Here is a 144179-nt window from a genome sequence, read left to right as displayed (position 1 = left end):
TGAATGGCTTTCACGGGGAGGTAAAAAGATTGTTATAGGTGTATTGTGTACAAGGAAAAAACTCCGTCATCCCTCCCCCTGTAATAAATACTCTGTTAATGGCCGGTTACATGTGGGCGGAGACCCGAACTGTCCAATCAGTGGCTTCCAACGGGGTTCAGGTCAAGTCCGGTTTCCGAACTAAACTTTATTTAAAGTCCGACTGAAAAAGCCGAACCCGAACTTCAACGGGTCCGCTCATCTCTATTTGTGGGTAGCCCCACAAAAATAACAATCCCTTTGGATATTAGACATATACAATCCTTCCATTGTTTTTTTTATTACAACAATTATCTTTTGCAAAAGGGATTGTTTTTATAACATAAAGAGCCCAGTTTATGCGGGGACCACTCTTGATGGATGAAGTGCCTCTTCATGAATCTGGAGCGTTTGACGAGTGGCATGTGCCTTCTTGTGCTATGCTAGAAATATTACTCCCATCAGACACTGGAGTGCGATTTCTGGCATAGGGAACACCACAGCTCATCATGAATTTAAGGAGCTGTGGTGTCACGCCCCCGTCCCACCCAAACTCTGCCAATTTTGGAGTGAAATGGCAAAATCTGCCAAAATTTGAGAACTATGAATTGATCCAAATTTTTGGGACTTTTCACAGTTTCTGTAACTTTTTTTTGGCATACAAGCTTTGATAAACTGGGACCAGAGTGTCTTAACAACTTTCACATATCTAGGATGCATAGTGCGATTCACTTCTGCGCTGTCACGGCTGGGGACAGAAGCTATACCAGCTGTATATTACAATACAAAGGGAAGGGGAAAATAATGCCCTATCACTAGGGAAAGAGTGAAGTGGTGACCCCTGACAATACAGCTCACCCTCACTACCCTCACCAACCCTATACAGGTTCTGCACCTATCGCCGAGCAGGAATACCTCACCCTAGGCAAACCCTGATCTGGGCCTAAGTAAGAATGGCAGGTATGAGCTCTTCATCAAACTGACGCTAAGGGAGACAAAAGGAAACAATACAGGGGAGACACAAATGCTACCACCTGAGCCCAGGTACATAGCAAAATTCAAACACTTATCTTAGGAGTAGTTACCACAGACGTCTGTAGAACAAAAAGAGGAGACAACTGCTGCAAATTACAGACAGGATCAACTATAAACCTCACCCAAAGCACCCAAGGGTGAGGTTTATAAAGGAAGTCAGAGGCTCACAACTGAGAGAGAAAAAAACTGACAGTTTTCCAGAGTCATAGAGTCCGCTGCTGCAGAAACAGAGAACTGTCAGTTAACAACACGTTCTGCAAATTTTTGGGATTTTCCAACACTTCTGCCATTGGATTCTCTGCCGGCCGTGACAACTCTGTGACATCCCCTCACTATTTTTGTGCTAAATGCCTACAGCTCTGACTCAACTCCAGAGGTTCACAGGCAAAATCATCACATCTAAACAATAGAGAAAGACAGGCATGAAGAATATACATTTACAAGCATTTATTAACAAAGTCAAGTTTTGAAATGCAATTAGATACAATATGATATACTTCAGAGTTCCTATCTCCAATCTGGGGCTGCACTTTTTAGTAAATAAATCAGTGGGCAACCTGAGATTAGTGAATTATCTAAATATAATCCAGTATCAAAACCTTTCACAAATGTTCATAAAGGCTCTCAAAATACCCAACTTACTTGCAAAGTGGAGCTCGAATTTCCACTTTGTGGGATCTTAGTATGTAGAGCGGGATCCCACAAATCTCTGCGGCTGCTCTAAGCACAAGAAGTAGCTCTGTCAACTAATCCAGGGCTGTCACAAACTTTTTTTTAAGGTTTTACTGAAGTACTTAAGAAGGATGCCGCAGAGCTGGGGTCGTAGAGCTCACTCTTCCACTGTGAGGGTGATCACTGAGGGTTGTGGGATCTCACAACCTAGAAGTTCCTTTTGGGGGACATTAGGGACACTTCAAAAAGTTTTGGTACAGGATTATATTTAAAAAATTCACTAATCTGCGACTTTTCACTGTTTTAGTAAATAATAAAGGCAGCCACAGATTTATTATAAGCACTATTTAGAGGGAAAGTCATCTAACACATTGCACTAGAAACTGGGGGATATTAGCCTTGTAACAGTGTCAGCAGCAGATCCCCCCATAAGGCTGGAATCACACTTATGTGTGTAAAATCGGTCCGAGTCTCATGCTAGAAAGTAGCATGAGCTCTGTTCACATTATGATCAGTGTGCAATGCAACTGCAATGCGATTCTGTGATTTTTCATTTGATTGTAGTCCGTGTGCAATCCGTGTTTGATGCGTATGTGTTCCTTTTTGTATTCTCAGCAGCTATGTCATCTGCCATTCAGCTCTGCTACATGGCCACTGACAGCAGACACAGACAGAGCCATGTAGCAGAGCTGAATGGCCGCTGACAGCAGACACAGACAGAGCCGCGCAATCAGAATGAAGTCGGATGAACTTCACCCGACTTCACTGTCATCCCGCGGCTCTGTCTGTGTCTCATGGCCAGATTTTCGGTCACCGGTGAGTGGCTGGAGTGATCTCCGCTATCAGCGGTGCCATCACTGAGGTTACCCGCGGCCACAGCAGAAGTCCTCCCGCTGAGATCTGTGGCCGCGGGTAACCTGAGTGACGTCATCGCTGATAGCGCGACTCACTTCAGTCGCTGCGGGGAGCTCACAGAGAGCGGTCGTGGTCTGTGACCGCTGTCAGCTTCCGATGTAGCAGGACTGAAAGCGTCGTGGGACTTCTGTGGATTACGTTGGACATGGAGGGTTATTTGGGGACTTTAATAAAATGGTGAAAGAGGTTGTTGTTTTTTGTCATTTATTACAAATAAAGGATTTTTGGATGTGTGTGTTTATTTTCTTTAACTAACAGGTTAATCATGGAAGTTATCTTGGGGAGACATCTGCCATGATTAACCTAGGACTTAGGCAGGCTTTGCAGCCTGGAGCTGTGGAGCTGTCTTCCGCCCTCTGATCCCTGTGACCCGTGCGCGCCGCTCACTGGCCTCGCCCGCCCCCTGGCCGTCCTTCTGATGGGTGGGGATGGCCTGGCGTCCAGATCATTCTGGGCTCCGGGCTTCCCTTCTCATAGGGCGGCCGGGGGGCGTGTGATGCTTATCGTGCGGTGCGCATGCGTCCGAGCAGGGATCCGATTGGCTGGAACGCATTTCCTAGGTCCTTGCAGGTCCAATGGGGTCATGTGACTCCCTATTTAAGGTCCTTGAACGGCATTATTCCACACCTTCCCTGATGAAGCTATAAACAACCTGTGTTGCGAAACGCGCGTAGGAGGGCGTTTTTTACTGGTGTGGGACGCTCTGGTGACCACCTTCATTATTATGTGTAAGTTCTGGGACTTGTATTTACTCTGTATCATGTGACTAGCGGTTTTTAGTGCCTCTGCCCTGTTCTGATTGTGGGATGCTGATTTGGCTTGTACGTTTTTCTATATACCACGCCAGGATAGAGGCGCCTCACCTGCTAGCCACTTATGATTATTCCTTCATTTTACTTGGTCCCCGTCCAGATTATTTCTCTCTATGGTGGTTTTTACCTCTGCTCCCCATCATTATGTGGTCTTTCACCTTTTCGTCTTATTAGCACCATTATATATTTGCAATAATTTGAAACCTATTTTTAATATTTATATTCAATAAAGAATCTGATGTTTTATAATCAGCCCTTTGAATGCTCCAGTTTCTGTTTTTCTTTGTGCTTTATGGAGTGGCGTAGATTTTGATGCGAGATGTGCCCTTGTTCAATAATTTTGTGTCTTAGGCTTTGCACGTTGCGACTTCGCAAGCCGATGCTGCGATGTCGCACGCGATAGTCCCCGCCCCCATCGCAGGTACGATATCGTGTGATAGCTGGCGTAGCGAAAATTATCGCTACGCCAGCTTCACATGCACTCACCTGCCCTGCGACCGTCGCTCTGACCGGCGACCCGCCTCCTTCCTAAGGGGGCGGGTCGTGTGGCGTCATAGCGACGTCACACGGCAGGCGGCCAATAGGTGCGGAGGGGCGGAGATGAGCGGGATGTAAACATCCTGCCCACCTCCTTCCTTCCGCATATCCTACGGAAGCCGCGGTGACGCCGGTAGGAGATGTTCCTCGCTCCTGCGGCTTCACACACAGCGATGTGTGCTGCCGCAGGAGCGAGGAACAACATCGGACCGTCGCGTCAGCGTAATTATGGATTATGCAGACGCTGCACCGATGATACGATTACGACGATTTTGCGCTCGTTAATCGTATCATCTAGGCTTTACACACTACGATGTCGCATGCGATGCCAGATGTGCGTCACTTTCAATTTGACCCCACCGACATCGCACCTGCGATGTCGTAGTGTGCAAAGCCCGCCTAAGTGGCAGCTATGGGCTGCTGCCATTAACTCCTTATTACCTCGATTGCCACCGCACCAGGGCAATTCGGGATGAGCCGGGTACAGTCCCGGGACTGTCGCATCTAATGGATGCGGCAATTCTGGGTGGCTGCAGGCTGATATTTTTAGGGTGCTGGGCTCCCCATAACGTGGAGCTCCCCATCCTGAGAATACCAGCCTTCAGCCGTGTGGCTTTACCCTGGCTGGTATCAAAATTGGGGGGACCGCACGCCGTTTTTTTTAATTATTTATTTATTTTACTTCATGATATAGACCCACCCACTGGCAGCTGTGATTGGTTGCAGTGAGACAGCTGTCACTCATCGTGGGGGCGTGTCTGACTGCAACCAATCATAGGCGCAGGTGGGCAGGGAAAGCAGGGAATACAAGATTGAATAATGAGCGGCCGGCTTTTTCAAAAGAGAAGCCGCCAGTGTGAACGCCGTGCAGCGCCACGCTGGTGATCGTGGATCGGTGAGTATGAGAGAGGGGGTGGGAGGGAGAGACCGACATGGACAGAGAGAATAGAGACCGAGAGGGAGACACCGACTGAGATAGATTGACCGACATTGTCAGACCTCACTCATTTACCAGTGTTTTCTGAAACATGCGATAAATGTACCGTATATGCCGGCGTATAAGACGACTGGGCGTATAAGACGACCCCCAACTTCTGCCCTAAAAATATAGAATTTGGGATATACTCACTGTATAAGACTACCCCGCTCCCAAATGAAAAAAAGTCTGCTTTGATTGCAACATGTTAATTTTAATTCCGCGAGAGCCGTACAATATGTTTTTAAAGGGCCATTGACAGATCAATCGCTCCAATGTTCACTTAGTACAGCAAGGAATGCTCCTCCCTGCTGTATAAAGCCACAACTGGACTGAAACAATGGTACTACACTCTGCTACAAACAGACACACACAACTCTGCTACAAACAGACAAACACACACAACTCTGCTACATACAGACAAACACACACAACTCTGCTACATACAGACAAACACATACAACTCTGCTACATACAGACAAACACATACAACTCTGCTACATACAGACAAACACATACAACTCTGCTACATACAGACAAACACATACAACTCTGCTACATACAGACAAACACATACAACTCTGCTACATACAGACAAACACATACAACTCTGCTACATACAGACAAACACATACAACTCTGCTACATACAGACAAACACATACAACTCTGCTACATACAGACAAACACATACAACTCTGCTACATACAGACAAACACATACAACTCTGCTACATACAGACAAACACATACAACTCTGCTACATACAGACAAATACACACAACTCTGCTGCTCTGTGGGGCCTGCACCCGCGGCTCGGCGGGTACAGCACCCGCGGCATCGGCGGGGGGGGGATTGGCAGGGCATACATCTGGGGGGTTAGAAGCAGCTCACCGGGGCCCATAATGGGCACAAGTCCCCCTGTGTTAGATATCTCCCCCATAGTGCTGCCCATGGCCCCTATAGATCGCACAAGTCCCCCTGTGTTAGATATCGCCCCCATAGTGCTGCCCATGGGCCCCTATAGATCGCACAAGTCCCCCTGTGTTAGATATCGCCCCCATAGTGCTGCCCATGGCCCCTATAGATCGCACAAGTCCCCCTGTGTCAGATATGGCCCCTAGGCTGCTGCCCAAAGTAAAATAAAACCCTCTTTATTTTAGAATGAGCAGCAGCCTGGGGGACAAATCTAACACAGGGGGGTGCATGTGCGATCACACTGGGACGCAGGCTCATATAATATGCACCGCTCACCAGCCCCTCACTGCGTGCGATTTCAGCACCATTGGAGATGGACAGCGGCTGTGCATATTATATGAGCGGGTGCAGGAGATCAAAGGCAGCAGCCCGCAGCGTTCCACTGTGCTCCAGAGCTGCTGCCCCCACCTCCCCTGGACGCTGCAGTGTACATACACACCCCCCCCGTATATCCGGCGTATAAGACGACCCCCCACTGTAGCCATTATTTTAAGGGGGTAAAAAGTCATCTTATACGCCAGTATATACGGTATTTAGAAAAACGGATGTCACTAGGATGGTGTGTGTGCCGTCCCTATGACATCCGCTTATTTACCCGCTCCCATAGAGTTGCATTGGAGAGACTCGCGCGAGAAACTCACCAAAACGCAGCATGCTGCGATTTCTTTCTCAGTCCAATTTGGACTGAGAAAAAAATAGCAGATGGGAGCTGCCTCATTGATTAACATGGGTCCGAGTGCAGTGTGAGAATTTCTCGCATTGCACTCATGCGAGTTAATTGCAAGTGTGAAGCCGGCCTAACATTGCGTCATGACCACATTCTTATGGTTTGAAAAATACGATAAGTTTAAAAAGAGAGAAAATAGTTCTCTCTCTCACCAATTCTTACTTGAGCAATTGTAGCCAATTTTTTTTTTTTTTTTTTTATAACTGAATGTTTTATTGAGTTTTTAGAACAGATACAGAAAAAGTACATGGATGCATAGGTATGTCTCACAAGCTTGTTAGCAATAACTGTAAACCAGAAATCAGTATACACATTATCCACTAATACACTGAAAACAGGGAATATGACAAGACGAACAATACAATACTAGACAGGGAAACATAAGGGAGGGGGGGATGGATTGGGGAGGGTGAGCATATCAGGCTTCCATCAAGGCCGTACTTCACTGTTATTCTTTGTTGGCCCAATAAGTGTCCCAAAGTGACCAAACACTCTTAAAAAGATCTACTGTGTTATTTGACAGGGCAGATAAATACTCCATCCTTCTCACATCTTGGATCCGAGATTGGAGATCTGTAAGTGAGGGTGGATGGGCCAACCTCCAGTTACGGGCAATCAGACATCTAGCTGCTGTGGTCATGTGTAATAGTAACCGCTTCACTCTTTTCCCCAGCTGAGCAAGTGGTATATTTAATAAATAGAATTTAGGATCCAGGGGAACCCGAAGGTTAGTTACTTTATAAATAAGAGATTGCACCAACCTCCAGAAACACTGGATATTGGGGCATACCCAGAATATGTGCGGTATGTCTCCTCCTGTGGCTCCACACCTCCAACAATTGTCAGGTATAGCTGGGTTTAGTTTATGTAGTAGTGATGGGGTGTGATACCAATACATAAGTAATTTATACTGATTTTCCTTATAGACATAGCATGAAGATGTCTTAGAGGCCGCATCCCAGATCCGCTTCCACATACACAAGGGAATGAACTCACCAAGGAAATCTTCCCATTTCCTCATATATGTATGATTTGCTCTGCTCTGTGCCAATCATTGCACTGGCTGCCCATATATCACAGGATCCAATTCAAACTGCTTGTTCTCACCCACAAAGCTCTCCACAGTGCAGCACCCCCCTACATCTCCAACCTCCTCTCTGTCTATCAGTCCACCCGATCTCTACGCTCTGCAAGCGACTTTCGACTAACATCCACACTAATTCGAACCTCCCACTCCCGGATCCAAGACTTCTTCCGAGCTGCACCAACCCTCTGGAACGCTCTACCCCCAGAAGTTAGGACAAATCACAACTTACTCAGCTTCAGACGCACCCTAAAGACGCATCTTTTTAGGGCGGCCTATCACACTCCCTAATCAGATTCGATTCACATAGTCCCTCTACAACCTCTCACAACATAGCTCCACATCAAACTCCATGGCACCCAAAGGCATCTCAAGGCTCGGGCCCACTGGTCCAGGAAACCATTATCCAGCCCCATTTCCGTGAGATGGTTGGATTGTCATTGTAAATAAGCACCTGAACCTTGCCTGTCCCCCCATCTCATTGTAGATTGTAAGCTCTCACGAGCAGGGTTGTATTTTTTTTTTCCCTCTAAATATTGTATTTCTATAACTGTTACTTGTTTGTATATGATCCTCCTGAATTGTAAAGCGCTACGGAATATGTTGGCGCTATAGAAATAAAGATTATTATTATTATTATTATTAGATGTATACTGGCCCAGATCCATGGAATTCCCAGTAGTTTAGGTCAATGTATTGTTCCTCATCTCATTTTATATTTTACATAGTAAGATTCTATAACTGTTACTTGTTTGTATATGATCCTCCTGAATTGTAAAGCGCTGCGGAATATGTTGGCGCTATAGAAATAAAGATTATTATTATTATTATTATTGTCTTCTGGGCATGGGGCCATTAAAATACGATATATATCGGAGATGAGGCCTTTAGTAGAGACCCCAGCTCTGCACAATCTCTCAAAAAGTGTAGGGACAGAGACCTCTAAGGAAGTAAAAAGGGAGTGCATCAGGTGTCTAACTTGTAAATACCGATATTGGGAATAGCCTGGGAGATTAAATTTATCAGCTATGGTGGCGTAGGGGAGAAGGACTCTGGAGTGTGCGTCTACTATGTCAGCAAAGCAAAAGAGCTTCCTGTCAAACCACGTTTTAGTCGCTGTACCCTGTATACTGTCTGGCATTCTGGGATTAAAAAGAAAAGAAGTCAAGGGAGAGTGTTCAGATTTAAGTGGAAACTTTTTGGCACAACAGTCCCATATCCTCTTCGTGAAGGCTATAGGGCCCAGGGTATGTGGGTCAGGCTTATTGGATGAGGTGCCCCAAAGGTAGGAGTTAGGGTGTATTGGGGCCAGCCATAACTTCTCTATTTCCATCCATCTAGAGAAGGCACTGCGATTAGACCATGCAGGGATGTGACGTAAGTGTGCTGCCCAATAGTACTTAGTAATATCAGGGACCCCCAGGCCTCCTCTCAGTTTACTGTCAAATAATGTTGTTTTCTTGATTCTATGTCTCTTATGGGCCCAAACAAATTGAAGTATACTAGACTGAATGTTGCGCAATTCTTTGTATGGTACACACACCGGAAGGGTCTCAAACAGGTAAAGGAGCTTTGGCAGAACAGACATTTTGACTGCAGAGATTCTTCCAAACAGAGACAATGGGAGCTTGTTCCAATTGAGCAGGAGCCTTTTTATCTCAGTAAATAAACTAGGATAGTTCTGCTGGTACAAGAGCCTATACTTAGATGTTAATTGTATCCCAAGGTATGTCAAGGATATGTTTTTCCATTTATAATTGTAGTTTCCCTGTAAGGAGGAGACCCGCACCTGTGGAATATTAAGAGGCAGAGCTTCCGTTTTGTTCTGATTGACCTTATACCCTGACAACCTTCCAAATTGTAGTAACAAGGAATGCAAATTCGGGAGGGTGATATGTGGTTGGGACAAGATCAATAGGACATCATCCGCATATAGAGATAGCTTAAACTCCTTATCTCGTACCATTACTCCACTTATATTGGGGTCATTGCGAATAGCAGCAGCCAATGGTTCAATACACATGACAAAGAGAAGGGGGGACAAAGGGCATCCCTGACGAGTGCCATTGTGTATTTGAAAGGGTTGAGATGTGGCATAAGGAAGCTTGACCGAAGCTGAGGGGCATGAATATAGACTTTTCAGGGCAGTAATAAATGCACCCGAAATTCCAAAATGATGCAATGTTTCGAACATGAATGGCCACCCCAGGCGGTCAAACGCCTTCTCCGCATCCAAACTAAGAAGGAGTGCTTCACTCTCTGTCTTATTAACAACCTCTACTAAGTCAATGATCTTCCTAGTATTGTCCCCTCCCTGTCTACATGGGACAAAACCCACCTGGTCTTTGTGTATTAGGTGAGGAAGTAGAACTGAAAGGCGTAGAGCTAATAGTTTAGTAAAGATTTTCAAATCAGCATTAAGGAGTGCTATGGGCCTATAATTGGCACATTCCATAGCATCCTTCCCAGGTTTGGGTATAAGCGTAATATATGAATGTAACATACTTGTGGGTATAGGGGAGCCCGTGAGGAAGCTATTAAATAATTTAACTAAATAGGGGGTAAGTCGATCCGCAAACGCCTTGAAGTAGAAGTATGTCAGACCGTCTGGACCCGGTGATTTTCCATTAGGAAGTAATTTAAGCACCTCTCCTACCTCTTCACACGTGATTTCTTTATTCAGTGTGTTTACAGCATTCTTAGTAAGGGTAGACAGCTTACACTGCTCAAGAAAGGAGTGGATTAGCTCCCTCTGTTTTCCTGGGTCTGTAGGAAGAGTGCTGGGCGAAGAATACAATCTTGACAAATAATCCTGAAAAATCTTTGCAACTTTAGTGGGGTCATAGAACGTATTCCCTCCCGAATCTCTCAAGGCATAAACGGATGAGTTCCCCCTATCCTCCCTAAGTTGGCGGGCTAAAAGGGAGTGAGATTTATTTCCTTTGTCATAGTATTTATGCTTTCTATAAAGTAGCAATTTTTCTGTTATATTGACTGCTAAGTCTTTCAGTTGGGCACGAGTCTTTACTATAGCTCTAAGGGTACGTATTGATGGGTTAAGGGTCATCCTATTTTCTAAGTCTCTGAGACTTTTAAGGAGCTGGTCTCTCTGATATAGTCTATCTTTTTTGATGCGGGAGCTTAATACTATGCATTGCCCTCTAAAGACGGCCTTATGGGCTTCCCAAACAGTAGAAAAATTGGGCACTGACCCCTCATTGTTCTCAAAGTATTCCATCAATCCTGCTTCCAGTTTGTCTCTGTAGGAAGTTCTCTTGAGGAGGGACTCATTGAGCCTCCAGTGGCAGACTCTTGTACGTTGGGTTGTCTGATCTAGGGTGAGAGTCATTGGCGCGTGGTCTTACCACGTTATTGCACCAATATCCACTCTGCCCGTCAATCTAAGGGCCTGAATGTTGCCAAAGAAGAAATCGATCCTGGTGTGTGTACCATGAGGGGGAGAGTAGAAGGTAAAGGTTTTTTCTGAGGGATGTTTAACTCGCCACAAATCAAATAAGGCAAACCTGCGGATCAGTCTTCGAAAGGCAGCTGTCAATTTATGTTGAGATGGGCTCGACAATTGATTGTTAATGGTCAACCTGTCTAAAGAGTCGGAGAAAATAGTGTTAAAATCTCCACCCACAATCCACACTGAGGGGGGAAGGCGTGTTAATTTGAGGAATACCCGGTTCAAAAAGAGGATCTGGGAGGTGTTAGGGGCATAAATGTTACACAAAAGGATTGGAACTTCCTTACATGTCCCTTGTAGGATAAGGTACCTACCCTGTGGGTCTGCCAGGGAGGTAGTAACTTGAATGGGACAGGTCCTTGATATCAAAATTGCCACACCGGCTTTTTTCCTTTCCTGGGAGGCTAAAAAAATCGTAGGGTAAAGGTGTTTAGCGAAATTGCAGTTCCCGTTGAGATTCAAGTGCGTTTCCTGCAAGAAAACCACATCAGCTCGCTGGGTCCGCATCTCACCTAGTGCCATTCGCCTTTTAATGTTTGAGTTTAAACCCTTAAAATTTAGTGTTAAAATTTTAAACCATATTTTAAATTATAGTAGTATAAAGCAAAATTAGCATTACATACAAAGGCTAACCGGGTATTGCCCATCTCAAACTTGCCTGACGGCCCATGATGCATGGCTCTCAATGGGGTACAGAAGATTCCCTCACCACAATCAGGGTAAACACATAAGGAATGGTATAAGACAATGACAAAACACATAACATATAGAGCATAACATTTACATGTCACAAATGTTACCAGAGAGGAGTGAAGCCACAGGCGAAAGCCTTCACCTCCGCTTCCGTCCTCCCCGGTCAGGGTCAAAGAAGAAAAACTTGGCATAACTTAAAACTTTACCAATATCTAAACCCTAACCTCCTATACCAACTCTTCCGTAGGAGGAACCAGGGTAACTCTAACCCTTAAACGGGGTTTGTAGCTATGGACACACTGCTATCACAGTCAGTGTCTAAAGCTAGATTCTAAACATCTAAGAGAGGGGAGTATTCAGTTCTCACCGCCCTAGTAGCAAACCAATGCAAATGGTATGAGGAATCTTAACCAGATATATCAATATCAAAAAAGAAAAAGAAGAAAGTGAACAGCTACTTATGAAAGAAAGGACCAACCAAAGTCCTTATAATAAATCGGGGAGGGCATGAAACCACCCCCCAAGGGGGGGACTGCAGCCTGAAACCAGACTCAAACTCAAGTTCCTAGAAGAAAGAAAAAATAAAATTGTCATCTCAGGTCGGAGCAGGTCGTGCCTTAGGCCGTGATGAGGGAGATCCCCCCTTAGAGTCCACTTGTTGCCAGACTGGACGGGGTGGATTGGATGGCATCTCTAATTTCCAGTCTACCAGGGAGGGTGAAGGGATTCCCAGGTCAGTGCAGAAGGCTGGGAGGTCCTGAGTAGAGCGTAGCACAGCCGTACGACCATCTTTTGAGGCTATGAGGGCAAACGGGAACCCCCAGCGGTATCGGATGCCCTTATCTTTTAAGGATGCAAGTAGTGGCTGCAGATGTCTCCTTTTCTGTAAGGTGATCCAAGATAGATCAGGGAATAATTGGATCCGAGTCCCTTTATATTCAATTCCCTCCGAAGTACAGGCTTTGGCCATGATAGACTCTTTTAGTTGGAAGTCATGGACACAGCAAATAATGTCACGAGATTGATTTTGAGGCTGTTACGAACCGGCGCCGCCATAGCCGCAAGCAGCCTGCTGCGGTTCCTGTTGCGCCCAGGCGCCGGCTGCCGTTCTTGGCCGTGCCTCGGGTCGTCCAGTTGGCTGTTCCTTCCACCACGTCTAAGTGTGGAGAGGCGGCTAGTGCGCATGCGTGCGCTGATTTACCCCAGCCAGAGTTTAAGCACGGTGTTTTGCCTAGTGAGCATGCTCAGCCTGATTGTGTTATGTCTGAGACGAAGTCCTCAGTACAGGCTACTGAGCATGCTCCCACAATTAACCCTAACAGCCTCTTTGCACAGGTACTTGGACTTCGTGCTGTGTCTAAGTTCTGGGATGTGCCTACTGAGCATGCTCAAACTGATAGTCTGCTTTCTAAGCCTGTGGCTCAGGCTACTGAGCATGCTCTGGCACTTAATGCATCAGAGGCTAGGTCCGGTAAGGACCTCACTGAGCATATCCGTGAGGTGGCAGGCCCTGATAGGGCAGAGGGTGTCAGGTGTCCTGATGACGTGGCAACTCCGGACTGGCTCGCAGAGGCCCGCACCTATGATCTGGCACCTCAGTATTGGTCGTCAGACGATGACTGGTGAAGTGTTTGGGGCGTGGCTGCCATGAGGTCATCAATGACGTGGCGGTTCCGGATAGGTTGCATGTGACGTCACTGATGACATGGCACTCTGCTATTGGACCTTGGTGGTTCCACCCTGGGTTTGAGGCGGACCCAGGTTATAAAAGGGGCTGGAGACAACATGGAGGGGCGCAGTCTTCACTTTTGCTCAGTCAGAGCACACCTCCATGTTAGAGCCTCATTGCGGCATAAGCCTATATTGGGAAGCGGTAGGTAGGGTTAGGCGAACGGTGCCTGTCACGCCAAGATTCGTGGCTCGGCACATCAGGGTCAGGCGCCGTGCTTCCCTCCTGCCGTTCCAGTCTTGCTATAGCAGCCCAGTGGCGTTAACTGGGCTGCGGCTGCTGTGCTTCCTGTCCGATTGTGCCCCCTACGCACACGGACAACGCACTTGCTGCGCCACCTGTCTGATTGTGCCCCCTACGCACACGGACAACGCACCTGCTGCGCCACCTGTCCGATTGTGTCCCCTACGCACACGGACAACGCACCTGCTGCGCCACCTGTCCGGTTGTGCCCCCTACGCGCACGGACAGCGTACTCTAGGACCCCTGTGGAGTTAACAGGGTGTTCCTTATTTTCCTCGGCTTCCCGGTCAACGCTACTGGTGTACCCATCTGGCCTGACGTGTCCTACACACACGTGGCCAGTCGAGAGGTGGCCAGAAACGCTAATCGGAGGACCGCTCGGCCTGACGTGTCCTACACACGTGGCCGACAGGGCGCTTTCGTGGCGGTCTTCCGGTCAACGCTACCTGGTTACCACCCGGCCTGACGTGTTTCCTGCACACGTGGTTGGTGTAGCGCTAGGTGCACCAAAACGCTAATCGGGTTGTCGTCCGGTCTGACGTGTCCCAACACACGAGACTGGTTCCCAGAGTTCCTGGGTTATCTCAGAGCCATCCAGCTCTATAGTCTCCGCCTAACCCTCAGGTGCCAGCAGCTCCATTGTCATCTGGAGCACGGTGGGCCCCGACTGACTATTAGGATATATACCCCCTGGTCCTAATCTGCCGGTTCCCCCGTAACAGAGGCCCCCTGGGGCGTAATGCTCTATGTGCTCTGTCCAATTTTATCCTTTGAGTTGTAGGGCGCTCCAGTACAGTGTTGAATATGGTTTCAAGTATGGCATGAACGTCTTCATTACCTGTAGCCTCAGGGACGCCTCTCACTCGGATATTATTACGGCACCCTCTGTTGTCTAGGTCCTCCAGATGTTTGTTAGTTTCACTCAGAGCCCGAGCATAAGAAGTCACGTTCTTTTGTAATTTGATGATGTACTGTCTAGTGGTATCATGATCTCTTTCCACCGAGTCCACTCTATCTGCTAGTAGCCCAACATCTTGGCGGATTGAGTTAATCTCTGACTTACAGGTTTCTTTTACTTCCGAAATCAGGGATTTGAAGTCTTCCTTGGTAGGAAGGAGATCCAGATACTTTTTTAATTTTCTGTGATCAAAATGGTGTTCCATATCTCCCGGCTCAGATTCTGATGGGGAGTCGCGTGACCCTCCTCCGTCTTCCTGTTGAGACACCAAAGCAGACAGTGAAGGCGTAGAGTCTAGGTCCATATCCACGGAACCCGACCGCGTAGTTTTATTTTTCGTTTGATTGCTTTTATGGGTTGATTGTCGTTGTGACTTTGGTGGCATGGGGTCACTCACAGCACAGTCTCTCTTAGTAAGAAACTTGTCTAGAGGGGTCACAAAGGACTGCCCCCCTTTCAATCTGTATGACCAGCTTGGACCTCTTCTCCTCCTCACCCCAGCCAGATCGTCACCTGGTCTGTACAGTGTATTGTCGCCTTTCAATATTGTTTATTGATGTAAGACCGTTAAAATTATAGTTGTTCACTTATGTCCTCTATCTGGGCGGTAAGACAAGCCCCCCTCTACTCAGACATTATACAGGGGTGTACATCTCTTTCATGGCTCCGTCCCGTGGAAATCTCTTTGCAGCAAGCTATTATTCCAATGTCCACAAGATGGCAGCAGAGTACAATGCAGAAAGTGAGGGATTTTTCTATATAGAGAAAAGGCGGGCTCTGAAAAGACAATTCTGCAGCACTGCCCCGAATTTTCTTCCTTCTCCCTTCTTTACTTATATCATGGAAGAGGGAACCAAAGCACCCCTCTCCCTGTACTGCCACAGGATCAGACTTAAGCCCCCAGGTCAGGACGTCAGATAGCTGCACCGCAGCTCTTCTCCACTCCACTCAGGGCCCCAGACTGCCGCCCCTCACCGCTGCCTTCAGAGCACCTGCTCGTTTCCCTCCTCCAGACCACTGCACCAGCTGCCTCAATAGCTCCACTCACCGCACCCCCGCTCCAGGACTCCCCCTCCGCTGTGTACGTTCACCAGGAGACCAAGTCTACTCAGGGTGAGTGGTGTCAGTGTTCCCGTGCTCTGGGGGTCTCAAGCTGCTGCTCCTCGCTGCTGCTCCCAGGGCATCTGTTCGCTCTCCTCCTCCAGAGCACTGCCCGATGTTTGTAAAGGCACCGCTCCGGGACTTCCCCTTCGCCGCGTGTGCTCACCAGAGATGCAGGCCTTCTCAGGGTGAGCGGTGTCGGCGTTCTTCCTCCTTCTCCCGGTCCGTTAGCGCTCCCAGTTAGAGTCTCACGTCGGCAGGGATCCCCCAAGTGTCACTGGGTACTAAGTGCAGGTCCGGGAGGGTCACAGGAAACCTTAAACTGGATATCTCCACCGGAGCCGAGCCACCATGCGACTTTCCCGCTCTGCGTCCAGGCCACGCCTCAATTGTAGCCAATTTTTAAATAAAACCCTTTGAATCATCTGACAACAGAACCTGATTAATGATAAAAAAAAATTTGCCAAATTCTGAAAACAAGAATGGCTGCTCCGCTCTGTTGGTTTTCTGATGGTCGTCAAGACTTGATTTACCAGTTAAAGATTTCAATTATTCACAGCATGAAAAAGGTTCCTTCCCTGTGCGGCTTCTTCACATGTTTAACAAGATCTGATTTCTAAGAAATACATTTTCCACATTCAGAACATAAAAATGGTTTATTTTGTGTGATGTTTTTGATGGTAAACAAGACCTGATTTCCTAGTAAAACATTTACCACATTCTGGGCATGAAAATGGCTTCTCCCTTGTGTGAGATCTTTGATGAACAACAAGGTGTGATTTCTGAATAAAACATTTCTCACATTCTGAACATGAATACGGCTTCTCCCCTGTGTGATTTTTCTGATGTCTAACAAGGTCTGATTTCTGAATAAAACATTTCTGACATTCTGAACATGAAAATGGCTTCTCCCCTGTGTGATTTTTCTGATGTTTAACAAGGTTTATTTTCTGAATAAAACATTTCCCACACTCTGAACATGAAAATGGCTTCTCCCCTGTGTGAATTTTCTGATGTTTAACAAGGTTTATTTTCTGAATAAAACATTTCCCACACTCTGAACATGAAAATGGCTTCTCCCCTGTGTGAGATCTATGATGCCAAACAAGATCTGATTTCCGAATAAAACATTTCCCACACTCTGAACATGAAAATGGCTTCTCCCCCGTGTGATTTTTCTGATGTCTAACAAGGTCTGATTTCTGAATAAAACATTTCCCACACTCTGAACATGAAAATGGCTTCTCCCCTGTGTGAATTCTTTGATGGATATTAAGATGTGATTTCCTGGTAAAACATTTCCCACATTTTGAACACGAAAATAGTTTCTCCCTTGTAGGAGCCGTTTCATGTTCCACATCCTTTCTGTAACTTTTATTTTGCTCACAATTCTGTGATAAATCAGAATTTTGGACTTGTTTGAAAAGATCAGATGATAGATCTTTCCGAGGAAGGACTGGAGGTATATCTGGGACAACAGCATGCTCTTCATATGTATCATGTGTGATACTTTCATCATCTGTTACAAATTCTGAACATATTTTATTTCCATCTGAACTCCCGATACAGTCATCTGCTAAAAATAAACAGCATGTTATTATTTTTTAATGATATCATGAAAGTTCATTTATTTTTTAAATCATAACATCAGAAATTAAATCAGGAAAAAATGTATTCTGAATCTATTTTCCAATTTTGACATCTAAAGGCCCCGTTACACGCAATGACATATCTAACGATATGTTGTCGGGGTCACGGAATTCGTGATGCACATCCGGCGTCGTTAGTGACGTCGTTGCGTGTAACAGCTCCGAGCGAGTGTTAACGATCAAAAATACTCACCTTATCGTTGATCGTTGACATGTCGTTAATTTTCAAAATCTCGTTGGTCGTTGTGGACGTAGATTGTTTGTCGTTCCTGAGGCAGCACACATCGCTCCGTTTGACACCCCAGGAACGACGAACAACAGCTTACCTGCGTCCTCCGGCAACGAGGTGGGCGTCACTTTCCTGCGGCTAGTCTCTGCCCCTCCGCTTCAATTGGACGGCTGCCGTGTGACGTCGCTGTGACACCGCACGAACCGCCCCCTTAGAAAAGAGGCAGTTCGCCGGCCACAGCGACGTCGTTAGGCAGGTAAGTCCGTGTGATGTGGCCTAGTGATATTGAGCGCCACGACCAGCGATTTGCCCGTGATGCACAAACGACGGGGGCGGGTGCTTTCACGAGCAACATAGCTAGTGATGTCGCTGCATTTAAAGCCCCCTTTAGAGTTACATCTTCATTAATTCGGATCTCCCATTACTAGCAACAGTTCTCTGGAATGTGCTATTACAAATAATCTGATAGATTTTCACAATGTGACTTCAGGATAATGAGGGACAGGGGCTCCTATACTGTCCCTCACGCTAGGGGACCCTAAGCTATTCCTAACCTCTGGATTGCCCCTGAAGGTGGGGATGCCAGAGTCCTGTACCTTACTATTCTCCTTACCAGATTTAATCTCTTATCCATCCACCCCCCTGGGAAAGGAAGGGGCAGGAGTATGATTGATGGAAACACAGATTAAGACAAATGGGACACATTGCAAACTCACAGAAATAAACAGTGAGAGACTAAGGAGAAAAGCAAGAGCAGAAATGCAGCAACAAAAAGACAACAAGGGTTAGCACCACAACAGCTCACAGTAATAATGCACAACAACCACCGTTAAGTCTGGATTACAACACCTCACCAGACCTGTATAGGTAAACTATAGCTGGCATTAATGAAATAGTCCAGCCAGCATATGCAGAAGGGGAGCGAACGATACTTTCTCCTCTACAGCATGTGATCAAAGACATTAACAAGCAGCCCAGCAGAGAATAACTCTTGTCAGCCTGCCCAAGCCTCTGGTTCGATGCCTGCATCTTCCTGCACTGCTCACAGACATCAGAGAAGTTAACATGCAGAGTACCATAATCTATAATTTCCACAGATCCTGACGCCGCCATGACAGTTGGCAAAACCTGCAAAAATCTCCTTGTAACATTGATGCACAACATAGACCTTTAAAAAGAGATTTTCGTTCGAAGACGAACATAAAATAGTTACAGACAGATGCCGGATATTTAATGGGGCTGTAACATTGATGGCCCATCCTAAAGGCCGCTTTACATGCTGCAACATTGCTATCCGATGCTAGCGATGTTGAGCGTGATAGCACCCGCCCCCATCGTACGGTCGATATGTGGTGATTGCTGCTGTAGCGAACATTATCGCTACGGCAGCATCACACGCACATACCTGCTCTGCGACGTCGCTGTGACCGGTGAACTGCCTCCTTTCCAAGGGGGCGGTTCGTTCAGCGTCACAGCGACGTCACTAAGCGGCCGCCCAATGAAAGCAGAGGGGCGGAGATGAGTGGGACGAACATCCCGCCCACCTCCTTCCTTCCTCATTGCTGGCAGGATTCAGGTAAGGAGAGGTTCCTCGTTCCTGCGGTGTCACACGTAGCAATGTGTGCTGCCGCAGAAACGAGGAACAACATCGTTACTGCAGCAGCAACGATAATTAGGAAGAGGGGGGCATGTCACCGATAAGGGATTTTGAACGTTTTTGCAACGATTCAAAATTGCTAATAGGTGTCATACGCAACGACATCGCTAAAGCGGCCGGATGTGCGTCACAAATATTGTGACCCAAACGAGATCGCTTTAGCTTTAGCGATCTCGTAGCGTGTAAAGTCACCTTAAGGCTTTGTAAACAAAGCAGGTAGCAGGGTCTTGCAGTCTGTGCAGAAAAACATTAGGGCTCCAATTCATCAAGACCGACGATGTACACTGAAAAATGACGTCAGGGACTGGAGTGAGATTTCTGGCATAGGGAACGCCGCAGTTTGTTATGAATCGAGAAGCTGTGGCATCAGACCCTTCTTCTGGCCAAGCTCTGCCCATTATGGCAAATCTGGTTAAAATTGGCGTGAAACCTCCAAAAGTCGCACAATTTTTTTCACAACTCTGTTTTGCACAAACATTTTTGAGAACTTTTGAAGTGATTTATGCTAGAATTCTGCCATAATTGCTTTGATGAATCAGGGTCTGGGTGTCAACTCTCCTTCTGTAGGGGTCTCCATTCCTTCCAGGGTAGTTTGCCAGAAGTTCACATTCTCTACAGCAATAATTTTATTACATCTTCTTTAGTAGTTGAAAACGTTTGCATTTCAGTGTTCGGCTGTAACTCTGCCCATTTTGGCAAAGCTGGTTAAAATTGGCATGAACACACACACACACACACACACACACACACACACACACACACACCGGCCTGTCTCCTCTTCAGCTTTAGACTTTATTAATTAAGACACCTTTGCTTACATGACGTGATGTCAAAGAGGTCCTTAAGCAGTCCTATAATCGATATATAAACACTGGGGCTGCAAAGAGAATGGGGGCCCCGTGAAATTGCCCAGTTTGCTCTCCATTTCCCCTAATGCCAGTCCTGCATGCCAGCCTGTGTTCTATTCAATTAATTTAGACTCCTGCAATTAAGAGACCTTTGGTTACCTCATGTCACATGACTCTGAAGTCATCAAAGGTCCTTAAACAATCAACTTCAGAATACAACTGATGGGGACCCTAAGAGAGTGAGGTTCCTGAGAAATTGCGCAGTTTGACTCTTCCCAACCTTGGCCCTGACAGTAACTATTTTTGGACTAGGGCTTATATTTCAAGCATTCGCCAAAAATCCCATAAAATCATGCTAGATCTTATTTTTGGTGTAGGTTGTCTTTTTGAGGACACAGGGTATTCATGAACCCTCTGCAGGTCTTTGAGTTGCCTTCATAATGACATAGAGAAGGCACTAGAAACAAACAGCAAAAGAAGCAGAAGCAAAGAAAATACAGCTGAAAAAAAACAGAGCAGAAAGTCTAAAAATGTAAACACAAAATTAGTGCAGAAAGTACATGAGTAGATCTCTTACTGGATAGAGCTGGAGGGAACACATCCTGAGGAACATCGGGATCTTCTTGTTTACAGTCCTGTGGCAGAAGAGGACGGGGACATCTCTCTGGTGTTGTCCTCTTACTGGATAGACCTGGAGGAGACACATACAGGGACTGAATTCATTCCTTACATACAGATAATTATAGGCCGTGCGTATTTAGTCCTGTCTATTACCTGGTGATGTGAGGGGCTGGGGATCCTCCATCATGACGTCCTTGTACAGATCTTTGTGTCCTTCTAAATACTCCCACTCCTCCATGGAGAAATAGACGGTGACGTCCTGACACCTTATAGGGACCTGACACATACAATGATACCGTCATCCCCGATCCCTTCATAGCGTTACTGTATAATGTCCCAGCATTCCCAGCAGTGTCACCTCTCCAGTTAGCAGCTCAATCATCTTGTAGGCGAGTTCTAGGATCTTCTGGTCATTGATGTCCTCATGTATCGGGGGGTGAGGTGGAGGCCCCGTGGTTGGGCTCAGGGGTCTTCCCCATTCCTCAGACACAGGGGCCTGACAGCGCTCACTAGAGGTCTTCTTCACTACTGTGTAATCCTGGTTATGGAGAGACACAGTAATAAATCTCACGCCAGACATTTCCAGAGTCCTCTCCTCTCCAGTTCTGTCCATCTGTTATTCCCATAGATAAGAATGATGTAATGTGACGTCATCAGAATCTCTCACCTCTCCAGTAAGCCGGAAGAGGATCTCTAGGGTGAGGTGTAATAGCCTCTCTGCCATCTTGTCCCTGTCCATATCCATCCTTCACGGGGCAATCAGGAGAATTCTCTTCTATAGAAGATCTCCACTGAGAGGATCCGATATTGTAGGGACCTGAGATAATAAGGGGAAACATAGAATGAGAACATTTTGGGGGAACATAATACTGTGTGGGGAGAAAAGGGCCGAGGACCAAGGGCAGTAAGGGGCCGAGGACTGAGGGCAGAAAGGGACCGAGGACCGAGGTCAGAAAGGGGCCAAGGACTGAAAGCAGAAAGGGGCCAAGGACTGAGGGCAGAAAGGGGCTGAGGACTGAGGGCAGAAAGGGGCCGAGGACTGAGGGCAGAAAGGGGCCAAGGACTGAGGGCAGAAAGGGGCCAAGGACTGAGGGCAATAAGGGGCCGAGGACCGAGGGCAGAAAGGGGCCGAGGACTGAGGGTAGAAAGGGGATGAGGACTGAGGGCAGAAAGGGGCCAAGGACTGAGGGCAGAAAGGGGCCTAGGACCGAGGGCAGAAAGGGGCGAGGACTGAGGGCAGAAAGGGGCTGAGGACTGAGGGCAGAAAGGGGCTGGGGACTGAGGGCAGAAAGGGGCCGAGGACTGAGAGCAGAAAGGGGCTGAGGACTGAGGGCAGAAAGGGGCGAGGACTGAGGGCAGAAAGGGGCTGAGGACTGAGGGCAGAAAGGGGCTGGGGACTGAGGGCAGAAAGGAGCCGAGGACTGAGGGCAGACGGGTTTCCTCACTTCCGGCCTCTCATAGTTGGGGCGTTTGTATCTATCAGAGGAAAAGGAACAAAAACCTCCCGATTCATAGAAATCAGCGAGAGAAAAACTCCAAGAAAGTCTCAGAGCTGAAGGGGTTAATGCCACCTGCCCCAGTAATGGGGAATCTCCACACACCTCCACCTGCAGAGCCGCACACTAGATATATGGCTGCTCTGTGCTTACAGGACCTGTGATGATGTCACATGGAGGGGAGGAGTCAGGGGTCACATGATCAGCTACTCAGTGTAGTCCTATATTGGCGTGTACACACTGGATGAGGCGCGGTGTCAGTGGACGGTTATTGTAAACTATTGTTTTGTATGTATGTGACCCCTGTTGCGTATGTATGTGACCCCTGTTGCGTATGTATGTGACCCCTTCACACTCTTATTTCGATCTTTGCTTTATTGAATTCTTTATTGATAAGTTCAGGTGAGGAGAAGATTTGTTGTACGACTTTAAAATAAAGACGTTTGGACCTGATCGGTCTTGATCACAAGTCGCTGAAAATGTGTGTACGACGTATATGGAGCAGAGCTGTGCATGTAACAGAGTGTCACGCTCCCGGTGTCCCAGCAGCGCTCCTTACCTACTGAGCCGGTTTCACCATCCAGGCACCGCTCCGTACCCACTGATCCGGTCGCACCTGCATTGCACCGCTCCGTGCTCACTGATCCATTCTCACCATCGCACCACCGCTCCTTGCTCACTAGTCCAGTCCATGCGCCCACCGGTCACGCCTGCCGCTCCCGCTCTTGATCCCCTGAGTCCTGTTCCGGGTCTCAGGAGTCTGACTCTGACTGATGCCTCTGTATAGGACCGGGCCGCGCCCACTCACCTGGTCTTATAGGCCCAGCACTGCTGCAACAGGAGACCTGAGGCTGTGCTGAGTATATAGGACTGGCCTTTCCATGTGGGCGGGGCCTGATCATCGCATGTGTTTCTATGCCTTGTCTTGTGAGCTAGGTGCTCAGGTCCTCTTGTTTCTGTTTCCTGTATTACTGCCTTAAAGTACTCTGTGACCCTAGTGACCTGGACCTGTCTTTGCTACCTGGTACCTGTACCTGTTCCTGTACTGTCCTATGGGACTCCATGACCCTGGTGACCTGGTTCTTCCCGTTCCTGCCACGCTAGTGCTCCAGCTACCGTGTACCCTGCCCTCCAGGTGGGGTGCTCAGTCCAGTGGATCCACCTTCTGGGCCTACCAGTCCTCCCCGGCCCTCACAGTATGATCAGGCCATGGATTCCGCTGAAGCACAGAAATCAGAGCTTACTGAGCTGCGCCAGGAGCTGGCGCAACAGCGCGAAACCCTGAACCGGATGCTGAAGTTCATGACGTCCGTGGACCACCGGTTATATGCACTGCAGACCGCCTCCTCATCTCAGTACACACAGCAACCAGTCTCCAGGTCTGAACCAGTTGTCTCCACGGCCTCGCAACTTCGCCTTGCTGCTCCACCTCGCTACGCAGGGGATCCCAAGTCCTGCCGAGGCTTCCTGAACCAGTGCTCCTTGCACTTTCAGTTGCTCCCGCACTTGTTCGCCTCAGACCAGGCCAAGGTGGCATTCCTGATGTCACACCTGGAAGGTGAAGCCCTGGCCTGGATTAACCCTCTGTGGGAAAACGAGGACCCGATGACCACCGATATCCAGGAGTTCCTACGAGCCTTCCGGGGCACCTTCGACGAACCCGGACGGACTACTGCAGTGACCTCTACACTCCTCCGGCTACGCCAAGGGACCCAAACAGTCGGCCAGTGTGCCATACAGTTCCGCACGCTCGCTTAGGAGCTGGGCTGGAACAATGAGGCCTTAACGGCGGCCTTTTGGGAGGGTCTCTCTGGTCGTATTAAAGACGAACTCACCGGCCGTGACGTTCCACGCACCTTGGACGCTTTGATTTCCCTGGCCACCCGGATTGACCTCCGTTTTCTGGAGCGTGCCCAGGAGGTAGTCCAGGAGAAGCGACCACCTCGCCATGTCTTTCCCCCGCAGAAACCTACCGCACCCTCGTCCCTGCCTTTCCGCGAATCGTCACCAGAACCCATGCAAGTGGACCGTCTGACCCAAGCCAAGCAACGCCGTGCAGAACGGGTCGCCCGGGGCCTGTGGTTCTATTGTGGTGACGGGTCACATACAGTTAGGTCCAGAAATATTTGGACAGTGACACAATTTTCGCGAGTTGGGCTCTGCATGCCACCACATTGGATTTGAAATGAAATCTCTACAACAGAATTCAAGTGCAGATTGTAACGTTTAATTTGAAGGTTTGAACAAAAATATCTGATAGAAATTGTAGGAATTGTACACATTTCTTTACAAACACTCCACAATTTAGGAGGTCAAAACTAATTGGACAAATAAACCAAACCCAAACAAAATATTTTTATTTTCAATATTTTGTTGCGAATCCTTTGGAGGCAATCACTGCCTTAAGTCTGGAACCCATGGAAATCACCAAACGCTGGGTTTTCTCCTTCTTAATGCTTTGCCAGGCCTTTACAGCCGCAGCCTTCAGGTCTTGCTTGTTTGTGGGTCTTTCCGTCTTAAGTCTGGATTTGAGCAAGTGAAATGGATGCTCAATTGGGTTAAGATCAGGTGATTGACTTGGCCATTGCAGAATGTTCCACTTTTTTGCACTCATGAACTCCTGGGTAGCTTTGGCTGTATGCTTGGGGTCATTGTCCATCTGTACTATGAAGCGCCGTCCGATCAACTTTGCGGCATTTGGCTGAATCTGGGCTGAAAGTATATCCCGGTACACTTCAGAATTCATCCGGCTACTCTTGTCTGCTGTTATGTCATCAATAAACACAAGTGACCCAGTGCCATTGAAAGCCATGCATGCCCATGCCATCACGTTGCCTCCACCATGTTTTACAGAGGATGTGGTGTGCCTTGGATCATGTGCCGTTCCCTTTCTTCTCCAAACTTTTTTCTTCCCATCATTCTGGTACAGGTTGATCTTTGTCTCATCTGTCCATAGAATACTTTTCCAGAACTGAGCTGGCTTCATGAGGTGTTTTTCAGCAAATTTAACTCTGGCCTGTCTATTTTTGGAATTGATGAATGGTTTGCATCTAGATGTGAACCCTTTGTATTTACTTTCATGGAGTCTTCTCTTTACTGTTGACTTAGAGACAGATACACCTACTTCACTGAGAGTGTTCTGGACTTCAGTTGATGTTGTGAACGGGTTCTTCTTCACCAAAGAAAGTATGCAGCGATCATCCACCACTGTTGTCATCCGTGGACGCCCAGGCCTTTTTGAGTTCCCAAGCTCACCAGTCAATTCCTTTTTTCTCAGAATGTACCCGACTGTTGATTTTGCTACTCCAAGCATGTCTGCTATCTCTCTGATGGATTTTTTCTTTTTTTTCAGCCTCAGGATGTTCTGCTTCACCTCAATTGATAGTTCCTTAGACCGCATGTTGTCTGGTCACAGCAACAGCTTCCAAATGCAAAACCACACACCTGTAATCAACCCCAGACCTTTTAACTACTTTATTGATTACAGGTTAACGAGGGAGATGCCTTTAGAGTTAATTGCAGCCCTTAGAGTCCCTTGTCCAATTACTTTTGGTCCCTTGAAAAAGAGGAGGCTATGCATTACAGAACTATGATTCCTAAACCCTTTCTCCGATTTGGATGTGAAAACTCTCATATTGCAGCTGGGAGTGTGCACTTTCAGCCCATATTATATATATAATTGTATTTCTGAACATGTTTTTGTAAACAGCTAAAATAACAAAACTTGTGTCACCGTCCAAATATTTCTGGACCTAACTGTATGTTTCGAACATGCCCTGAGAAACCTGGTAGACCCCAGGTCCAAGGGATGGTGGGAACCGCCACCCTTGCCACCGGAATCCCTTCAGTCCGAGTTAAACAGATGGTTCAGGTGACGACAGAGGGGACCCGGTTTTCGGCAGAGGCCCACATCGATTCCGGGGCAGCAGGCAACTTTATCCACCAGGCCATGGTAGACAAATACCAGGTCCCTGTCACTCCACTGAAGAAACCCGTCTGGTTCGCCTCCGTAGACGGCAAACCGCTCTACGAGCCTGTCCGGTATACCACCGAGCCCGTGAACCTCCAGGTTTTGCACTTCGCATACAGAGACCATCGCCTTCTATGTGATCCACAAAACCTGCTTGCAGCCTGTTCCTCAGCCCCTAGCACTTGACTCAGTCAAGCTGCAGGATCCTGAAGAAGAGATGACGCTATCCAGTGATGTTCCACTGCCCCAGGCATCTGAGACATTGATTCCACCGCTTTCTGGAGTTGAGACTTTGAGTCCACCGGCTACTGAGGATGAGACACTGTCCTGTACCCGGTCCGAGACGCTCGACCCGGTCGTCCAAGATTCCAGTCATGCTTCTGACTGTCCTTCCATTTCCGTTGCCTCCCTTGCCGCTGACATGGCTTCAAAGTTCCCCGATACGGGACATAGTGGCCATGAAAACGGTCCGGTGTAAGCAGTCCTTCCTGGTCGATTGGGTGGATTGCGGTCCTGAGGCCCGGTCCTGGTTGTCCCGGAAGTACGTTGCTGCCTCTCTTCGGCGCGTCTTCATGTCCGCGGAGAGGGGGGCTTCAAGGGGGGGGTACTGTCACGCTCCCGGTGTCCCAGCAGCGCTCCTTACCTACTGAGCCGGTTTCACCATCCAGGCACCGCTCCGTACCCACTGATCCGGTCGCACCTGCATTGCACCGCTCCATGCTCACTGATCCAGTCTCGCCATCGCACCACCGCTCCTTGCTCACTGGTCCAGTCCATACGTCCACCGGTCACGCCTCCCGCTCCCCTGAGTCCTGTTCCAGGTCTCAGGAGTCTGACTCTGACTGATGCCTCTGTATAGGACCGGGCCGCGCCCACTCACCTGGTCTTATAGGCCCAGCACTGCTGCAACAGGAAATGACCTGAAGCTGTGCTGGCTATATAGGACTGGCCTTTCCATGTGGGCGGGGCCTGATCATCGCATGTGTTTCTATGCCTTGTCTTGTGAGCTAGGTGCTCAGGTCCTCTTGTTCCTGTTTCCTGTATTACTGCCTTAAAGTACCCTGTGACCCTAGTGACCTGGTCCTGTCTTTGCTACCTGGTACCTGTACCTGTTCCTGTACTGTCCTACAGGACTCCGTGACTCTGGTGACCTGGTTCTCCTCGTTCCTGCCACGTTAGTGCTCCAGCTACCGTGTACCCTGCCCTCCAGGTGGGGTGCTCGGTCCAGTGGATCCACCTCCTGGGCCTACCAGTCCTCCCCGGCCCTCACACGGAGCCGTGTGTGCATGATGTGTATGTAACGGAGCTATGTGTGCACAAAGTGTATGTAGTGGATACCCTCTTTTACCACTTTATTAATCCCCAAAACACCCGTGCAGGTCCAGCAAAATCCACACGAGGTCCCACGACGATTCAAGCTCTGCTACTTGTAAAGTCATAACGCACAATCATGGCACATGACTATCCGCTATGAGGTTCAGGCAGAGACTGAGCCGCGATCAGTGGTGTCGTCACTTAGGTTAGCCGCGGCCACAGCTGCAGGTTCCCACGGTGCACCACTTGTGACCGCAGGTAACTTGACCTCAGGTGACTTCAGTGACCTCACCTGAGTTCATTCACCGCTCATCACGCGACTCATTCAGTCTGTGCCTGACCATCACAGTGTACGTAGGAAATACTGTGGATAGAAGAGCAGAATAGGGTCTTACCAGGTAACAGATAAACCAAGGTAATTTAAACCCAGAGCGGCTGCTTTTGAATCCAGTAATTTGCATGATTTTACAACAAATTTCATTTCCACATACAGTAATGACAGTGTTTTTATTAGAAAACATTTGGAAAAACATTGGAACATGTTATTAAATTATCCTATTTTAAAGGAAGTTATGCCTACTCATCCGGATATCACTTTTAGAAGGGCCCCTACCCTGAGAAATATTCAAAGAAAGGAGGAGAGTGATTTAATTGTGCAGAATATTTTATTTTCAAAAGAGGGGGAACAAAGGGGGTTAAGGTGAGAATATGTCGCGGTCAGAGGAGGGGACGCTGCGCTCTCCCACTGCTCGGGTCCGGCTGCTGCGGCTGCTGCTCGGTGGTGGCTCGAGCGGTGGGCCGGATCCCGGGGACTCAAGCGGCGTTCCTCGCCCGTGAGTGAAAAGGGGGATTTGATTGTGGGGATTTGATATTGTCCGTGACCACACCCACGGTTGTGGTGAGATTGGTGACACCACCGCTGCTCTGGACGGGGATCCCGGGAGCGATGACAGGGAGCAGCTTTAATGTTGGTTCTCCCCTCCTTGGGTAGGGGGGTTGGTTGTCCCGGGGCCCGGTGAAGGGGTAGGGATGGATTGCAGGTGGGCTACGGGGCCTCGTGAGGTGCAGGGTCGCGGGGGCAGCGCTGTGCCGCACGGCATGGTGGTACTCACTCAGCCAATGATGAACACAGAGTCTCCGGTAAAACAAACTGCTGGATGGACGGGTCCCACAGACGGCTGCGGTGTTTCTCCTCCCGGCAGGTTGATGGTGACTGCCTTTCCCTGCACCTGTGTCGTGTGTACGGTTCCACTGGGCTCCCACCGGTGACTCGCTCCCCAGCTTGGATATGTGCTGAAGGAGCCCCTTTTGCCCGCAGGCTCTGGCCCTGGGAACTTTAGCCTTGGCGGTGACTGTGTTTCCCTCGCTAACGGATTTGACAAATTGCACGGCGACTCCTAGCCTTGTCGGGGTCCGTAAGCCCCTGCCGGATGGTGCTGGCTTCTCTTTGCGTACCGGTCTGGTACCGCCGGGCCACCGCCTGTCCACGATCCTTACGGCTAGCTCCAATAGGCCACTCCTGCAGACGGTCACCACCGTCTGCCAACCTTGCTGATCCGTCCGGGCCACACACACGGACCAACTTCAGGCTCCTCAACTGCCACTTCACTCCTCTCCCTTTCACTTCCAAACTCTATCTGCCTGCTTTTCCCGCCTCCAGGACTGTGAACTCCTCGGTGGGCGGGACCAACCGCCTGGCCCACCCCCTGGTGTGGACATCAGCCCCTGGAGGAAGGCAACAAGGGTTTTTGTCTGACTTTGGTGTGCCTGACCAGGAGTGTGGGGTGTGTTGGTGTAGTGCTTGTGACGTCCTGGCTTGCCCAGGGCGCCACATTCCCCCTTAGTAAAAATGCAGACCATCCGCGGGCTGCCCGTCCATCACCGGTTTTATTTTCACAACTGAAAAAGATAAACGGTAAAACATATAAAAACATTTTTCAATCTTCCCACATAGGGAGGCACATACTTAAACGTTGCTAACGGTAACGGCTTCCGCTCTCTCCCACCCAAGCAACCTGGCCCTGATGCTGCCCCTAAGCAAATGGGCAGCACCCCTTGACCCCAGTCCAGCACAAGTTACCCGAGCGGGTTCTGTCCTTCTCAGGGGACCCACGTCCATGGGGAACCCCTGAAACCCCCGGAGGATCGCCACCGGTTGCGATAGTGAAGGGCCTGGGCCATCACTTCCCTCCAGGCCCATCCTCCAAATCAGCCTTTCCGGAGGTGGTTACGGTTTAGCCATAAAAACATTTTTATTTACAGACCACAAGTTCATGGTTGCCCTGCCAGTTCTCGGGCTTGTCCGTAGTAGTTCCTACGCATAACTTGCACACAGTCCCCACGGGGACAACAGTTGCCGGCAACGACCGGTGCTAATCAGGGTTTAAATCAGGTAACATCTCGGTAATCATTCACTTATCATTTTCAAAACTTTTAAACGGTACTTTGGTGGTCCCAACGGGGACAACTTTTAGGCGGAGGACCGCCGACTTCACTGCTCGCTTTCATCATCCTCAGCCGGCCCCGGGTGGAGGAACACGGGAATGAGTCCCTCCAGCGCATAGCAGGCGCGACGGGGAAGGGCCGCACGGTACCCATTATTTCCGCTCCGGGGGATGTAAGTGGCCTCCATGTCACACAGGGCAACGACCCCTTCGTCTTCCTCGGAAACAGGCTCTGTGTCCGGTCCGGAGTCACTATCATCCGTTCTTGTGACAGGCGGGTCGCCGCCAGCTGCCGCAGCCTCCGGGCTCGCCACTCTCTCAGCCACTGCCACGAAGGGGTGCACGCCAGACGGACCAGGCGCAGCACAGTGCACGGGCAAGGAAGACGAAGGCGGCATGGGGGCCAGGGGTAGACCGGGTCCCTCAGCCGCAACGGCCGGTCCCTCGGGGACACAGTGGCATGGGTCACTCACCAGCTCCTCCATCATTGCTTCGATTCCATACACCCGGGCGACTGCACCCTTCCACCTCCGCGGTCCACTGTTCCATCAGTATGCATATCTGACTTCGGTAGTGTCGGCAGATCCCTGCCGTTCGGGCCCTCAGCCATGCCGCTGTTCCAGGCACTGGCTCGGTAGCCTCCGCATAGCTAGGTGGGGCAGACATCCTTTGCAGGGCTCAGCAGATCGCGGGGTCCCGGCGTCCCTGCTCGTATAGCCGCGAGCTACATGCGGCCAGACGCCCTCAGTCCCCCTTAGTCTTTTTCCGGCTCCTCCTCTACAGGGGTGGGGTTTCGGTTTTTGCGCCTCCACTGCTAGAGATGGCAGAGCCAAGATGGCTTCTCAAATTTTTCGGCCGGACACCTCCAGCGGTCACAAGGCGCACCTCTACCAGATGGCATAGCGGTAAGATCCTGTTCGTGACGCCAAGTTGTCGCGGGCGGAGGAGGGGACGCTGCGCTCTCCCACTGCTCGGGTCCGGCTACTGCTGTGGCTGCTGCTCGGTGGTGGTTCGAGCGGTGGGCCGGATCCCGGGGACTCAAGCGGCGTTCCTCGCCCGTGAGTGAAAAGGGGGATTTGATTGTGGGGATTTGATATTGTCCGTGACGCCACCCACGGTTGTGGTGCGATTGGTGACACCACCGCTGCTCTGGACGGGGATCCTGGGAGCGATGACAGGGAGCAGCTTTAATGTTGGTTCTCCCCTCCGTGGGTAGAGAGGTTGGTTGTCCCGGGGCCCGGTGAGGGGGTAGGGATGGATTGCAGGCGTGCTACAGGGCCTGGTGAGGTGCAGGGTCGCGGGGGCAGCGCTGTGCCGCACGGCACGGTGATACTCACTCAGCCAATGATGAACATAGAGTCTCCGGTAAAACAAACGGCTGGATGGACGGGTCCCACAGACGGCTGCGTGTTTCTCCTCCCGGCAGGTTGATGGTGACTGCCTTTCCCTGCACCTGTGTCGTGTGTACGGTTCCAATGGGTTCCCACTGGTAACCCGCTCCCCAGCTTAGATATGTGCTGAAGGAGCCCCTTTTGCCCGCAGGCTCTGGCCCTGGGAACTTTAGCCTTGGCGGTGACTGTGTTTCCCTCTCTCGGTTGGACTGTTGCCTTCTGTCGGGACTTGGTTGCTGGAAAACCCAGGAGGTTCCTTTCGCTAACGGATTTGACAAATTGCACGGCGACTCCTAGCCTTGTCGGGGTCCGTAAGCCCCTGCCGGATGGTGCTGGCTTCTCTTTGTGTACCGGTCCGGTACCGCCGGGCCACCGCCCGTCCACGGTCCTTACGGCTAGGTCCAATAGGCCACTCCTGCAGACGGTCACCACCGTCTGCCAACCTTGCTGATCCGTCCGGGCCACACACCCGGACCAACTTCAGGCTCCTCAACTGCCACTTCACTCCTCTCCCTTTCACTTCCAAACTCTATCTGCCTTTGTAGATGTCAGTGATGAGCGCTCAAACAGCCAGGTCCCAGAAGGAAGGTTCCCCCCAACCCACCAACACGTGTTTCGCTGTCAGGGCGCAAGTGCACCCCGTTAGCTTCATCAGGGAGGGAGAATCGCGATCACTGACATCTACAAAAACTGCACTTTATTGGTGGGTATTCATATTTGAATGGTGGCTATTATGCCCTGTATCTTAGGCTACTTATGCATTTAACACTTTAGAGATCATTGTCTTACATGCAGGTATTTTACTGCCTATTTCCTAATTGAAATACTTTGGATGTGATCTGTCACTTTAATTAGTATCTTGCCTGCAGTTTTCATAGTACTTTTTTGATATTTACCCATCCTTTATCAGTATAGCCTTGCGAATCATGCATTTTATATGCCCACACCCAGCTCCCATTTTTGTATGTTTTTAATCACTTAATGTTTTATATATTCTCACCTGAACCCCCTTTGTTCCCCCTCTTTTGAAAATAAAATATTCTGCACAATTAATTCCCTCTCCTCCTTTTTTTGTATGTTTATATGGAATTTGTGCTTGCGGCGTGTGACCCAATGGTGGCACTCTGACCGCAGTTATGACTATAAAGGTATTATGGAGCTTTGTTAATTTAATCCTGAGAAATATTGTAGCGCCTGGCAGGTTGAGAAGTTCCACGGGTATGACATGCCCACGGGTTCTTGGGGATTACTCGTCACTGGGCCGGTGTCGGTTTGGGTTGTCACAGCGGCCGGGCCCCGTTCCGTGACCCCGGCGGTGTCAATAATAGTGGGGATGGTGTGTGGAGTTTGTATTCGTGACGCCACCTGTGGTATACGGCCAAGTATTAGCCGCCGCTGCAGGAGGTCTTCTTTGGGGCGGATGATCATGTAGCTCGGATGGTACAGCTCTCCACAGACAGAGCTCAGGCCCCAGGGAGGATGTTGGGAGTAGTAGTCACCTAATAATAATAATAATAATAAGAATAATAATTAATAATAATATTTATTCATTTATATAGCGCTATTAAATCCACAGCGCTTTACATACATTGGAAACACTGTCCCCATTGGGGCTCACAATCTATATTCCCTATCTGTATGTTTTTGGAGTGTGGGAGGAAACTGGAGAACCCGGAGAAAACCCACGCAAACACGGGGAGAACATACAAACTCCTTGCAGATGTTGTCCTTAGTGGGACTAGAACCCAGGACCCCAATGCTGCAAGGCTGCAGCCTATGGCGCAGGGGCGCGATGATGGGAGTGCCGGCAGTGATGGAACAACACAGAGGTGTAAGTCAAAGTTCTTTACTCACTGAGATTGCACCGCCTTTGGAGCGCCGTGCTGTGCTGGTATGAGCTCCAGCCGATCCAGGATAGTTCGGAGGTCAAGGCTGGTGTTTCCTTCTGTGTGTCCTTTTTAGTGGTCTTCCCTCCACCCCAGCTTCTGGGCCATGGAACGGATCACAGGTGGTTCCTGCACTCCTGGCGAACCCTGGGATTCCCCTTCTTCCTAAGAACCTGGGTTGTGCCTCCCGCTCCGGACCATGGGCCCCTTTCTATTGTCATTTTTTCCTGACGTCTCTACCTGATGCCTTCTCGACCCCCTTACTGGGTGCCGACCTGCAGCTAAGGCTGCTTTCACACATCCGGCTGTAGCAGTGCGGCACAATCCGGCGCTCTGCTGAAAAAAACGAAACCGTTTTTTTTTTTTGCCGCCGGTTTCGTTTTTTTCCAGCATTGACTTGCATTGGCACCACATTGTGCTGCATGGGCTTGCGTTCCATCCGGTTTTTGCCGCATGCGGTAGATTTAGCGATGCGGCAGCCGGATGGAACGTTCCCTGGCACGTTTTTTGCTCCGGCAAAAAAAAAACGCATTGCTCTGCATCCGGCCGATGCGGCGCTTTTCCCAATGCATCCCTATGGATGCCGGATGCAGCGCGATGCGGCAAAAACCACATCCGGCCGCCGCATGCGGTTTTTGCCACTGCGCATGCTCAGTAGCATGCCGCAAGTGGCAAAAACCGGACGGGCCGCATGTAAAAAACTTATGCAAAGGATGCATCCGTTGCATAGGTTTCACAGCCAGATTGAGCCGCACGGCTCAAACCGAATGTGTGACAGCAGCCTAACTGAATTCTGTGTGAGATAGCTCATAACGTCCCCTAAAGGTGCCCCGCCTCCTGGGTTGCTGAACTAGTGGGCAGGAGGTCCCATACCTCATGATGGCCACCCCCGGCACCTACCCTTGCCCAGTGCCAGTGAAAGATCTCCCGTGTTATGTGTTGGATGTGTTATGGTGGTTTACCGGTGATGACCTCCTCTGTATCCAAGATGAATACTGCACCCTAGATGAGGTGCAGTACCCTGTGGTGCCTGAAGCTGCAGGGGCGCCACAGGTACAGTGAACTCTGTGTTGCAAGCAGGCTGATATTGATGCTTTGCAAAAAACTGTTTATTCTGTAAGTCAATCCAACATAAGAGGAAATCCTTTTGCTCTTCCTCTGGTTCGGAAGATTTTCTGATAAAGGGCCGTCTCAGATGCCAGTCTTATTTTATTGTATACCTGATAGAATGCGAGTGTAATTACAGTATGTGGGCAGGACCTCTCAAAGACTCCATGCGAGTGTAATAAACAGTATGTAGGCAGGAACTCTCAGACACTCTGCAACAGACTTCATTCCCACAGGCAGAATATTAAAACTGTTTTTTACTACACAGATTCTCTAGGCATTGTACAGTAGTGCATAATAAAAAATATGGCTTTAAGGGTGACCCCAGCAAACAGATCCCTCCTAATACCCCTAATAGATTGGAGGTATTAAATAAAAAAGAAACATTCTGGATATACAAATTAAAAACTTTGAAGCCTATAGGTTTAAATGAGGTGACAGATCTGTTTTATAAATATCATTTCATCAATATATTTTTATTCAATTTAATAGATCTCTTGGTTTTATATTATTTATTTATATTATATTAATTTTATATTATTTTAATTCAGATCTCGACTTTTAAATACCGTATGATTCATTTTAATAATGTTTATATTTATACATTTATATAACTATAAATTGTATATGAGTGATGTTAATGATTCATGTTTCTAATTGAGGGAAGGGGTGCATGATTATGGGGTCCTGTGTGTGGTTATTCCGGCACTGTCCTTCGCACTAGTCATGCAGGAGGGCTTCTCGTTTGAAGCTTGGGAACTTTCCGTAATCTGCGCAGACGCTGTGAGGTAATTCCCACGGTCTGAAGTCTTTTAACCCCCACGCATGCGCAGTGTGGCTCCCACGGACCTGAATTCCTGTTACCCCTATTACCCCTGATTATACCATCTTTAGGGTTGATTTTTTCAAAGCTATTAGGAAAATTCACCTTTATAAGCATTTTAAATTTCAATCCTCAGTCACCGATCTCGTCCCGGAGGTTCTTCTACCCGCGGGGCTTGACCGGCCGACTTTTGATTGTACTGAGGCTTTTGGAGCTGACATGATCAATGACGCCAGGGTCCTTTTAAGTTTGACAGAACAAGATTCCGACCAAATGGGCGATGTCCATCCTACTCCCTCTCTTCCCTTTTCTAAAGGGATTAGGTCTAATTTTTGTCCTCCGTCCTCACAGGGCAATTTGGTCGATCTCTTTCAGGACGCAGTGCGTTAATTCACCTAGAACTGGCACATAACCTGAGCCGAGCTGAATGGAAAGCCGTCCAGATTATGCAGGGATGGGAGGACACCGTCTTTCGTGAGGCCGATAAGGGGGGCAATGTTGTTCTCCTTACTCGGTTTTACTACATAGAAGAGGCACGTCGACAACTATCGGACACCTCCAGATATACCCCTCTTTTGTTTGATCCCACCACAGGTTACAAAAAGCAGTTGCAGCAGTTATTGGAAAAATACTTATGCCTGCTTTACACCAGACGATCTATCGTGCGATAGATCGTCGGGGTCACGGTTTTTGTGACGCACATCCGGCATCGCTTGTGACATTGGCCTGTGTGACACCTCCTAGCGAGGCAGTATCGCTCACAAATCGTGAGTCCTGTACTGGTTGCTAGGTTTCATAAAATCGTTTATGTTACTTTGCTCTGGTTGTTCATCGTTCCCGTGGCAGCACACGTCTCTCCGTGTGACACCACGGGAACGATGAACAGCATCTTACCTGCGTCCCGCGGCTCCCGCCGGTTATGTGGAAGCAAGGAGGTGGGCGGGATGTTTACATCACGCTCATCTCCGCCCCTCCGCATCTATTGGCCAGCGGCTGTGTGACGTCGCTGTGACGCCAAACGTTCCTCCCACTCCAGGAAGTGGATGTTTGCCGCCCTCAGAGACGTCACACGGGAGGTAAGTACGTGTGACGGGGGGTTAACGACTTTGAGCGCCACGGGCAATCAATTGCCCATGACGCACAAAACGACGGGGGTGGGTACGATCGATCGTGAAATTGCACGATCGGTCGTCCCGTGTAAAGCAGGCATTACACTTGGGCTTTTTGACTCCTAGATTGGCGGAAAGGCTGCTTCCCACATTCCCTACCAAACCCCATTGGTACTTCATTCCCAAGGTACATAAAAACAAGAAAAAACATCCTGGCCATGTGGCGCCCCTGACCTGGTCAGGCACCACTGAGTACTGCACCCATGCTGGGGACAGTACAAAACAGGTAATCCGGAAGGCTGACCGAGGTGTGACTACACAGGCGCATAGTGATCAGGTCTCACACATGTACCTTTGGGAGGACCCCTGGGGATCCCAGGAGGGGGCGGAGCCTCCATCTCCACTCAAGGGGTGTGGTAGAGAGCCTGGTTGCTAGGTGACGTAGGCTAGAACAGGAGAGGAGAGAGAGCAGTAAGCCGAGGAAGTTGAGTGGTGAAGTTCAGGGAGAGCAGAAGCAGACCCTGCAGCTCTACACAATTCTGACAACGTACGCGCAGTGACTACCGACGGGGGAGATCGGTCACCTGGTAGTGCTGCCCGAAATCCACCCACGGCTAAGGAGAGAGCAACGGAGTGGAAAGTAAGGAGACTGTCAGGGAGATACCAGGCCCAAACGGGTAACAGGTCCCAGTGCCACCTGTCCTTTGCCAAACCTGCATGAGGGGGCACTTTACACCCCCAAGACAACACTACAGAGTCCGCAGCCACGTAGCAAAGTGAGGGCCCATAGCTCACAGGAGGCAAGCAGCCGGAGTGACCTGGTCCAGGCTACAAGCAAACGGGCCAAAAAGAAGGGGAGAGAGGCATCAGCAACTTCCCTGGGCGACCCCAGCAGGGCTTCAAGCAGGGGTTACCCCAAAACACAAAGGGCTAAGGAGGGCGAGTTGGTAGTCACCACCACAAGTCGGCCTGAAGGACACCTGGTTCCAGCCTGGTTCATCTCAGCTACGCCCGGGTTACTCACCCTGCCACCATCAGTGAGTAAAACCCCTAAAAGACATTCTGCTTGTGCGTGTGAGTCATTCTGCGACTTGTGGTTCCACACACTTACACAGGGCCCTGGGGCTTGCCTCACTCTCGGGAGGCCACTACATCTAACTGCACCCATCATCGGCCCCAGGCACCCTTTAATCTGCAGTGGCGGTCCCCACTGACCGCAATTCCGAGAGTGGCGTCACGACAATTCCAAAAAGAAGGTTCCCTTCCTGTGACCAGACAGATCCAGCCACCTGAAGGTAATGCACCAGCACTGCTACACCGTACCTCTGGGGCTGCACAGTCATCCCATAGTGGAAGGCATAGGCTCCTTAACGGAGCCTTTGTCGCACTCTGTGGACTGGCTTATACATCCAGGATTGGTTAATATACCATCTTATGTTAAGGATACTGGGGATTTTATTTCTATGTTAAAAGGATTTACGTGGCAGGAGGGTTTTTCACTTGCTTCCATCGATGTGGAGAGTTTGTACACTCGCATCCCACAGACCTTGGCAGTGGAGGCCGTGGTTAAAGTTCTAAAAAAATGTGGAAAAAGCATAACATTCTGCAAATTTGTGGAGGAAGCTTTGGGCTTTATACTCAGCAAAAACGCCTTTACTTTCTTGGATAAATGGTTTTTGCAATGCGGGGGCACTGCGATGGGTACGCCCGTCGCATGTGCCCTCGCCAACCCATTTTTGGGAGTATTTTGAAAGCCAATATGTTTTTGCCGTTTCCAGTCCCTTTCTCTGCCATATTAAATATTACCTGCGTTACGTGGACGGCATATTCATTGTGTGGGATGGTTCATCCACACAATTTGCTGATTTTGTAGCTCAATTAAATGGGACCAACGCAATGAATATGTCGTTCACGTATGATTTGGGTGATCAGTCCCTGAATTTTTTGGATGTAACAGTTTCTATTGTAGAGGGGGTAATTCAAACCAAGGTGTTCCGAAAACCTACAGCTTCAAATACTCTCTTCCATTTCGACAGTGCCCATCCCAACCATACTAAAAACGCATTGCCGTACAGCCAGTTTCTTCGGTTGTGGCTTATTAAATGATGCGGGTTTTTTTGCAGCAATCGGCTGACCTAAAGTTGAGGTTAAAAAAGAGAGGATATCCGGATAGGATAGTAGAGACCGCCTTTGATAAGTGTGTTGTGAATTATGCTCATGAAAGGGACCGTGGCTACATTGACCGTTCAGACAGGAAAACACAACCCCGTAGGTTTATTTTTAATTTTAAGTTTGGCCCCCTAGATTCAGTAATAAAAACTGCCCTGTATAAGAATTGGCACATATTAGAACAGGACTGTGATCTAAGAGAAATGACTGCCGCAAAACCTCTGGTTACCTACCGCAGGTGCAATAATCCTAAAGATATTCTGGTTAAAAACAGGATAACCCAGCCTGCCACATGGCTGGAATAAAGCACTCCAGTCGGTAACTGTAAGTGCGGCCAGTGTAGGTTCTGTCACTTACATTATACGGGCAATCCGATAAAAATCGGTTCTAAGTAGTTGCGGTCATTTCTACATCGGTAAAACTATCAGACCAATGTATGTAAGGTTCAAGGAACATTTTAACTCTGTAACATCCGGAAAGGGTTCCACTCGGCTTATTGAGCATGTCTGTAGTGTACATAACAGTGACCCCAATAGTCTGAGATTTGCAGGGATGGAGAGGGTATTCCTCCCCCCTCAAGGGGGTGATTTACACAGGCTCTTACTATAGACTGATGCTAGGCTCATTATAAAGTATGAATCCCAGGGGAGCCTTGGTCTGAATGACAGGAATCACCTCTCAGTTTTTCTATGAAAGTATATTGTACATCTCTAGATGTCCTTATGTATTGTTTGTATTTGTGCATTGATTGTAATTGTAACATATTGTATTTTATTGCTTGATATAATATGTATGTATGTCAATTTTTTGCACTATTTGTTCACTGCACTCCTCACCTGTTTTTAATGGCAGTGACATAGACCTGATACAGCCCTCTCATAAGGCGCCGGTCTATGCCTGTACACATGGACCTGAGGAAGCGTATTCATTTGCGAAACGGCCATCGTCCGTGAGGGGGCTCGATTTCTGCTCTACTCCTGCCTTTTTATGCACCGTACTAAATAAATGTTCTAGCTGGATTCCGGTGAGTGCCGTCTGTTTATTTCTCTGGACTTCTTCGTTGAGCACATACTTGCTGCGGACAGGCACCGTGGTACCAGCCACGTGGAGATCCCTGTCCAGATCCTGGATTTGTCCTAACATATGTGTACGGGGGGTGGTGCGGCAAATAACTCTCTTTTGGATTTACCTGTTACCCCTCACGCATGCGCACTCATGCTTTGCTCTGGCACTCGCTTTCTGAACCTTCACAGCTAGAATCACTATACTAAAGGGGGCTTGACACGCAGCGACATCGCTAGCGATGTCGCTCGTGAAAGCACCCACCTCCGTCGTTTGTGCGTCACGGGCAAATCGCTGCCCATGGAGCACAATATCGCTAACAACAGTCACACGTACTTACCATCCTAGCGATGTCGCTGTGGGCGGCAAACAACCTCATTGTTAAGGGGGAGGTTCGTGCGCCGTCACACAGCAGCCGACCAATAGAAGTGGAGGGGCGGAGAACAGCCGCATTAACGACATGCTCACCTCATTGCCGGAGGACGCAGGTAAGCTGTTGTTCGTCGTTCCCGGTGTGTCACACGGAGCGATGTGTGCTGCCTCAGGAATGACGAACAACCTACGTCCACAACCACCAACGAGATTTTGAAAATGAACGACATGTCAACGATCAACGATAAGGTGAGTATTTTTGATCGTTGACACTCGCTCGGAGCTGTTACACGCAACGACGTCGCTAACGACGCCGGATGTGCGTCACGAATTCCGTGACCCCGACGACATATCGTTAGATATGATGTTGCGTATAACGGGGTCTTTAGGAATATAAATATATGGTAATAATCAACACTCCCCACCAATAACTAATATTCTTTAATGCTATTAAAATTAATTATTTTAACATTGCTTTTTGTTTTTAAAACTGAAGAAATGTTCATTAATTACCGTATTTTACGCTTTATAAGACGCACTTCTGTTCCCCCAAATTTTGGGGGAAAGTAGGGGGTGCGTCTTATAAGCCGAATATACGGGGATACGGGGGGTGTGTGTATATATATATATATATATATATATATATATATATATATATATATATATATATATAAAAAAAACCTGAGCTGAAACAATGTTCAGTAAACATGCAACATTAAGCATGTGAATTGCAGCCTTAAGACTAGAAAAAAACAAAGAGAAAATTGCATGAAAAATACCCTGACTATAAATAAATAATTATTATCTTGCTTTTTTGCAAGTTGGGGGTGCAGCCCTCCTAATACTGAGACTGAACAACTAATTGCGTCTCACTTCACTGTGTATTTAATCTGGGACACAGCTGACCACTTGCCACCATTCATATTGGAGTTTGACATGACACAAGTCAGGTATTGATAATGTTTTTAACTTCAGTAGGTTAGGGACTGTCTCAGATGGGTACACCTTGACGAGGTGAGACAGCTTTTTACCTTTTTGCAAAAATGTATACACTAAGTACCCTGTTATTAAGCACTTGCAATTTATTTATTTATAGTCAGGGTATTTTTCATGCAATTTTCTTTTTGTTTTTTTTCTATATATATATATATATATGTACACTGCAGGGTCCAGGGGAGGTGGGGGCAGCTCTGGAGCGCAGGTGAACGCTGCGGCGGCAGGGTTTGATCTCCTGCTCCCGCTCATATAATATGCACAGCCGCTGTCCATCTCCGGTGGTGCTGAAATCGCACAGCAGTGATGGGCTGGGGAGCGGTGCATATTATATGTCTCTGCGTCCCCCTGTGATGGCACATGCGCCCCCCTGTGTTAGATTTGGCCCCCAGGCTGCTGCTCATTCTAAAATAAAAAAGCTTTACTTACCTACTGCAGCGTTTCTCACCGGTCTCCTGCTTCCACTGTGATCAGGCACGCAGAGATCTCAGGCTGCTGTGCCGATCACATGACCGCACTGAGAACCAGGAAGTAAGGAAGAGAAGCACGGAGGGAGGCAGGAGGGAGATCAGCGCTGGAGGAGGTAAGGAAAGTGTTTTATTTTACTATGGGCAACAGCCTGGGGGCGATATCTAACACAGGGGGACTTGTGCGATCTATAGGGGCCATGGGCAGCACTATGGGGGTGATATCTAACACAGGGGGACTTGTGCGATCTATAGGGGCCATGGGCAGCACTATGGGGGTGATATCTAACACAGGGGGACTTGTGCGATCTATAGGGGCCATGGGCAGCACTATGGGGGTGATATCTAACACAGGGGGACTTGTGCGATCTATAGGGGCCATGGGCAGCACTATGGGGGCGATATCTAACACAGGGGGACTTGTGCGATCTATAGGGGCCATGGGCAGCATGGGGGCGCTATCTAACACAGGGGAACGTGTGCAATTCATAGGGGACCATAGGCAGCACAGGGGAACGTGTGCCATCACAAGGGGGCTATAGTCAATATAAGGGGGCCATATCCAGATTAAGGGGGCTAATTTTAGGATGGGGGGCTATGACGGACATATACACTATATGATTTGTTAGAGGGACACTGGCATTATAAGATGGACCCCATTTAACATTAAAAAAAAAATAATTCTCTTTTCCTTCACCAAATTTGGGGGTGCGTCTTATAATCAGGTGCGTCTTTTAAAGCGAAAAATACGGTACATTCCTCCATGGATTTTCCTTCATTGGTTCCTGAGCGGCTTCATCTGTATTTGCACATTAAAACCCGCAGGCAGACCGCCACCTCCGTGGCTTCTAACTGGGTCTGTTTAGGGTCCTTATACAAGAAAATGTTTAATTTTCACACATATTGCTTTATTTGCTTATATGTGCTCCTTCTAGTACGTTACCCTCATATGTACGATTGCCGCACGCGGTCTCTGCACACACACTGTATATTATGTCTGCACTACTATATGAAACCTCCCAACACTTCTTACCCATAAGGACTTTCCTGCTCGTGGTCTCTGAACATTCGCACTGCATATCAATTTTTGCACAACCCGTCACTATACACATGCAAATTTTTATTTTTCTTCAGTGTTCTCCTTTTTCATTTTAATAAATAATACACGATTGTGAGATTCCACTTTTAAATTATTTTTATATATTTTTTTCTATTTCTGTAATATCATCATCAATTTAGTTTTTCAACACAACCTCTCCCATTTTTTAACTCAATAAATACCATAACCTTTCTTCTCTTCCCATTGATTATCATGATCCCCTATATAGGGCTGTGGATAGAGCCTCCAGCCAGTGCATTACTACGATCCCCAGTAAATCCCACAGTTCTAGACTCTCAGCATTCTGTTATATTTCCAAGAAATATTTTTGCATTGTTCTTTTTCTCTTTTTCCTTTATAATTTCTATATTGTTGCAATATTTGTTACACTTCCAGAACTTTTAAAGTCGTCTTATAATACATTATGCTTTAAATCTTGTTGCCATTATTTGATAACAAGTCGATTGTCCCGCCAGTAATTGAAATACAGCAGGCGGTCCTCTGACGTATCTGTATGTATATATATAGGTTCTTTCCTCTTTAGTAGACTGTTGATCTTTCCTTGATGTCCTGATGAAGGAGACAGAGTTCTCTGAAATGCGTCGACCTGAATAAAGCATAAAGAGATGAAATAATCAACATCTGATTTTCTGGTGATAGTGCGGCATACACAAGATATCTCCCCCAATATGTCTGAATTTGCTTTCCAGGGCTGCGGCTGCCGCCATCTTTTATGTGCGTTTAGGAGCTGTGACTGGCACAACCCTAATAGGGGAATGAAATTACCTTGGCTTATAACTTACTTTACCTGGTAAGAGGCTGTCCTGCGCTTCTATCCACAGTATTTCCTATGTACACTGTGATGGTCAGGCAGAGACTGAGTGAGTCGCGTGATGAGCTGTGAATGAACTCCGGTGAGGTCACTGAAGTCACCTGAGGTCAAGTTGCCTGCGGTCACAGGTGGAGGATCGTGGGAACCGCCAGCTGTGGCCGCAGCTAACCTGAGTGACGTCACCACTGATCGCTGCTCAGTTTCTGCCTGAACCTCACAGCGGGTGGTTATGTGCCATGATCGCGCGCTGTGACTATATGTAGCAGAGCTTGAATCGTCGTGGGACCTCGTGTGGATTATGTTGAACCTGCACGGGTGTTTTTGGGGATTAATAAAGTGGTAAAAGAGGGTATCCGCTACATACACGTTGTGCACACACGGCTCTGTTACATACACAGCTCCGGTACGTAGACATAGTACACACATAGCACTGTCCCATACACATCGTACACATGCGGCTCTGCTCCATATACGTCATACACATATTTTCAGCAACTTGTGTTCAAGACCGATCAGGTCCAAATGTCTTAATTTTAAAGTCGCTCAATAAATCTTCTCCTCATCTGAACTTATCAATAAAGAATTCAATAAAGCAAAGATTGAAATAAGAGTGTGCAGGGGTCACATACATACGCAACAGTGGTCACATACATACGCAACAGTGGTCACATACATACGCAACAATAGTTTACTATAACCGTCCACTGACACCGCGCCTCATCCTATCCAGGACTACACTGAGGAGCTGATCATGTGACCCCTGACTCCTCCCCTCCATGTGACATCATCACAGGTCCTGTAAGCACAGAGCAGCCATATATCTAGTGTGCGGCTCTGCAGGTGGAGGTGTGTGGAGATTCCCCATTACTGGGGCAGGCGGCATTAACCCCTTCAGCGCTGAGACTTTATTGGTGTTTTTCTCTCGCTGATTTCTATGAATCGTGAGGTTTTTGTTCCTTTTCCTCTGATAGATACAAACGCCCCAACTATGAGAGGCCGGAAGTGAGGAAACCCGTCTGCCCTCAGTCCCCGGCCCCTTTCTGCCCTCAGTCCTCAGCCCCTTTCTGCCCTCAGTCCCCGGCCCCTTTCTGCCCTCAGTCCTCGGCCCCTTTCTGCCCTCAGTCCTCAGCCCCTTTCTGCCCTCAGTCCTCGGCCCCTTTCTACCCTCAGTCCTCGGCCCCTTTCTGCCCTCGGTCCTCGGCCCCTTTCTGCCCTCAGTCCTCGGCCCCTGTCTGCCCTCAGTCCTCAGCCCCTTTCTGCCCTCAGTCCCCGGCCCCTTTCTGCCCTCAGTCCTCGGCCCCTTTCTGCCCTCAGTCCTCAGCCCCTTTCTGCCCTCAGTCCTCGGCCCCTTTCTACCCTCAGTCCTCGGCCCCTTTCTGCCCTCGGTCCTCGGCCCCTTTCTGCCCTCGGTCCTCAGCCCCTTTCTGCCCTCAGTCCCCGGCCCCTTTCTGCCCTCGGTCCTCGGCCCCTTTCTGCCCTCGGTCCTCGGCCCCTTTCTGCCCTCGGTCCTCGGCCCCTTTCTGCCCTCGGTCTCTTTCTGCCCTCGGTCCTCGGCCCCTTTCTGCCCTCGGTCTCTTTCTGCCCTCGGTCCTCGGCCCCTTTCTGCCCTCAGTCTTTGGCCCCTTTCTGCCCTCAGTCTTCTCTTCAGCCCTTTCTGCCCTCAGTCTTCGGCCCCTTTCTGTACTCAGTCCTCGGCCCCTTTCTGTCCTCAGTCCTCGGCCCCTTTCTGCCCTCGGTCCTCTGCTCTTTCTGCCCTCAATCTTCGGCCCCTTTTTGTGCCCCTACACAGTATAATGTTCCCCCAGAATGTTCTCATGATATGCTTACCATTATTCTCTCCAGTAATTGTATTATTACAGCAGATTCTTTATGATGTTACATCGTCATCTTCTCCCCATTCAGGTCCCTACAATATTGCATCCTCTCAGTGGAGATTTTCTATAGAAGAGAATTCTCCTGATTGCCCCGTGAAGCATGGATATGGACAGGGACAAGATGGCGGAGAGGATATTCCACCTCACCCTAGAGATCCTCTTCCGGCTTACTGGAGAGGTGAGAGATTCTGATGACGTCACATTACATCATTCTTATCTATGGGAATAACAGATGGACAGAACTGGAGAGGTGAGGACTCTGGAAATGTCTGGAGTGAGATTTATTACTGTGTCTCTCCATAACCAGGATTACACAGTAGTGAAGAAGACATCTAGTGAGCGCTGTCAGGCCCCTGTGTCTGAGGGATGGGGAAGACCCCTGAGCCCAATCACGGGGCCTCCACCTCACCCCCCGATACATGAGGACATCAATGACCAGAAGATCCTAGAACTCACCTACAAGATGATTGAGCTGCTGACTGGAGAGGTGACACTGCTGGGAATGCTGGGACATTATACAGTAACGCTATGAAGAGATCGGGGGTGACGGTATCATTGTATGTGTCAGGTTCCTATAAGGTGTCAGGACGTCACCGTCTATTTCTCCATGGAGGAGTGGGAGTATTTAGAAGGACACAAAGATCTGTACAAGGACGTCATGATGGAGGTTCCCCAGCCCCTCACATCACCAGGTAATAGACAGGACTAAATACACACGGCCTATAATTATCTGTATGTAAGGAATGAATTCAGTCCCTGTATGTGTCTCCTCCAGTTCTATCCAGTAAGAGGACAACACCAGAGAGATGTCCCCGTCCTCTTCTCCCACAGGACTGTAAACAAGAAGCTCCCAATGTTCCTCAGGATCATCAGGTAGATGGAGAGAAGGAGTCATGAAATCCCCCTATGATGTGTAGACGGCTGTGAAGGTCTTGTGCTCAGTCTTGTTTTATCCTCCAGTATTATATGTGTTATACTTGTGTATTGAGAGCGGTGGAGATGGCAGGATTAGGAGAGATAAGAGCTTTGGTTCCTTTTAGTTCTCGTTCACACTACTGTATTTTCAGTGCTGTCCATAAAATAACACAACGTCTCGCCCTCAGACCATTGTTATTGGATGTAGCGGTGCAGATGGGGATTTTCTTTCTCACTGACAGAATCTGCGTGTGAGAATAATCCCAGCATCCTCTAGTGCCTTCTGTAAATCGGAGGAGACTTGTCCATTCAGGTCTGTGTCTGCACAAACCATCAGATTCCCACCAGCTCCACCATACAGCAGACATTGTGTTACGGGTACATTGCAGTTCTGTAATGGAGGAAGCTGTAAATGGTCTTGTAAATTATTAATAGCGGCTGTAAATACCGGATTGTATATGGATGACAAATAAGAAAAGCCTTGTCCTAGTTTTCTGGATGAAGCTGTGATGATTCTTTATCTGGCCGTGTGATCCCGGCATTAGAGGCCGTTACATCCCGGGAAGAGAGGATTTATCTAGAAAGTGTAAAATCTTTCCTTTCCCTGAATATTTCTGCCGCCGGTCATATCCCGTCTGCCGGTATAACGGGCTCCGCACCACAAAACTTACATCCAACTCATCAATTGTAATAGTTTTTTCTAAGTCACTTTTTTTTGTCTTCTCATACTAATTAAAGGAGTTGTCCGACATTAGCTTACCAAAATATTTTGAGTTTATCTGTGCTGTATTGTCATATAAAACACCCCTACATTGTTATTTTTTGTTTACTAACTTTTGTTCCTCTTGAATTCACCCGTTATTCTCTGCAGCTCTTTGTTTACATTCAGCTCAAGCAAACTGACCACTACCTGTGCTGAACCTCCCAGTCACAGCTGCACCGCCCACCTCAGTGTCCAGCCCCGCCCCCTGCCCGGCCTCAGTGTCCAGCCCCGCCCCCTGCCCGGCCATAGATGAATAGATAGATAATAGATGAGAAAGACCTATATAATGTCCTACCCCTCTGCATATTCTAAGCTGCCACCCTTTAGTGACTTTCATGTGGCACTAAAGGGTGCACTGCTTAGTCTTGTATTTTTTTTTTTTTTTTAAACTCGTTTTATTGAAGGTTAAGTATGGCATTACATCAAAGATCAAATCAACAGTTTGTACAGTCAGGATATGGGAAATATTGATTAATATCTAGAGTGATAAAACATCCATAATCAAATCCACTTTCTGTTCTTTTAGGTTGGCATTGAAATAATAAATACTTCAGATGTGTCTATTCACAAGTTATATCTAACATGAGGTAAATAACTCATATTGACAAGGAGTATGTAAACTATGTGTCGGGGACCACGTCATACTGCAGATACATAGCTTTATAATCCATAGAATTCACCTTCCATAACACCAATATGATAACAAAACAAAAAATTACACAGCGACAGCAGTGTTTGTAGATTATTAGCCAGGGAACCAGGTGAGCCCCCAGTCAAAGGCGAACCCAACCATCTGCCCCAGATTTTGTCAAATTTATTTAAGGAACCTCTCGACTTGAATACAAATTGTTCTAGCGGTATTATAGCATTTACCAGTTCAATCCAAGAAGCCCTGGATGAGGGATGTATACTCATCCAATTTAGTATAATACCCTTCCGGGCCAAAAACAGGACCTTTTTTAATAATAGGTTCTCATCTTGGGACCAAGAGTGTACATCTACCACACCAAATAAGCACAAAATCGGGCTCATAGGAACCGGCTTTTCAAGTATGGAGCAAAGAGCCGCTATAACCTCACCCCAGAAAGAGTGAATGATCCGGCATTCCCATATCATGTGCCAGAAATCTGCACCGTCTCTCCCACACCTCGGACAACCCTCCCCCGCCGAGTTGTTCATCTTTTTCAGTCTCTGGGGGGTGATATAACTCTGGTGTATTATGTATAATTGGATCAGTCTGTTATTAATTGTAGGAGAGACCAAAGTGTGGGATTCGATGATGTTGTCCCAAACTACATCATCTATTTCAGGAATCCTGGCTCTCCACTTATCCCGGACAGCAAGAGGGTTATTCATGGCTTTGGCCCGAATGAGAGAAGAGTATAGTTTGGAGATAAGACCACCAGGGCCTTGTGATCTAATAATTCCGATGATTGGGAAGGAAGAGAATCTAACCCCACGACCAGAGAACTGAGCCCGAAAGGCGTGCCTGATCTGGAGGTACTGAAACCCATGGGATTCCGGCAATTCGAATTCCGCTCGCAGTTGCGCAAAAGGGCGGAGTTCACCATCACGGACAATTGAGCTTAGGGAAACTATCCCGCGATTCCTCCATTCACCAAAGCCCGGCAGCCCACAAAAATACGGGAGGTCCAGGTTACCCCATAAGGGGGTCTCAATTGGTACATCATGGAATTCAAATATGGCTTTAGCCTCCTTCCAGACCCTGGCCCCCAGTTTGTGTATCGGGAGTATACGACCCTCACGGGCTTGAAAGAAAAAGTTCTCGTAGACCTCGAAGCTAAGAAGACGTTGTAGACAATCCGTTCCAAGCAAAGACTGAAGTTTATTCCGAGATAGCAACAGAGCAGATAAGACAGGTTAGTGGCAGGATGACACACGCAGGTGTCTTGCAGAACAGCAGAATTAGCAACAGATGAAGAAGAAGTGTTCCCAATGGGCGTGTGGGGGCTTTTATACATGTTAGACAAAGGAAAGCTCATACTGCAGAGAAAGGCGTACACATTAGAAAACCAAGAATATAATGATACATCATGACATTATTTACGAGCATTGCAGTAAAAACATATCAGATCCCTATGGGCCTCCATGATACTTTTAATTAATTCAGTAATGTTGTCATGGCTAACATCTCTGATCCCTGAAGGCGCCTCTACTTCACATAACTCTTCAAACACTGACAACTCTATTGACAACTTTGTTTCTTTATCAATTCAATACACCTGCTATTCGTGACTACACATCACCATCTATCAACTGACGCAATTGTATTCTTCTATACAAATTAACCTTTTTGAACTTCTTCTTATACTTCCTAATTACACTGATGTCATCTCTATCTCCTCTCTGAGGGGAGAACTCTAGCCAGTGCATCTCATTAGCTGCAAAGTTGGTTTGCTCAAGTCTGCCTAAGATGCCTGTTAGGTACAACATGGCTGCTCAGCATATTTTGGCTGACTATTCTCTAACAGGGCTCTCTTGTAATCAGTCAATAAGGGCCATAGGAGATCCACACCCGTAAACTCTGCCAAAAATCCCTCCGGAAAGCCCATCACTCTAGGTAGCGTCCATTGACCCAGATATTTCAGTTGTCCAGCCAGGTAGCATAAATAAAGATCTGGAAGGGCCATACCCCCCAGGTCTTTGGGCCTCTGTAATTTGGCCAGTTGGACTTTTGATCTAGAGGCGCCCCAGACAAAGGTAATCATTAAGGAGTCCAGGGACCGAAAGAAGGAGCGGGGGATCTGCACAAACACATGCTGGGTAATGTAGAGGCACTTTGGTTGTACTATCATTTTTAGAAGGTTAATCCTTCCCGCCACTGAAAGCGGGAGCTGGCTCCACCTATTAAATTTCTCCCCGAGATGTGATAAAACAAGGGCGATATTTCTTGCTATCATCTCCGAAGGGCATTTTGTCAGTATAATCCCCAGGTATTTAAAGTGATCAACCACTGGAATCCTGCATATGTGGGTGTTCGCCATTTCCTCTCTGTCCCGGGACAAAAAGAGGAGGTATGACTTTGACCAATTTATTGCCAGGCCCGAGAACTCCCCGAATCGGTCAATAAGCTCCACAGCCCTAGGAATGGAGGAATCCGGACTAGATGCGAACAATAACAAGTCGTCCGCATACAAAGACAAGCGTTCATCTCCCTTTTGGTGCTTCACTCCTTGGTAGATTGGGTCCGCCCGGATGCGCACCGCCAGCGGCTCCATGGCCAGGGCAAACAGGAGAGGGGATAGGGGGCATACCTGTCTGGTTACCCTCCCCAGGGAGAAAGTTTCCGACACCCCGCCACCCACCTGGATGTTAGCAGATGGTGCTTTATATATAATCTCAATCCATCTGATGAAATTGTTGCTGAAACCAAATGCCCGCAGCACCTCCAGCAGGTATGGCCATTCTATAGAGTCAAAGGCCTTGGCCGCATCCAATGAGACCAGAGCCCAATCCTCCTCTAACTTGGTGCCCATCTGTAAGATCACCTGCGCCCTCCTCAGATTATCCGAGGTACTCCTACCCGGAATGAATCCCGACTGGTCTTCGTGTATTATGGAGGAGATCACCTTGTTAAGTCTAGTTGCTAATATTTTGGTAAGTATTTTATAGTCAGAGTTCAGCAAAGAGATCGGCCTGTACGAGCCACAATCCAATGGATCCTTGTCGGGTTTCAGTAGCAGAACGATGGTTGCCTCATAGAAAGAGTCGGGCAACCGTCCCTTACGGAACGAGGCCTCAACCGTTTCCAGGAGGGCTGGAGCCAGCCCCCCCCCCTGATATTTGCTAAATACTTCAACCGGGAGTCCGTCAGGACCAGACGCCCTACCTTTATTAAGTGCCCCCATCGCTTCCACCATCTTCTCCATAGTAATGGGCCCATCCAGGGCCGATCTCTGAGCCGAAGTCAATCTGGGAAATTCCTGACCTCGCAGGTAATCAGCAATTTCCTCCCCCGACACGGTCAGTCTAGACTCATATAGGTTCCTATAAAATTCCAAGAACACTTCCAGAATGTCATTGACGGAAGTGACTAGTTCGCCACTAGGGGCTCTATTCTTAAGGACCGCAGGTGAGCTATTGGACTGGTGTACCAAAAACGCTAGTAGGCTACTAGATTTGTTCCCTTGCTCGAAATACCTCTGGTTCGTGAAGAAGACATGCCTCTTGGCCTTGTCCTATAAATATAAGAGATATTTCCTCCCAGCTTGTAACCATTGGGCTCTGTTTTCCTCAGATGGGTCAGAAGTAAATCTATGTTCTAGTGTTCTTTTTGAGTGGCCAGTTCCTCTTCCTCTCTGGCCGCCTGTTTCTTAATATATGAGATGGAGGATTGACAGCATCCCCTCAAATATGCTTTAAGTGCTTCCCAATAGGCCGAGTGATTTTCCTCTATGGAGTTCATCTCTGTATATACCATAATTTGGTTAGGGATCCTATCGTTAGTTCCGAAATGTGAAAGCCACCAAGGGTTGATTTTCCGTGACACTCTGTGATTTACATCCCTCCCATTTCATGCAGACAAATACCGGGGAGTGGTCTGTTACTGATCTGGGCAAGTGGCATACCATTTGTATATGAGCACAGACTCTCTCATTCCCACAGATGTAGTCAATCCTGGATAAGGAGTTTTTCCCGGGAGTATAAGGCTATGTGCGCACTTACCGGATTTTGCCGCGGATTTTCCGCGGATTTGCTGCATGTTTCGCTGCAGAAAATGTTCATAACATCTCTGCAGTGAATCACCAGCAAATCCTATGGAGAAAAAAAATCCTGTGCGCACTGGGCGGAATTTGACAGCTGCATGTTTTGCTGCGGGAATCCCGCAGCAAAAACAAGTGCATGTCAATTCTTTTCCGCACGTCGCTGCGGGATTTCACTCCATTGACTCCAATGTTAATCATGAAATCCCGCAGGGAATAACGCAGGCAGCAAATTCTGTGCGGTTCACTGCGTTTTGCTGCGTTATTCCCTGCGGTATTTCGCGGTTTACCTCCGGTAATGTACATCGCTTGTCTGCGGTTTGCAGGGAAGTGATGTCATTACAGGAAGAGGAAGCCGTGCAGAGAGTAAACACAAACACAGATCACACACAGACATCACAGACACATAGAACACACATAGAAAGAAAACGGAAATATAGAAAACAAAGAACGTGGGCTCCGCTGCATATTTACCTTCCAGCCGAGGTAAGCACACAGCGGCGGCCCGGTATTCTCAGGCTGGGGAGGGAGAGGGGCAGGGGTAATGTCCCCCGCCTCACTCCACCTCCCGCAGCCGAGAATATCAGCCGCAGCTGCCCCGGCACTGTCGCATCCATTATGCGGCAGCACCGGCGTGTCCTCGGCTCTTCTTGCCGCCGTGTAGCAGTGGCAGCAAGGTAATACAAGGGGTTAATGATGGTGGGGGACCACCGCCATTAACTCCAGGCTTGATCATGGCAGTGTCTATGTGACAGCTGACATGATCAACCCATAAGTAAAGTGAATAAAACACAGACACCGAAAAATCCTTTATTTTAAATAAAACAAACAAGCCTCGTTCACCATTTTATTAACCCCTCCCGCACCAAAGCTCCGGCGTAATCCACCGCTCCGGCGTAATCCACAGGTCCTGCGCTGCTTCCATCCAGCCGCGACTGTCACAGACACAGCGCTGAATGAAAGCAGCAGACAGCAGAGGTAATTACCGGTCATTTCCCACGGCCGGTAATGTGAACTCACTGCCGACCGTGGGAAATGCAGCGATCTGTCCTCTATCTATCCCTCTATCTGTCTGTCTATCCCTCTGTCTGTTTATCTATCTATCCCTCTATCTATTCTTCTGTCTATCTACTATCTCAGAATTAAATGACTTTTTTTTTTTCTTTTTTTCTTCAATGTGCTTTATTGCATTGAATGCAATAAAGCACATCCCAACCCGCATGCGGCAAAACCGCGGCAATACCGCGAACAATACCGCGGTAAAACCGCGGCAAACCACATGCGGTTTTCGGGTGCGGTTTCCCGCGGTTTTTTACTGCAGGTGCGGTAATCTTTGAGAGCATGCGGAATTTTCTCAAGAAAATTCCATTTCCCAGTGCGCACATAGCCTAACATGTGTATTCTCTCAATGCTGGATTATAGAACCGCCACATGTCATGCCATCCCACCTCCTGTAGGAATGCGCTCAGTCTGGTTTGTATCGTATGAGAGATCGAAATCTGTCGGGCGCTGAATCTATCCAGTTCTGGATTATTAATCAGGTTAAAGTCCCCCATGCAGAGCACCAGAGCTTGTGGAAATTGCGAGGCAAACTTAGCCGCCTCATACAGAATCGAAATTCCCATCGCAGGTCGGATGTATATGGCTAGAATCACTATCATTACCCCATCAATGTGAGCTTGTATAAAGACAGATCTCCCATCATTATCCTTTATAAGCCTACCCGGGTCCCAGCGCAATGTTTTGTGAATTAGAACTGATACTCCCCTAGAATATGAGGAATGAACAGAATGGGCTGACCATTGGACCCAAGGCTTATGAAGCACTTTAGTGGTCTCTGACAATAAGTGGGTCTCTTGTAAACATACGATCTAAGCTTTGGATCTTTTGATATGTGCAAATACTGCCGCCCTTTTCCTGGCTGTACCCAGTCCCCTAACATTCCATGTCATTAAATTTAAGGCCATTGAAAGATATCACCTGCTAGACTAAATGAAGTATGTCAAGAACTTAACCTGCAGTAGAACTTGGGTGAATGTGACGCCCTGGCACAGCCAGGTTGTCACAGAAAGAGTTAATCCTCCTTGGTAATCTGATCTCACACGGTGCAGCATGACAAAGCACAGCCCCCAGTGTAAGGAAAAAGCAGAGGAGAGGGGAGGGGCTGGAGCAGACAGTGTGTGGAGAGGAGACAGGAGAGAGGTCTGGAGTCTAGCTCCCAGGTGGGGAGTGAAGCATCTCCAAAAGGGCCGGGGCAGGCCGTAGTGAGGAAGGGGCCAGAACAGGTAGCCGGAGCAGGGCGGTGGCCCCTCGGTACCTGGGTACCCGGATCGCTACAGGGGAGAGGATTCCCCGTTCCCGGCTGAGGAGAAAGAGGAAGAGAGAGGAGAAAAAGGCACTTTGCTGCAGGGAAGGAAACAACAAGGGCTGCTGCACCGTGTGTGGGACACTAACACCCCCGTACCGAAGGCTGCGGACACCGGCAATTCTTAGTTCACCAGTGACTCCGTGTGACTTTCTTGTGAGTACGCCCGTGCCCTCGGGCACCGCACTGCAGCACTGCGCCCTGCTCCCTGCTTACCCCATCACCGGGCCCCGGGATCACCAACCCCTACCCACGGAGGGGCAACACAACACCTAGCTGCTCCGCTTCACCATCCCCGGGATCCCCGTATTGAGCAGCGGTGGTGCTACACATCACCACAACCGTGGGTGGCGTCACGGACAATATCCCAACACCCAAATACCCCCTTTTACTGTGGAGCCTGGGATCACAGACCGGGTCACGCCATCGTGATACCCGCAGAAGTGACTCTGTGGCCCGGATCTGAGTACCCCTGGTCCCCGGGCGAAACATTTGGCGTCACGAACAGGATCGAGCCCATCCAGTCACCTGGAGGAAGTGCGCCTTGCCCCGTCCGTCAGCGGCGTCCCACTGAGGAAAAATCCAGAAGTCCGCCATTTTAGCCGCCATTTTAGGCGCCAAAAACAACAGCTTGGCGCCTTCTTCTCCGAGCGGCGGGCGCGAAAAAGAGGCTCCGCCCCCTGAGAACGCGGGCGGAAGTGAAGCTCCGGAGGACCGGAAGCGAAAGAGAAACTTTAAAGTTGCTGGAAGGACTGCTCCCGAGTACCAAGGGGGAGCAGTAGGAAGGAACCGCAGCTTATGTGACAAGGACTATAAAGGCAGGGGCGCCAGGACTCTGCCAACGTTTGGTTCCTGGAGAGGCCGCCGCAGCGATGCACCGACCCGTTACCCCTGTTACCGGTAGCGGAGCCCGCAGCGCCTGTTGGGGAGGACCCAGACCTGGGGTCCCCAGGCCTCACCTTTGTCACCACCCTGCCACTGGCCCCGGCAGTCCGCCCGGCCGCGACGGAGATGACGACGGCTCCGGCAGTCCGCCCGGCCGCAACGGCAGCAAAGTACCGGTCCCGTTGACCAATCTGGAACCGTTTCTGGACTGGGGTCAAGGGGTGCTGCCTGGGCTTTAGGGGCAGCACCAAGGCTAGGTTGTTTGGGTGGGTGACTAAAGGACCCGTCACGTTGACATTATTAAAAGTGTTATTTGTTGTTGCAACGTTGAAGCAATGTGCATCCCGCTGTGGGAAGATTGAAAATGTTTAAAATGTTTATTCTTTTCCAGTTTTAATAAATGTCGGTGCCTAGACGGCCCGAGGACGGGCCGTGTTTTACCAAGGGGGTGTGTGACGCCCTGGCACAGCCAGGTTGTCACAGAAAGAGTTAATCCTCCTTGGTAATCTGATCTCACACGGTGCAGCATGACAAAGCACAGCCCCCAGTGTAAGGAAAAAGCAGAGGAGAGGGGAGGGGCTGGAGCAGACAGTGTGTGGAGAGGAGACAGGAGAGAGGTCTGGAGTCTAGCTCCCAGGTGGGGAGTGAAGCATCTCCAAAAGGGCCGGGGCAGGCCGTAGTGAGGAAGGGGCCAGAACAGGTAGCCGGAGCAGGGCGGTGGCCCCTCGGTACCTGGGTACCCGGATCGCTACAGGGGAGAGGATTCCCCGTTCCCGGCTGAGGAGAAAGAGGAAGAGAGAGGAGAAAAAGGCACTTTGCTGCAGGGAAGGAAACAACAAGGGCTGCTGCACCGTGTGTGGGACACTAACACCCCCGTACCGAAGGCTGCGGACACCGGCAATTCTTAGTTCACCAGTGACTCCGTGTGACTTTCTTGTGAGTACGCCCGTGCCCTCGGGCACCGCACTGCAGCACTGCGCCCTGCTCCCTGCTTACCCCATCACCGGGCCCCGGGATCACCAACCCCTACCCACGGAGGGGCAACACAACACCTAGCTGCTCCGCTTCACCATCCCCGGGATCCCCGTATTGAGCAGCGGTGGTGCTACACATCACCACAACCGTGGGTGGCGTCACGGACAATATCCCAACACCCAAATACCCCCTTTTACTGTGGAGCCTGGGATCACAGACCGGGTCACGCCATCGTGATACCCGCAGAAGTGACTCTGTGGCCCGGATCTGAGTACCCCTGGTCCCCGGGCGAAACATGAACATACCCTTGAATGCAAAACTGGCTGCACTTACGCTGCTGACAAGAACTGGTCCAATAGTGCGACCAGGAGAGATTTTCCCTAGCAACGACTAGGGTGAACCAACGTGGCTAGATAATATATTTGGTACGGGGGTGTTCTCAAACAAGGACTTGAGCGGCTCCTGCAGTCCAACAGCTTAAATTTGTCAATTACCTTGCTATACAACCTATAACATGCGTAAATAAGAGAAGGAAAAGCGGGGTATGAAGATAGGGGGAAGAGGGGAGAGCGAGAGAGAGAGAGAGAGAAGGGAAGAGAGGAAGAAAGAAGAAGAGAAAAAAAAAAAAAGGGGGGGAGGGAAAGTAAAGGGAGGGCAGGAATTAGGGGGTTGAGCAGGGGAGGGGGGGGGGGGGAAGAGTGGTAACATGGAGGAAACCAGAGAAATAGTTGCAAGTAGCCTTAGGTTATGAGATACTATAATGCATGGTAGCCTAAAAAGCTTTCATAAAACTCTACAATAGCAATCAACATCATAAGCTTAGCTGTGTCACAAAATAATGCGATCCCAAATGGAGATCCATACCGGACCGAGAAATACAGGATAACATGGGTCCGCTTGAAGGTGCTTTTGGTGATGCAGCAGCGGTCCCGTCGGACCTCACCTCAGTCCAGGCCCCACAAGCGACGCAACTGCGACCGAAGTGGCGGTAATCCGGGACTCAGGGACATAAACTGAACTCAGCAATGATCGCAGGCCATGTCATATTCGAGAACGCAGCCCCGGCCCGCCTCCAGTTATCCAGACGCGGGGTGGAGGTTAGACAACTGGCTCAATGGAGGACCCATATTGATCGCATCTGGGGGCCCACAAGCGTCCGGAGGGTCGCAATCGCAACAGCGCATCTTCACATAATCACCAGCTTATCAGCGATCTGGAACCAGGAGATCGGGGAGCGGGCACAACAGCGATGCCGAACCCCTCTCCACTTACAAAACAGAAGAACAGAAGGGAAAATTATTTCTCGCCTTAAATAACGAGGGACGCAGGATTCCAACAGTGGATGATCAAAATCGATCGCAACAGCGATTTAAAACACAACGCCCCAGAAACTGGAATCGCATTTCCGTCCTCGCTCCGGAAGAGAAAAGGGGAGGTGGGTCAAAACCGCGATGCAGACACAACAACGATCACCAGGGTGTCTCCCGAATCAGCAGCGCATCAGCGTTTCCTCTTCAGCGAGTTGATCCAGTCATCTGCTTCCGCAGGAGAGGTGAAGAACAGGGAACGCTCTTGATGAACCACTCTAAGACGAACTGGGAAGATCATGGAGTAGGCAATCTGGTGTTCTCTAAGGCGTCTTTTCACTTGGATGAAGGATGCCCTTGTTTTCTGGAGAGACGCAAAGAAGTCAGGGAAGATCGATATGGAAGCGTTATTATGTGAGATCGGGCCCTTGCGTCTCGCCGCACTTAGAATCGCATCTCTATCCCTGCTGTTCAATAGTCGGGCCAAGAGGGGTCTGGGCTGCGCTCCCGGAGGAGGAGGTCTGGCCGGCACCCGATGGGCTCTTTTTATGGCGAAGGCCGCAGACAACGTCGCATCAGGGAAAGTTTCGGAGAGCCATGTTTCCATAAACTTACATGGGTCGCTCCCTTCTGTTCTCTCCGGCATCCCTAGGATTCTTAAATTGTTGCAGACGATTTTCTAGGTCATCAGCTCTCTGTGCCCAGTTGTTTGCTGCACTCTCTAAGGAGGATAGTCTGCCCGGCGTCGCTCTTGCATCGTCCTCTAGCGTGGAGATCCGCTGCTCCGTCTCCTTTACCCGCTCTCTTAGGTTTTGCAAATCCAGCCTGAGGAGACCCACATCGATCTTAACCTCCTCGATTTTACCAGTCAGCGCCACTTTCGAATCCTGGATCGCTGCAAGTAATTGCGTGGTGACTTGTTGTAAGGTCATCTCCTGCGATCCCTTAGTACCAGCCTCCATGTCCTCCTCCTCCTCCGCTTCGCTGGCTTGCCGCTCTGCCTGTTTGCCGGCGCCATCTTGCTGGGGGTCCCTGGCAAATTTCTTTAGCTTCTCGGCCGCCGCAGCGCTGCGACCTCTGCTCATATTACCGGTCAGGATGATCTCCATACCACAGGTAATCCGGAGTTGTATTTAGGCACCAATTTCGGCAGGATTAATGTAATAAATCAGCGTTGGAAAGCGGAGCTGCTCTCAAGTGCGACCACTCATGCTGCCTGCTGGCCACGCCCCCCCTATGTGTCCGCTTAGTCTTGTATTTAGCCAAAAAATAAATAAATAATTAAAAAAACAAAACAAAACACGTGAGGTCCCCCCTATCTTTTGTAGCCAGCTAGGGTACAGCAGACGTCTGCAGCCTTCAGACCACAGCTGGCAGCTTCACCTTGGCTGGTAATCCAAAACAGAGGGCACCACACGCTGTTATTTTAAATTAAATAAATAATTTAAAACAAAAAATGTGGGGTCACCCCCCCAAATTGGATCACCAGCCAAGGTAAAGCGGACAGCTGTGGTCTGGTATTCTCAGACTAGGGAGGTCCACTTTTATTGGACACTCCCCAGCCTAAAAATAGCAGGCCGCAGCCGCCCCAGAAGTGGCGCATCCATTAGATGTGCCAATCCTGGTGCTTTTCCCCAGCTCATCCCGTGCCCTGGTGCTGTGGCAAACGGGGTAATATATGGGGTTGATACCAGATGTGTAATGTCACCTGGCATCAAGCCCTGGGGTTAGTGATGTCACGCGTCTATCAGATACCCGACATCACCAACCCAGTCAGTAATAAAAAAAAAAAAGACAACAAAAAAAGTTTTATTTGAAAAAACACTCCCCAAAACATTCCCTCTTTCATCAATTTATTGAAAAGTAAAACAAATCCGGGTCCTGCGTAATCCAATAAGGGGGTCCCAAAACAATTCATACCATAGTCAATGTCCCAGTCAATGAACAACAGAATGTTCCCCATTGGCTGAGAGAGTAATGCAGTGACCTGAGCTAACATCAATAGGACAGCCCAGGTCACTGCAGGGGATGACAAGTGCTGCCATCAGGTTAGATGAGATCATTACCTGCGGTGACGATCTCCTGCACTCCTGACGTCAGCGCTGTCACTGCCTTCTATGCCTGCCGTGTACTCAGTGAAGAATCGCGGGAGCGTGTGACGTCACCGCTAGTGACAGTCTCGGGCATCGCGAGACGTGACGTGAGAACACAGCGGCCATAGAAGTCAGTGACAGCGCTGAGGCAGGAGATCGTCACCGCAGGTAATGATTTCATCTAACCTCCTGACAGCAGCGATCGTCATCCCCGCGTCTGCCTGCTCTGCAGGGTGAGAAACTGCTGAACCTGCAGTGCGAGCAGCCGCGGGGCTGGAGCGGGACACAGACTGCACGGGCACTCCTGCTATCCTGAGCAGGAGGCCCGGTGCTGGCGGTGACACCATGGGTGGGGAGAGTACGGGGTGCAGGGGAATGTGTGGGAGGGTGCAGGGAAGGGGGGCGGGGACTCATGCACTGTACCCGCCCAGCAGGGCAGCAACATGGTGTTCCCAGATTTGCATGTCAACATGGTCCTGTCCAAGTTGACATGAAATGACTGAAAGCAGCAAAATCGCGGCAGGAGCGGTTACATGATCGCTCTGAGTCGGGGGAGAGGGAATGACAGCAGGGCAGGTAAGTGCTCACTATCTACTTACCTTCCCCAATGTAGCCCAATAGGGTAATAATAAAAAAAAGTCAAAATAAGCCGGATAACCCCTTTAATGTTTGTTGTTCCAAATTCTTCATATTGGTCCAAGTGGATCATGAATTTTGCACACAATAGAAATGCTTTGTATTTTTCCCTTTGACCTGTGTTTGTGATTTTTTAGTGCAAAAAGCCTCATGTTTTCCTAAATGGCGGCAAGTTTGCACCAAAGTGTTTGGTCTACATAAAATATCTCGGGTGTGGACTGGAGAATATTCGTGACAAAATTTCCTAGTTTATAGGTTGAAGGTAGACATACCGTTCCTTGAAAAACTATTCACACTCGGTGAACTTTTCCACATTTTTCCACATAACAGCCACAAACAAATGGATTTTATTGGGGTTTTATGTGATAACAACACAAAGTAGTAAGTAAGTTTATTCTTGTAAAGTATAAAGGAAATTATGCACGGATTTCTAAACATTTTAAGAAATATAACTCTGAAAATTGTGATGTGCATTAGTATTCAGCCCCCTGAGTGAATACTTTGCAGGACATGCTTTCACTGCAGTTGCTGCTGCCAGTCTCTTGGGGATATGTCTACCAGCTTTGCACATCTAGAGGTGACATTTTTGCCCTTTCTACTCTATAAAACAGCTGTATCTCAGGTAAATTGGATGACGGCGTCTGTGAAGCAATTTTCAATTCTTATGTTTTGCTTTTAAAAATATCCATTATTCCATAAAGGCCAAATTTGTAGAGTTTATGACTTAAAGTTGTCCTGTGGACAGATTTTCCCCCTGAGCTCTGGATCGCTCCTGCTTTTCCACTGACCATAGGCCTCTTGGCTGCTTCTCTATAATTAGTGCTCTCCTTGCTTGGGCTGTTTTTTAGGTGGACGGCCATGTCTTTGCTATTTTGCAGTTGTGCTATTTGTGACAACTCAGCATCTGGAGATTTGTGTGAGGGGTGAACTGTTTTTAATTAGGCCAAACATATTGTGCCTTTGATTGCCAAATCAAGAGAAGTTAGCCATTGTTTCATATCAGACTGACTGGAGCCCTATTGTCTGTTAAATGTTGATTGCCTCAGCCTTTTTGACTATGTCAATTAGAGGAATATTATGCAGTCAAATTTAATTGAACCAATGAGAGAACAGCCATCTCCCACCAATCCTGTAAGATACAATACTCTGAAATGAGAACTTAGGGGTATAAAAAGGACTTTGCTCCTCTTTCCACATTCATTTTGCAGGACTTTAGCCTAAAATCCACATTTTTAACTGGAAGATCACAGATCTGCTTCACTGCTCAATGCTGAGTCCACAATTGTGCCTGGAGAACCCAGGTGAGGACAATTCAGTTGCCTGGCTACATATCTTGCTGTGCTCAGTCATCTTTCTAACCTTGCCGCTATCTCCTCTCAGTGGGTGCTCATCAAAAGCGGGGTGCTGCTGACTGGGATAGTTAGCCCAGGAAGCCCCGAAGTCGCAAAGATTCTAATCTCTCGCGAGCCAATGGATGGGTGAGACTCTGTCGCTTGTACCATCTTGTGATCTTTCTGGAAATGTACAATATGATTTTTCCTGTTGGTGAACCAGTAACATCTTACCAAGGTGTGGTTCCCTCACCCTGTGTTGTCTGAGTAGTGTTCTGCCCACAAGGAAGGAGTGCGGGCGTTCAGTGGGATGAGCCCTGGTCAGATTGGTCTTTCTGAAGACAGCCAGGCCAGCGGACGACTCTACCCACTGATCCTCGTGTCTCCACACTATACTCCTGCCATTTTTGGATGATGGATTGAAAAGTGCTTAGTGAGATGTTCAGAGCTTTGGCAATTTTTTTTATAACTGAGCCTTGCTTTACTTATCTCCACAACTTTATCCCTGACCTGTCTGGTGGGTTTCTTGGTTTTCAGATGCTTTTTGATCCCTAATGTTCTGAAACAAAACTTGTGAAACCTTCACAAAACAGCTGTAGTTATACTGAGAATAAATGATACAGGTGACTCAATTTACTAATTATGTGACTTCTGGAGGCAATTGGTCACTCAGGGGCATCATACTACAAGGGGCTTAATACAAATTCACATCACAATATTAAGATTTATATTTTTAAATATTTAGAAACACATCTGTCATTTCCTTTATACTTCACAAATACTTGTTACTTAATGCTGGTATACTGTATCACATAAAATCACAATAAAATACATTTACATTTGTGGGTATGACGCTAAAATAAGTGGAAACGTTCCGGGGGTGTGAATACCTTTACAAGGGGCATAATTCCTTCATGACACTAAAAATATTAGACTAGTTCCCTGGATCAATGTCCCATCACAAAATCTAGTACTGATAATCTGCCATAATATACTTTTTATGGAAGGCATCCAAACCCGCCTTGAATTTTTGTAGTCTATCAACATTTATCACATCATGTGTCAGAGAGTTCCATATTCTCACTGCTCTTACAGTAGAGAATCCCCATCTGTGAATATGACTGAACGTCCTTGTCATCATTGCAGGCCTCAGTTATAAAAAGCTCATTAGAAATATCTCAGTAATGCCCGATATACTTGTACATTGTAATAAAATCGCCCCGTAGCCTTTGTGTTTCCAGAATGAATAACCTCAAGCTTGCTAACCTGTCCTCCTATTGCAGTCCTTCCATTCCTTTAAGGACATGTGCGCACGTTGTGTAAATAGATGCTTTTACGCTGTGTTCTGCACCGCAGCGTAAAAGCATGCGTCCTGCACAATCTATGTAGATTGTGCAAATTCCATCCGCACATTGCTTTTTAGAACAGAGTGATTTGCATGCTGTCAAAACGCTGCGTTCTAAAAAGTAACATGTCAATTGTTTTGTGCGTTCTGGATGCTTTCTCCACTCTGTCTATGGGAGAGGCAGCATCCAGAACACACAAATTCTGCAGACACCAAACTTTCAGAACGCAGCTTTTCAGCTGCGTTCTGAATCGCACAAGCAGTGACTTTACGCTGCGGTACAGAACGCACTTACGTGCGCACATGGCCTAATGGTCACTCTTCTCTGCACCCGCTCTAATTCAGTTATGTCCTCCTCATTCACTGGAGCCTGAAATTGTGCAGAATATTGTAAGTGTGGCCGAACTATTGACTTGTATAGAGGCAAAACTGTTCTTGTCTGGAGCATCTGTGCCTCGTTCACTGCATCCTATTATGTTATCTGCCTTGGCAGCAACTTCCTGGCACTGGTTGGTTTTCCCGTCCACCCACACACCCACGTCTTTTTCAGTGTCATTATTATGCAGCAATTTTGGAAATATTTAAAAAAAAATTGCAGTTTAAAAATCAGACAAAAAAATCTGGAAAGATTAAAAACCTGCAAACATACAAAAAAAAAACCAAAACAAGCAAACAGATGAATATTATAAAAGTGTCACGAGCCATACATGTCAAGTAAAAGCCGCTTCTTAATATTATTGGATCAAGAATCTTCATTTCGGTTTCTGCAGCCCAAAACCATGAACTGTCTTTGTAACGCCCTGGACTATTCGGGTCGTCACAGGGTACTGCACAAACTGCCCTCCCGTGCAGTATTTAACCCCCATGGTTCTGGGAACCTAACCTGCAGTACTGCCTCCACCAGCATTCACAAATCCTACATACATCTTGCACCACACCTGTCAGGCACACCAGTGAACTGCTTAAGAAGGAATAGGGCCGCCCACCTAGGGGTCAAGCAGGGAGGGGGGAGGTGTCAGTTCAGTCGAGTAGTAACCCTCGAGCTGTGAGGAGCTCTGAGGAAGCTGGGTGTTGGAGCTCCCAGGGAAGAAGCAGACTGGGTCGCAGACGGTGGTCTGGACCTAGAGGAGTAGGACCCCCAGTCGCAGGGGATTAAGGCTAGGTGCCTAGAACCCGTCGAGGAGGACGGCCAGCAGCCTGGTCTTATCACCGGTCTGGGACCGAAGGCACGGCGAGGTACATGGAACCTAGGTCGAGGAGAAGCATCAGGCAACCCGGTAATTAACCTGAGGAGAACGGGGCCTTTATGGACTGTTCCCACCCAGCTCAGAGATCGGGGTCACTAGCGCAACGAGGGACATAGGGCTTTCCTAGTAAGCGGCCCACTGAAATCCAAAGCGTGAGCCCCTGAGAGCAGGCTCCCTCATTAAGCCACAGTGGGGAGTGGGGCCCGGCAAGCGCCAAGCTACCGGGCCACAACGGACACTCTAAATTTGTGCCAGGAGCCAGGTCACGGACCACCAGGCAGTGCTGCAGGGGACGGGACCCGGACGAGCTCCCCTCGAGAGGCAACGGCAGTCAGAGACTTGGTTTACCCTGTTGTCAGCATCAGCTTCATTGCTGAATGAGTACCCGACTGACCCCCGCACTGCACCCCCATAACCACTATCCAGAGTCCCGGGGCCTACCCCCCTACCTGTGGAGGGCAACGTCACCTTGCTGCCCCATTCCATCACCCGGGTACTCCCAACGACAGCGGCGGTACTCCCAATTACCGTACACCATGGGTGGCATCATAAACTATACCAATGCCTTGTAAATATCCCCCTTTCACATTTGAGTGTGGCCCGGCCCCCGTGTCAGGAAACCCGCGAGCCACGAGAAATCACCAACCCCTAGATCCGAGCAGTTCGATCCGCTGCAGGGGCGGCACACCTCCTTCATGCCATATATGTTAGCGTTATTTCTGCGGCTAGTGATCGGATATAAAGTCTCATGTAATTATAATACTGTACAGGATTCTTTATGATGTCACATCAGGGACGGATTATAGGCGGAGCTCCAGCCCTGGGGCCCCCACCACAAGAGTTTCTGAGTGGGCCGCCACCACTATCAGTGTGGCCGCCATTTTATTAACGCCGTAGTGTTGAGGACCGCACTGTACCTTTAAAGATTTTCAATCCCAGCCGTCACTGTGCTGCAGACACGCCCACTGCACGCTGTGTGGGCTGCGTCTGCAAGGATGACGTCACCGCGCGCCTGCTGCTGCTTCTTCGTGCCGTAGAGGAGCTTGTTGGAGGACCGGAGCAGAGGACTCAGTGAATGACGGGGTGAGTGTGACGTCATCCATCATGGTGCCGGGCAGGAGGTTGCAGTGAGGAGGGAGCAGGATGGGATTCTATAGTGTCAGCAACAGCTCTGCCCGGGATCAGTGTGAGTTATTGCAGGAGTGTGAACTGCTGCAGATCAGGTCGGGCTGTCAGTGCCGGGTCATCAGCCTCATCCCTCCCCTGCAATAACTCACACTAAGCTCCAGCACAAACATCACTAGACAGATCCTGCACTGATCACATCTGATCCTGCAGCACACATTACACTATATGGCCCATATTACATATATGATATGTTAGGTGCTGTAGGCCCAGGTGTGATCAGTGCAGGACATTGTATATCTGTGTACATGGTATACCACATCCAGTGTACAGAGCAGTGTGATATACTGTGTACATCGTATACCACATCCAGTGTACAGAGCAGTGTGATATACTGTGTACATGGTATACCACATCCAGTGTATAGAGCAGTGTGATATACTGTGTACATGGTATACCACATCCAGTGTACAGAGCAGTGTGATGTACTGTGTACTTGGTATACCACATACAGTGTACAGAGCAGTGTGATATACTGTGTACATGGTATACCACATCCAGTGTACAGAGCAGTGTGATATACTGTATACATGGTATACCACATCCAGTGTACAGAGCAGTGTGATGTACTGTGTACTTGGTATACCACATACAGTGTACAGAGCAGTGTGATATACTGTGTACACACATCAGATGGTGCATAATAATGTGTATATTGTATAACATCTGGTGTCTGTATCACAGTAAACCCGGTACTATGTGAGGATGCCTAACACTATCTGGGTCTGTACTGTGCTATATACTGGCTGTATACTACATGAGGATGCCTAATACTATCTGGCTCTGCACTGTGCTCTATAGGGGCTATGTACTACGTGAGGATGCCTAACACTATCTGGGTCTGCACTGTGCTATATACTGGCTGTATACTATATGAGGGTGACTAATGCTATCTAGCTCTGCACTGTGCTATATAGGGGCTGTATACTACATGAGGATGCCTAATACTATCTGTCTCTGCACTGTGCTATATAGGGGCTGTGTGCTACGTGAAGGTGCTTAATATTATCTGGTCTGCTCTGTGCTGTAAAGGGGCTGTGTACTATGTGAGGATGCCTAATGCTATCTGGCTCTGCACTCTGCTATATAGGGGCTGTGTACTACGTGAGGATGCCTAATGCTATCTGGGTCTGCACTGTGCTATATAGGGGCTGTGTACTACATGAGGGTGCCTAATGCTATATGGGTCTGCATTGTGCTATATGGGGGCTGTATACGACATGAAGGTTCCTACTGCTATATAGGTCTGCACTGTACTATATGGGGACTGCTTAATGCAATATGGGGGCTGCATAGTGCCATATGGGGGCTGCATAGTGCCATATGGGGGCTGCATAGTGCCATATGGGGGCTGCATAGTGCCATATGGGGGCTGCATAGTGCCATATGGGGGATGCATAGTGCTACATGGGGGCTGCATAATACTATATGGAGGACTATGGGAGCTTCATAACACTATATGGAGGAATATGGGGGCTGCATACTACTATTCCCCCAGAGTTGTATGTCCCCTTCACCCCAGAGCTGTATACCCCCAGAGCTGCATGTCACCCCCCCACCTCAGAGCTGTTTGCCCCCCTCTAGAGCTGTATGCCCCCCATTGATATATACCCCTTTCCTCAGTAATATGTATGCCCCCCAGTAATGTGTATGTCCCCAGCCCCTCTTGTAATGTATATACAGTGTTAGTGTGCTCTATGTGCGGCCATGTCTGTTAGTGACTGCCACCAATCAGCGTGGCACAGACACATGCCCAGGAGGAGCTGGATGGAGACAAGCGGGGAGGTGAATGAGGCTGTTGCCGGCATCCCAATATTAAATATAAAAAAATATAAAAATGTGTCTGTGTGTGCATGTATGATGTGTATCTATGTATGTCAGTGTATATGACTGTGTCTAGATTTATGTCTATTTATATGTGTTTTTGTGAATTATTCTTTAAATATATTTGTGTACGTATGCCTGTATGTGTATGTATCTGTGCATGTCTATGTGTGGATGGGGCCCACTGAGACTCTTTCACCCAGGACCTACAAAAACCTGGAGCCGGCCCTGCATGTACCAGTCATGTATTCTCCTGTACACTGTACAGGGGCGTACCTTTGGGGGGCATGCGGCATATTTGCCCCTGCACAGCAATCAGGGGGGCACCATTGGAAAGTGTGAGGCAGCAGTATGGTGAAAGAAAATTATAAGTGGACAGTATTGGGAAAGAAAAGTGTGAGGGGCATAGTATAGAGACTGGGTAGTGGGGGGGAATAAGCAGTAAAGAGAAGGGGCAGCATGGTGGCCAGTGTGAGGTCACAGTATGGAGGGCACAGTATGCTGAGGAGGGGGAATGTGAGATGGAGGTACCATGTAGTGACTGTATAGTGAAGGAGGTAGGCAGTATAGAGTAGGGGCAGCATGGTGGCCAGTGTGAGGGTACAGTATGCTGAGGAGGGGGAATGTGAGATGGAGGTACAGTACAGTGACTGGATAGTGAAGGATATAGGCAGTATAGAGAAGGGACAGCATGGTGGCCAGTGTGAGAGCACAGTATGTAGGGCACAGTATGCTGAAGAGGGGGAATGAGAGACCGAGGTGCAGTGTACAGAAGGGGCAGTATGGTGGCCAGTGTGAGGGTACAGTATGCTGAGGAGTGGGAATGTGTCAGGGCCAGGCGGTCGGGCAGACCCAGGAGGTGGATCCACTGGGCCGAACTCTAAGATGGTGGTAAGGAGTCCGGTAGCTGAAGCACTATGGGCAGCAGAACAGTCCGTGCAAGTGAGTGTAATGGAGAAGTCCCTGGGACCACGGAGTCACAGATGGTAGTCCGGGTGACGTAGCTCTGGTTCGGAAGCCGAGATGATGTCAGGCGGGGTCCGGAACCTTTGGAGCGAGATGACGGGTCACCGCAGGGATCCGAGATGGTACGGACTGTCAGATGGCAGACGGACAGCGTGCGTGGTTCGGGATTCAGCAGGACCGGATGGCGAGGCAGGATCAGCTCTAGAAGAGAGATACGTGAGTATGGCAAGAAGACACAAGGAGACCTGACTCCTAGCTTGGAAAACACGAAGATCAGGCCCCGCCCCCTTGGACAATAAACCCTTATATACCCTGTACCTGTTTAGCCTCATTTCCTGTTAATGGACGCTGGCCCTTTAAGAAAGGGTCAGTGACCGCGCGCGCGCCCTAATGCGCATGCGCGCAGCCCGGGTGCCAGAAGCCAGGGAAGGAAGCTGAGAGGAGGACGCAGGGGAGCCGGCCAGGGCCTGGGAAGCCGTCGGGCGCCGGGATCGGAGGCCAGGGAACCTGGGAAGGACGGGCACCGGAGGCTGGAGAGCGGGGAGCGTGGCAGGTGAGCCGGGGAGCGGGGCTGAGGACCCGGGGAGCGGAGCAGAGGACCCGGGGAGGGGAGCCGAGGACCCGGGGAGCGTGACAGTACCCCCCCCCACGCCCCCCACCCCGCAACCGGGACATGAAGGCTCGGATCAGAGGAGTGCCCACGTTCTCCCTGGGCTCCCAGGACCTATCCTCAGGACCATACCCCTCCCAGTCCACCAGGAAGAACTGTCGGCCTCGAACAGTCTTCATGGCCACGATATCCCTTACCGCATAGATGTCGTCCTCAGCAATAGGAGGAGGAGCCGGACTGGCAGCAGCGGAGAAGGGACCAAGGAAAACCGGCTTGAGCAGAGAGACGTGGAAGGAGTTGGGTATCCTCATCGTGGCCGGAAGCCTCAGCTTGTAGGAGACCTCATTGATCTTGCTGAGGACCTTAAACGGTCCGATGTAGCGAGGACCCAGCTTGTAGGAAGGTATCTTCAATCGGATGTACTGGGAAGCAAGCCAGACCAGGTCACCAGGAGAGAAACACGGAGGGTCCAGACGCCTCTTGTCAGCGTGTTTCTTCATCCGCTGGGAAGCGCGCCCAAGGGACGCCTTGACAGAGTCCCAAATGGTAGCGAAGTCACGGGCTACAGTATCAGCAGCAGGGACATCCGAAGAAGGGGATATAGGCAACGGGACGGAGGGCTGAAGTCCGTAAACGACATGGAAGGGAGATTTGGAGGACGACTCACTGATGTGGTGGTTATGGGAGAATTCAGCCCAAGGCAGAAGCGTGGACCAGTCGTCGTGATGGGCGTTGACATAGTGACGTAAGAAGGAGGTCAAGATTTGATTGACCCTCTCCACTTGGCCATTAGACTGAGGATGGTAAGCAGAAGAAAAGTCCAGAGTCACTCCCAGATGTTTGCAGAGCGCCCTCCAGAAGCGGGAGGTGAACTGAGTTCCCCTGTCGGACACGATGTGGGATGGAAAGCCATGCAAGCGGAAGATGTGATGTATATAGGCTTCCGCGAGTTCCTGAGCAGAGGGTAGTCCAGCCATAGGGACGAAGTGAGCCATTTTGGAGAACCGATCCACCACGACCCATATGACTGTGTGCCCGGAGGATAATGGCAAGTCCGTAATAAAGTCCATCGCTATGTGTTGCCATGGAACTGAGGGTATAGGCAGAGGCAGAAGACGGCCATATGGCAGGTGCTTGGGCGTCTTGTTCCTGGCACAAGAGGAGCAGGCAGAGACAAAAGCAGCGACGTCCGTGCGAAGGGATGGCCACCAGTAATGGCGTACAATCGCACCCCATGTTCTCTTCTGACCTGCATGACCGGCTGTTTTTGAGGCATGACCCCAGTGTAAGACTTTTTGCCTGTCGGTCTCAGAGACATAGGTCTTCCCGGGCGGTATCTGGGCCAGGGTGACAGGAGCCACCGGAATAATCTTGCTAGGAGAGATGATAGGTTGGGTACTCTCTTCCTCCTGCTCCATTGGCATGAGAGACCTAGACAGGGCATCAGCGCGTACATTCTTGTCCGCGGGTCGGAAATGGAGCTGGAAATCAAACCTGGCAAAGAATAAGGACCACCTGGCTTGCCGTGGGTTCAGTCGCTGAGCGGACCGAAGGTATTCCAGGTTCTTGTGGTCCGTGTAGATAATCACGGGGCACACTGCTCCTTCCAGGAGGTAGCGCCACTCCTCCAGAGCCAGTTTGACCGCCAATAGTTCTCGGTCACCGATGGTGTAATTACGTTCAGGCGCTGAGAAGCTCTTGGAGAAGAAACCGCAAGTCACCATCTTCCCGGAGGAGGACTTCTGCATGAGCACTGCTCCGGCTCCTGAGGAGGAGGCATCCACCTCCAAGGTGAACTGGCGGTTTAACTCCGGTCGGTGGAGTACAGGAGAGGAGGCAAATGCTCGCTTCAGAGAGCAAAACGCGGCGTCGGCCGCAGGTGACCAGTCCTTTGGATTCGCCTCCTTTTTGGTCAAAGCGGAGAGAGGAGCAGTCAGGGCAGAGAAGTGAGGGATAAACTGGCGGTAGTAGTTGGCGAATCCCAGGAACCGTTGGATTGCCTTCAGTCCAGAAGGGGGAGGCCAGTTGAGAATGGAGGAAACTTTCTTTGGATCCATCTGCAGCCCTGTACCCGAGATGATGTATCCCAGGAAAGGGAGAGAAGACTGCTCAAAGACACACTTCTCATATTTGGCGTAGAGACGATTCTCTCTCAGTCTTTGTAGAACCAGCTGTACGTTCTCTCTGTGGGTCTGGAGGTCCGGAGAGAAGACAAGGATGTCATCCAGATAAACTACTACACAGATGTAGAGGAGGTCCCGGAAAATGTCGTTCACCAATTCTTGGAATACGGCAGGAGCGTTACACAGACCGAAGGGCATCACGCAGTATTCATAGTGCCCATCGCGAGTATTAAACGCGGTCTTCCATTCGTCCCCAGAGCGGATACGAACTAGGTTGTAGGCACCCTGAAGATCCAGTTTGGTGAACACACGGGCTCCTCTGAGCCGGTCGAACAATTCGGGGATGAGCGGCAGGGGGTACTTGTTTTTTATGGTGATCTGATTCAAACCCCGGTAGTCAATGCATGGGCGTAGGTCACCCTCTTTCTTCTTAACGAAGAAGAAGCCTGCTCCCGCAGGAGAGGAGGATCTCCGGATGAATCCCCTTGCCAGGCTTTCTGTGATGTAGGTAGACATGGCCCTGGTTTCGGCTGGAGACAACGGATATATCCGTCCTCGAGGTGGTGTTGTTCCTGGGAGCAGGTCGATGGCGCAATCGTAGGGACGGTGTGGCGGAAGTACCTCAGACTCCTTCTTGTCAAAAACGTCTGCGAAGGACCAATAGGCCGAGGGCAGTTCCGGTAGGTTCTCTGGAACCGGAGGTCGTCGGATGGGTTGTATGGACTTCAGACACTTCTCATGACAGGCAGAGCCCCATCGGGTGATTTCGCCAGTACCCCAGCTGACTGATGGTTCGTGTGTCCGCAACCAGGGAAGGCCCAGCAGGATTTGATGGGACATGTGTGGAAGGACGTAGAGAGCGATGTTCTCGGTGTGCAGGGCACCGATACGCAGTTCGACCGGCCTGGTGACCCAGGAGATGGTATCAGCGAGGGGTCTCCCATCCACAGAGGCAATCACTAGGGGCTTATCGAGTAGAGTAACAGGCAGCTGGTACTTGTCCACCGTGGCCTGCTGGATGAAATTGCCTGCTGCTCCAGAGTCGAGGTATGCCTCAGCCGTGAAGCGCGTCTCTCCCGCTGACACTTGCACGGTCCACATAACCGGGTCTGAGAGAGTCCCAGCACCTAGGGTGGCCTCTCCTACCAACCCTAGGCTTTGGAGTTTCCCGGCCTTTCCGGACAGGAGCGTAGGAGGTGTGTGCCCTCTCCGCAGTAAAAGCAGAGACCCTTGGCGAGCCGCTCTGCTCGACGTTGTTCAGACTGACGCACTCGGTCAATCTGCATGGGCTCGTGGACGGGAATCCCAGCTGTTGATGACTGAGGTACGGAGGGCTTCTGTGGAGGAGAGGAATGCCGTACCGGACGTCTCTCACGAGATAGCTCTTTGGAGCGCTCCTGAAAACGAATGTCCACTCGAGTTGCTAGGGCAATCAGGGCATCTAGGGTGGAGGGCACGTCACGACCCGCCAACTCATCTTTGATGCGACTCGATAGTCCTTCCCAGAAGGCGGCTGTTAGGGCCTCATTATTCCACCCGAGTTCTGAAGCCAAAGTGCGGAAACGGATGGCGTATTGGCCCACCGTCAGTGTTCCTTGACGTAAGCGGAGAAGGGATGAAGCAGACGCAGAGGCGCGTCCCGGCTCGTCAAAGGTGCTGCGAAAGGCCTGCAGGAACTCTTGAAGATCCTTGGTCATAGGGTCCTCCTTCTCCCACAAGGGGTTCATCCACGCCAGTGCCTCGCCCTCTAGGTGAGACATGATGAAGGCGACCTTGGCTTGGTCGGAGGCAAACAAATGTGGCAGCTGCGTGAAATGAAGGGAACATTGGTTTATGAAGCCCCTGCAGGTCTTGGGATCTCCGGCATAACGAGGTGGTGAAGCCAAACGGAGTCGGGGAGCATCCGAAGAGGCTGCCACGGGTGCGGGAGCCGTGGATTGACTAGTGGAGGCCCGGAATGTTGAAGGCGTAACTGCCGCTTGTAACGTGTACAGGCGGGTGTCCACGGAAGTCATAAAGTTCAGCATGCGGGTCTGGACTTCACGCTGGCGTTGGAGTTCCTCTTGCAAGGCCGCTAGTGCTGCAGCGGGATCCATGGCCTGATCTTACTGTCAGGGCCAGGCGGTCGGGCAGACCCAGGAGGTGGATCCACTGGGCCGAACTCTAAGATGGTGGTAAGGAGTCCGGTAGCTGAAGCACTATGGGCAGCAGAACAGTCCGTGCAAGTGAGTGTAATGGAGAAGTCCCTGGGACCACGGAGTCACAGATGGTAGTCCGGGTGACGTAGCTCTGGTTCGGAAGCCGAGATGATGTCAGGCGGGGTCCGGAACCTTTGGAGCGAGATGACGGGTCACCGCAGGGATCCGAGATGGTACGGACTGTCAGATGGCAGACGGACAGCGTGCGGGGTTCGGGATTCAGCAGGACCGGATGGCGAGGCAGGATCAGCTCTAGAAGAGAGATACGTGAGTATGGCAAGAAGACACAAGGAGACCTGACTCCTAGCTTGGAAAACACGAAGATCAGGCCCCGCCCCCTTGGACAATAAACCCTTATATACCCTGTACCTGTTTAGCCTCATTTCCTGTTAATGGACGCTGGCCCTTTAAGAAAGGGTCAGTGACCGCGCGCGCGCCCTAATGCGCATGCGCGCAGCCCGGGTGCCAGAAGCCAGGGAAGGAAGCTGAGAGGAGGACGCAGGGGAGCCGGCCAGGGCCTGGGAAGCCGTCGGGCGCCGGGATCGGAGGCCAGGGAACCTGGGAAGGACGGGCACCGGAGGCTGGAGAGCGGGGTGCGTGGCAGGTGAGCCGGGGAGCGGGGCTGAGGACCCGGGGAGCGGAGCAGAGGACCCGGGGAGGGGAGCCGAGGACCCGGGGAGCGTGACAGAATGTGAGACGGAGGTACAGTATAGTGACTGGATAGTGAAGGAGGTAGGCAGTATAGAGAAGGAGCAATATGGTGGCCAGTGTGAGGGCACAGTATGGAGGACACAGTATGCTGAGAAGGGGGAAAGTGAGACGGAGGTACAGTATAGTGACTGGATAATGAAGCAGGTAGTCAGTATAGAGAAGGGGCAGCATAGTGGCCAGTGTGAGGACACAGTATGCTGAGGAGGGGGAATGTGAGACTGAGGTGCAGTGTAGAGAAGGGGCAGTATGGTGGCCAGTGTGAGGCCACAGTATGGAGGACACAGTATGCTGAGGAGGGGAATGCAAAACTGAGGTGCAGTATAGTGACTGGATCGTGAAGGAGACAGGCAGTATAGAGAAGGGGCAGCGTGGTGGCTAGTGTGAGGGCACAGTATGCTGAGGAGTGGGAATGTGAGACAGAGGTATAGTATAGTGACTATATAGTGAAGGAGGTAGGCAGTATAGAGAAGGGGCAGCATGGTGGCCAGTGTGAGGGCACAGTATGCCGAACTGGGGGAATGTGAGACGGAGGTGCTGTATTTATATCTTAATGCTACAGTTCGTGCTCTACTGTTATGGCTAAAAATGTTAACATTATTGGGCCCCCACCAAACTTTCTGCCCAGGGGCCCCCACCAACCTTAATCTGGCTCTGTGTCACATCATCATCTTCTCCCCATTTAGTTCCCTACAATATCGGATCCTCTCAGTGGAGATCTTCTATATAAGAGAATTCTCCTAATTGACCCATCAAGGATGGATGTGGACAGGGACAAGATGGCGCAGAGGATATTACACCTCACCCTAGAGATCCTCTTCCGGCTTACTGGAGAGGTGAGAGATTCTGATGACGTCACATTACATCATTCTTATCTATGGGAATAACAGATGGACAGAACTGGAGAGGTGAGGCCTCTGGAAATGTCTGGAGTGAGATTTCTTACTGTGTCTCTCCATAACCAGGATTACACAGTAGTGAAGAAGACCTCTAGTGAGCACTGTCAGGCCCCTGTGTCTGAGGGATGGGGAAGACCCCTGAGCTCAATCACGGGGCCTCCACCTCACCCCCTGATACATGAGGACATCAATGACGAGAAGATCCTAGAACTCACCTACAAGATGATTGAGCTGCTGACTGGAGAGGTGACACTGCTGGGAATGCTGGGACATTATACAGTAACGCTATGAAGGGATCGGGGGTGACGGTATCATTGTATGTGTCAGGTTCCTATAAGGTGTCAGGACGTCACCGTCTATTTCTCCATGGAGGAGTGGGAGTATTTAGAAGGACACAAAGATCTGTACAAGGACGTCATGATGGAGGTTCCCCAGCCCCTCACATCACCAGGTAATAGACAGAACTAAATACACATGGCCTATAATTATCTGTATGTAAGGAATGAATTCAGTCCCTGTATGTGTCTCCTCCAGTTCTATCCAGTAAGAGGACAACACCAGAGAGATGTCCCCGTCCTCTTCTCCCACAGGACTGTAAACAAGAAGCTCCCGATATTCCTCAGGATGTGTTTCCTCCAGATCTATCCAGTAAGAGATATCTACTTATGTACTCTCTGCACTAATTTTGTGTTTACATTTTTAGACTTTCTGCTGTTTTGTTTTTTTTTTCAGCTGTATTTTCTTTGCTTCTGCTTCTTCTGCTGTTTGTTTCTAGTCCCTTCTCTATGTTGTTATGAAGGCAACTCAAAGACCTGCAGAGGGTTCATGAACACCCGGTTTCCCTAAAAATAAGCCCTAGTTATAGTCAGGGCCAGCGTTGGGAGGAGTCAAACTGTGCAATTTCTCAGGAACCCCAGATTCTTAGGGTCCCCATCAGTTGTATTCTAAGGTTGATTGTTTAAGGACCTTTTATGAAGTCATGTGACATGATGTAAGCAAAGGTCTTTTAATTCTAGGCGTCTAGAACTGACCAGGACACAGGCTGGCATGCAGGACTGGTATTAGGGGAAAGGGTTGAGTAAACTGGGCAATTACACAGGGCCCTCATTCTCCTAACGGCTGCAGTGTTTATATGCCAATTATAGGACTGCTTAAGAACCTTTTTGACATCACGTCATGTGACCAAAGGTCTCTTAATTGCAGGAGTCTAAAGCTGAAGAGGAGACAGGCTGGTGTGTGTGTGTGTGTGTGTGTGTGTGTGTATATGTAGATAGCTGAATAATAGAAAAAAAGGGTTACAGCCGCACACTTAAATACCAAATTTTTAAACTACCAAAAAATATCTAATAAAATTATTGCTTTAGAGAATGTGAACTACTGGCAAACTACCCTGGAAGGAATGGAGACACCTACAGAAGGAGATTTGACACATAAGACCTTGATTCTTCAAAGCAATTATGCCAGAATTCTGACAGAAATCACTTTTCAATCAATTTTTTATGCAACACAGAGTTGTGAAAAAAGATTGTGCAACTAAATCATCACAGTGCACTGTGGTGACATCACTCGCATGTCCTTCAGCTCCCAGCAGTACAAGCAGACATGGCCTCCTCTTACTGGTAATTCATAGCAAAATGTATGGCCTCCGGCGGCACTGCGAACAAGCTGACTATCAAGCACGTGACTGTGATCGGAGGAGGCCTGATGGGTGCCGGGATAGTGCAAGTAGCTGCAGAAAACAGACACACTGTTGTTTTTGTGGACCAGAATGATGACATCTTGAAAAAGTTTGCCAAAAGTATTGAAGACAGCTTGAAAATGGTCACTAAGAAGATGTTTGCGGACAAGCCTGAGGCTGATTCACAATTCATCAGCAAAACCCTCTGATATTTCAGCACAAGCACAGACCCAGCAGCTGTGGTGCACAGCAATGATCTGGTGGTGGAAGTCATAATAGAAAACATGGAAGTGAAAAATGCACTAATGAAGATGTAGTGAGGCGCCAGGGGCGCCTCCGGCCTTGTAGTCGTGGCCTTTGTTGATTCAAGGCTCACCCCTGGCTCCATCACTACTTCAAGGTCGGGAGCTGACTTGGTGGGGCAGAGTGTGGTGGTGTCGTCGTTGGTAGTGGTACAAACAGTCTTCAGGCAAGATGTGATGCAAACAAAAGACATATTTATTGACACACGTAGACTCAGAAAAACACTTCCTGGGCTGGGGGACAACCTGCCCTAACGAACCCTCACGTGGGGCTGTGCCCTGATTACTCCGCTTCACCGGGCTCCCACTGGCGGTTACACACACACCGGACCCACACCGGTTGCTTCACTCTCCGAGGTTCCGTACACTCCCGTTCTCTCCGGCGTCCCCTCCTGATTCAGCCCCCACACTCTGCCCCTTGATCTTCACCCTCTCACGTCCCGGATCCAACAACCTCTCTCTCACACAATATAATTAAAACATTTTTATTAACAATAACTCCGGTTGACTAACTTTCTTTGTAGGGGGGTATGCTCACCCACTACACACCTCCCCTCTTAAAACCCGGCAAGGCTCCATTCTAAAATTACAACTTTTAAAACTATATAAAACATGTGCAATCAACTGCGAACCTGTCCCGCGCCCGGAGGCTTAGCAGCGCTCCCGGTCTTTGGTGTGCCCAGAGGCTTAGCAGCGCTCCCAGTCTTTGGTGTGCCCGGAGGCTGAACAGCGCTCCCGGTCTTTGGTGGTCAGCGCAGGAACACAGAAACTTCTTCCTCAATAACGCGGAGGAGCCCCTGGCTCAGTCCAGCAAGCAGGCTCTCTCCGGAATCAACAACTGGAACGTAAAGCTTTCTCCGGTTCAAACACGCCGGCATCAAACAAAACAGGCCCGTCACCTCCCGGTCTAGATGCCTATTCCGGGTGGTAGGCCCGTTGCCACTCGGCCCTCTGCGCTTGGATATATTCCAACAGGGACTGCCCGGGTAATCGGCGCAGCCGCCGGAAAGGCTCATGACGGGTGAGCTGCTCCGCCGCTTCGGCCTCCGGCTTGAACTCCTCAGTCTCTGATGGAGGTGAGGGGGTCGCTGCACGGGACGGAGGCGGGCTACCCATAACGATCATCGGATGGGTCGTAATGTTCTGGTTAATTGCCAGCACCGGCGAGGTTCCCTTCTCCGGGTCGGTACTTGGCACGGGCATGACTGCCGGAGCTACAGCTACGGTATGTCGGGGTCGGGAGGCTCCAGCCAGCACCGGTCTTCGTTGTACTTGTCACCGGGCCTGGTGCTCTTCCCACTCTACCTCCTGTTGCCATTGGGCAGCCTCCTGTTCAGTGGGCGTACGATGCACCCCCACCGCAAACAAGCCCCGGCAGCCCACTTCTCTCAGGAATCGGACCTTTTCCCCTGGGTACAGGGTATGCAGCCGCTGGGGAAAGCCCTCTGTATCGAGGTGGACGCGATTATAAAAATAATCGTCGCCGGTCTCTCCATCCCGGATAAAGCCATATCCTTCCCTCTGGTTGAATTTGACGACTACCCCAGTGGTATACTGGTGTTCAAATTCTTCGCCATGAGGACCCGCCATGATCTCCCGAGCGACGGTTTCAGCAAGCAGCCGCTCTTGCACTGGGTCCGGCTCAGGTGACGGGGCTCTTCGGGTCGGTAGGGGAGACGGCAGCACCGGATCCCAATAGAAACCCCAGTCGTCTCGCTCCAGTTTCTGGGCGTATATCTCCGCCGGAATCCGAGTTTGACCAGGCGTTTCAGGCTCCACCGCGGCTGGCGAGGGTCTCTCTGGGCAGGGATATGGGGCTCCCAGCATCCGGCTCCCTGACGGTATTTGGGCGGCGTAGGTCGCCCGGACCTCTGGTGGTCGCACCGGTCTCCGCGTCCCACGTCGTGAGCCAGGTCACCCTTGTGGCTCGTCCCGGTCCTCCGGGTACGGCCGGCAAGTAGGCGGGGAATCCCTCCGCGGACACCAACTGCTTCTGGCGGTTCTCGTCCAGGTTCTCCATTTTTCCGGCAGCACAAGTCTTCAGTAAGTGCGTCAGGGTCAGTGGCGAGACTAGAGGAAGTGGAGGCGGGCTCACTTTTCCCGCTCTTGAAGATGCTCCACCCTTGGTCTCACACCACAAATCAACCCCTCCGCAGCGGCACTTCTTTCTTCTCACAACACCGCCCACTGTACATGTCTTTGTTCGTGCCCTGGGACCGGCACCTCCCCTCTTTGGGCGGAGTACTCCGAACTTCTTTTTCGGCACCGGCCAGCCCCAGGCTCTTCTTGTGGCGCCACTTTTTCGCGCGCTTTCTGTTTCTTCACAGACGACGGCCACCTTGCCGCCATCTTGTGCCCGGTCCAACGCTGCAGGCACTGTTTCTTCTTCCCACCATGGGACTGGAAATCTTCTCTCATAGTCCGGATCCTGTGCCCTAGGCACCACTTGGTCTCCGGCTTCTTGGGTCCCTGGCAGGGAATTCGCATCCTGCCGACTACGCCACATGTAGTGAGGCGCCAGGGGCGCCTCCGGCCTTGTAGTCGTGGCCTTTGTTGATTCAAGGCTCACCCCTGGCTCCATCACTACTTCAAGGTCGGGAGCTGACTTGGTGGGGCAGAGTGTGGTGGTGTCGTCGTTGGTAGTGGTACAAACAGTCTTCAGGCAAGATGTGATGCAAACAAAAGACATATTTATTGACACACGTAGACTCAATCCGGCTGTTGCAGAAAAACACTTCCTGGGCTGGGGGACAACCTGCCCTAACGAACCCTCACGTGGGGCTGTGCCCTGATTACTCCGCTTCACCGGGCTCCCACTGGCGGTTACACACACACCGGACCCACACCGGTTGCTTCACTCTCCGAGGTTCCGTACACTCCCGTTCTCTCCGGCGTCCCCTCCTGATTCAGCCCCCACACTCTGCCCCTTGATCTTCACCCTCTCACGTCCCGGATCCAACAACCTCTCTCTCACACAATATAATTAAAACATTTTTATTAACAATAACTCCGGTTGACTAACTTTCTTTGTAGGGGGGTATGCTCACCCACTACAAAGACACTGGACAAATTTGCACCAGAACACACCATATTTGCCAGCAACACTTCCTCATAGCTGACATAGCCAACTCCACAACTAGGCAGGATCAGTTCGGAGGGCTGCATTTCTTTAATCCAGTACCAATGATGAAGCTGGTGGAGGTCATTAAGACACCAATGACTGGGGGCGGAGCCTGGACCAGGATGTGAGCGCACGCGAGGAGACACTCTCCCGCTGACTCACCGTGACACCGCCGGAACCACCGCATGGCCAACGGATATAGTGGCACCGGAGGACAGGGGAAGGACCCGACTCCCAGCAGGAGAAGTTCCAGCTCCTGAATCGGCGAGATGACCAAGCGGCGGCAGAAGGAAGCGGGAGCCGGGAAAGTGCCTGGCTCACAAGATGGTGCCGAGGTCAGAGAGGAGACGGAGAAGGCAAACGTAGCCTGCCAGCGCCGCATGGAAGCGGCTGCAAAGCTGGCACAGTATGCAAGGCAATCGGAGGAACCTCTGGGGGAGCCTGGTAAGATGGTGGAAGAAAACGGGGAGAAGGAAGACCCGGAGGAGACTGAAGGAGCAAGGGGAGAATCAGGGGAAGATAAACAGGATGAGGATTCAGGAGAGCAGCAGGCAGCAGATGAAATACAGAAGAACCCCACTATTAAGGATGTATTTTAGGTGGTCACCTTCTGCAAACAGGCCCTCACAACTTTAACCCAGCAGGTGCTGGGAATAAAGGGAGATATAGCTACTCTCAAAAAGGATCAGAAGAAAGCTGATATGAGAACCAGTGCTGTGGAAGAAAGAGTGGGGACAGCTGAGGATCACATAGTTGCACTACAAAAAGCAGAGAAAAAATTCCAGCAGCAGATATCTGAGATGGCCACAAAAACAGACGACTTGGAGAACCGTTCCAAGAGGAACAATATAAGACTGGTGGGCATCCCAGAAAGAGCTGGGGGAAGAAATCCTACTGACTTCATAGAAACGTGACTTAAAGAGAAGATTGGCGCTGATATTCTGACTAAGCTATACGCTATTGAAAGGGCATACAGGTTCCAATGCAACCGCAGCCACCTGGCAAGGAACCTCGTATGATGCTGGGGAAGCTTCTTAACTACAGAGACCGGGATATTATTCTGCGCAAGACACGGGATATGGAGACCCTGACAATAGATGGACACCCAGTAGCTATATACCCTGACTACTCTATACCGAATCAAAGAATGCAATTCCCAAGGGTAAAGAGACGACTCCGAGAGCTGGAGGTTAAATACTCCATGATTTTCCCAGCAAAACTCCGAGTAGTAGCACTGGAGAAGGTTCACTTTTTTCTTGATCCGGAAGAAGTCATGAAGTGGATAGACATCAATGCAAGGAAGCCCGCAAGCAACAGGAGAAGGATAGAAGCTGGCTATGAGCGATATTGCAATCTCGTGATTTTCCTGGGATTCAAGACTGGTTATTCATAAGCAATTGCATACACTAGAAGAGGAGGAAACTTCATAGGCCCATCTTTGTTGCAGAAACAGTACCCCCTTTTTTTCTTTTTTTTTTTTCTACCAGGTTATCATTGTTGATCTCCTGCTCCTGTTCCTGAGTGTTAGATGGGACAGCGGAATTCACTAACAATAAGCTGGACAATGACAGGAGGTCGATAGTTTTCAAATTTTCAGGTTAACTGTTTACATTATATGAAATTTGCAAATGAAAACGAATATGGTTAAGGCGGGAGGTGAGTTAGGGGGTTCTGCTCACTAGGATGAGACAGGTTTGGTACGGGAGAAAAAGAGGAGAGAGGTTGACCGGTTTAGGACAGATAGACCTCATTCCCCATAAGGGAGTTAAAGATGTAAATCGGAGGTGGAGGAGTTTAGTTGGGGCGGTTCTAAGGGGAGAGCTAGGGAAGGGCTAGGGAAGGGGAAGACTCAGCGTACAGGGGGACAGGATGCCTGTACAAAGATAACCTGTGATATTCAATATGGGAGAGGAGATTAAAGTATTATGTTGGAATGTAAGGGGACTGTCAGATAGAGGTAGAAGAGATGCAATGATAAAATATATGCTAGACCAGAGACCATCAGTAATGTGTTTATTGGAGATGCATTTGACAAGTGAAACGACGAATGTACTGAACAAACGATGGGTGCAAAAGGCATATCATTCTACTTTCTCTACCTATGCTAGCGTGGTCTCTATGTTGGTTCATAGATCCGCCCAATATGAAGAAGTGGAGACATGGATAGACACAGAGGGACAATATGTAATGGTGATCTGTAAGTTGTATGGACAATCACTATGCATTACTGCTATATATGTTCCGCTGCCTTACACTAGTGCCAAACTTAGAGAGGTGAGAGAGCGCTCGGCTAAATGGGGGAATTTGCCATTCTTGTTGGTCGGTGACTTTAATAATGTCATAGATGCATATTGGGACAGAAGCAAAAAATCATGGGAGACGCGAAGTGATGGAGCGACAGCGTTTGGTACCTTTATCCAATAAGTGGGGTTGGTAGACGTTTGGAGGATAAGAAATTTGGGGGTGACCTGTTTTTCCTGTCACTCCGCGACCCTTGGTACGCTTTCACGTAAAGATCTGGCCTTGGGAAATGATCTGATGGATTCTGGGATTGCGCATGTTGAATATTTGACTAGAGTAATATCGGATCATAGTCCAATTCTGGTATCTATTAAAAAATGAGGAGTGGGCGAGAGGCTAACAAGAGAATGGAAGTTACACCCGGTTTGGTTAAATAGTATTGACATGGACGGTATATCTAGTGAGATGCTGGAATATTTTACCCTTAAGGCTATGTGCGCACTGGGAAATGGAATTTTCTTGTGAAAATTCCGCATGCTTTCAAAGATTACCGCACCCGCGGTAAAAAAACGCGGGAAACCGCACCCGAAAACCGCATGCGGTTTGCCGCGGTTTGCTGCGGTTTTACCGCGGTATTGCCGCGGTTTTGCCGCGTGCGGGTTGGGATATGCTTTATTGCATTCAATGCAATAAAGCACATTAAAAAAAAAAAAAAGTCATTTAATTCTGAGATAGTAGATAGACAGAAGAATAGATAGAGGGATAGATAGATAGACAGACAGATAGAGGGATAGATAGATAGAGGACAGATCGCTGCATTTCCCACGGTCGGCAGTGAGTTCACATTACCGGCCGTGGGAAATGACCGGTAATTACCTCTGCTGTCTGCTGCTTTCATTCAGCGCTGTGTGTTAGTCGCGGCTGGATGGAAGCAGCGCAGGACGTCGGACCTGTGGATTACGCCGGAGCTTTGGTGCGGGAGGGGTTAATAAAATGGTGAACGAGGCTTGTTTGTTTTATTTAAAATAAAGGATTTTTCGGTGTCTGTGTTTTTTTCACTTTACTTACGGGTTGATCATGTCAGCTGTCACATAGACGCTGCCATGATCAAGCCTGGAGTTAATGGCGGTGGTCCCCCACCATCATTAACCCCTTGTATTACCTTGCCACCACTGCTACACGGTGTCAAGAAGAGCCGAGGACACTCCGGTAGTGCCGCATAATGCATGCGACAGTGCCGGGGCAGCAGCGGCTGATATTCTCGGCTGCCGGAGGGGGAGTGAGGCGGGGGACATTATCCCTGCCCCTCTCCCTCCCCAGCCTGAGAATACCGGCCGCAGCTGTGTGCTTACCTCGGCTGGAAGGTGAATATGCAGCGGAGCCCACTTTCTTTTTTTTCTATATTTCCGTTTTCTTTCTATGTGTGTTCTATGTGTCTGTGTCTGTGTGTTCTATGTCTGTGATGTCTATCTGTGTCTGTGATGTGTGTGTGTTTACTCTCTGCACGGCTTCCTCTTCCTGTAATGACATCACTTCCCTGCAAAACCGCAGACAAGCGATGCACATTACCGGAGGTAAACCGCGAAATACCGCAGGGAATAACGCAGGAAAACGCAGTGAACCGCACAGAATTTGCTGCATGCGTTATTCCCTGCGGGATTTCATGATTAACATTGAGTCAATGAAGTGAAATCCCGCAGCGATGTGCGGAAAAGAAGTGACATGCACTTGTTTTTGCTGTGGGATTCCCGCAGCAAAACATGCAGCTGTCAAATTCCGCCTAGTGCGCACAGGATTTTTTTTCTCCATAGGATTTGCTGGTGATTCACTGCAGAGATGTTATGAACATTTTCTGCAGCGAAACATGCAGCAAATCCGCGGAAAATCCGCGGCAAAATCCGGTAAGTGCGCATATAGCCTAAGGCCATGTCACACACACAGATAAATCTGTGGTTGCAGTGAAATTGTGGACAATCAGTGCCAGGTTTGTGGCTGTGTACAAATGGAACAATATGTCCATGATTTCACTGTAACCACAGATCTGCCAAAGGTTTATCTGTGTGTGTGTGACAGGGCCTTAAATAGAGGTAGTGCGGATCCTTTGGTAGTTTGGGACGCCATGAAGGCATACCTTAGAGGCCTTTTATTTAGAGACATTTGCCGGTGTAAGTCTTGTAGTAGACAAGGGGAAATTGATTGCTTAGAGGCTTTGAAGGGAGCAGAAGCAGAGATGGTAGCACAGCCCACACCAGAGTATAGGAAAAAGCTAAAAGCAGCTCAAGAAGAAGTTAATAAAGTGCTATTGAAGAAAGCAGCAGGAAACAGGCTTTTCAGAGAGAACTTCTATGTGGCGGGAGAAAAGGTGGGACACCTGTTGTCGGTGGTGACGGCAGCCCAGAGAAAACCATCCTTTGTACACTGTATTCGCTCCACAGTGGGAGATTTGGTCATGGAGGGGAAAGATATTCTGGACACGTTTGCAGCCTTTTATGAGGAATTGTACTCCACTAGAGGGGAGTCGAGACAGCAGGACCTAGAGATTTTCTTAGATACAATGACATTACCCAAAATAGCAGAGACAGAGAGACACAGTCTGGAGGCCCCTATTACACTTGAGGAGATGGAGAGAGCTTTGCATGGCATGGCAAATGAAAAAGCCCCAGGGGTGGATGGATTGCCGGTGGAGGTGTACAAGTCTCTGGAAGAAATACTCTTACCCAATTTGTTGAATGTCTTGGAGGAGGCAAGAGAGCGGGGGACACTGCCATCGTCTATGAGGGAGGCGATAATAACAGTAATACTTAAAGAGGATAAGGATCCAAAACTCCCCGAGTCATACCGGCCCATTTCACTGTTAACGACTGATGTTAAAATTTTGGCCAAAGTACTCTCTAATCAATTAACAGAAGTGATATCTGCTCGAATTCACCCAGATGAGTCGGGTTTCATGCCTAGTAGATCTACGGTGAAAAATATACGAAGATTATACCTTAACATGCAGCTACCGGTGGACAATCCGGGACAGAGGGTGATAGCTTCGTTAGATGCCCATAAGGCATTTGACAGTGTGGAATGGGGGTATCTATGGGAAGTGCTAAGACATATGGAATTTGGCCTAACTTTACATCTTGGATACAGCTGTTATATGCTAGACCAGTGGCTAAAGTGAGAATTAATGGAATGTTGTCACACACAGTGGACTTACAAAGGGGTACTCGTCAGGGTTGCCCGCTCTCGGCTCTCCTTTTTGCTCTAGCGGGGGAACCACTGGCGGCTGCTATACGGCAGAACAGAGACATAAAGGGATTTGTATATGGCCCTCTAGAAGAAAAGATAGCCCTCTATGCAGACAACATTCTGTTATTATTGGGAGACCCAGGGGAATCATTGAGCCATGCCATGCAGGTGATCGAACGGTTCGGAAGGATCTTTGGACTGACTATAAATTGGACCAAATCAAACCTTTTCCAGGTGGACGCGGGAATAGACTGGTCGACCTAGGGTGATGAGGTTAACAGATTGCGGGTTGTGGACCAGTTTAGATATCTGGGCATACAGGTATCCTTACCAATTGGGAATTACATCACTATTAATCTAGTCCCTTTGCTGAACCAACTGCGTAGTAAGATAACTGCTTGGAATAAGCTTTATTTATCAGTAATAAATTCTAGACCAGAGACATTAGAAGCTGTTTACACAAATACAAGATGAATTTGGGATATCTCCATCCGGGTGTTACCACTATAAACGAATAGCACATGCAGTAGCGGCTCAGAGGGTTAAACAATCATTGCTGGTTCAGGCAGACCTAGTATTGAAATATGTGTGTAGTAGTGTGCCCACAAGAGGAATCATATCAACTATATATAGGGATCTATTGCATTCATATTTGCCTAACCACCCAGTAAGAACTAGAACTAAATGGGAGGCAGAGATAGACGGGATCACTGATGAGGTGTGGGAAAGTGTCCTGGAGTACATACCGAAATTATCAATGAGTGAACCAGCAAGATTGTCCCATCTGTATGTGGTGAATAGGGCGTATAGATCCCCCCCTAATTATGTGTAGAATGGGACTGAGGAGTAACTCTGACTGCCCTAGATGCAATGGAGACGATGCCGGCATCTTCCATATGATGTGGACGTGACCCAGGTTGACGTCTTTCTGGATAACTGTTCTTAACAAAATAGAAGGCGCTTATAGATGCAAACTTCCCACACAACCTTTGGTATGTCTCCTAGGTTATGTGGAGGAAATCAGAGTAGACAACATTTTTAAAATAGTGATAGCCAGATTGCTGTATGCGGCCAGGAAAGTAATTGCCAAACATTGGATGCAGGGGGACCCACCGACTAGAGGGGAATTTATCGCATATCTTAATCATATTGCTCGAATGGAGAGAAGTATATATGGGAAAAGGAAACAACTTGCACTTTTTGATAGACTGTGGAATCCGTGGTTGCAGTATGGATAAATATTAGGGCTGGGTGATGTTGGTCTCGGAGCAGGGATACCTGGTTCTACACATTCCAATATATATCACTGAAAGGCACAAATGTGATATCTTTTATATAGATGTGGGTAATATGTACGCTGAGGGGGGAGGGGTTGTTGAGGATAGAAAGTTTGTAGTTATGTTTATTATTGCTGAAAATTTGACATTGGCTTTGTATATTTAATGAAAAATAAAAAATATTTGATTAAAGACAACAATGACTAGCCAAACAACTTCTGACTCTCTCATAGACTTCAGTAAAGCACTGGGAAAGACGCCTGTGTCATGTAAACACAACCCAGGCTTCATTGTTAACCGTCTTCCGGTACCATACCTAATGGAATTTGTGCATCTTCATGAAAGAGGTCATGCATTTAAGGAAGACATGGATTTTGCAATGAAATTGGGAGCTCGTTACCCAATGGGTCCTTTTGAGCTTTTGGATTATGTTGGTCTTGATAATAGTAAATACATAAATACATCATTGATGGTTGGTACCAGATGGAACCAGAAAACTCCTTTTTTGCCTCCAGTGAATTGCTCAATAAGCTTGGAAAGAAGACCGGAGAAGGATTTTATAAGGACAGATGGTTGGCCTGGCTGCACTGCAGAGTTATATTGTTATAGTCTCATGTTTTCTTTGATTACGATGACCGTTGTTGGTTTTACATTGCACGGTTTTCTCAGCACTGATTAACACTCTAGTGCCTTACAGTCATGATTCTCTATTTCATCAACATCCTTTTGTACCGCTGATTCCAAACATTGATATGTCATAGCCATTCTACAGTCAATAATAAATGAATGTACAAAAAATAAATTGTGCAACTTTTGGAGGTTTCACACCAATTTTAACCAGCTTTGCCAAATTGGACAGAGCTTGGCCAGAAGGGTGTGATGTCACCGCTTCTCTAATTCATAACAAACTGCAGCGTTCCCTATGCCAGAAATCTTACGCCAGTCCCTGACATCAATTTTCATTGTACATCGCCGGTCTTGATGAATGGGAGACCTAATGTTTACCTGCACAGACAGCAAAACCCTGCTACCTGCTTTGGTTACAAAGCCTAAGGATAGGCCATCGATGTTACACTCCCGGACAAACCCATTAAATATTTGGCATCTGTCTTCTTCGAAAAAAACCCTTTTTGAAATTGTCTATGTTGGGAATCAATGTCACAACAAGATGGTTGCAAGCATCGCCAACTGTCATGGCGGTATCAGGATCTGTGGAAATTACAGATTCTGGCACTCTGCTAACTTCTCTGATGTCTGTGAGCAATGCAGTGAGACGCAGCTGTTGAACCACATACTTAGTAAAACTAGCAAGAGTTATTCTTTGCTGGGCTCCTTGTTAATGTCTTTGATCACATGCTGTAGGGGAGCCAGTATTTTTCGCTCCCCTTCTGTATATGCTGGCTGGACTATTCCATTAACGCCAGCTATAGTTTACCTATACACGTGTAGGGAGGTGTTGTGATACAAACTAGTGGTTGTTGTGCATTATTGCTGTGAGCAGTTGTGGTGTTAACCCTTGTTATTTCTGCCTTCCTGCTCTTGCTTTTCTCCTTAGTCTCTCACTGTTTATTTCTGTGAGTTTGCGGTGTGTCTGAAATTTGGTTTTACCGTCTGTCTTAGTTACATAGTTACATAGTTACTAAGGTTGAAAAAAGACCTAGGTCCATCTAGTTCAACCTTCTTAATTTGCATTTCCATCCAACTCCTACCCCTTCCTTCCACGTTCAGGGGTAATCCAGAGGTTAGGGATAGCTAAGGTCTCCTAGCATGAGGGAAAGAATAGGAGCCCCCTGTCCCTCATTATCTCATTATCCTACAGTCACATTGCAACAATCAATCAGATTATTTACTGTAGCACATTCCAGAGAACGAAGATGTAACTCTTAGATCTTGAAATTGGAAAACAAATTCAGAATATTTTTTTTCCTAATTTAATTTCTGATGTTATGGTTAAAAAACTAAATCTACTTTCGAAATTATATGATTAAAAAATAATAACATTGTGTTTATTTATAGCCGATGACTGTATCAGGAGTTCAGATGGACATCTAATATCTTCAAAATTTAAAACAGATGATCAAACTATCACACATAATACATATGAAGAGCAGGCTGCTGTCCCAGATGTACCTCCAGTCCTTCATTGGAAAGCTTTATCATCTGATCTTTTCAAACAAGTCCAAAATTCCGAATTATCACAGAATTGTAAGCAAAATAAAAGTTACAGAAGGGATGTGGAACATGAAACGGCTCCTACAAGGGAGAAACCATTTTCATGTTCAGAGTGTAAGAAATGTTTTATTCGGAAATCAGACCTTGTTAAACATCAGAAAATTCACACAGGGGAGAAGCCATTTTCATGTTCAGAATGTGGGAAAGGTTTTATTTGGAAATCAGACCTTGTTAAACATCAGAAAATTCACACAGGGGAGAAGCCATTTTCATGTTCAGAGTGTGGGAAATGTTTTATTCGGAAATCACAGCTTGTTGGACATCAGAAAAAACACACAGGGGAGAAGCCATTTTCATGTTCAGAGTGTGGGAAATGTTTTATTTGGAAATCACACCTTGTTAGACATCAGAAAAATCACACAGGGGAGAAGCAATTTTCATGTTCAGAGTGTGGGAAATGTTTTATTCGGAAATCAGATTTTGTTTGGCATCAAAGATCTCACACAGGGGAGAAGCCATTTTCATGTTCAGAGTGTGGGAAATGTTTTATTCAGAAATCAGACCTTGTTAGACATCAGAAAAAACACACAGGGGAGAAGCCATTTTCATGTTCAGAGTGTGGGAAATGTTTTATTCAGAAATCACACCTTGTTGTACATCAGAAAAATCACACAGGGGAGAAGCCATTTTCATGTTCAGAATGTGGGAAATATTTTATTTGGAAATCAGATCTTATTTTGCATCAAAGATCTCACACAGGGGAGAAGCCATTTTCATGTTCAGAGTGTGGGAAATGTTTTATTCAGAAATCAGACCTTGTTAGACATCAGAAAAAACACACAGGGGAGAAGCCATTTTCATGTTCAGAGTGTGGGAAATGTTTTATTCAGAAATCACAACTTGTTGAACATCAGAAAAAACACACAGGGGAGAAGCCATTTTCATGTTCAGAGTGTGGGAAATGTTTTATCAAAAAATTAAACCTTGTTAGACATCAGAAAAATCACACAGGGGAGAAGCCATTTTCATGTTCAGAGTGTGGGAAATGTTTTATTCAGAAATCACACCTTGTTAGACATCAGAAAAAACACACAGGGGAGAAGCCATTTTCATGTTCAGAGTGTGGGAAATGTTTTATTCAGAAATCACACCTTGTTGGACATCAGAAAAATCACACAGGGGAGAAGCCATTTTCATGTTCAGAGTGTGGGAAATGTTTTATTCAAAAATCAAACCTTGTTAGACATCAGAAAAATCACACAGGGGAGAAGCCATTTTCATGTTCAGAGTGTGGGAAATATTTTATTCAGAAATCAGACCTTGTTAGACATCAGAAAAAACACACAGGGGAGAAGCCATTTTCATGTTCAGAGTGTGGGAAATGTTTTATTCAGAAATCACAACTTGTTGAACATCAGAAAAAACACACAGGGGAGAAGCCATTTTCATGTTCAGAGTGTGGGAAATGTTTTATTCAAAAATCAAACCTTGTTAGACATCAGAAAAATCACACAGGGGAGAAGCCATTTTCATGTTCAGAGTGTGGGAAACGTTTTATTCAGAAATCACACCTTGTTGTTCATCAAAGATGTCACAGAGGGGAGAAGCCATTTTCATGCCCAGAATGTGGTAAATGTTTTACTAGGAAATCAGGTCTTGTTTACCAAGAAAAAAAAATCACACAAAATAAACCATTTTTATGTTGTGAATGTGGAAAATGTTATTCTCAGAAATCACATCTTGTTAAACATGTGAAGAAGCCGCAATAATTGAAATGTGTAACTGGTAAATCAAGTTTTGCCGACAATCAGAAAACCACCAGAGCGGAGCAGCCTATCTTGTTTTCAGAATTTGCCAAATGTTTTTTTATCATTAATCAGGTCATGTTGTCAGATGAGTCACATGGGAGAAGCCATCATGATGTACTATAATTCAAAGGGTTTATCCAAAAATCAGCTACAATTGCTCAAGTAAGAATTGGTGAGGGAAAGAAAAATTCTCTCTCTTTTTAAACTCATCATATTTTTCGGACCATAAGACATACCTAGGTTTTGAAGGAGAAAAATAGGGAAAACAATTGAAGCAAAAATGTTGTCATGACGCACTGTTATGGGGGATCTGCTGCTGACACTTACAGGGGTAATATCCCCCAGTTTCTAGTGCAATGTGTTTGATGACTTTCCTCTTAAATAGTGCTTATAACAAATCTGTGGCTGCTTTTATTATTTACTAAAACAGTGAAGAGCCGCAGATTAGTGAATTTTTTAAATATAATGCAGTGCCAAACTTTTTGAAGTGTCCCTAATGTCCCCCAAAAGGAACTTCCAGGTTGTGAGATCCCACAACCCTCAGCGATCACTCTCACAGTGAAAGAGTGAGCTCTACGACCCCAGCTCTGCAGCATCCTTCTTAACCAGTTCAGTAAAGCCTTAAAAAAATATGTGACCGTGCTGGATTATTTGAGAGAGCAGTGTCCCGTGCTTAGAGCTTGGTAGTACGTGGCCTTAAAGAGGCGTGGCTACGGGACCCGGTAGTTTAAGAATGTTGAAAAATACCAGTGGTTTAACGATGCCATAGAACTGTTAGGTATTGGTATTTTCGTTTATTGTTTTTCACAGTTTGTTATTTTCCATATAGAAAAGGTTAGTGAATAAGTGCATAGTCAATCAGCGTTTAAATGAATGCAGAAGTTACCTAATTTGCAACCAGATTCTTTACAGTGTGTACACCCGGTACATGGACTTTGTTATATATATATATATATATATGTATATAGTAAAAATGGACCATTTTCACAGGACTGGCGTGACCAACACGAACTTGTGTATTGTACATAGTTGCACCTCCTGTGCCAACCAGAGTCATCTAACACAACACCTGGGACCTTAACCTGGTCATGGACCCGTCGATAGGTATCCAGAGGTCAGGTTGTTTGGGTGGCGGGTTATTGGGATCCGGGACATTGGGACTGGACTGTCGCAGGAAGGGGCTGCAACGGAGCAGGTTGAGTCCCCGCTACTACTGAAACTGGTAGCGTTCCACCGTTGGGAGATGAACTCTTAATAAAGTTTAGTAATGTTTAAGTAACCAGCCTCCCTAATGTGGGATGTATTTGTAAGTAAATGTTTTACCCTTTTTTCTTCCAATTGAAAAAAAAAAATAAACCTCTGATGTCCTGTAGCTCGGGGACGAGCTACGCTTAACCAAGAGGGAATGTGACGCCCTGGCCTATCAGGACATCACCGGGTACTGTGCAATCTGCCCTTCTGTGCAGTATCCACCTCCTTGGTTACCGATCCCTAACCTTTGGTGTTGCCAAGAACAAGCTAATCAAAATCTTAGGAACACTCTGCACCACACCCACCAGACACACCAGTGGACGGCCTGAGTGGAATAGGGTCGCCCACTTGGGGAGTTGGTTAAGGGGGGATCAGCAGTGTCAGGAGCAGTTCAGTTGTGGAGTGACTTTCGAGAGGAGAGGTTAGGAGCACGGCTCCTTGAGACTACTAGGTGACAGACGTTGGTCTGGGCCTGGTAGGAGCTGGAACCCCGCTCGCAGGGGATCGTGACAAGGGGCACGGACTGTCAAGGAGGACAGCCGGCGGCCTTGTGCCATCTCCGGGCAGGGGCCAGGGCACGGTAGGGTACGTGGACCCTAGGTCAGGGAGTAGCTTCAGGCGTCCTGACAATTTACCCGACGAGGACGGAGCCTTCAAGATCCGTTCTCCACCCACTCCAAAATCGGGGTACTAGCACAACGAGGGGGATTGGACTTTCCACTACACAGTCAAGAAAATCCCAAGCGTGAACCTTGAGAGCAAGCTCGACCAGTTAGCCATACTGGTGAGCGGGACCCGATTAGTTCTACACTAAAGGGACCAACTAGAAGACAAAGGTGCCAAGGCAAAGGTTACAGACTAACAGGCAACACCAACAAGCATGGGATCCAGGCGTGCTCCCTCCCAGCGGCAGCGGTGTCCAGAACTTTGGTTTACTACAGTTGTCGGTGTCAGCGTTATTAGACTGAGTGAGTACACAAGTGACCCTTATCCCCCAACGGCACCCTCCTGTTGCCTTCACCGAGTCCCGGGGCATTCCCCCTACCCACGGAGGGGTTAAACACCTGGCTGCCCACTCCATCGCCACCGGATACTCCCATCAGCAGTGGTCGTATTCCCCCTTACCACACACCGTGGGTGGCATCATGAACTTTCCACGTCATCCCCTGTAAATACACCCCCTTTTTACTCGAGTGGCCGCACGACACCCGGGTCCGGAGAACCCTTGAGCCACCGCGGATCTGGATCCGAGCAGCCTGGCTGCTGACACAGGGGCGGTACATATGTAAATATATATTCTTCATACCTGTCTTTCTCTGTTGTTTAGATGTGATGATTTTGAGTTGAGGCAGAGCTGTAGGCATTTCACACAAAAATAGTAAGGGGATGTCACAGAGGTGTCACAGCCGGCGGACAATCCAGTGGCAAAAGTGTTGGAAAATCCCAGAGATTTGCAGAACGTGTTGTTAACTGACAGTTCTCTGTTAATGCAGCAGCGGACTCTATGACTCTGGGAAACTGTCAGTGTGCACACTATGAGAACTTAGAAGGCTGCAGTCACAGAGTAACACATGGAGTGACTGCAGACTCATTACAAACTTGGACAATCCCTTTAATGCTCCTAACAACATAAATAAAACATAGTGACCTTTAACTTGTCACATGGCACAAGACTTTATTAAAGAGATAGTCCACTACTTTAACATTGAAGGCCTTTCCTTAGGATAGGTCACCAATGACTGATTGGTCGGGGTCTGGCACCTGGCTCCCCAGCCATTTGCCTGTTCTAGGTGCCGTGTCGGTGATGGCAGATGGCCGGAAGTGCTCAGTTCTGGATCTGCTCCATCTTCTGATAGTGGCAGCAGTCTACTATTAAAATCAATGAGGTGGATGTGGAGTACCCGGCCGCGGACACTATCAGAGGACGGAGCAGATTCAGAAATAAGCATTTCCGGCCACCTGCACCAAGAACAGTTGATCAGTGGGGGTCCCATTTCACTCACATAAAGCCTGCTTTACACGTTGCAATTTCGCATACGATATCGTATGCGATTTGCAACGCCCCCATCGTATGTGCGGCACGTTCAATTTGTTGAACGTGCCGCACAAACGATTAACCCCCGTCACACATACTTACCTTCCATACGACCTCGATGTGGGCGGCGAACGTCCACTTCCTGGAGTGGGAGGGACGTTCGGCGTCACAGCGACGTCACACGGCAGCCGGCCAATAGAAGCGGAAGGGCGGAGATGAGCGGGACGTAAACATCCCGCCCACCTCCTTCCTTCCGCATTGCCAGCCAGGAGCTTCAGCACGCAGGTAAGCTGCAGTTCATCGTTCCCGGGGTGTCACACGCTGCGATGTGTACTACCTCGGGTACGATGAACAACCTGACGTTCAATTCGTCAGGAATGAACGACGTGCATGCGATGAACGGTTTTTCGTTCAATCGCAATTGCACGTCGCTGTCACACGCTACAACATACCTTACGATGCCGGATGTGCGTCACTTACGACGTGACCCCACCGACACATCGTAAGATATCTTGTAGCGTGTAAAGCGGGCTTTAGAAGCAATGCGCAAGTGGGACCGAGGCCTAATGATGAGACATAGTCAGTATCACAAATAAACATTTACATTCAGGTACCTTATAGATGATTGTCTCTGAGTTGTTTCTTTCTATTCTTTATCTTATCCTGACGCCATGATTACTTTTCACATTCACATCTCGTCTCTGCAGATTTCTATCTTCTCCGGTCTTCTGCAGCACATCCTGACACGATGCCCCTAAATATAGCAGAATGATAATACTTTTACTTAAAAATATCTGCCCTATGCTGTGCCCCAGAATAAATAATGGCCCCTCACTGTGTTCTCTGCACGAAAAATGACCCACACACTCTCCCTCTTATGGTACATGCCCTCCACACTGCCCTCTTCTTTCCATACTGAGCCCACTCTTTACACTGTCCTTTACACTGTGTCCCCTTATACTGCCCAGTCTATATATGGTGCCCCCATCACACTCCACCTCCTTGCTATGGCCTCACACAGTCCTCCCATTCTGCCCCTTCTCCATACCACCCCCATCCAATTCCCAGTCTCTATTCTGTGCCCCCATACATTCTTCTCATTCCTTACTGACTCCTCACTACCTCCTGTGTGTCCATATACTTTTCCCCATCACTCCCCAACCTGCCCACTTGCTCCTCATACAATGTCACTCTTTATTCTGTGTCCTCCAAACTTCTTTCCAGTTTGCTCCACATCCTCTCTCTCCCCATGCATCACCCCTCATCCTCTCTCTCCCCATACATCACCAGTCACCCTCTCTCTCTCTCCCCATACATCACCCCTCACCCTCTCTCTCCTCATATATCACCCCTCATCCTCTCTGTCCCCATGCATCACCCCTTGTCCTCTTTTTCCCCATGCATCACCCCTCATCCTCTCTCTCCCCATGCATCACCCCTCATTCTATCTCTCCCCATGCATCACCCCTCATCCTCCCTCTCCCCATGCATCACCCCTCATACTCTCTCTTTATACTGTGTCCCAAGATTCTTCCCCCTGCCCATCCTCTCTTCCCACCATACTCTGTCCACAGATAGTTCCCTCCCCCACCCTCTTTCTTGACTTCACAGCTCCACTGGAACACTTATCAGCGTTCTCTGCCACTTCCGCGCTGCGGCCCTGACTTCCGGGTCAGCAATGTGATCAGCTGACCTGATCACATAACAGCCGTCGCTCTGACCCGTAAGTCAGCACCAGCAATCACCGCTTCAATTGTCCTCGCATCTGACAGATACAAGGACAATTGAGTACTGGGAGCCGCACGCTGCACTTTCTACGAGTGTGGTTGTCAGTGTGACAGCTGCGCTCAGAGAATGGCCGGCTCCCACTATGGGGCTGCAAACGCAGCCCCCGGGCAGACTTTCACACAGCCGCATCAGGCAGCCCGACAGTACCCCACTGACTGTTATGCCCTGGGGCAGATGGCCCGCCAGCCCCCCTAGATACGCCTCTGCTTATGTTCAGTCCTAGTCATTTCTTGGACTACTTCATACCACATTATGGCCTGGTCAAACTTATTATGGTCCTCTAGCCATCCCTTACAGTTAGTCAGGAAATCCTGCCATGTTTGTGTAACGCCCCAGGAGCGCTGATCCTGTTCGGGGACGCCACAGTGCTGGATAACAGGTAGGTTAACTTCAATGGGGAATTCATGACGCCACTCTCGGTATTGCGGTCAGGACGACCACCACTGCAGTTTAAGGGACACCTGGGGCTGATGGTAGGTGCAGTCAGATGTGGTGGCCTCCCGAGAGTGAGGCTGGCCCTAGGGCCCGGTGTAGGTGTATAGTGCAGCAAGTCGCAGAGTAATCCACACACACAGCAGTAATGTCTTTCAGGGTTTTACTCACTGTTTGTTGTTAGAAGAGTGAGGTATCCGGGGAGATGCTGTGATGAACCAGGAGGGGAACCGGGTATCCCTTTGGCTGACGTCGGGGTGGCTGCTAGCTCGCCTTCCTAGCCCTCTTTGTTTGAGGTGGCCCCGACCTGAAGTCGTGTGGGGCTCACCCAGGGAAGCTGCTTCTGCCAGTTCTCCCCTTTCTGGCCCGTCGACTGTAGCCTGGACCAAGTGTTTCTGGCTGCTGCCTTCTTCCACTTATGGGCCCACGTTGCTACGTGGCTCCGGACTCTGTGTTGGTTTGGTGAACGGCATGGAGTGACCCCCACCTGCAGGTTTAGCAGGCCAACTGAATGGGCCCTTGCTCTGGGGACCTGTAACCCCGTGCGGACAGGGTCTACTGGCAGTCCACGTACTCGGCCACCCCTCTGCACTCTGGCCTCAGGTAGTTTTCGGGCGGCACTACCAGGTAGCCCTTTCTCCCCCGCCAGCAGCCACGAATGGTGCAGTGTCTGGAAGGGCCCTGCTCACTGCTCTGCCCTCCAGACGCGACTCCTCCACTTCCTTCTCCTTTGGCTGCCTCTGCACAACTCCCTTGTTCCCAGTGACGCCACCCACCACTAGCTGGGAGGCGAGGACCCCGCCCCCTCCCTGAGTCTGCTCAAGGGTCCCCTCTAGCTGTGTCTGTGTTCCTAGTTACTAGTGTTCCGTGTGTCCACACCGTAATCAGCCATCAGTATTACCTGTATTGTACTGACCCGACTTGGGTGCAGTACTCAGTGGTGCCTGACCAGGTCAGGGGCGCCACATTTGTTCATCCAGTGTTCCATTCATACCTGCATTCACCTTTTCCCAACATTTGCCTACAGCCTTTGATAGCTTCTGCGCCTTTTATGTGTTGTACAACATCAATTGCAGGAGTCCATATCTCCACATCCTCATCCTTACTGGATGAGGATCTACTCTGTGTAGTTCTTATCCTTGCAACAACTCGGAATGACAACAACCACACGACAATGATAACAATTACAGAGAACTATGTCTCTGCATCCATGTTGCTTTCAAGGGTAGGACCTTACCTTGCAGCACACCACTCGACACTGCGCAAGGTAAATAGTGGCTACTACGTGATACCCCACACGTCTGGGGCCCACGAGTTGCCACTTGAGTGATTGCACTGCCGGTACCACGCTTTTGTGGCACACCAGCAGCCACTCAAGAGTGACTGCACTGCCGGTACCTCACGTCTGTGGCACACGAGCAGCCACTCTACTTTACTGCAGTAACTTAATATCTATAAGTAGAATCCCAGTATCACAGAGTAGGTAATATAATAATATGGGGCCCTTCTCCCCCCTTGGTTTTCCACATGAGCGTCTGTACAGCACGCTACACTGGAAAACCCTTAAATCACTTAAGGTTTTTTTCTATGGCACAGAAAGCAGGTAAATATTGTAGGGCAGATAATGACTATAACCAGTGCCCAATCAGGAGGGATGTTAGGTACTGAATTAATCAAAGATGGCAGCAAAAGGGAGCTAATGAGAGGACCAGAACAACCAAAACCCTATGAGCTGCTGATCATACCCTGGGAATGTTATCAGGGTGTCCCAATAGACCTGTATCACAACTTTTAGCCCATAAATTCAAAGTTCAATGTCTTAAAGGGACGGTACACTTTTTGCAAAAATGGCAAAAAAAGGACTCGCACTTACAGCAGAGTAAAGATAGTGATTATAAACAGCGGTCACACAAGAGGTATGTACGATATTCCATGCGTAACACCAAAAGAGCAGCAAAAAGAACTAAAGAGAAAACTATAACAAGCAGTGTATTATCAGGGTGCGTGATATAGTTTCTGCGGATTAATTGCCGTGTTAGTGAGAGGTGATCAGGGTCGTGTAGTACAGGCACAATGAAGTCCACGCAATGTGCTATAAATAATATGTCAGATTCTCTGAGAATGTGAGCAAGAGCAGGACATTGCAAGATGAGAAAGGTTAGTTGCAGGACGTCCAGCGTCTGCTTGCACAGAGATGAGAGAGTGTCTTGCTGTAAAAGTCGGCAGCGTTCAGGGCTTTCAAAGTCACAAATTTGGCCACTGTCAGACATGAGGCTGGGACAGTCAGTGTCAGTAGCCAGGATGTGAGAGCGTTCTTTACAAAGACACACAACATGCCGGTGTTCTCACCAAACCGACAGTGCTCATCACAAATGGCAGGTCATCCACATACACACATACAAGAAATCACAACCTGTCAGCAAAACTGCCAGTCAGTCAAAACGTCAGTTACGGACATTGCAATTATTGGGGGGTGCTACTGCTATGGACAATAAGAAACACGCTGCCACTTTAAGAGACAGAAACCTCCCCGAGTTGAGGGGTAATGGAATGTTCTGCTCCCCCTGCAGAAAGTGTGCTAATGGACAGCCCGAGTGTAAGAGAAGTGAGTTTCTGTTTTGATTTTAGAAGCGTGTGAAGGAACACACAGCCGGTGTGTCTCGGAGGATTGGAGTTTCTTCTGAATAGAGAGAGAGATTCGCAGATAACAGGGAACAAGCCAGGAATCTGAAGCAAGAAGAAGATTTTGATCTCCTTACCCCGGCCCAGGAGAAGTGCACACCTCCGGATGAGACTGCTGTTGGGGGCTCCCGGGACTGGATCCACGTTCCCAGCATCACTGTGAGTTGAATATTGTGCACATACTAGGGGCTAGAGTAGGCTTCAGTAGGTAGAACACGGCATCCGTGTGGCCCGTTTAGCAGAGGCCAGAGAGGTTACGTGTAGAGTAGCATTGTACCTGACTGTTTTTGTGTTTCATGAACCTGTAATAGTTGGAGCACCGTGCTATTGAGCGGACCAGCTAGAGAATACAAAAGTGTTGTTAAATCACGTTTTGCCACTGTATACCCCGTGCCTGAACCTGTCTTCTCCACATCTTTCCCCGCCTGTTAATAAATACACCCTTGTTGTTCCCACCTCGTCTTGTGTACTGTAACCTACTCTGCACTGCGGTGGTCCTCTCGGCCATCGCTTCAAGTGGCGCTGCGAGCCGGGTACGGTCACCAGGATGGAGGCAGCAGACAGCAACGGCGGGAACGCTAATGTTAATGGGGGTGCTGTGGGCAATGGTGGAACCCTTGCAAGGACACTTCCAATGGGCACCATATTTAGTGTGCTACCAAAATTCGATGGCAATAACATGGCACTGTGCGACTGGGTGTCCCAGCTGCAGAGCACCCTGAAAGTGTATAACATCGGCCCAGAGCTTGAGGTGGACATCGCTTTGACTGCCCTAGAGGGAGAAGCACGTAGAAATGTCTGTCTACAACCAGAACCCACCCGTAGTACCCTGAAAGAGTTAGTTGGATTCTTGGAAGAGATCTATGGCGAGACTGCTAGCGCGGGACATCTTCGCGCCAATTTTTTTTCGAGGCTGCAGCGGGAAGAAGAAGGGATCTCTCAGTATGCAACAGCACTACAAGAAGTGTTAGCTGAGGTCCAGAGAAAGGAGTCAGATGGACTTGGCGGCATAGGCTCTATCGACCGGATACTCCGGGAACAGTTTATTCTGGGATTGCATAGCGTATCCTTGAGGCGAGCCCTGGCAGAACGGGTCCGAGCGAATCCGGCTCTTACTTTTCGTCAACTCCTAGCAGAAGCAGTAGCCCGAAGTAAAGAAGAAAGTTACGCATCTGGGGTGGTGCGCGTCCAAACCGCCACCTCCAGAGTGGACCCAAACTGCCAGGTGAGACTGGTCCAGGTGGTGCAAGATTTACAGAAATCCGTTCTCAACGTACAGGAGAAGCTGACCCAGATGGAGCAAAGAATGAGGGACTTGTCTGGTGAACATCCCTACCCAGCTGTATCCTCCTCCTTCCAACCTGGCCCATCATACTCACGCAACAATTCCTCGGCTCTACCAATGGGGGACTGGGGGCTGCAGGCTTCCTCTCGTCAGCCACCAGAGGCACGAGGTATTCCCCAGCGAGGAGAAGACATCCACTGCTGGGGATGTGGAGGTCGGGGGCATATTGCCAGGGGGTGCCGGAATAACACTCAAAGCCAACGGAAGCCATCGTTAAACTACCAACCCCCGCAGTAATGCGGCACTCTGCGGGGGAGGCGAGAAGGGAGGCCGCTCAGTATCATGACGAACATTTGATCGCTGGTTGTCCCATCCTACGTGCTGAATTCGAGAGTGTCCCAGTGAATTGCTTGATAGATACTGGGTCACAAGTGACGACGATGCCAGAAGCATATTTCAATCAACATCTCCAGACACTGGCCAGGCCAGAGAAAGAGACCCTGATTCGAGTGATTGCTGCTAATCAACAACCGATCCCGGTCACAGGAGTTGTGTGGATGAATGTTCGAATCTGTGGGCAAGAAGTGGGGAAAAAAGGTATCCTACTAGTGCCCGAGCCCATCAACGAAGATGTACCTGTAATATTGGGGATGAATGTCCTACGTGAATTAGATCAGATTATGTTCACCAAACGGGGACCCGGATACTGGAAGCAAGCTACTACACATAAGCCTACACAGGAAGCACTTCAACGGCTGATCCACGTCTGTGGGACGCAGAAGAGTGTTCCATCTCATCAGACGGTAGGGGTCATCAGGGCTCCTGGGAAGGAACCTATAATCCTGCCTCCCGGCCGAGAAAGTATATTACACCTCCCAGTGGGAACCTATCGCAATCTCGATGGGATAGAAGTGATTGTTCAGCCTGTAGCAACCGGAAGAGTGGACCAAGAAGTTATGATAGCTCGTACGGTAGCTGTGGTCCAACAAGGACGCGTCCCTATCAGAGCCTTGAATGTGGGCCCCGGTGAGGCCACCTTGCCTCGAGGGACGGATCTGGCCCTGGTGTACGTACTGTGAGGTAGCAGCGTTGCTTGGGCAAAAACGTGAGGCAGTGAGGCAGCAGCGTGTTCACACCAACAGTCTATTTATTGTTGCAGCATAAATAGATCCAATTTCCCACTGTCAAAGTCTCTTCCGGATCACAGCCGGTGCATATAGACAAATTCTTTGCATCAAAAAGTCTTGTTACCTTAGGACCCCGTTAACCGCAGGGATCTGTGTAAGGTTCTCCCAGGCTCACACTCTTGGCCTGTGTTCACTCCACACAGAGCCAGCCCAGCTCACACAGCATGTGTTAGCTTCACCAAGCCTGGCTCTCAACTGAGACACACCCTGCTGTGCTCTGCATGATTTAAACGAAAATGCCGGACATGAGGATTGCTACAAAACCTGGACTGGGAGGAGGGATCTGTCTCCCTGTTACCCTTTGTGCTATACTCCCAGTAATAGTTATAGCAAACTCAGAGGGTTTCCAGACACATTCTGGGGGACACATAGCGGTCTTCAAATATTACCCCTGTCACTGCCTCACATATCCCCCCCCTCAGTTCAAACGGGCGGGGTTGAACTTTTGCCAACATACAGGGACCTCTGGACAGGGCATCCGCATTGCCCTGCAACCTACCAGCCCGGTGTTCCACAGAAAAGTGAAAGTTCTGCAAGGAGAGAAACCACCTGGTGACTCTAGCATTTCTCTCCTTAGCATTCCTCATCCAGACCAAAGGGGAGTGGTCTGTCACCAGGCGAAAGTAGCGTAGGGATTCCAGAGCCCATTTTATGGCCAGGCACTCCTTCTCCACTATGGTATAGTTCTTCTCTGCCGGGGTGAGTTTTCTACTCAAATAGGTGACCGGGTGCTCTTCTCCATCTACCTCCTGGGACAGAACTGCACCCAGACCCACCTCAGAGGCATCCGCCTGTACTATAAACTCCTTTTGAAAGTCAGGGTTGACAAGGACAGGCTGACCACATAGGACTACCTTTAGCACCTGAAAGGCTTCCTCTGCTTGTGTATTCCAGTGGACCATGACCGACTTCTTCCCTTTTAAAAGATTGGACAAAGGCGCCGACCTTCCAGCAAAATTGGGTATGAATCATCGGTAATACCCCATTATACCCAGAAAGGCTCTTACCTGTTTTGTGGTAAGGGGACGAGGCCAGTTTTGAATGGCTTCGATTTTGTTTACTTGTGGCTTGATAACCCCTTGGCCTATCACATACCCCAAGTAACGGGCTTCTTTGAGACCCATAGCACATTTGCTTGGATTCGCCGTCAGACCAGCAGCTCTGAGCGAATCCACTACCGCTTGTACCTGAGATAAGTGGGTGCTCCAGTCACTGCTATAGATGATGATGTCATCCAAATATGCGGAGGCATATGGTTGATGGGGTTCTAAGACTATGTCCATTAATCTCTGAAACGTGGCCGGAGCCCCATGTAAACCAAATGGCAAGACGACATAGTGATAGAGCCCCCCTGGCGTGACAAAAGCGGTCTTTTCTTTTGCCGCCTCTGTCAGCGGCACCTGCCAGTAACCTTTAGTGAGATCGAGAGTCGTGAAGTACTGGGCCCGTCCCAGTCTCTCTATCAGCTCGTCGACCCTGGGCATGGGATACATATCAAATTTCTAAACCTCATTTAACTTTCGGAAGTCATTACAGAATCTTAAAGAACCGTCTGGTTTCGGGATCAGCACAATGGGACTGGCCCATTCGCTCGTGGATTTTTCAATTATCCCTAGTTGGAGCATCTTTTTTTACCTCCTCCGCAATGGCTTGCCTACGAGCCTCTGGTACCCGGTATGGCCTCAGGCGTACCCTTACTTGAGGCTCGGTGACAATATCATGGTGGATTACGGTTGTTCGGCCTGGTAGGCTTGAGAACACATCCGTATGCCGCTGCACTAACCTCCGAGACTCCAGTCTCTGCTGTTTTGAGAGAGAATCCCCTATCCTCACTCCCAATTCATCATCAGGGGACTCCTCCTTTGTTGTTGTCAAGGCACCTGAAAAGGTTAGGTCCAACGTTACGTCAGCCACCATACATTCCCTGTCTTTCCATGCCTTCAGCAGGTTTACATGGTAGATTTGCTCTGGTTTTCTTCTACCTGGCTGATACACCTTATAGTTTACTTCCCCCACTTTCTCCCGGATCTCATAGGGACCTTGCCATTTGGCTAAGAACTTACTTTCTGCAGTAGGTATTAGGACTAAGACACGATCTCCCGGTTTAAAAGACCTGATGGAGGCCTTTCTATTATACTGAGTACTTTGGGCTGCCTGAGCATCCAGCAAATGCTCTTTAACAATGGGCATTATTGCCGTGATACGATCCTGCATACCCATAACGTATTCCACTGTGCTTTTGTGAGGGGTGGGCTACTGTTCCCAAGTTTCCTTAACTATATCCAGCAGTTCCCGCGGATGTCTGCCATACAGTAACTCAAATGGCGAGAACCCGGTGGAAGATTGTGGGACCTCGCGGATAGCGAACATTAAATAGGGCAATAACATGTCCCAATCTTTCCCCTCTTTGGAGACCACCTTTTTCAACATAGCCTTTAGAGTTTTATTAAAACGTTCCACTAGACCATCAGTCTGGGGATGGTACACTGACGTGCGTAGCTGCTTGATCTGGAGGAGTTTGCACAGTTCCTTTGTAATTTTAGACATAAAGGGAGTGCCCTGATCGGTTAGGATTTGTTTGGGTAACCCCACGCGACAAAACATAGCAAACAACTCCCGAGCAATAAGCCTCGCCGAGGTGTGACGTAGTGGAATGGCCTCCGGATAACGTGTCGCGTAATCCATCACTACCAGGATGTGCTGGTGACCACGGGCTGATTTTACAATGGGTCCGATCAGATCCATAGCAATCCGCTCAAAAGGCACCTCTATAATGGGTAAAGGTATCAGAGGACTACGGAAACGGTGCGTTGGTGCGGTCAACTGACAAACTGGGCAGGACTCACAGAACCTCTTAATTTCTGCGCCGACCCCTGGCCAGTAAAACCGCTGAAACATGCGTTCCCGCGTTTTCTCTTCACCTAGGTGCCCACTCATTAGGTGGTTATGAGCCAATTCCAAGGTCTGACGGCGGTACGGCTGAGGGACCACCAACTGTTCCACTATTTCCCCCCGGATTGTATCAACCCGATAGAGCAACTCTCGCTTTAGAGCCATGTAGGGAGTTTCCAGCCTCGCACCAGGCCGCTGGGGTACCCCATCAATTACCTGTACATTTCCACGTCCAGGAGCCAATGTGGGGTCCCGGAGCTGTGCTGTTCCGAAATTATCTGGAGACACGTTCAACTCCGGGATTGCCTCGGGTGGCTCAACCTCTCCTGTCATTACCTCTAGGGGGAACCTGCAGGGTTACACTCTGTCCCTATACTGGTGACCCCTACGGCAGGTATCCCTGAGTCGGGATCGTCCGGCTCAGGGCCTGGTTCAATCATACACCTCGGAGGGCTAGGTCGCCTCCCACATAATGTCCAGAACAGGGGCAAGTCTCTTCCCAAAATAACAGCATATGGAAGTCTTTTCATCACCCCCACTTCATGTTGAACCTCTCCACATGAGGTAGCAATGGTGACCCTTTCCATAGGGTATTCACGTAGGTCTCCATGAATACAAAGTACCCCTACTTTATGTCCCGTAGGGTTTTCCCCGGAGACCAAGGAGGCATGTACAAGAGTCCCTACACTTCCTGAGTCCAACAAAGCCTCTGCTGTATAGCCATTAACACGTACTTTGCAGAGATGGGGCTCCTCCCCCATAGTAACAGTGCTTACGGTACAAACAGTATGGGCATACATTGATACCCGGCGAGCGTACCAGCAGTCCATGGGTTCTGATGTGAAGTGGGCACTTGTGCCATCACATGCCCGAGCTGATGGCACCGCCAGCACATAACAGCAGAGGTGTCCCTGTTTCGGGTGTCTGACTTTGGGGAACCGGGACTCCGGCTGACCTTAGTCTGGGGTTTACTCTCTGCCAGGGCTGAAGACGGGTCAGCACCCGAGGAGGGACGGGAGTCTTTTACCAACTGTGAAGGGGGCGTATCCCTACGGAGGTGCCCGCCGTGAAGCAGAGTCCCGGACCAACTCCTGGTTAGCTGTGTAGCGTTCCACCAAATTCACTAGCTGGTCTAGGGTACCGGGGGTCCCCCTGTCCCACCCACTGTTGAATGGGGGCTGGCAAAGTCCCGCACAAACCGTTCAATCACCACCCGCAAAATAATCTGTCCGGGTTTCAAGGTCTCCGGCTGCAGCCATTTTTTTTTACAAGGTCCAGTAAGACATGGGCCTGTGAGCGTGCAGGTTTTCCCTCCTCAAAGGACCACTGATTCACTCGTTGGGCCCGGAGATAAGTGTTAACCCCCATTCGTTGCAAGGATCTCACCTTTCAGTGTGCCATAGTCCCTTGGCATCCTCCGTGCTGAGATCCATGTAGGCTTTTTGGGGTTCACCTACCAAGAACGGGGCCACGACATCAGTCCAACGGTCGATAGACAATTTCTCTCGCTCAGCGGTCCTCTCAAACATGGAGAGAAAGGCTTCTGGGTCATCCTCTGCACTCATCTTCGTAAGTGCCGCCCTTACTCTGTCCTGGGCCGCAGGAAGGACTGGATGACCCGGAGTTACCGCCGGGAGCGCTTCTCGCAGAGCAGAAAGCTGCTTAGTCAACAAGCTGTTTGTCTCCTGTTGCTGAACTAACGCCCGCTGGAGCTGGACATTGGTTTGTTGCTGCTGAGCATTAGCCTGTTGCTGCTGAGCATTAGCCTGTTGCTGTTGTGCACTGGTTTGTGCAAAAGCCTGCTGTAGTTGAGCAGTAGACTAGGCCAGCTGCTTTACAAGATCCTCCATAGTGGCTGCTGAGTTAAACTGTAACTTTGCAGGCTTGATCATAAACATGTGAAAACTGGGTTGTTGCCCCTAGCAACCAGGCTGCAACGCCTGTAAGCTTCGTGGACCCGCCGATCCACCGCAAACAGTCAGTAAAAAAAAAATTTTTTTTCTTTTTTTTTTTTTTCCCCGGGTAAGTACCTCTTAGGCCATTGCCCTTAGCAACCAGGCTGCCATGCCCGCATTCTCCACCATAATGTGAGGTAGCAGCGTTGCTTGGGCAAAAACGTGAGGCAGTGAGGCAGCAGCGTGTTCACACCAACAGTCTATTTATTGTTGCAGCATAAATAGATCCAATTTCCCACTGTCAAAGTCTCTTCCGGATCACAGCCGGTGCATATAGACAAATTCTTTGCATCAAAAAGTCTTGTTACCTTAGGACCCTGTTAACCGCAGGGATCTGTGTAAGGTTCTCCTAGGCTCACACTCTTGGCCTGTGTTCACTCCACACAGAGCCAGCCCAGCTCACACAGCATGTGTTAGCTTCACCAAGCCTGGCTCTCAACTGAGACACACCCTGCTGTGCTCTGCATGATTTAAACGAAAATGCCGGACATGAGGATTGCTACAAAACCTGGACTGGGAGGAGGGATCTGTCTCCCTGTTACCCTTTGTGCTATACTCCCAGTAATAGCTATAGCAAACTCAGAGGGTGTCCAGACACATTCTGGGGGACACATAGCGGTCTTCAAATATTACCCCTGTCATTGCCTCACAGTACATAAAGGCGAGGTAATGAGTCATAAAGAGATATCCTTATCGCCGATAGAAGGTGTGGGGTGGACCCTAGCAGTCTCTGCGAGGGCCAAAGAGATGCCATCCCCAGAGTGGAGTGGAAAGGCCATCCTCGATCAGATGGAAGTGGATGTGAATTCGCTGGGCCCTGAGCGTGTGCAAGCAGTAGAAGCTATGCTGTGGGAGAACCAGGCCGCATTCGCTCGCCACGCTGAAGATTTCGGCTGCACTGAAGCCATCATGCATGAGATACCGACCGGGGAAGCTCGTCCGATTCGAGAACGGTACCGACAGATCCCTCCCAAGATGTACCAAGAGGTAAAGACGTTACTGAAGCAGATGCTGGATTCAGGAATAGTGCAGGGCAGCTAGAGCCCTTGGGCGGCCCCAGTGGTACTCGTCAAGAAAAAGGATGGAACCATCCGGTTCTGTGTAGACTACAGAAAACTCAACGCTTGTACCGTTTGTGACTTGTACCCATTACCACGAATCGAAGAATCCTTGACGGCCTTGGGGAAGGCCAAGTACTTCTCCACCTTGGATCTAGCAAGCGGGTACTGGCAAGTACCTGTGGCGGAAAAAGACAAAGCCAAGACCGCGTTCATCCTCCCGATGGGATTGTTTGAGTTTAACCGGATGCCCTTCGGACTCTCCAATGCTCCGGGCACGTTTCAACGGCTGATGGAAAAGTGCTTGGGAGACCTAAATTTTGAAGCGACCCTGATCTATCTGGATGACATCATCGTGTTCTCGGCCACGTTCAAAGAACACCTTGACCGGCTTGGACAGGTACTCGGGAGACTGCAGGCTCATAACCTGAAGGTGAAGCCCAAAAAATGCAACCTCTTCAAGAGAGAGATCGAGTACCTGGGCCACACAGTGTCACAAGATGGAGTCCTACCCTCCGCAGAAAAGGTGGCGGCCATTCAGAAGTGGCCAGTCCCTCGAACGGTGAGGGAACTCAAGGCATTTCTTGGACTCGCCGGGTATTACCGCTGGTTCGTCAAAGACTTCGCAAAGGTGGCGGGTCCTTTGAACGAGCTGCTGAGGGGAACCGCCGGAGTGTCGAAGAACCAGGGCATCTCTTGGGCTCAGAGACAAGATGAGGCTTTTCAGGCTATGAAGAATGCCCTTACTTCAGCCCCGATCCTGGCCTATGCGGACTTCGACAGACCATTCCTGCTGTACACAGATGGTAGCCTTCATGGACTCGGTGCCGTATTGTCTCAGATGCAAAATGGACATGAGAGAGTCATTGGCTACGCCAGTAGGTCCCTGCGGGACAGCGAAAGAAACCCACACAATTACAGCTCCTTTCGACTAGAGCTCCTGGCCCTAGTGTGGGCCATGACAGAGAAATTTGCTGGCTTCCTGACAGGAACCAAGATCCAGATCCGGACAGACAATAATCCTCTGGCCCACCTTGAGAATACCAAATTGGGAGCGTTGGAACAACGGTGGGTGGCTCGCCTTGCAAAGTTTGACTTTACCATGTGTTATCGCCCTGCTACCGAAAACGCAAATGCGGATGGGCTGTCAAGAGTGACGGTGGAGACCCCAGTGGGGGATCTCGATGAACGATTAGAAGAGGAAGAAACGCCAGACTTTAGCAAGTTTGGGGCCTTGGTGGTTGCGTCCCAGTTGAGTAGGCAGGCTTGCACACTGCCCTGGTCCCTGGGGAGAACCAATGAAGAATGGGGACGTGCTCAAGATGCAGACGAAGGGCTGCAACAGATGAAACACTGGGTAACTGAGAAGCAGAAGCCAGACAAACAAGAAAGGGCTAACCTGGACGCCGAGATGAAGAGTGTCTTACACCAGTGGGATAGACTGGAAGTTCGAGGATCAGTGTTATATCGTAAGAGACAACAGCCAAAAGATATAGAAGCAAGATGGCAGGTGGTTATCCCCGGAAAAATGGCTCAAGAGGTAGCTAAGGAAGCTCACGAGTTTGGCGCTCACTTTGGACCTGCAAAGATCTACCAATGGTTACAGCAGTACGTGTACTGCCCCAGGTTGGAGTCTGTGGTGGAAGAGGTTTGCCGGCAATGTCGAGTATGCGACCTCGTTAAAAGCACCGAACAAAGGGCACCCGTTCAGACCATACAGACCAAAGAACCGCTAGAACTGTTGATGATTGATTATCTCCTCGTGGGACACTCCACTCGGGGACTACAATACTGTTTGGTTATGACCGACCATTTCTCCAAGTTCGCTGTAGTCACCCCGACTAGAGATCAGACTGCCGAGTCGGCGGCACGGGCCATCTGCCAAGACTTCATCCGGGTGTATGGATGCCCGAAGCGGATCCACTCCGATCAAGGTGCATGTTTTCAAGGCAAGGTGATGGAGGAATTATGTCGTATGTATGACATCGAGCGATCCCGGACTACACCTTACCATCCCCAAGGCAATGGAGCATGTGAACGCTTCAACCGAACTCTACTTCAAATGCTGAGAACATTAGAGGAAGATAAGAAGGCATGTTGGCCGGATTACCTGGCAGAACTGGTCTGGGCCTACAATAACCGAGTTCACTCCACTACAGGTTACACCCCATATCTACTGCTGTTTGGAAGAGTTGGGCGAGAAATCATCGAGCTGAATTTGGAGCAGCCAGAGGATTTCATGGAACGAACTGTCACTTCGTGGGTGAAAGAACATCGACAACGATTACAGACGATACGTCGGTTGGCTTGTCAACAGCTACAGAAGAAAGAACATATGAGCCCTAAACCGATTCAAGAGATACCGCTTCAACCTGGAGATCGAGTGTTAGTCAGAGAGAAACGCCCCAAGGGTAAACTGAGTGAAAGATGGGAAGTTCAACCCTACAGAGTAATCGAACGGGTGTATGCTGACGGCCCGGTCTACAAGGTGCAAATTGAGAATGGAGCGTCTGGCCCTAGAGTACTACACAGAAATATGTTGCGACCATGCCGGTCTGAAGCTCTTTCTACGCCAAGATCTCCTGCAGTCTCTGCCCCACTCCCTGAACTTACGTCATCTGTGTGTGAAGTCGATGATGACTGGTGGACAGTCCCCGATGCAGGGGCGGATCCTCAGCCTTCCGGAAACGGAGATCCCATGGATGAGCCACTACTGCCACGGGAAGAAGAGACCAGCCAAGATTCCACTGCAGCTCCCACAGCAAGTGTTCCTCCGGAAGCTAGTCAAGCCGGGCCTGATAGTCAAGATCTTAGAAGATCTCAGAGGTCTACTGCAGGGGTTCCACCAATCCGATATGTTGAACAATGTACTAGGTCTGCTGTACTGCCATTGTTGTCTCCTCTACAGGTTTGAACCTTCCTTCAAAACACAGTGGGCTCGAAGCTGTGATGGCCGAGGACGACCATCATTAAGTGGAGAGGCATATTGGGGGGTGCTACTGCTATGGACAATAAGAAACACGCTGCCACTTTAAGAGACAGAAACCTCCCCGTGTTGAGGGGTAATGGAATGTTCTGCTCCCCCTGCAGAAAGTGTGCTAATGGACAGCCCGAGTGTAAGAGAAGTGAGTTTCTGTTTTGATTTTAGAAGCGTGTGAAGGAACACACAGCCGGTGTGTCTCGGAGGATTGGAGTCTTTCTTCTGAATCGAGAGAGAGAGAGACTTGCAGATAACAGGGAACAAGCGAGGAATCTGAAGCAAGAAGAAGATTTTGATCTCCTTAACCCGGCCCAGGAGAAGTGCGCACCTTCAGATGAGACTGTTGTTGGGGGGCCCCCGGGACTGGATCCACATCCCCAGCATCACTGTGAGTTGAATATTGTGCACATACTAGGGGCTAAAGTAGGCTTCAGTAGGTAGAACACGGCATCCGTGTGGCCCGTTTAGCAGAGGCCAGAGAGGTTACGTGCAGAGTAGCATTGTACCTGACTGTTTTTTGTGTTTCTTGAACCTGCAATAGTTGGAGCACCGTGCTATTGAGCGGACCAGCTAGAGAATACAAAAGTGTTGTTAAATCACGTTTTGCCACTGTATACCCCGTGCCTGAACCTGTCTTCTCCACATCTTTCCCCGCCTGTTAATAAATACACCCTTGTTGTTCGCACCTCGTCTTGTGTACTGTAACCTACTCTGCACTGCGGTGGTCCTCTCGGCCATCGCTTCATAATCAGTCTTCAAGTACACTCATTGCAATGTTTTTACAATCACACAAAGTTATAAGGTTACCACACACAGAAACCACAAAGTCCCTGGCTCGTACCCAGCAGCTCCGTCCCTTCTGAACGGAAGCCTCAAATGGTGTACGACCGCTCCCTGCCTACAGTGATGGGTATTTAGATCTTATACTCACCTCAATCTCCTCTGACTTAGTCTATCAAGCTCAAAGAGCGACAGACCTGGTCTATCAAATCCTTCAAACACGTGCCAGGGTCCGGGTAGGTCTTTACACATGAATGTTAGAGTTTCAGACCCTCAGTTTCAACTGCTATACTCATCAATCTCGGCGGGTGTCCCTAGGTATAGACAAAAACAAACAGGTAACAGTCCCTGGCCGGAGGCGCCTCACATGGGTCAGCTCGCGGTATCGCAGGGGCCCTAACTTCCTCACGGTTGGACCCCTCTATACTGGGCCACTATTCTCAGCCTCCCTCGTAAGAAGCTTATGACCCACCACAGGGCTATGGGGTACTTGGTCCCGGGCCCAGTATTACAGGGATATGTCACGAGCCTAGCCAATGCCTGGTTCCGTGACCCTGGGGGTTGATTAAAAAGGGGTTTAAAATGAAGATAAAAGAATGTTTTTTTGTGATGCCACTTGCAGTATGCGGCTAGGTGAGGAAAGTCGCGGCTGCAGTCTCTCATTGCTGGGGCTGGTGGTATTTAGCAGCTTAGATGTAATGGCCCTCTGCAAGTAGGGCTGAGCCCCAGGGGACAATGATGGGAGTGTAGTATGAGGGCCACAGGTGAAACAGGTAAGAGAAGAACTCAGGCCACACAAGAGCTGTGGTTTAACTTGTCTTTTACTCACGGGTTCTGTGAGCTGCAGCCCGACTGGTGCTGGTCGGCACCAAACTGGGCCTCAGGATTCCTTTTGTCCCAGTGCCGGTTTTGTGACCTGGTGAGCTGTACTTCCTTGCACCCGTCTGTAGTTGGTGGGTCCCTGTAGCCTGAAGTGTTCTGGGGCTCCCCTCCTGGTCTCTCAGTCTTGGCCCGTATAGCAGGCAGATTTAATCACTCATGAGTTGGGCCTCCGCCTCAGCTCCCTTGGTTCCCTGTTTGCTGCTGTGCTCCGGATACTAACGTTGGTGAGGAACCGTGATGATTCCCTCACCGGGCATATTTATTAGATGAGCTTGAAGCGTCTTTCTGAACTAGGGCTCTGCACCCCACCGGTGCCTGGTCCTGTAAGTACTCCCTGTACTCTCCCAGCGACCGTACTCCTTTTTGCCCAATCAGTCACTCCACACTTGCTGTCTGTCTGCATGTTATCCTCAGACCTACTGTCAACTGCCTACTGCACACTCTAGCCCCTCCCCTTTCCCTGGTTTCTGACTAGCAGGTTTGGACGAGCCCCAGCTACAGGTGGCTATCCATCAGGTCCGTCTCTAGCTTATTACCCAGTCTGGGGACAAGGGCATGGTTTTGTGTGTTTGGTTGGTGTTGTTTGGTTTTTACCGGCATTGGTCTGCCAGGAATCCGAGGTTAGTACTGCACCTGTTACTGGATGCAATACCCTGTGGCACCTGACAACTCAGGGGCGCCACACTTATTACAGACACTCACAGACTCATACGCCCACAGACAATAGCACATATAAAGCAACACTCATTGGGTACTAGGCAGCAGGATGCCTACATGGCACACCCCAAACGACAAGGACAGCACAGGAGGCAGTCAGTAACACAAAGGGTTACTTACCACGGTTTGCCCTACATCCAGTCCTGTTCCCGTGGGGGGGGGGGCGATGTTGTGAGGCCACAATTCACCACCAAAAACTGTTATGGCAATCAGCCAAGCCACGTGCAAAATGAATGCTTCGCCGGCGGGAAGAAGTCAGCAATGACAGGTGACAATCATGTGGTTCCCCATCTGAGCCAGTGCCCAGGGGGTCATTTATTGAAAAGCTCTAACATATAGGTCAATATACCCCAACATTCATTGGTCAATCTCAACACTATAACCGTATTTTTCGCTTTATAAGACGCACTTTTCCTCCCCAAAATTTGGGAGGAAAATGGGGGGTGCGTCTTATAAAGCGGTACCGGGAGGGGGGGTCCTGTCTGAGGCGATCGGGCGGCCGGGTGCCTGTGGCTGCATGCAAGCGGCCGGGTACCTGTGCTTGCGTGCGGTGGCAGCCGGGTACCCGTGGTTGTGTGCGGGCGGCAGCGGGTGCTGTGTGGGGTCGGCAGCCGGGTACCCGTGCTTGCATGCGGTGGCAGCCGGGTACCCATGGCTGTGTGCGGGCGGCAGCCGGGTGCTGTGTGCGAGCGGCAGTCGGGTGCCGCTTTCACACAGGCACCCGGCTGCCGCCCGCACACAGCCATGGGTACCCGGCTGCCACCGCACGCAAGCACAGGTACCCGGCGGCTTGTACGCAGGGTGGGCGGGCAGCCTGCTGGCTGCCACTCTGTGCATGCGGTGCGGGTGGCTGTGCAGCATGTTACCAGTTGTCCGCGGTCCCACTTTCAAATGATGGCGCCGGTGGAGCTCTTGGATGAGAGCTCCATCTGCGCACGCGCTGCTCCGGGAGTCAGCGCGTGCGCAGATGAAGCCCTTGGATGAGAGCTCCATCTGCGCATGCGTCGCTCCGGGCGCCATTACTTGAATCGGGACCGCGGACACACTCCACCACTGAGCACTCCCTGCCGCTCCCACCACTGAGCCGTCGCCGCCGCTCCCACCACTGAGCCGTCGCCGCCGCTCCCACCAGAGCCGGGACCGCGGACACACTCCACCACTGAGCAGTCCCTGCCGCTCCCACCACTGAGCCGTCGCCGCCACTGCCACCACTGAGCTGGGACCACGGACACTCACTGCACCGGCCTGCTGCACGGCTCACCCGCCACGGCTTCTGCCGCCACCACGGACCCCACGGCTCCTGCCACCGCGGACGCCACCACGCCTGCAACCACAGACGCCACGGCACCTGCAACCACGGACCCCGCTGCCACTGACTCGCCGCGCCTGCCAGCACAACCTGTGCCTCCTGTGACCCCGCTTCACCACCACTGCTGCCCCCCTCCGGTAAGAGAACACCGGAGCATAAGACGGACCCCATTTTTCTTTTTTTTACCATTTTTTATGTCTAAGTTTGGGGTGCGTCATATATTCCGGTGCGTCTTATAAAGCGAAAAATACGGTACATAATAATTGGTTACACTATGGCCTTCACATCTGTCTAGATGTTATTCTATGTTAGGTGTAGCAAATAATATTAATAATAATAATAATCATAATCTGATCTTGTAAACCAGATTCAAGCTGGCGTCACATGGTACGATATATCGGGCGATATGTCGGCGGGGTAACGGAGTTTTTGACGCATATCCAGCATCGTTTGATATATCGTAGCGTGACAGCTACGAGCGACTGTGAACAAGCAAAAATACTCACCTTATCGTTGCTCGTTGACACGTCGCTCATTTTCAAAATGTCGATCCTCCTTCTGTGCTCCGGTTGTTCATCGTTCCCGAGGCAGCACACGTCGCTCCGTGTGACAACCTGGGAACGACGAACACAGCTTACCTGCGTCCCGCCGGAAATGTGGAAGGAAGGAGGTGGGCGGGATGTTACGTCCCGCTCATCTCCGCCCCTCCGCTTCTATTGGCCGGCCACTGTGTGACGTCGCTGTGACGCCGAACATCCCTCCCCCTTCAGGAAGAGGATGTTCGCCGCCCACAGTGACGTTGTCCGGGAGGTAAGTGCGTGTGGCAGGGGGTTAACGATTTTGTGCGCCACGGGCAACTAATTGCCCGTGACGCACAAACGACAGGGGCGGGTACGATCGCTCGTGCGATCACGCGATAGATCGTACCGTGTGACGCCGGCTTCATTCTTTAACAATGCCCACCACATCATAATCCATGGATGACATAAGAGTCTCCAATTCATTCATTTTGTTTGCAAGACTTCTTGCATTTGCCAGTAGACATTTAATACTATTAACACATTCCTTATCCCTAGCCTCCCTACTTTCTTTGCATGTCCCAGACCCCCCCAATCCTTCATTGACCCTTACTGTCTCACTCTATCTGCTCTATCTATCCCCTTATTTGCTCCACTACCCTCTCTCCCCCAGATCCTAGTTTAAAAGCTCCTCCATCCATCTGACCATTTTCTCCCCCAGCACTTCTGCACCCTCCCCATTGAGGTGCAGCCCATCCCTACTGTAGAACCTGTAGCTGAATGAGAAGTCGGCCCAGTTCTCCCTGAACGCGAACCCTTCCTTCCTGCACCAATTTCTAAGCCACGTATCTATATCCCTAAGCTCCCGTTGTCTTTCTAGTGACGCTCGTGGCACCGTTAGTATTTCTGAAAACACCACCTTGGAGGTCCTGGACTTCAGCTTCTCTCCTGGTTCTTTGTAATCATTAAGGACCTTCCACCTGTCTCTAACTTTGTCATTAGTACCAATATGAACTATGACCGCTGAGTTTTCCCCAGCCCCACCCAGCAATCTGTCTACTCGATCCGCAATATGACGAACCCGAGCACCCGGCAGACAATTCACTGTTTGGCATTCATGGTCTCAGTGACAGATGACCCTGTCTGTCCGCATAATTATAGAGTCCCCGACCACCAACATCTGTCTGGCCTTTGCTGCACTTCTATTTCCCTCCTTTTTACAGCAGCCATTTTCCTGGTTGCTAGGAGCAACATCCTGCTGTAGTGATCCTAGTCCTGGCCTTCATTCCTAATATCAGCCACACAGGCATATGTACTAGGTTGTGCCAGATCCGGACTGGGCTCCCTGACACTTTTCCCTCTACCTATTCTTCTGTTACCCAGCTACCTACCTCTGGGTCCTGACCTTCCCCTCCTCCACCCTCCTCCATAGCACTGGCCCCAGCCAGAGCCGCTCAGTGAGCTCTAAACTCCTCTCCAGGTTTGCAATGCTCCTGAGTGTTGTGAGCTGCATATTTAGATCAGTTACCTGGGCTTCCAAATATGTAACACGCTGACATCGAGTGCAGACATATTCACCCTCCAACAGCTGCTCAAGGCAGGCATACATCTGACAAGACACACACCTGGCAGCATTGTCCATGGAGCCGCTATTAATGGGGATGAACAGTGCAGATAAAAGCAAAAAACAATGGGAAACTTGTAAGGAAAACTCCAAACTCTGCTCTTGTGTCACACTATGATATTGTGCTTATACTATGCCCTTACCTCCCCCCTCAGACTTTACTGCCCCTCACAAGCTCAGTGACCCTCGCTTACTGTGGCCGGGGTAAATAGTTATGGAACAATCTAAAAACAGCTGTGGCCACTGCCCCCTCAGACTTCACTGCTCATCCCTGGATTTCCAGGATATCTGCTCCATGTCCGTCCACGGCTTCCAGGATGTGTCCTGTCTACATACAGCCTCCATTACCTCACTGTGACCCCCTGACATAACCTCCCCTCACCCAGAACCATGACACCCAGCACAGCAGAGCCCTGCATACACTGAGGAGCTGATCATGTGACCCTGACTCCTCCCCTCCATGTGACATCATCACAGGTCCAGTAAGCACAGAGCAGCCATATATCTAGTGTGCGGCTCTGCAGGTGGAGGTAGGTGCAGGGTATTATATATCTAGTGTGCGGCTCTGCAGGTGGAGGTAGGTGCAGGGTATTATATATCTAGTGTGCGGCTCTGCAGGTGGAGGTAGGTGCAGGTTATTATATATCTAGTGTGCGGCTCTGCAGGTGGAGGTAGGTGCAGGGTATTATATATCTAGTGTGCGGCTCTGCAGGTGGAGGTAGGTGCAGGTTATTATATATCTAGTGTGCGGCTCTGCAGGTGGAGGTAGGTGCAGGGTATTATATATCTAGTGTGCGGCTCTGCAGGTGGAGGTAGGTGCAGGGTATTATATATCTAGTGTGCGGCTCTGCAGGTGGAGGTAGGTGCAGGGTATTATATATCTAGTGTGCGGCTCTGCAGGTGGAGGTAGGTGCAGGGTATTATATATCTAGTGTGCGGCTCTGCAGGTGGAGGTAGGTGCAGGGTATTATATATCTAGTGTGCGGCTCTGCAGGTGGAGGTAGGTGCAGGGTATTATATATCTAGTGTGCGGCTCTGCAGGTGGAGGTAGGTGCAGGGTATTATATATCTGGTGTGCGGCTCTGCAGGTGGAGGTAGGTGCAGGGTATTATATATCTAGTGTGCGGCTCTGCAGGTGGAGGTAGGTGCAGGTTATTATATATCTAGTGTGCGGCTCTGCAGGTGGAGGTAGGTGCAGGGTATTATATATCTAGTGTGCGGCTCTGCAGGTGGAGGTAGGTGCAGGTTATTATATATCTAGTGTGCGGCTCTGCAGGTGGAGGTAGGTGCAGGGTATTATATCTAGTGTGCGGCTCTGCAGGTGGAGGTAGGTGCAGGGTATTATATCTAGTGTGCGGCTCTGCAGGTGGAGGTAGGTGCAGGGTATTATATATCTAGTGTGCGGCTCTGCAGTAGGAGGTAGGTGCAGGGTATTATATATCTAGTGTGCGGCTCTGCAGTAGGAGGTAGGTGCAGGGTATTATATATCTAGTGTGCGGCTCTGCAGGTGGAGGTAGGTGCAGGGTATTATATATCTAGTGTGCGGCTCTGCAGGAGGAGGTAGGTGCAGGGTATTATATATCTAGTGTGCGGCTCTGCAGGTGGAGGTAGGTGCAGGGTATTATATATCTAGTGTGCGGCTCTGCAGGTGGAGGTAGGTGCAGGGTATTATATATCCGGTGCGCGGCTCTGCAGGTGGAGGTAGGTGCAGGTTATTATATATCTAGTGTGCGGCTCTGCAGGTGGAGGTAGGTGCAGGGTATTATATATCTAGTGTGCGGCTCTGCAGGTGGAGGTAGGTGCAGGTTATTATATATCTAGTGTGCGGCTCTGCAGGTGGAGGTAGGTGCAGGGTATTATATATCTAGTGTGCGGCTCTGCAGGTGGAGGTAGGTGCAGGGTATTATATATCTAGTGTGCGGCTCTGCAGGAGGAGGTAGGTGCAGGGTATTATATATCTAGTGTGCGGCTCTGCAGGTGGAGGTAGGTGCAGGTTATTATATATCTAGTGTGCGGCTCTGCAGGTGGAGGTAGGTGCAGGTTATTATATATCTAGTGTGCGGCTCTGCAGGTGGAGGTAGGTGCAGGGTATTATATATCTAGTGTGCGGCTCTGCAGGTGGAGGTAGGTGCAGGGTATTATATATCTAGTGTGCGGCTCTGCAGGTGGAGGTAGGTGCAGGGTATTATATATCTAGTGTGCGGCTCTGCAGGTGGAGGTAGGTGCAGGTTATTATATATCTAGTGTGCGGCTCTGCAGGTGGAGGTAGGTGCAGGGTATTATATATCCAGTGTGCGGCTCTGCAGGTGGAGGTAGGTGCAGGGTATTATATATCTAGTGTGCGGCTCTGCAGGTGGAGGTAGATGCAGGGTATTATATATCTAGTGTGCGGCTCTGCAGGTGGAGGTAGGTGCAGGGTATTATATATCTAGTGTGCGGCTCTGCAGGAGGAGGTAGGTGCAGGGTATTATATATCTAGTGTGCGGCTCTTCAGGTGGAGGTAGGTGCAGGGTATTATATATCTAGTGTGCGGCTCTGCAGGTGGAGGTAGGTGCAGGGTATTATATATCTAGTGTGCGGCTCTGCAGGAGGAGGTAGGTGCAGGGGCTCTAGTATTTTCTCTCCTTCATTTTCCTGTTTCTGTCGTCGTCTTTTGTTTGTTTTTATGACGAGGCTGAAGTCGGTTTCTTATTTTTTCTGTTTTTTTTGGGGTCTTTTTTACTGTTTTTATTTTTGTAGATTAAAACCTATCTAATCCCCTGCAGTGCGGAGCCGGATGTGAATACACTGAAAAGCAGCAACAACAATGATAAAACTGGCACAAAAATCGGCATCAAACGCAGGGTGTTATGGAGAGGGTTAATGGCTCCGCACTGCATTGTACTTTATTATAGTTATTTTTTGTGTTGTTTAACCTGTAAAAAAACCATCCAAATAAGAAACCAACTTCAGCCTCGAGATTTTATTGCTGATGTGGAGCGATACTGGTGGGAAAATAATGGAAATGTCTGTTATTACCACATATATACCCTGCCCCCGCAGTGACTGACAGCCGCTCAGCATTAGAACCTGCTGTCAGTCAGTGCTGAGAGCGTATACAACCACTGATCACTGTATACTGAGCAATGACTAAAACCTCATCGGGGGCCATCCCTATGACTGAAAGCCGGACACTGTCATATTATATGTTTATGACCACATATAAATATTTCTTAGCTATTTTGTAACACTTATTATTTTGTATATATGGCTGTTTTTAACCTGATAATAACAGAGATTTGGATTCACAATGGTATTTTCCTATATTTCACATATTCGGGGGGGGGGGGGGGATTAGTTCGGTATTTTTATTTTACTTCCCTTGTAACTGGGGCTGATAAAATGACTCAGCAGTGACCATATCCTCTGTGTATGGGGGAGAAGGCACCGACAGCTCTTTCTATTCTGTTTCCTGGAAACCGTGAAAATAAGCCCCAGTAGGATTTTTTTGAGCTTTTTTGACTATACTTAACCCCTTCAGCCCCCAGCCTGTTTTCACCTTAAAGACCCGGCCATTTTTTGCAGTTCTGACCAGTGTCACTTTGACAGGTTATAACTCGGGAACGCTTCAACGGATCCTGGCGATTCTGACTTTGTTTTTCGTGACATATTGTACTTCATGTCAGTGGTAAATTTAGGCCGATATGATTTGCGTTTATTTGTGAAAATTTTGGAAATTTGGCGAAGATTTTTAAAATTTCGCAATTTTCAAAATTTGACATTTTATGCCCATAAATCTGAGAGATATGTCGCACAAAATAGTTACTATATAACATTTCCCACTTGTCTACTTTACACCAGCGCAATTTTCGAAATAATTTTTTTTTTTCGTTAGGAAGTTAGAAGGGTTCAAAGTTCATCAGCAATTTTTCATTTTTTCAACAAAATTTAAAAAAATATTTTTTAGGTACCACATCACATTTGGAGTGACTTTGAGAGGCCTAAGGGACAGAAAATACCCAAAAGTGACCCCATTCTAAAATCTGCACCCCTCACTCTGCTCAAAACTACATCCAAGAAGTTTATTAACCCTTTAGGAGCTTTACAGCAACCAAAGCAATGTGGAAGGAAAAAATGAAAATTTTACTTTTTTACACAAAAATGTTACTTTAGCCATAAAATTTAGCATTTTCACAAGGGTATCAGGAAAAATGCACCATACAATTAATTGTGCAATTTCTCCTGAGTACACTGATATCTCATATGTGGGGGAAATCAATTGTTTGGGCGCATAGCAGGGCTCAGAAAAGAAGGAGCATCATTTGAATTTTTGAAAGCAAAATTGTCTGGAATAATTAGCGGATGCGATGTTGCGTTTGAGGTGCCTAAACAATAGAGCTCCCCACAAGTGACCCCATTTTGGAAACTAGACCCCTCATGGAATTTATCTAGATGTTTATTGAGCACTTTGAACCTCTGGGGGCTTCACAAAAGTTAATAACTTTGAGCTGTGAAAATAAATAAAAAAAAAATTACCTCAAAATTGTTACTTCAACCAAGTAGCTTTTTTTTACAATGGTATCAGGAAAAATTGTAACATAAAATGTATGGTGCATTTTCTCCTGAGTACACAGATACCTCATATGTGGTGGAAATCAAATGTTTGGGCGCACAGCAGGGCTCGGAAGGCAAGGAGTGTCATTTGACTTTTCAAATGCAAAATTGTCTGGAATCGTTAGCAGATGCCATGTTGTGTTTGAAGACCCTCTGAGCTGCCTAAACAATGGAGCTCCCCCACAAGTGACCCCATTTTGGAAACTAGACCCCTCATAGAATTTATCTAGATGTTTACTGAACACTTTCAACCCCTGGAGGCTTCACAAAAGTTTAGAATGTTCAGCTGTGAAAATATATATATATTTTTTTTACCATGAAATTGTTATTTCAAACAGGTAGTTTTTTTTCCACAAGGGTATCAGGAAAAAATACACCATAAAATGTATTGTGCAATTTCTCCTGAGTACACAAATACATCATATGTGGTGGAAAGTAATTGTTTGGGCACACGGCGGGGCTCAGAAGAGAAGGAGCGCTATTTCACAGCAAAATTGGTTGGAATTATTAGCGTACGCCATGTTGCGTTTGGAGACCCCCTGAGGTGCCTAAACAATGGAGCTCCCCCACAAGTGAGCTCATTTTGGAAACTAGACCCCCCATGGCATAAATCTAGATGGGTAATAAGCACTTCTTCATACATTGAGGCATAAAAACAAAAAAAGTACTTTTTTTTTCCACAAAAATGTTATTTTAGGCTCAATTTTTTAATTTTTACAGGGGTAACAGGATAAAATGGACCTCAAAATTTGTTGGGCAATTTGTTCTGAGTACGCTGATACCTCATATGTGGCAGAAAACCACTGTTTGGGCGCACGGCAGAGCTCCAGAGGGAAGGACCGTCATTTGACTTTTTAAATAGAAAATTAGCTGGAATCGTTAGCCGCACCATGTTGCGTTTGGAGATCCCCCTGATGTGCCCAAACAGTGATGCTCCCCCACATGTGACCCCACGTTGTAAACTAGACCCCCCCATACAAAAAAATATTAGTTTGGCGAAATAAAAAATACAGACGTCAGTAAAAAAAAAATAAAAAAAAAATATATATATATATATGAGCGCCTGCAACTGACACTAAAGCGGGCTTTACACGCTACGATATTGCTAGCGATATCGTACGCAAAAGCACCTGCCCCCGTCGTGCATGCAATTTCGTGTGATCGCTGCCGCAGCGAACATTATCGCTACGGCAGCGTCACACGCACTTACCTGGTCGGCGTCATCGCTGTGACTGCCGAACAATCCCTCCTTCAAGGGGGAGGGACGTTCGGCATCACAGCAACGTCACCGCGACGTCACTAAGCGGATCAAATCAAATCAATCAAAGCGGAGGGGCGGAGATGAGTGGGACGTAACATCCCGCCCACCTCCTTCCTTCCGTATTGCGGCCTGCGGCAGGTAAGGAGACGTTCCTCGCTCCTGTGGTGTCACACACAGCGATGTGTGCTGCCGCAGGAGCGACGAACAACATCGATAAGCGACCATTACCGATTTTTGGTTTTGGGACGACCTCTCCATGGTGAACGATTTTCACCATTTTTGAGGTCGCTTAAGGTTGCTGGTGTCACACGCTGCGATATCGTTAATGACGCCAGATGTGCGTCACTAACAACGTGACCCCGACAAAAAAACATTAACTATATCGTAGCGTGTAAAGCGCCATTAAGGCAAGTGCCACACGTGAGAGCGATGCACAAATCTCGCATCGCATCACCCGACACAGCCGCACACTCCTGTCTGGAAGAGAGCGACCGTGTCGGATGATGCTTTGTGAGACTTGTGCATCGCTCTCATGTGTGGCACTGGGCTGATCCTTACAATATTCAGTAAAAAATAATGTAGTTGACGATTACTACAGTATAATTTTACTGGCCCTAAACTAAGTTTATTTGTATTTCTTTCTTAGTTTACAGAAAAAAAATCAGGACGCACGCATGGATGTGCTGGAAAAAGGGGGGGACTAGGTGGGATGGAAAAAAAGATGGATGGAAGAGGGCGCAATGGATGCAGGAGCAGCGGAGGATGGGTGAGGGCGCGGCGGATGGAGGAGTGGCGGAGGATGGGTGAGGGCGCAACGGATACAAAAGCGGCAGAGGGTGGAAGGGGAGTGGGAGGTGAAATTGGGGATAGCTACCTTACAGAATGGATCTAGGCAGCAGTATTGCAGCAGATCCAGAAGGGGGAGAGGTGGGAGAGGGGGCAGAGGATTAAGGGGATGGGAGACAGCAGACTGATGGGGGAGTGAGGTGGCAGATACAGGGGCGCAGCGGCAGATGGGGAGAGTGCTGTGGCTGATGGGGAGAGTGCTGTGGCTGATGGGGAGAGTGCTGTGGCTGATGGGGGGAGTGGGGTGGCTGATGGGGGGAGTGGGGTGGCTGATGGGGGGAGTGGGGTGGCTGATGGGGGGAGTGGGGTGGCTGATGGGGGGAGTGGGGTGGCTGATGGGGGGAGTGCTGTGGCTGATGGTGAGAGTGCTGTGGCTGATGGTGAGAGTGCTGTGGCTGATGGTGAGAGTGCTGTGGCTGATGGTGAGAGTGCTGTGGCTGATGGTGAGAGTGCTGTGGCTGATGGGGAGAGTGCTGTGGCTGATGGGGAGAGTGCTGTGGCTGATGGTGAGAGTGCTGTGGCTGATGGTGAGAGTGCTGTGGCTGATGGGGAGAGTGCTGTGGCTGATGGGGAGAGTGCTGTGGCTGATGGGGAGAGTGCTGTGGCTGATGGGGAGAGTGCTGTGGCTGATGGGGAGAGTGCTGTGGCTGATGGGGAGAGTGCTGTGGCTGATGGGGAGAGTGCTGTGGCTGATGGGGAGAGTGCTGTGGCTGAAGGAGGGAGTGCTGTGGCTGATGGGGAGAGTGCAGTGGCTGATGGGGGAGTGGAGCAGATGCAGAGGCGGCGCAGCGGCGGATACCAGGAGGCAGCAGAAAGAAAGCAGCGGCGTCATGCAGGGGGGCGCAGCGGGAGGAGAGTAGCGGCGTCACATGCAGGGGCGCAGCGGGAGAGTAACGGCATCACATGCAGGAGCGCAGTGGGAGAGTAGCGGCGTCACATGCAGGGGCGCAGCGGCAGAGTAGCGGTGTCACATGCAGGGGCTCAGTGGGAGAGTAGCGGCGTCACATGCAGGGGCGCAGCGGGAGAGTAGCGGCATCACATGCAGGGGCGCAGCGGGAGAGAAGCTGCCTCACATGCAGGGATGCAGCGGGAGAGCCGGGGCGAAGCAGATGGAGGAGGGCAACGGTGGATCGGGGGCTGTGACTCACAGATGGGCACCCGCAGGGATCGCTCTCCTCAGATTCCACGGAGGGAGAAGCTGAGGAGAGCGATCTCCTACAGCTCACCCAGTCCCAGATGCACGGTGCTTGGAGAGATCGGTCACAAGGCCGATCTCTCCAATCAAAGCTGGGGGCGGGTGCAGCAAAGCTCACCCAGCTCCAGCCAATGGCCAGTGCTACAGCTGCACTGACCATAGCTGGATTTAAATGCTTCAGCCATTTCCAATGGCTGAAACATTACACTGGCTGTGATTGGCTGAGTGGCGTTCATCAGCCAATCACAGCCTCCGTAGGTCCGGGAAGGAGACACCACCCCTCCTGAGGTCAGGTACAAGTCCTCTCTTTCCCGAATCTACAGTTTTTGAAAACCGATCGCGGACACCGGGGGTCCGGGGCCGCGATTTCGCCATGACGGATGTATCCGTCATGGGTCTTTAAGTACCAGGGCACCATGACTGATACATCCGTCAAAGGTCGTGAAGGGGTTAATATATAAGATAAGATACGATAAACTTTATTGATCCCACAGTGGGGAAATTTGCACATTACTGCAGCTCAAGGAGAGGGTGGGATAGAATAAAGAAAGAAAGATAAAAACACTATACACATGTGATATATAACAATGTACAGTACAGACCAAAAGTTTGGACACACCTCATTCAGAGAGTTTTCTTTATTTTCATGACTCTAAAAATTGTGGAGTCACATTGAAGGCATCAAAACTATGAATTAACACATGCGGAATGAAATACTTAAAAAAGTGTGAAACAACTGAAAATATGTCTTATATTCTAGGTTCTTCAAAATAGCCACCTTTTGCTTTGATTACTGCTTTGCACACTCTTGGCATTCTCTTGATGAGCTTCAAGAGGTAGTCACTGGAAATGGTTTTCCAACAGTCTTGAAGGAGTTCCCAGAGATGCTTAGCACTTGTTGGCCCTTTTGCCTTCACTCTGTGGTCCAGCTCACCCCAAACCATCTCGATTGAGTTCAGGTCTGGTGAATGTGGAGACCAGGTCATCTAGGGTAGCACCCCATCACTCTCCTTCTTAGTCAAATAGCCCTTACACAGCCTGGAGGTGTGTTTGGGGTCATTGTCCTGTTGAAAAATAAATGATGGCCCAACTAAGTGCAAACCGGATGGAATAGCACGCCGCTGCAAGATGCTGTGGTAGTCATGCTGGTTCTGTATGCCTTCAATTTTAAATAAATCCCCAACAGTGTCACCAGCAAAGCACCCCCACACCATCACACCTCCTCCTCCATGCTTCTTGGTGGGAACCAGGCATTTAGAGTCCATCCGTTCACCTTTTCTACAAAGACACGGTGGTTGGATCCAAAGAGCTCAAATTTGGATTCATCAGACCAAAGCACAGATTTCCACTGGTCTAATGTCCATTCCTTGTGTCCAAACAAGTCTCTTCTGCTTGTCGTCTGTCCTTAGCAGTGGTTTCCTAGCAGCTATTTTACCATGAAGGCCTGCTGCACAAAGACTCCTCTTAATAGTTGTTCTAGAGATGAGAAGGTGTGTCCAAACTTTTGGTCTGTACTGTACCTATACCTAATACAGCAAATAAATATATGTATATGAAGGTGTATATTAGTGATGGCAGTGTAGGTGAATTATCTAATTGAATGATAACATCATGATGTGTTATACAGTCTAACTGCAGTTGGAATGAAGGACCTACGGAAGCCCTCCGTCCTGCAGCGAGGATGTTTAAGTCTCTGACTGAAGGAGCTGCTCAGGCCCCCCAAGTTTCATGCAGAGGGTGGAGGGGGTTTTTCATGATGGCTGTCAGCTTTGCTAACATCCTCCTCTCACCCACCACAATCACAGGCTCCAGAGGACATCCCAGCACAGAGCTTGACCTCCGTATCAATTTTTCAATTTTGTTCCTGTCCCTTGCAGTACATCCAGCCCCCCAGTAGACCACTCCATAAAAAAGGGCAAATGCTACCACCGTGTCGTAGAATGCCTTTAACAGAGTCCTGCAGACACCGAGGGACCTCGGCCTCCTCAGTAGGTGGAGTCAACTCTGGCCCTTCTTATAAAGGACGTCTGTGTTCGTAGTCCAGTTCATCTTATTGTTGAGGTGAACACCCAGGTACTTGTAAGAGTCCACTGTCTCAACAACCTTTTCCTGGATGTTCACCGGTGCTGTAGGGGGTGACTTCCTCCTAAGGTCTATGACCATCTCCTTCGTCTTGCAGGCATTTACTTGAAGAGCGTTGGTCTCACACCAGCCAACAAAGTCACAGATGACACCCCTTTATTCCTAGTCATTCCTGTCTGATACGCATCCAATGATGGCCGTATCATCCGAGAACTTCTGAAAGTGGCAGTGGTCCGAGTTATACCTGAAGTCTGACATGTACAAACTGAACAGAAAGAGTGAGAGGACCGTGCCCTGTGGTGCCCCTGTGCTGCAGACTACCACATAAGACACACAGTCGTGGAGCCTCACATGCTGTGGTCTGTTGGTGAGGTAGTTGATCATCCATGCTATCAGCTGCTTGTCCATTCTGGCTCCCTCCAGCTTGCCTCTCAGCAGAGCAGGCCGGATGGTGTTGAAAGCACTGTAGAAGTCAAAGAACGTGACCCTCGCAGTGTTTCCTGCTTACTCTAGGTGAGAGAGACATCGGTGCTGCAGGTAGATGACAGCGTCCTCCACCCCGATGCCGTGCTGGTAGGCGAACTGCAGGGGATCCAGTGCTGGGCTCACCACAGGACCCTACTGCAAAAATAAGCCATACTTGCGATCACATAGAAAAGTGTCCAAGCAGCTAAAAAAGTTAAAGAATACGGCAGGACTCGTATAAAAGAAAGCAGACACCCCCAAAAGAAACCAAATCCCCCCAAAAAAAACAAAAATCGCACTTACCAGATCCCAAACAATTACAGCTGGCAAGTACTGATGGTGGATGGGCTCTCACACAGAGATCGGTGTCGCTGTCAGTTCCCTGACAGCTGTTCCAGCTGCATTGCACCGCAGAGCTGTGGATACAGTGACAGAGAAGGCAGAGGCAGTAATAAACAGTCTCTGCCTTATGTAGAGATTTCTTCTCCATTGCTACATGTTTGTTTATGCACTGCTATGTAATGACATTGTAGAACATCACTGCAGAGTAGGAGTCAGATGGCACAGACGTGTAAAGTCTATGAACAGTCCGAAACCAGTTTAAAATATCTAAACTTTTTTATTTACATAGTTCTTCAAGTTTAGGAGTGAAATATACTATAACGTGGGCACATTTTGTAATTGGGTTAACTTTCACTATTTTGCTCCATTCATACAAGAAATGGGTGGTAAATTTTGTGCGTCAGCGAGTGCACAGATCCGTACGCCATGTGCGGGCCCCTCTTCTTCCGTTAGAAACAAGAATACCTCGAATCCTAATTCCAATGCCCTGTTAACCGAAAAACTGGGAAATTATTTGTTTTTGCACTTTCTTATTTTCCTACTTTTATTCCGGGAGCAATTACGCTTTTATTTTTCCGCTCACATTTCCGTATGAAGAATTGTTTTTTTTATCATAAAGATAATGTGCTACTTTTAGGGTGGTTTCACACATAGCGACGCAGCAGCGATCAAGACCAGCGATCTGACCTTATCAGGGTCGCTGCTGCGTCGTTACATGGTCGCTGGTGAGCTGTCAAACAGGCAGATCTCACCAGCGACCAGTGACCAGCCCCCAGCTAGCAGCGACGCGTGGAAGCGGAACTAGTAAATATCGGGTAACCAAGGAAAGCACTTCTCTTGGTTACCTGATATTTACCTTAGTTACTAGCGTACGCCGCTCTCACGCTGCCACTGCCGGCTCCCTGTTCCCTGCACTCCTAGCCAGAGTACATATCGGGTTAGATACCCGATGTGTACTCCAGCTACGTGTGCAGGGAGCCGGCACTGGCAGCGTGAGAGCGGCGGACGCTAGTAACTAAGGTAAAAATCGGGTAACCAAGGAAAGGGCTTCTTGGTTACCAGATGTTTACCGTGGTTATAGCTTACCGCAGGCTGCCAGAAGCCGGCTCCCTGCTCGCTTCAGTTTATCTCTCTCTCGCTGTCACACACAGCGATGTGTTCTTCACAGCGGGAGAGCAATGTCCAAAAAATGAAGCAGGACATTCAGCAACGACTGGCGACCTCAGAGCAGGGGCCAGGTCGTTGCTGGATGTCACACACAGCGACAGTGACGGGATGTCGCTGCTACGTCACAGAAAATGGTGACTTAGCAGCGACGTTGTCATCGTCGCTATGTGTGATACCACCTTTACAGTTGTACTATTTACATAGCACATTTCATGATATTTTTTTTTACTACCCAAATGATATCTCACCTCCCTTATCTCCACTAATTTTCCATATAGGCTCATCTCCTTCCCATTCAAGTCCTTATAATATCGGATCTTCTCAGTGATTTTATTCTGTTTCAGAAAATTTCTTAACAAGGATGGATATGGACAGGGACAAGATGGCGGAGAGGATATTACACCTCACTCTAGAGATCCTCTTCCGGCTTACTGGAGAGGTGAGAGATTCTGATGACGTCACATTACATCATTCTTATCTATGGGAATAACAGATGGACAGAACTGGAGAGGTGAGGACTCTGGAAATGTCTGGAGTGAGATTTATTACTGTGTCTCTCCATAACCAGGATTACACAGTAGTGAAGAAGACCTCTAGTGAGCGCTGTCAGGCCCCCGTGTCTGAGGGATGGGGAAGATCCCTGAGCCCAATCACGGGGCCTCCACCTCACCCCCCGATACATGAGGACATCAATGACCAGAAGATCCTAGAACTCACCTACAAGATGATTGAGCTGCTGACTGGAGAGGTGGGAATGCTGGGACATTATACAGTAACGCTATGAAGGGATCGGGGGGTGACGGTATCATTGAATGTAGATAATGTAGAGACTATAGCACACATAGAAAAATGGAGAAAGTTCTTAGTGGTTTTTCAATGCTTTTTAATGGTGCCAATAGAGAAAAAGTTCCAAAGAGTATCAGTCCTAACGTTTCGACTTGTGATAGGTCTTCCTCAAAAGATTTTATCTGTGTGTATATATCAAAAATCAACAATAAGTGTACAAACAATAATGTGTCAATACAAAAACATGCAAGTCATATATGTACAGAAACGACATATCAATACATCACCAAGTATGTAGTTTAAAGCATCTTTAATATTTCCACCATATCATATCAAACAAGCATAGTTCAAAACAAGATCACACATATATGGAATAAACATAGTAGGAAAAAAATATAATAATAAGGGAGAAAAGGAAAGAAAGGAAAAAGGCATCAAGCACATACCTAATGGAACAACCTTAAGTTGTAAATTGACACGGACAAATGTGCCCGATTATGAGTCAAACGTCTATAATCATGAAACCTAACGGAAATTAGTTTTTTGACGTTTTCAAGGTTGTGAGTATATCATGTATGTGTGACAAACGTTTGCGTACCTTAAATGTTCGTATAGAATAATTTTTATGATGAAGTTGACAAGTCAGTAACTGCAGTAGATCTATGGATGTTGCTGATAGACAGATTCATATAGTGAATATATGTATAGCTTTGATGAAATACAAATATAGTTAGATACTGTAAGAGAAGGGGGAAAAAGATTTTTCAGAAAAAAGAGGGGGGGGAATAGGGGAAAGGAGAAGTTGTGAAGAATTGATGATTGTGTCTATAGAATACACACCTCTAGGTGAATAGTTTATTTCACCCTCAGGTCAGGTAAATACCAGGAAAATTCTTCTTATCTTACCAAAGGTAAATTGCAACGATGGCCAAAGGCCACCACATATCATATCAATGTATTACAGTTGTATTTTATGCACAAAATCTGTAACGCATGTAAAAAATATTCTGTTAAAAATATGAACATGTTATACCAAACTAAGAGGGCTTAAAGGTGAATATATAGGTGTGTGAACGGTAAGTATATAGGACCATATATCATTATAACCATCCCACATGACACAGTGTCAATATAATGTAATATTCCATTTTAGATCATAAACTTGTCTCGAATAAGGTTTGGCATACGTGATATGTAGCCACACTAAATAAGGTGACAAGTCTGAAAGCAGTTTGTATACTTAAGAATCATGTCTCACATTATATGCATTATATACTTAAATGTAGAATGCCCTTATTAATGTGTCACATACTAAAGGAAGCTGAGCTCCTATAGCAATGGTGTAGGTAGAAAGGTGGCAGGCGTGTGGAGTAGAAACTCACTCTATTAATGAAGCAAAATGGCATACAATGTACAATGGAGTGGTTCTCCTGTGCTGAAAATACCATGGTTCTCTCCTGGTGGCAAAGATAAAGTAATGAATCCCAATATGAGCAAATAAATCAGCTGAGTGAGATAACTCGTGTAACTCACCCTAATTCAGGACGTGCAGTGGTGATGTCAGTGGATACCGGAAAGCTAATAGAGTTTATACCGCTGCTGTAAGTGCGCACTTCCTGGTTGGTGGAATGCATGTGGTGAGTGAACCGCACGCCTTTTTGTATTGACACATTATTGTTTGTATACTGATTGTTGATTTTTGATATATACACACAGATAAAATCCTTTGATGAAGACCTATCACAGGTCGAAACGTTAGGACTGATACTCTTTGGAATTTCTTCTGTGTTAGCACCATTAAAAAGCATTAAAAAACCACTATGAACTTTCTCCATTATTCTATAAGTGTGCTATAGTCTCTACATTATCTTGAGTTTTTTCACTATTTAGCACCACCTGATCCGGTCGAGCCAGACCTAACCCTTCGGTATCATTGTATGTGTCAGGTTCCTATAAGATGTCAGGACGTCACCGTCTATTTCTCCATGGAGGAGTGGGAGTATTTAGAAGGACACAAAGATCTGTACAAGGACGTCATGATGAAGGTTCCCCAGCCCCTCACATCACCAGGTAATAGACAGGACTAAATACACACGGCCTATAATTATCTGTATGTAAGGAATGAATTCAGTCCCTGTATGTGTCTCCTCCAGTTCTATCCAGTAAGAGGACAACACCAGAGAGATGTCCCCGTCCTCTTCTCCCACAGGACTGTAAACAAGAAGACCCCGATGTTCCTCAGGATGTGATTCCTCCAGCTCTATCCAGTAAGAGATATCTACTCATGCACTTTCTGCACTAATTTTGTGTTTACATTTTTAGACATTCTGCTCTGTTATTTTTTTCAGCTGTATTTTCTTTCCTTCTGCTTCTTCTGCTGTTTGTTTCTAGTGCCTTCTCTATGACATTATGACGGCAACTTAAAGACCTGCAGAGGGTTCATGAATACCCTGTTTCCCTGAAAATACGACCTACACCGAAAACAAGACCTAGCATGATTTTATGGGATTTTTAGACAATGTTTGAAATATAAGCCCTACTCCATAAATAAGCCCTAGTTACAGTCAGGGCCAGTGTTGGGAGGAGTAAAACTGCGCAATTTCTCAGGAACTCCACTTTCTTAGGGACCCAGTCAGTTGTATTCTAAGGTTGATTGTTTAAGGACCTTTGATGAGTTCAAAGTCATGTGACATGATGTAACCAAAGGTCTCTTAATTGCAGGAGTCTAAACTGAACAGGAACAGGCTGGCATGCAGGACTAGTATTAGGGGAAAGGGAGAGCAAACTGCAATCTCACAGGCCCCCATTCTCCTAGCTGCCCCAGTGTTTATATGCCAATTATAGGACTGCTTAAGGACCTTTTTGACATCACGTCATGTGACCAAAAGCTTGTTCACGCAAATTTTAACCAGCTTTGCCAATATGGGCAGAGCTTGGCCAGAAAAAGAGTGTGATGCCACCGCTTTTCTAATTCATTACAAACTGCGGCGTTCCCTATGCCAGAAATCTCACTCCAGTCCCTGACGTCATTTGTCAGTGTCCATCGCTGGTCTTGATGAATTGGAGCCTCACTGTTTGTCTGCACAGACTGCAAGATCCTGCTACCTGCTTACCTGCTACCTACACTATGATGTGGTCCATGAAACACGTACCAGAAAAAAAATGTACATATAAAATAAAAAACTTTTTCAACTCACCTTTCCAGTGACGTTCTGTGCAGCCTGTTCTCTGCAGCTTCATGGCTGGCTCATGCATATTCATGAATGCAGCCAGAGCCGACCTGGAAGAAGCTGCAGAGAGCGGTGAGCGGATGCTGCAGAGCCGAGGAGTTAAGCACCATGAACAACAGGAACGTGACAGGTGAGTTATGTCCATGTGCAATCACGGAGTACGGATCACGTATCACGGATTGCACATGGACAACCGCATAGGCGTTTTTTACACGTCAGTAAAGAACGTCTGTTTTTTTACTGACGTGTGAAACAGGCCTAATGTTCGTCTTTGAAAAAAAATCTCTTTGAAATTGTCTATGTTGTGGATCAATGTTACAAGGAGATTTTTGCAAGTTTTGCCAACTGTCATGGTAATATCTGAATCTGTAGAAATTATAGATCCTTGTACTCTGCTTGTTAACTGCTCTGATGTCTGTGAGCAGTGCAAGGAGATGCAGGCGTCGAAACACAGGCTTGGGCAGGCTAGCAAGAGTTATTCTCTGCTGGGCTGCTTGTTAATGTCTTTGATCACATGCTGTAGAGGAGAAAGTATCTATCGCTCCCCTTCTGTATATGCTGGCTGGACTATTTCATTAATGCAAGCTATAGGTTACCTTCCTTCCGCGGGGGATAACAGATTAGATTTGGTCAGGAGAATAGTAAGGCATGGGACTTCGGCATCTCCATCTTCAGGGGTAATCCAGAGGTTAGGAATAGCTTAGGGTCCCCTAGCGTGATGGACAGTATAGGAGCCCCGTGTCCCTCATCTTGCAGTCACATTGTGACAATGAATCAGATTATTTCCTGTAGCACATTCCAGAGAACTGGTGCTAGTAATGGGAGATTCAAATTAACAAAGATGTAACGCTTAAGGCCCCGTTAGATGCAACGACATCGCTAATGAGATGTCGTTGAGGTCACGGAATTCGTGATGCACATCCGGCCTCGTTAGCGACGTCATTGCGTGTGACACGTACGAGAGACTGCTAACGATGCAAAATACTCACCAAATCGTTGATTGTTGACCCGTCGTCCATTTCCCAAATGTTGTTATTTGTTCTGGACGCAGGTTATTCGTCGTTCCTGAGGCAGCACACATCGCTACATGTGACACCCAGGAACGACGAACACCGTACCTGCGTCCTCCGGCAACGAGGTGGGCGTGACTTCCATGCGGCTGCTCTCCGCCCCTCCGGTTCTATTGGACGCCTGCCGTGTGATGTTGCTGTGATGCCGCACGAACCGCCCCCTTAGAAAAGAGGCTGTTCGCCGGCCACAGCGATGTCACTAGGAAGGTAAGTATGTGTGACTGCTCCTAGCGATATTGTGCGCTAGGGGCAGCGGTTTGCCCGTGATGCACAAACGGCGGGGGTGGGTGCTTTCACGTGGCGTGTAAAGCGCTCTTTAGATGTCGAAATTGGACAACAGATTCAGAATACATTTTTTTCCTAATTTAGTTTTTGATGTTATGGTTTTAAAAAAAAAAATGTACTTTCAAGATATCATTAAAAAATAATAACATTGTGTTTATTTTTAGCAGATGACTGTATTGGGAGTTCAGATGGAAATCTATTATCTTCAGAATTTAAAACAGATGATGAAAGTATCACACATCTTACATATGAAGAGCATGCTGTTGTCCCAGATATACCTCCAGCTCTTCCTTGGAAAGCTTTATCATCAGATCTTTTCAAACAAGTCCAAAATTCCGATTTATCACAGAATTGTAAGCAAAATAAAAGTTCCAGATGGGATGTGGAACATGAAACGGCTACTACAAGGGAGAAGCCATTCTCATGCCCAGAATGTGGAAAATGTTTTACTCAGAAAATAATCTTTGCTAACCATCAAAAATATCACACAAGGGAGAAACCATTTTCATGTTCAGAATGTGGGAAATGTTTTATTTGGAAATTAGAACTTATTGAGCATCAAAGAATTCACACAGGGGAGAAGCTATTTTCATGTTCAGAGTGTGGGAAATGTTTTAATTGGAAATCACAACTTGTTGTGCATCAAAGATGTCACACAGGGGAGAAGCCATTTTCATGTTCAGAGTGTGGGAAATGTTTTAATTGGAAATCACAACTTGTTGTGCATCAAAGATGTCACACAGGGGAGAAGCCATTTTCATGTTCAGAGTGTAGGAAATCTTTTATTCGAAAATCAGAACTTGTTGCGCATCAAAGATGTCACACAGGGGAGAAGCCATTTTCATGTTCAGAATGTGATAAATGTTTTACTAGGAAATCAGGTCTTGTTCACCATCAAAAAAATCACTCAACATAAACCATTTTTATGTTCTGAATGTGTAAATTGTAGTTCTCAGAAATCAGATCTTGTTAAACATGTGAAGAAGCCGCACAGGGAAGGAACCTTTTTCATGTTGTGTAGAATTGAAATGTTTAACTGGTAAATCAAGTCTTGCCCAAATCAGAAAACCAACAGTGGAGCAGCCATTTTTGCTTTCAGAATTTGCCAAATGTATTTTATCATTAATCAGGACCTGTTGTCAGATGAGTCACACGGGAGAAGCCATCATGATAGTTCCATAATTTGAAAGGTTTTTTTTCCTAAAATCGGCTGTAGTTCCTTAAGTAAGAATTTGTGAGGGAAAGAACCATTTTCTTTCTTTTTCGAAATTATTGTATTTTTTGGACCATAAAACACACCTATATTTTGAAGGCGGAATATAGGGAAAAAAATAATGCAAAAAAATGTGGTCATAAAGCACTGTCATGGGTAGGATCTGCTGCTAACACTGTTACGGGGATAAAATCCCCCAATTCTGTACTAATGTCCCCCATACTGGGCCCCTTCCAGGTATATGTGTCTCTCATACTTATATATATGTTTTTCATCCTGGTATATATTTTGCCCATCTTTATCCCATAGTAGTATATATGATCCCCATCCTGGTATATACAGTATGGCTCTTGTCCTAGTATATATGTCCCCATACTTGTATATATCATCTCGGGCCCATTCTTGTATATATTTCCCAATCACGCTGCACACATAAAAAAAATAAATGATTATACTCACCAGCCCTCCGCTCTCCCGGTGAACGGTGTACTCTTCTGATGCTGGCAAGTGACTTTAGCATATAAGCGGCGCAGCGCATGACATTACTGCCATGTGCCCCCAGTTACACGCAGGCGTAAGCTGCCAGAATATTCACTGCTCCCCACAGCCGGGATTATGGGCTTGGGGAGCAGTGAATATTAATTCTCTAATAGACACACGTGATCGCACAGCCACAGCAATAAGCCGACGGCTGGGTGATCATATGTACCCAATATTAAAGAGAATGAATATTCACTGCTCCTCACGCTTATAATACCGCCCAACTCTTGGTTGGCGCTGGCTTCATTGCCTAGAGGTGGGCGGGATTATGGCGTGGGGAACAATGAATATTCATTTTCTTTTTTAGCTGGCACACTGTTAGCCCTTTTGAAAGCCTCTAAGAATATTTTTTAATAGTTTTGATACTGGATTATATTTAGATAATTCACTAATCTCAGGTTTCCCACTGCTTTATTTACTAAAAAGAGCAGCCCCAGATTGGAGATAGGAACTCTGAAGTATATCACATTGTATATAATTGCATTTCAAATCTTGTTGTTTTGTCAATAAATGCTTGTAAAATATATATTCTTCATGCCTAGCTTTCTCTGTTGTCTAGATGTGATGATTTTGCCTCAGAACCTCTAGAGTTGGCGCAGACCTGTAGGCATTTCACACAAAAATAGTGAGGGGAGAATTGAATCACACTGCATCCTAGATATGTGGAAGTTAAGACGCTCTGGGCACAAATCATCAAAGCTTCTATGCCAAAAAAATTGTCACAAAAGCTCTGAAAAGTCTCAAAATTCGGAAAGATGTGTCAATGTCGCGGGCGGAGGGGTTGGGAACGCCGCTCGCCTGGAATCGCTGATGCTCGGGTCCAGTGCTTCTGCTCCTCGGTGGCTCGAGCATGGGGCTGGACCCGGGGGCTCGAGCAGCGCCTCCTTGCCCACGAGTGAAAAGGGGAGGTTTCTTTTGGTGGATGTTTTTGGGGATGTCGGTCGTGACGCCACCCACGGGTTTGTGGTGATAATGGACACCACCGCTGCTGGTGACGGGGGATCCTGGGAGCGATGGCGGGGAGCAGCTAAGGTGTTGGTCCCGGGGCCCCGGTTCGGGAGCTTGGAGAGGAAATATAGGTGCAGGTGCCGAGGAGGCAGCGTGGGCGCGGTTGCAACGTTGCGGTGCAGCGCGGTGCCGGGTGGTACTCACTCAGACACAGAAAGACAGAGTCTCTGGTAAACCAAACGGCTGGATGGACGGGGCCCACAGCCGGCTGCGGTGTTCTCACTCTCCCCGGACGGGTTGATGGTGGCTGTCGTTTTCCTGCACCTATGTAAGTGTATTTGACTCCTTTGGCTTCCCACGGGTAGTCCGCTCCCCGGCGTGTACGTGTCGGGAGAGCCCCTTTGCCCGCAGGCGCTGGCCCTTGGATCTCTGGCCCTTGGCGGTGGCACTTATCCGGACGGGTTGGGCTGTTGCCTTCTGACGGGACTTAGGTGGGAATGAACCCGAGGTCCAGACCGCAATCAGATCATTTGACCTGGTCGGGGTCTGAGTACCCTGCCCTGGTGCTTGGCTTCAATCTGCTCCACGGTTCGGTACCGGCGGGCCACCGCCCGACCCCGGTCCTACGGTTCCGCTGACCTACACCAACTCCTGCAGATGGCCACCACCGTCTGCCGATCTTGCTGAACATGCCTGGGCTCCAACCCAGACACCAACAGTTTTCACTCCTCTCACTTCCACTGCCTAACATGAACTCCTCATTATAACTACTGCTTTTTCCCGCCTCCAGGCCTGTGAACTGCTTGGTGGGCGGGGTCAACCAGGTTGCTCCGCACCACCTGGTGTGGACATCAAGCCTGGAGGGTGGCAACAAGGATTTGATTGACTGGTGTCACCTACCCAGGAGGGTGTGTGTGTGTGTGTGTGATGTTAGTGTACTGTGACCCCTGGGGGTCCAGGGCGTCACATCAATATTTGGTGGCTTTTGGCATTTTCACTCCAAAATTGACAGAGCTTGGGCAGGACGGGTGTGTGACAGCACAGCTACTTTAACCCCTTCACGACCGTGGGTAGAGTTCTGTCCTATTTTTACGTGACTTAACGACCAGGGACGTAACTTTACTGCCTAAAATTCATTTGATTGCCGTGGCCATAGCAATGGCTTTCAAATGATGTCCCCTGCTGTTTCTTACAGCAGGAGACCTTTGCTTGACCCCAGGAGGGGTGGCATTGCCACCCCCATCAACGATCGTTGTGATTGGCTGTTTAAATCTGAACTGCCGACCACATCGTTCGCACTGTTTTTGGCTAAAACAATGCCTGAACCAGTGCGATACTGCGAGATCCTGCTATGAGGTGCTGCAGCACATCATAGCTGAAGCTCAAACATGGCACCCCCCAACCCCTGCAGCACTGATTGGAGCGATCGTGCTATGACGCGCAATCGCTCCAATGAGCGTGCAGTGGGGCGGTCTGATCTGGAGGTGACCCCCCTCCCCAGGCTTCTGGTGGTCTAGGAAGCCCTCCCCCAACATGTCTGCAGCGTGCACCGGCTGGTACTTGTAATACCACGCCGACGCTGCTGCCGCCACCGCTGCGCCGACGCTCCTGCTCCACGTGAGTATTGCGCGCTTCCCCTGATGGTCCCTGTGTGCTCTTGTGATCGCCCACTGTGTGCTTCTGTGATGTCCCTGCCCCCTGCCTCGATCTGCCCCCTGCCGCGATCTGCTCCCTGCTGATGTGCCCCCTGCCGCGATCTGCTCTCTGCTGATGTGCCCCCTGCCGCGATCTGCCCCCTGCTGATGTGCCCCCTGCTGCGATCTGCCCCCTGCTGATGTTCCCCCTGCCGCGATCTGCTCCCTGCTGCTGTGCCCCCTGCCACGATCTGCCCCCTGCTGATGTGCCCCCTGCTGCTGCTGTGCCCCCTGCCGTGATCTGCCCCCCGCCGTGATCTACTCTGCTCCCATTCTGCCTCTGCTTCTCCGATCTCCCCCCTCTCCATCTGCTCTCCCTCCGACGTCCTCTACCTGCCTCCACCGGGTCGTCCAAGGTCTACACTGGCCAGATCATATCTGCCTCCATCGATGGGTCCTTCCTGGGTCCTTCCTGGGTCTTCTGATGAGCTGTCCAACTGCCTGCCTGCTGCTCCTATAAGAAGCTGTCCACTTTCTTCCTTCTATTCCTCCTGCAGTTCTTCTATAATTATTATTTTTTTTTTTTTGTATCCTCTGTCCATTTTACACCACATTTCTCTGTGCGACCCGCCGAGCGCTGATCAGTGATGCAGATAGCGTATCTGCACCCGTGGTCACTTTTCGGCAGGACTTTTTTTTTTTTTTTTGTCTGTAGCTTGCGTCGGTTTTTTGCATCTCATCCGTGTGTGCATCCTGCAGCAGCCGAGCGCTGATCAGGGATGCACATAACGGATCAGCCAATTTTTGGTGTGACTTTTTTTCCGTATCCCCGACGCTTTTTGTCTCTCATCCGACTGTGCGTCCTGCAGCGGCCGATCAGTGAAGCGCGGCATCTGTGCGTTTGAAAAGTTGAATGGCGCTCCTTCTCTTCTGAGCCCTGCCATGCGTCCAAACAATTACTTTCCATCACATATGGGGTATCTGCGTACTCAGGAAAAATTGCACAACACTTTTTATGGTGCAGTTTTTCCTGATATCGTTGTAAAAAAAAAAGCTACCTGGTTGAAGCACAAATTTTGTGGTAAAAAAAAAATAAATAATTTTCACGGTTCAACGTTATCAACTTCTGTGGAGCCTCTGGGGGTACAAGGGGCTCACCAAACATCTAGATAAATTCCTTGACGGGTCTAGTTCCAAAATGGGGTAATTTGTGGGGGAGCACCACTGTTTAGGCACCATAGGGGCTCTCCAAACGTGACATGGTGTCTGCTAATGATTCCAACCAATTTTGCTGTCAAATGGTGCTCCGTCTCTTATGAGCCCCGCTATGCACCCAAACAATTACTTTCCACCACAATTGACATGTCAATTGTTTTTGCCATTTGGGTTTTGCACTGCAAAGCTGAGATTTTGACCAAAGTTCTGCAACAAAAAGGCTGCAGTTTGAACTGCATAGTGCGGACAAGAAACCCAAATTCCCATAGACTTTGCTTGAAAAGCAGAACACAACCATTTTGGCATTAAATGCTGCAGTTGAAAAAGTAGCAAAAAAGCAGGTAAAAAGCAACGTGCGGACATAGCCTAACAGTTTTGTGGTAAAAAAAAATAAATTGTATTCGTGGGTCAACATTATCAACTTCTGTGAAACCCCTTGGGCCTCACTAAACATCTAGATAAATTCCTTGAGGGGTCTAGTTTCCAAAATGGGGTCACTTGTGGGGGAGCTCCATTGTTTAGGCACCTCAGGGGGTCTCCAAATGCAATATTACGTCAGCTAATGATTCCAACCAATTTTGTTGTCAAATAGAACTCCTAATCTTCTGAGCCCCGCCATGCGCCCAAACAATTACTTTCCACCACATATGAGGTATCGTCGTAATCAGGAAAAAATGCACGATACATTTTATGGTGGATTTTTTCCTGATACCCTTGTGGAAAAAAAAGGTACCTAATTGAAGAAATAGTTTTGTGGTAAAAAAAAAATGTTTATTTTCACGGCTCAACGTTATCAACTTCTGTGAAGCCCCCAAGTGTTCAAAGTGCTCACCAAACATCTAGAAAAAATATTTGAGGGCTCTAGTTTCCAAAATGGGGTCACTTATGGGGGAGCTCCATTGTTTAAGCACCTCAAGGGGATGTTGAAAGACGCAATGAGAAATGCAAATAGCTGCGTTTTGGTGCGTTTCTAAGACCAAAAACGCAGCTATAAACGCAGGAGGTGGGTAGTAAAGTGACGTGTACAGGAAGAGGATTCCTTCTGTCAGTATATATAGAAGCGTGAATCCTCCCGGTACCGTCACCACCGCGTCCACCTCCAGTCCTGTGCATGTATGCTGCCGTGCGGCGCCATGTACAGGCAGGAGGTGGAAGCGGCTGCGAAAACAAAAGTTAACAGTAGAAAAAAAAAAAAAAGTTATACTCACCTGTCTGCAGACTCCCGGTGCCATGCCAGCTCCCATCTCCTCTCACGGTATCGCCACCCCCGCTCCGGCTGTGTGCAGACGGCCGGGAAACCTCCGATGGATGCAGGACCTGGCGATGGATCACCTGATGCAGTCACCTGACGCATCAGCTGATCGTAAGTATCGCGGTGACGCGGGCGCCCGGCCGGTATCAGCGGATGCGTCAGGAGACTTCATCCCTGATTACCGGCAGCTCCTGCAGCGATGGGACAGGATCAGACTCCCGCCCCATCGCTCCAGGAGCTGCCGGTAATCAGCACATAAGTGAGTATTATTTTTTTTTTTTTTTGCACCGATGCATCAGCTGATTGTATAATCGGCTTTTATACAATCAGCTGATGTGTGATGGGATTCACCCCCTAGAACCTGACACGTCATCTGATCGCTTTGCCTTCCAGCAAACCGATCAGATGATATTGGATCCGGATTGGACGGCGCGGGACCCTGACCCAGGATTACTGCGGAGGGGGGTTTTTTATTTCAATAAAGATGGAGTCACTAATTGTGTTGTGTTTTATTTCTAATAAAAATAATTTTCTGTGTGTTGTTTTTTTTTTATCTTTACTAGAAATTCATGGTGGCCATGTCTAATATTGGCGTGACACCATGAATTTCGGGCTTAGGGCCAGCTATACAGCTAGCCCTAACCCCATTATTACCCAGCGAGCCACCCGGCATCAGGGCAGCTGGAAGAGTTGGATACAGCGCCAGAAGATGGCGCTTCTATGAAAGCGCCATTTTCTGGGGTGGCTGCGGGACTGCAATTCACAGCGGGGGTGCCCAGAAAGAATGGGCACCCTGCACTGTGGATTCCAATCCCCAGCTGCCTAGTTGTACCCGGCTGGACTCAAAAATTGGGCGAAGCTCACGTCATTTTTTTTTTAAATTATTTCATGAAATTCATGAAATAATTTAAAAAAAAGGGCTTCCCTATATTTTTGGTTCCCAGCCGGGTACAAATAGGCAGCTGGGGGTTGGGGGCAGCCCGTACCTGCCTGCTGTACCCGGCTAGCATACAAAAATATGGCGAAGCCCACGTCATTTATTTTTAAAATTATTTCATGAAATTCATGAAATAATTTAAAAAAAAAAAAAGGCCTTCCCTATATTTTTGGTTCCCAGCCGGGTACAAATAGGCAGCTGGGGGTTGGGGGCAGCCCGTACCTGCCTGCTGTACCCGGCTAGCATACAAAAATATGGCGAAGCCCACGTCATTTTTTTTGTTTGGGGGGGCAAAGAAATCCTGCATACAGTCCTGGAAGGAGGATGCTGAGCCTTGTAGTTCGACAGCTGCTGTCTGCTCTCCTGCATACACTATTGGATGGAGGATGCTGAGCCTTGTAGGTCTGCTCCCCCTGACTCTCCCTCAAGCATTCAGTCCTGGATGGAGCATGCTGAGCCTTGTAGTTCTGCAGCTGTCTGCTCTTCTGCATACACTAGTGGAGAATGAAGAACACATTGAAGAAGGAAATGACATCAGACCTTTTTTTTTTTGTTCACTGATAAAAAACGCAGCAAAACGCAGAGATCAAAAACGCAGCAAAATGCAGCCAAAAACGCATCAAATCGCAGCAAAAACGCATGCGTTTTTTGATGCGTTTTTTCGACGCAGATGCGTTTTTGTGCGTTTTTAGCGGCCAAAAACGCACAAACGCAGCGTCAAAAAGACGCAGTGTGCGAACCTAGCCTTTGAAGTTCGGGTTCAGCTTTTTCAGTCAGACTTTAGATAAAGTTCAAATCGGGAACCGGACTTGTCCTGAACCTTGTTGGAAGTCACTGATTGGGCAGTTCGGGTCTCTGCCCAGATGCAACCGGCCATAAACAGAGCATTTAGTATCTTGGGAGGGAGGACAGAGTTTTTTCCTTGTACACCATACATACTATAATGATGTTTTTACCTCCCTGTGAAAGCCTTTCACACTGCAAGCGGCTCACACTGGGCCGAGCACTGAGTGTACCCGAGCACACCGATGCTAGATCGAGTGGTTAGGATCAGGGCCGGATTATAGGTGGGGCTTCAGCCCCGGGGCCCCCACCATCAGAGCTCCCAAGGGGGCCCCCACCACCAGGGCCATACTTGCCACCCGTCAGCAATTTATTTTTTTTCTTCACACCCTCTCCCCCCTCCGTAAAGACAGTCTAATGAATCAGCTGTGTTTTCGGGGGGGGGGGGGAGAGGTGCGCGCACCTACATTTATTTGTATCTGCGTCTCTAAGACGCAAAAACAAACTGCGGGCGCAGGACACTGATTGACCCCGGAAGTAGTTTGTACTTCCGGGGTCAGAGGTATGCCTGCTCCCTGCTCTGCTGCGGAGTCCAATGCCGCGGCCGTCACAGCAGGACGCCGTGGCCGTCACAGCAGGCCGCTGCCGCCACAGCCGTCACAGCAGGACGCCGCCGCGGATGAGAAGACCGGCGCCGCGGCCAGGAGAGGAGACTCACCGGAGCAGGAGGATGGCCGCGGCACCGGAACAGCAGCAGGAGGACGGCGGCCTATACCGGAGCAGCAGGAGGATGGCATCAGAGCAGGTAAGGGCAGAGCTGAAGAAAGATGTGTGGTGTGTGAAGCAGAGCTGTGTGTGTGTGAGTGAGAAACAGAGCTGTGTGTGTGAGAAACAGAGCTCTGTGTGTGTGTGTGTGTGAGAAACAGAGCTCTGTGTGTGTGTGTGTGAGAAACAGAGCTCTGTGTGTGTGTGTGTGTGAGAAACAGCTCTGTGTGTGTGTGAGAAACAGCTGTGTGTGTGTGTGTGTGTGTGTGAGAGAGAAACAGAGCTGTGTGTGTGAGAAACAGAGCTGTGTGTGTGTGTGAAACAGCTGTGTGTGTGTGAGAAACAGCTGTGTGTGTGTGTGTGTGAAGCAGAGCTGTGTGTGTGTGAAGCAGAGCTGTGTGTGTGTGTGAAGCAGAGCTGTGTGTGTGTGTGAAGCAGAGCTGTGTGTGTGTGAGAAGCAGAGCTGTGTGTGTGAAGCAGAGTTGTGTGTGTGTGTGAGAAGCAGAGCTGTGTGTGTAGCAGAGCTGTGTGTGTGTGTGTGAAGCAGAGCTGTGTGTGTGAAGCAGAGCTGTGTGTGTGTGTGAAGCAGAGCTGTGTGTGTGTGTGAAGCAGAGCTGTGTGTGTGTGTGAAGCAGAGCTGTGTGTGTGTGTGAAGCAGAGCTGTGTGTGTGTGTGTGTGAAGCAGAGCTGTGTGTGTGTGAAGCAGAGCTGTGTGTGTGTGAAGCAGAGCTGTGTGTGTGAAGCAGAGCTGTGTGTGTGTGTGAAGCAGAGCTGTGTGTGTGTGTGTGAAGCAGAGCTGTGTGTGTGAAGCAGAGCTGTGTGTGTGTGTGTGAAGCAGAGCTGTGTGTGTGTGTGTGTGAAGCAGAGCTGTGTGTGTGTGTGAAGCAGAGCTGTGTGTGAAGCAGAGCTGTGTGTGTGTGAAGCAGAGCTGTGTGTGAAGCAGAGCTGTGTGTGTGTGTGTGTGTGTGAAGCAGAGCTGTGTGTGTGTGTGAAGCACAGCTGTGTGTGTGTGAGAAGCAGAGCTGTGTGTGTGTGAGAAGCAGAGCTGTGTGTGTGTGAAGCAGAGCTGTGTGTGTGTGAAGCAGAGCTGTGTGTGTGTGAAGCAGAGCTGTGTGTGTGTGTGTGAAGCAGAGCTGTGTGTGTGTGTGAAGCAGAGCTGTGTGTGTGTGTGAAGCAGAGCTGTGTGTGTGTATGAAGCAGAGCTGTGTGTGTGTGAGAAGCAGAGCTGTGTGTGTGAGAGAAGCAGAGCTGTGTGTGTGTAGCAGAGCTGTGTGTGTAGCAGAGCTGTGTGTGTGTGAAGCAGAGCTGTGTGTGTGTGAAGCAGAGCTGTGTGTGTGTGAAGCAGAGCTGTGTGTGTGTGTGTGAAGCAGCTGTGTTTGTGTGTGTGTGAAGCAGAGCTGTGTGTGTGTGTGTGTGTGTGTGTGTGTGTGTGAAGCAGAGCTCTGTGTGTGTGTGAAGCAGAGCTCTGTGTGTGTGTGTGAAGCAGAGCTGTGTGTGAAGCAGAGCTGTGTGTGAAGCAGAGCTGTGTGTGTGTGAGAAGCAGAGCTGTGTGTGTGTAGCAGAGCTGTGTGTGTGTGTGAAGCAGAGCTGTGTGTGTGTGTGTGTGTGTGTGTGTGTGTGAAGCAGAGCTGTGTGTGTGTGAAGCAGAGCTGTGTGTGTGTGTGAAGCAGAGCTGTGTGTGTGTATGAAGCAGAGCTGTGTGTGTAGCAGAGCTGTGTGTGTGTGTGTGTGTGTGTGTGTGTGTGAAGCAGAGCTGTGTGTGTGAAGCAGAGCTGTGTGTGTGAAGCAGAGCTGTGTGTGTGTGAGAAGCAGAGCTGTGTGTGTGTAGCAGAGCTGTGTGTGTGTGAAGCAGAGCTGTGTGTGTGTGTGTGTGTGTGTGTGTGTGTGTGTGTGTGAAGCAGAG

General features: G+C 48.8%; 3 protein-coding genes and 1 pseudogene across 3 annotated transcripts; 3 read left to right on the top strand and 1 right to left on the bottom strand.

The window, feature by feature from the left end:
• Nucleotides 1-15994: 15994 nt before the first annotated feature.
• On the bottom strand, nucleotides 15995-21762 carry LOC142282754 (gastrula zinc finger protein XlCGF66.1-like). The gene is made up of 5 exons (XM_075333032.1): nucleotides 21617-21762; nucleotides 21308-21487; nucleotides 21103-21226; nucleotides 20906-21019; nucleotides 15995-17521 (listed from the first exon to the last, which is right to left on the bottom strand). The coding sequence occupies exons 1-5, from the start codon at nucleotides 21692-21694 to the stop codon at nucleotides 16602-16604; spliced, it is 1416 nt and encodes a 471-aa protein (XP_075189147.1). The 5' UTR covers nucleotides 21695-21762; the 3' UTR covers nucleotides 15995-16601.
• Nucleotides 21763-35283: 13521 nt separating this feature from the next.
• Nucleotides 35284-91116, top strand: LOC142282751 (uncharacterized). Its single transcript, XM_075333027.1, has 10 exons — nucleotides 35284-35345; nucleotides 35452-35627; nucleotides 35732-35854; nucleotides 37963-38161; nucleotides 48289-48415; nucleotides 74244-74393; nucleotides 74523-74702; nucleotides 74784-74907; nucleotides 74991-75104; nucleotides 88329-91116. The coding sequence occupies exons 1-10, from the start codon at nucleotides 35284-35286 to the stop codon at nucleotides 90251-90253; spliced, it is 3180 nt and encodes a 1059-aa protein (XP_075189142.1). The 3' UTR covers nucleotides 90254-91116.
• Nucleotides 76046-86921, top strand: LOC142282758 (hydroxyacyl-coenzyme A dehydrogenase, mitochondrial pseudogene; annotated as a pseudogene).
• A 38212-nt stretch (nucleotides 91117-129328) lies between the features above and the next one.
• On the top strand, nucleotides 129329-135268 carry LOC142282750 (uncharacterized). Its single transcript, XM_075333026.1, has 3 exons — nucleotides 129329-129359; nucleotides 130558-130671; nucleotides 133157-135268. Exons 1-3 carry the CDS (start codon nucleotides 129329-129331, stop codon nucleotides 133903-133905), a joined length of 894 nt encoding a protein of 297 aa, XP_075189141.1. The 3' UTR covers nucleotides 133906-135268.
• The last annotated feature ends 8911 nt before the right edge of the window (nucleotides 135269-144179 follow it).

This window comes from Anomaloglossus baeobatrachus, unplaced genomic scaffold, assembly GCF_048569485.1.
Source record: "Anomaloglossus baeobatrachus isolate aAnoBae1 unplaced genomic scaffold, aAnoBae1.hap1 Scaffold_52, whole genome shotgun sequence".
NCBI lineage: Eukaryota > Metazoa > Chordata > Amphibia > Anura > Aromobatidae > Anomaloglossus > Anomaloglossus baeobatrachus.
Note: the sequence above shows the minus strand (reverse complement) of the source record. Positions and strands in the feature narration are given on the sequence as shown.

What these genes read in the sequence shown, in the direction of transcription:
- LOC142282751 (XM_075333027.1), top strand. Translation starts at nt 35,284, where the DNA reads ATGCAGGAGGGCTTCTCGTTTGAAGCTTGGGAACTTTCCGTAATCTGC. An exon ending in ATGGGAGGACACCGTCTTTC is followed by an intron (nt 35,855 to 37,962) that starts GTGAGGCCGATA and finishes CTATGTTAAAAG; the next exon opens with GATTTACGTGGCAGGAGGGT. An exon ending in TTTACTTTCTTGGATAAATG is followed by an intron (nt 38,162 to 48,288) that starts GTTTTTGCAATG and finishes TATTAATTGTAG; the next exon opens with GAGAGACCAAAGTGTGGGAT.
- LOC142282754 (XM_075333032.1), bottom strand. Translation starts at nt 21,694, where the DNA reads ATGGATATGGACAGGGACAAGATGGCAGAGAGGCTATTACACCTCACC. An exon ending in TCTTCCGGCTTACTGGAGAG is followed by an intron (nt 21,488 to 21,616) that starts GTGAGAGATTCT and finishes CTCCATAACCAG; the next exon opens with GATTACACAGTAGTGAAGAA. An exon ending in TTGAGCTGCTAACTGGAGAG is followed by an intron (nt 21,227 to 21,307) that starts GTGACACTGCTG and finishes TGTATGTGTCAG; the next exon opens with GTCCCTATAAGGTGTCAGGA.
- LOC142282750 (XM_075333026.1), top strand. Translation starts at nt 129,329, where the DNA reads ATGGCCAAAGGCCACCACATATCATATCAAT. An exon ending in CCACCACATATCATATCAAT is followed by an intron (nt 129,360 to 130,557) that starts GTATTACAGTTG and finishes TGTCTCCTCCAG; the next exon opens with TTCTATCCAGTAAGAGGACA. An exon ending in GATTCCTCCAGCTCTATCCA is followed by an intron (nt 130,672 to 133,156) that starts GTAAGAGATATC and finishes TATTTTTAGCAG; the next exon opens with ATGACTGTATTGGGAGTTCA.